Source organism: Zingiber officinale, chromosome 1A (assembly GCF_018446385.1).
Source record: "Zingiber officinale cultivar Zhangliang chromosome 1A, Zo_v1.1, whole genome shotgun sequence".
Lineage (NCBI taxonomy): Eukaryota > Viridiplantae > Streptophyta > Magnoliopsida > Zingiberales > Zingiberaceae > Zingiber > Zingiber officinale.
In genome coordinates, this window is record NC_055987.1 from 95535292 (window position 1) to 95679470 (window position 144179).

The window sequence follows — 144179 nt, forward strand, 5'->3', positions numbered from 1 at the left end:
AAGTCATGTGCCTCGCCATGTAGTCCTAGAAGCCAATTTTGGAAATTAATATTTAATGGAATTAATAACATAGGTGGATTTGAATCAATAGTGTTAAATTCCGCTTGCGATTCAAATCTAAACCATTAAGAACAGATAAGTTAAATTTGGAATCAATGATGTTAAGTTCCGTCTGTGATTCCTAATTTAACTTCCAAAGAACACAATAGGTTATTTAAGGAAATGTTTGACACTTGTACAAAAATTTTTGTACAGTGGAATCGGTACGTTTTCCTAGGACTAACCAACATTAGGTTCATGTGATAAACCAAATTGGATTAAAAGTAATCCAAATTAGACTAATTGAGTTGGACTCAATTTGATTCATGTGTCGAATGAGTCTAATTTAGACTATGATTCATTGAGTCAATTTAAACCAATGAATAGAGATTCATTAAATTAAATTGATTTGAATCAAAGGGTAGATTTGATTAACCATAGGAGATAAAAGGTCAAGTTTGACTTGACTTGAGAGGGAAGATAAAGGGTCAAGTTTGACTTGACCAAATGCCACTTCATTGTGACTTGGCATGGGCCGGCCAATGATGATGTTCCACATCATCAAGGCTTCATCATTGTGTGTCACCTCATGAGGAAGACCAAGAGCCATAACTCTTGGTATTACATGGAGGTATAAAATGCTCTAATAAGTGGTCGGCCACCATAAGTGAAGCAAGGGGTGTGCTTATTCAAGGTCTCTTCTTCATCCTCTCTTCTTTTCTCTCCTTCTCCTCCATTGTCGAGACCTCTCAAGAGTGCTAGCACACTCTAATTGGTTCTCTCCACCTTTTGTCCGTGTGGATACGTGTAAAGGAGTGTACACTTGACACTCTACGAGATCCGGCAACCATTTGGACGAGCGGGATAAGCGAAGGCATCTCTACAAGGGTAATACTTCCTTTTCATGTAAATCTAATGTAGATCTAGCGTAGTCAAATATGTACATGAATATTTTATTTATCTATCTTCGCACGGATCCGTGGCTAGCTTTGAGGTTTCCGCAATGCAAAAAGCGATTTTTTGGCTCGAAAGTGCTAACAAGAAGGATGCTCAGCGAATGGAACTCTGCTTTATCATTCACTACGAAGTCGTCTTGTTCTTTCTTCATCCATAAACACTTCCTTTCCAGCTCCATGTTGGTCCTTGGGGGCTACAAAACCATATTTCATAATTAACAAGATCTCAAAGTCCGTTTTAAAAAAAACCTCCATCCGGAGTTTTCATTGCGCGAAGTCTCCCTCGAACTTCGATAGATGAATTCCTACACCGGCCATTGTTTCATTGCTTTAGTGGTGGCTAGTTCTTTCTAAAGCGTCTTGGCTCTGATACCACTTGTTGAACCAGGTGGGCCGGCAAAAGGGGGTGAATTACTTGTTGAAAAAAATGAATCTTTCTCAACTTTCAACTCTGATTAGTAGCAATAGTATAATTATAACAAGTAAATTAAACAACTACAAAATGAAAGAAGAGTCAAAGAAATTTACTTAGTTACAATCTAGGTGGTTGTTAATCCAAGACAAATGAAAAATACTAAAAGTCTCCTTTGATGAAAGTAGAGAAGCCTTTACACTCGTTGAATGCTCAGACAATTGCTAGGAAATGAATACAAGAGTTGATATCTAATTCCTAGCTCCAGGGGTCTTTTTATAACCCCTAAAAATTCTTCAATAGGGTGGAAGGTGCCTCCAACGTAGCAAATTCTATCCATGCGGAGATAAAGTTTATCTTCGCAATAGTCACTGTTTGAAGGCGCCTTCCATAGAGGCTCGAAGGCGCCTTAAAAGGTTGAAGGCGCCTTCCTCCCGAAAGGTGCGAGGGTGCCTTCAATACCATTAAAGGCGCCTTCAGCAGCTGCTACCAAGCTCCAAACTTCTCCTTTGGCTCTTCCATTGCTCTACTCGCTTGGGTGATTTCTGCCATCCGAAATAGGGCTCACACGAATCCATTTTCCAGCCTTCTCTTCTAGCAGGCTTCCTCCCCGGCTTCTCATCCCTCGAATGTCACACACGTTCTTCTCGTCCATCGGTGTACTCATCTGTAACATCTCGTCCCTCGGACGCACCGAGCTCGTCGGCTCTCTCCCATGTCGTCCTTCTCGCTAAATGCGTCTTCCGCTCGATTTCTTATGTTCCTAAGCTCCTACACACTTAGACATAATGATCAAATACACATGACCTAACTTTAATTTGGTTGACTACATCAACACTACCACGGGGTACTAACACCCTCTTCTCCTTTTCCAACTCCCCTCTCTATGCTTCTCTTGCTCATTGAGATTGGAGAAGAGAAACCACACCTAACATTAGCATGCTGATTTGGTTGGTGCTACCATGTTCCTTGCTTGATTAAATTCAAATGTGATGCATTCATGCATATTGTGTTTACTCAAAATGAAAGATTTTATTATTTTTTAGCAATAATGAGTTAGGTATCTATCATTTCACTTCCTTGATAGACATTAAATTTAACTTTTATTTAGATATATTTACAGTCATAAATTGTTCAATATTCTCTTTATCTCCATTCTATCATTTATAACGATTCTAGTTTAGGTAATGAAAAATACAATTTGATTTTCCTTTTGCTCTATGCCTAAAAAAGCTCTCATTTAGTTCTCGATAAATAATAATGACTATTTTGATTCCATTATGATCTTTATTTTCTAAGGATTGTATTGAGTTTTGTCATTTTGTATATGTATTTTTTTTTTTTTTTGTGCTTCACATGAGTTGAAAATGGGATCATGATTTTTTTCTATTGTTATCTTATTTCATTGTTTTTATTTTCTTAATTTTATTTCTTTTGTAAGAGTTGTTCTCTCAATCATTCATTGAAGTAATGAGATATGTTTTTATCTTTCTTTATTTCTTTTAACAATTTTGAATATATTTTTTTTAGCTAAATGAATTGTAAACTTAGTATCGACTTGAGATGTATTATTATATCTAATAATAATACTCTATTTAATACAGTAAAATATATACTTCTCTGAATTAGGTTATGAAAATATGAATATAAAATTTTAATTAATAATTTTACATCCCACTAAGTGAGAAAATTAAATTTTATAAGAAATATTTTTTAAAAATAATATTTTAATTTGTTAAAAAAAAATTAATCCATAGTTTTTATCCCAAGTATAAATACAAAAGATGAGGAATTTTTTTAAAAAAATAATGTCAAAGGTCTAAATTTTTATCTACTTAGGGTCTCGAATAGGCTTGAGTCAGCCCTGATTCAATAAGTTTAAAATTTCATTTTAAACTTGTAAATTAAATTTTTTTTACTGTACATTTGATCTAACACACGAGGAGTTAAAGACAGAGATCAAATTATTAAAGAATTTACGAACATATAAAGATAAGATAAAAAATTAAAATTGTATTTATTGAGAAAAAAATCTAAAGATATATTTAAAATAATATAAATATATACTTACACAACACATATTAATAAAAGAAGAGACTTAAAGAAGATTTATTAAAAATAATAAAATATGTTAAAATTCATTTAAAGTAGTTATGTGATGTGACACTATACTAGATAGCATATTAATAGAGAAGAAAGAGATAAGGAAGATTTGATTAAGAACGACAATTTATCAAAAGGAATAGTTTATATATTGTATTTATCAAAAGGCGTAGGGTAGTTTAGTTTATACCAAAAGGAACAGGAAAAAAAAATCAATTTCCAATTTACCCCTGCCAGCCTCCTATTTTCAATCACCATTTTCCAAGCCACAAATTGAATTGAAAATTAATATTTGGTTCGGATGCACGTCCTCTCAACGTCTCTCTCCCTCCATCCCTCTGCCTAGTTTTATAAACACGAAAGAAATATGAACCTCCTTCGCTTTCCATTCCTTGTCATGCTGGTTGGCGGGATTGCAAAAGACCAGTTAGGGTTTAGTGATTCGTAAGAGTTTCAAGAGGATTCATAAGGATAACAACATTTAAGGACATCAGCGTCGAAGGACAAACTTCTAGCAAGAGTGAAATTAGTAGAAGAATATAGTTAAAGATTTAACGATGTATGTATATATTTATTACTGTAAAATAGGGTAGTGATGTAAAAAAATTACAGTTTGGTTGCAAAGGGTGATGATAAGAATTGTGTTTATGGTTTCATTGGATGTTTGTGGAATACATATTCAACAACACTTGCAATATGATCTACTCCAATACTTAATCAATTTGCAAGGTGCTCCACTATGATGCTAGGTTTCAGCTAGACCTTGCTTATGCATGTTAGGTTAATATGGCAGGTATTAGGACGTTGGGCCTGATATGCGATCATATCAGGCCCACTTTCTGCTTTGATCAAAAGTTTGGTTTGATACCATATCTACCTTCTCTCTCGCTCAACCCTTCATAGTGATTGGAAGTTTGCATAAATCCAATTATCATTGGCCCATCAATGTGTTAATACCAAAAGCCACTTATCGACCCAAAATTGTTTGCTTACACCCATTTAACGTGTTGTTAGGTTCTATGGTTGTAAGGAATTAAATCATGCTAATCATTTTTTATTTAGGTCTCTCATTCTCTCAGTGGTAGTCCTAGTTTACAAGAATTTTCTGCTTCAATGCGGGTCTGATATTGGATGATATCAGGCTCATGATGGGCCTGATATCATACCATATCAAGCCCACAATGGACCTGACATCATACCATATCAGGCCCAACGTTATGTTTGCTTAAAACTTTGCATTTACATCATAAACAGTTTTTCCTTGCTCAACCCTTCCTAGTGGTTGGAATTATGCAAAATTACAAAAACCTTAGGCCCATATCAGTCGGATTGTGTCATAACCAATGATAAATTATGAAAATCGAATAGGTACATCATATACTTGGTCTTTGATAAATTTGTATGTACAATAGCACTTGATTATATAGTTGCAAATTAACTAAATTAGTTTGTAATCTATTTATCAGGGACAATCATATAACTGAAGATCTCTCTGAGATATGGAATACGCTTGATACAAATTCTAGCATTGGACATGGAGTTCATGTAGGAGGATTATCCAGAACAAATATTCCATCGTCTTCGGAGTATATTGGTGTGCCCAACACAAATAGAAATAGAAGCAGTAATTTCACATTTGATCTAAATGAAGAAGCAAGTATTCAAGAAGATGAGGTTTTGAATCCTTGTACAACACTTTGTGATTACTTTGAGCCTACTTGGAGTGAGGAGGAAGAGTATTATATCCAAATTGGAGAGGAATTACAATATAATACAGATGTACAAGAATTCTTAGTTGATGATATGCAGATTGAACAATATGAAATTTCTCCAGAGAAGTACAGTGACTAGAGGAGGAGTTACCAATAGCTGATGATTCGTATATTCTAAATTCTCGATTACTCCAAAGGTCGATTGAAGAGGAAACAGATGAGAATGAATTTTATGTTGGATAGTTTTTTCCGTCTCGACAAGAGTTCAAAAATGCACTTGTGAAACATGTCATGGTTAAACATATGAGATATAACCCAGTTGTCACTCGAAAAAATAAAGTAAAAGTCATCTGCTTCAATCAACCATGTACATGGAGAGTAGTTGGTCGATCATCCTTTCTCAGACATGTTTTTTCTCGTGTGTCCTCAATGTGGTAACTTAATGTCAAATTGTGTTCCTAAGTTTTATTTTATGGGTCTTGAATGTAGATTGAAAACGAATATGGGCCTAAAAGTAAGGCATTTGGCATTGCTGGTCATGCATATTTAAACTGGGTTGCACAAATGGCTCTCAGATTGGGAACTGGTAGGAATCAAATATTATTATTCTATGCTCGGTTTTTTCTTTGTGTTTAGTGACTTCTTCATATAAACATTAAGATGGAATTAACTCGAACGGATTACTAAGCATGAACCCATTGCTTTTATTCATTGTTGACTTGGAGTTGAAGCTAATTCAAGTGATTTACTTGTGCCTTAACTGGTCGCTGATGTGGCATAGAAGGGCATAACAAGAATCCTCTGTTTGAGAAGTGTGCTTGTTTCAGTGTGAATCCATCAGGAGCTTGACTTCCATACTGGAGGTCAATCAGTTAAATATGCTTGAGTATGAATACGTGAAAATTCATCTTTTTGATATTTATCTTTTGACTTGATTGTTTTTTACCTATATGAACTTGAAGTCTGTTAGTTTTTTTTTGGCGAGTAATGAGCTCCTATTTAATGAATATCTCATTTGTATATCATTTCCATCTAAATCCTTATAACTGATTTATAGATTTGAAGACAATTTGGATAATGTATAGTTCATGGATGATGAGCTTCTATTTGATGAATATCTCATTATTGTATTATTGATTTTTAAATTTGCATAACTGATTTATACATTGGAAGTTGGATAATGCTTGATGTTAGAAACTTTTACTAAGAGATGTTGTTACAAACTGTTCAAGTTTTATGATGATGATTATGGTTACCTTGTTGTTTAGGTTGTTAATGTTAATGTCATAGTCCTTTGGTTATGTTCTAGTTTTACCTTGTATGTGTATCAGTGTAGCATTTTTTTAGTTACTCTTGCATTTTTTTTGTGAATGGAATCACTCTAGTGCATTTTTACCTAGTGGGGTAGGCTCAATCCAGCCGTTAATTGACCCTTTAGGCATATGTCTTTGTTTGATAATAAAACTATCTATATCTAGCTGTTATTGCTTATTGGCCTTTCTCGGCTTTGTATACCTATTAATTTATGAATGGAAGAAATAAGCTAGTATTGACATTGTTTTGTTTGCATTAATCACATCTTAGATTTATGATTGATGTTGAGTGGGGATCTTGAACAATGGTGAAAGTCTGATCTAAAAATATCCCATTAATGAAGAAGGCTAGTATTGACAATCATGACAAAACTGTAGGAAGAAGCCCCAGCTAATTTTGCACTAGCAACCACTATCAGATTGGGGGAGGGATTTTTTGCAATGATTGGGTGTAAAGGGTACATAGATGATTCATCAGGTTAGTGTTTAGTTCGGAATTCCATGTAACATAAATACAAATGATCTAAAACTACAACATCCAACAATAGACACATAGGTATTACAATCTATAAAAGAGGGAAAGGAGGATTTTCGATGAGGGATATCTAAACATCTTTTTCTATGGCACATGTTCTAGCTATTCTATGGTTTGCATCTTTGGCAGGTATATGGACATGGATTAATTGTTTTCATTATCCACTTTGGTTCTTGCTATCTTTTTTTTTTTAATGAAAATTGACTTTAGCACTATCTGTCTTCTAATACTTATAAGATGTCTTAGCACTATTGATGAACTCTAGTATTTTCAACATGCTTTGCTTTGTTCATAATATTTGTTAACATGATTTGCTTTGGTTAACATGATTTGCTTTGTTCACAATACTTATAAGAAAAATTAGTCGCCTAGACGCCTCTGGGTTGAGGAGGACTCTTCCTAGGGTACTGTTGGTCATGACGATAATCGGATGAGCCAGAAAGTATGGGTGGAGTCTCCAAGCGGCAAGCACCAAAGTGTAAGCTAATTTTTCCAGACCAGTGTAGTGGGTTTGGTGTCTTTCAATACATGGCTTAATAAGTACACGGGTTGCTATTTATGGTCGTTCTGCTTAACTAATGCTGAACCGACTGCATACTCAGTGGACGATAAATAAATCTAAAATTACTGCCCGGTGCTCGGCTTAGCTATCACAGGTAAGGAGTTAAGAACGGTAAACTCCGCGTTCGGTCGCACTCCGCGTCCCACTGGATTCGTGTCACTCGACACAACACCTTGAAGAACGGTAGACACCGATCAGATGACTTGGATCTGAATCTGGGCAATACTGTGATCCTTCAGGTTAGTCGTTGGGCCTCTTTCAGGCTACAGGGTGGGGGCATGTCTTGTAGTGTCTTTACCTTGCTCGGATTCGCCTCGATCCCTCACTCGATGACGATGTATTCGAGGAAGTGTTCACTCTTAGCACCAAACAGGCACTTGTTCGGGTTCAGCCTCATCTCGTATATCCTCAAGGTTCGACATGTTTCTTCTGCACACAGATCAGCAGCTTACACTGACTTTATTAATATGTCGTCGACATATTCCACCAAGTTGCGATCGATCTGCTTTTGAAACACTTTGTTCATGAGCCTTTGGTACATGGTGCCGGCATTCTTTAGTCTGAACGGCATGACGTTGTAGCAAAACATTCTGTCGACCATGATAAAGCTAACATTTTCCTGATCTTCTTTGGCAAGCGGCACTTGGTGGTAGCCTTGATATGCGTCTAGCATGTAGATCAGCTCGTAGCCCGCCATAGAGTCCACCATCTAGTCTATCTGGGGTAGCGGATAGAAATCCTTTGGGCATACCTTATTCAGGTCTCGAAAGTCGATGCACACCAGTCATTTGTTGCCTGGCTTCGAGACCAGTATCACATTAACGAGCCAACACGAGAACTGGACTTCCCGGATGTGTCTGACTTCCAGTAATTTCTCTATTTATGTCTGGATGATCGGGTTCTGCTCCGCGCTGAAGTCTTTATTCCGCTGCTTCATGGGCCGAGAATCTGATCGAATATGAAGCTCGTCCTCAGTGATGCTCAGCGAGATCCCAGGGAGCTCGTGGGTCGACCAGGCGAACACGTCATGATTCTGCCTGAGGCAAGCAGTCATCTCGGCCTGTTTCTCGCTCTCCAGATCAACGACAAGGAAGGTGGTTGCATCCGGCTTATCTGGGTGAATATGGAATTCTTCCTTTTCTTCATAAACCCTCGCAGGGGGCTTCTCAATGATGGCATTCACCTCCAGGCGCGGGTTTTTCTGAGCAGTCCTTGCTTCTGATCTGACCATCTCGATGTAACATCGTCGAACGGCCAATTGGTCACCTTGACTTCTCCCACCTTGTCCTCCACCGGGAATTTAATCCTTTGGCAGTAGGTGGACATCACTGCTCGGAACTTGTTTAAGGTCGATCGACCTAATATAACGTTGTATGTTGACGGTGCATCTACCACAATGAAGTTTGTGGTCTTTGTCCTCTTCAGGGGCTCTTCGCCAAGTGAAATGGCTAACTTGGTCTGACCGATCGGTAATACTTCGTTGCCCGTGAAATCGTAGAGCGGGGTCATCATCGGCAGCAGTTTACTCTGGTTGAATTGCAACTGATCGAATGTCTTTTTGTATATGATGTTCACTGAACTCCCTGTATCAACAAAATTTCAATGGATTGTATAATTGGCAATTACCGCTCAGATGATCAGTGCATCGTTGTGAGGGAACTCTTTTCCCTCTAAGTCTTTAGGGCTGAAGCTGATATCGAGTCCTTCAGCTTTCTCCTTGCTGCAGCCAACAACGTGGATCTCGAGTCGCCGAGCATGCGACTTCCTTGCTCGGTTAGAATCTCCGTCGGTCGACCCTCCTGCAATCATACCTATCTCCCCTGAGCGGCGTTACTCTGGTTCTCTCCCCCCCTGTGCCGATGGTTCATTCCGTTCGATGAAGTATCGGGCAGAACTTCGACTATTCCAACATTGATGCTAGTGGTGGCGTGGTTCGGGCATTGTCCTTTCTCCCTCCCTTCGGACAGTTGATCGGCGCCTTTGTCGTCGATCAGGTGATGGTGTTCGATGACAATAGCAGTCCAGGGTGTTGTGCGTCACCGACTGTTGGAAGGAGCAGAACACCAGTGCCCACACTTAGCCTTTTGCATCCTTTTGACGAGCGGCCGCCACATGTTGTACGGCATGTGTCCTGGGCTCACCTGGCGGGGCTCCTCCTGATCGAAGCCCCTTGGGAGGGTAATGGCTACTCGGCTGACGCCGTTCAGATACTCCTGCGGGCTCGACATGTGTCTCTTTCTTCCATGTTGCATGGGTTTCTTCCACGTTGATGTATTCATTGACCTTTTTTTGTAAGTGGCCAAAGTCCTTCAGCGGTCTCCATATGAGCAAACGGAAGAACTCTCCTTCGGTGAGCCCCTGAGTAAAGGCGTTTACTAACTCGTTCAAGGAGACCGCTGTGATAGTCATCGCCATCTGATTGAAGCGCTGGATATAGGCCCTTGATAGCTCTTGGGCCCCTGCTTCAACAAGATGATATTCACACTCGTCTTCTAGTGGCGGCAACTACTAGTGAAGTAGTGTATGAAGGTCGCTCGGAAGTCCTTGAAGTCGTGGATCGAGTCGCTCGGCAACTGTTTGAACCAACGTTGTGCCGATCCAGATAGCATGGTGAGGAAGGCTCGACATTTCACCTCATCAGTGTACTGGTGAAGCGCGACCGCGTTATTAAACTTGGCCAAGTGGTCGTCGGAGTCGGTCGATCCATTATATTTATTGATCGTCAATGGAGTGTAATGTTTCGGCAAAGGGTCGTTTAGAATCACCTCCAAAAACTGTTGATTGACTTGTTCGGGCGTTGACCCTCCAACGCTCAAGTTAGAAACAGAAGAAAAGAAAATGAAAGTACTAGGAACTGAGATCAATCCCCCTCTTTCTTCATACTTATCATACTCTTTTTAACATGTTTTAGTGACCCTTCATATGCCCCTATTTAATAATATTAATTGCAGACAGAAGGTATTTTTATCTTGGCTTCTTCCGCATTTAAGGATAGATGGAGTATTCTCTTTTGTTTTCTCTTTCTCTTATTAAGTATCCATCTTTTCCTCTTTTATTATATCAGTTCATTACATTGTCAATGGCATACTCTGAGCCGGACGAGTGGCCCCCTCGACCTGCTCTCCTGTCGATCGGGCTGACCAGACGCGATTCCTCTAATAGTCCCCTCTCACTTGGGCAACATGATTGTTTTCTCCTTACCGCCGCATTAGAGATGGAAAAAATAATGGGAAGGAATTTATAAAAATGGAAGAGGACATTAAATAGAGTGTTAGACCACCACGTAGCTATTAATCTGAGATGTTTTTTCTGTAGCTATTAATCTGTTTCAGGTGGGCTCTTCTTTATCGTCGCATTAGAGATAGAAAAAAAATGATGTGAAAGAATTTATAAAGATGATAGAAGACATTAAATAGAGTGTTGACCACCACGTTGTAATACTTGTTATCTTAATTAGCGGATATCAATTAGCAAATTTACTTATACTTTTGTCGATTGCGTAGATTAAACAATACTATGATGTAGGTAAATTTATTTGAGATGCTTCTTTTATCATTAATTGGATGGCATATAAAAATCTTATCTTTATTTGGTGATGGAAAAATATTTTCTCTTTCTCAAGATTAATCTGGACTCACTAACTCCATCATATTTTCCAAGATTAAATTTTTTCTCTTTAATTGGATGGGATATAAAAATCTTATCTTTATTCGAGATGCTTCGTATTATCTTACATAATCATTATATGTTGTGTTGTTTTAGTAAAATTATCTCAAGATCAATCTGGACGATCACTAACTCCATCTAACCCTTCGTTTGCTTCGTATTATCGTGTACTCTTAAGTTAGGGAAGAAAAATCAAGAAGTTCGTGTCTTTCTCATCTCTCCACGATGTCTTGGTGTATCTCACATTTATAAAAAGCAAGTATACAGTCCGAGAAAGAGGTTGGCTCATGTTTTATTAATACTTTTATATTTTTATTATACTATCAGCAACCCTATGTTATTTGTTATTTGTGTTTTGTTATTTTCAGTGGATTCGGCTGCGCCACGACAAGGACAGCGGTAAGAAAATTTCAACGACGTGAGATTTCCACTTGTGATGCGGTAATAAATGTGGAAGGATACTTTCTGTTGGTGATTAAATTTTCCGTTCAAACACCCTCTCACGGCTCCATCTCCAGAATTTTCCAGAAATATTATCTATCATTAATAACATGCAAAAATAATAGAAGTCATACAGACAACGAAGCTCTAGTCTTAAAATTTAATCTTCTGGAAGAGTATTAAAATCCAAGATTTTATCTCAACGTCTTCTCTCGTTTTTCTTAGACGGCGCCAATGCATAATATATAAGAGCAAATAGACACATCAAAGAGAGTGGGATTCTTGAAGGACATCGTCTGCTCAATTTACTCGTGGTCGACTTTAGGCATAAGTCATAAAGACTTATGTTTAAGCTATCCAAATTTGAATATAAAAATTAAGTTATCTAAATTTGAATATAAAAATTTAATTAATAATTTTATATTTCAAAAAGGAAGAAAATTAAATTTTATATAAAAAATATTCTTTAAATTAATATTTTATTTTGTTAAAAAAATTAAACCTTCCCAAATTTGTATGAAAAAGGGTGAAATGATTTATTTAAAATAGTATCAAAGATCTAATTTTTATTCTACCTAGCACCATAAATAGACTTGAGACGGCCCTGCTATCCTGTTCTGCACCAGCTTCAGCTTCATGTCTATCATCTGCACCAGTCCCATCGCGTCATTTAGGTCAGCGTCGTCCAGGATCCGCCCGCCGGCCATAATCTCGTGGGCGAAGAGGCTGACTTCGAGCTCCCTGCTCTCGCGATCCTGGCGGCGGAGTTGGTCCTGCAGCTTGGCGACGCGCTGCCGGAGGAAGTCCTCCTGGTCGGTCATCTTGCGCCACCGGTACATCTCCGGCATGCTATTGAAGCGCGTGGCCACGCGAGCTGTCTCCGCCGGCGACGGCCACACCTCCGGCTCCGCCTCCGCCGCATCCTGAGGCCCGTAGACGACCAGGCACGCCTCGACGCCGCAGAGCGTGGCCAGCTCGCTCACCTTCTTCACCAGGCCCTTCTTCCGCTTCTCGAAGGTGGTGCGTCTCGTGGCATCATTGGTGATCCATGCGAGCTTCACCTTCTTCCTCCCCATGGCGGTCTTTTAATCAACTGCTAATCTATATTAATCGCTCTCCATCAATTTATACAAATTAAATTATTGTTGAATTTGGAAAAGAATCACAACGAATCCCGTCAATTAATGGAACGCCAACATGTTTCCTTTCATAGTTTCAAATTGTAATATTTCTTTCAATCTTATATATATGTTAACTATTTCCTTCCTGAATAAGAGATCATAATTTTAAATTTCAAATCTTTCTTTTTAAATCAACACAAAATTGGTTGTGGATTAGGACAACGATATTCATTAATTAAATAAATAAGCCAGTGCAATGATAATAGGAAATAATATAACGATATAAAACACTATTAAGATATGTACATGTATCTTGCATGAATATAATTCGCATAATTAGATCAAACAAAATTATTTTATCAATCAATAGGTCGTGTTCAAACCGACTTGATCGTTTCCAACTGACCCGATCTAAAATGGTCGATTCAAACCATGAAAGCTGATCAGAGTTTTACTTTACCAAGTCAATTGATCGATGATATCATTGTCCATATAATTCAGATAAAACAAAAAAGTTTTGTTGTATCATTATTGATGCGGCCCACAGCGATCTCCGTCAGTTCCTACGTGTCCCGTGGGTCAAGAGTCGTGCTGATCTATCAGTCAAAATTAAGATGGGTCAAACGTGATCCAAGAAAAAGTTAATTCAACTCAGATGTGACTTAGACCTGGTTTAACCAACTTAGGGTGCTCATCATGCAAGTCTGATTAAAGGGCAAATCATCAATCATATCTCAGTCTCAACTCCTGTCTCAACTCCTGACCCTAGTACATCTCAGTCTCAAACTCTCTCTCAATCTCAAATCTTCTCTCATTCTCGGATCCCTCTCAAACTTCTTCTCATTCTCAATCTAAGCTACAGACTTCCTCTATCTTAGACTCCCTCTCAGTCTCAATCTCAAAATCCCTCAGTCTCAGACTTTTTCTTAGTCTTGATTAGTCTCAGCAATAGATTCTGTCCCTGCTATGATCACTAGCAGGGCACTGGAAGAGGAACTTCACAGGATACCTGGAAGATCTTAACAAGAAGAGAAATAAGATTTCTACTTCAGGTATAAATGTTATAGAAGTCAACCTCTCTATTTCTTCGTCGTGGGTATTAGATATCGGATGTGCTTCGCACATTTGTACTAATGTACAAGCACTGAGAAATAGCAGAGCATTGACAAAGGGCGAGATAGACCTACGAGTAGGCAATGGAGCACGGGTTGCTGCTGTTGCTGTAGGGACTTATTTTCTATCTCTGCCCTCTGGGCATATACTAGAGTTAGACGATTGTTGTTATGTGCCTGCATTGACTAAGAACATTATATCAGTTTCTTGTTTGGACAAGAAAGGATTCTCGTTTATAATAAAGAACAAATGTTGTTCTGTCTATTTAAATGATATGTTCTATTGTAGTGCACCTCTGATGAACGGACTCTATATTCTATACCTTGAGAGCTCTATCTATAACGTTAGTACCAAGAGGTTCAAATCGAACGATATGAACCACACCTATCTCTGGCACTGTCGCTTAGGTCATATAAATAACAAGCGCTTATCCCAGCTCCATAAGGATGGATTGCTGGACTCATTTGATTTTGAATCATATGAGATATGCGAGTCATGCCTACGAGGCAAGATGACCAAGACTCCCTTTAGTGGGCACAGCGAGAGAGCGACTGATTTGTTAGGACTCATACATAGTGATGTATGTGGCCCTTTCAATGTCGCTGCTAGAGGCGGTTATAGGTACTTTATCATATTTACTGATGACTTCAGTAGATATGGTTATGTGTACTTGATGACACATAAGTCCGAATCCTTTGAAAAGTTCAAAGAATTCAAGAATGAAGTACAGAACCAGCTTGGCAAGAGTATTAAAATACTTCGATCAGATCGAGGTTGTGAATACTTAAGCCATGAGTTTCGTGACTATTTAGCTGAGTGTGGGATTCTATCCTAACTCACTCCTCCTGGAACACCACAGTGGAATGGTGTATCCGAAAGGAGGAATCGTACCCTATTAGATATGGTACGATCTATGATGAGTCACACAGATCTTCCGACATATCTATGGGGATATGCTCTAGACACGGCAGCTTTCATACTCAACCGAGTTCCATCCAAGGCCGTGATAAAGACACCATATAAGATATGGACTGGGAGAGATGCCAGGTGTCTTTCATGAGGATTTGGGGCTATGAGGCTTACGTACGACGTCAAGTCTCAGACAAATTAGGACCCAAATCTGACAAGTGCTATTTCATTGGATATCCCAAGGAAACTAAGGGATATTACTTCTACATTCCCAGTCAGCACAAGATAGTTGTGGCAAAGACTGGGGTCTTTCAAGAAAGGGACTTTGTTTCTAGAAAGACTAGTGGGAGTGCGTTCGATCTTGAAGAAGTTCAAGATGCGAACAATAGCATTGATGCCTCGATGGAAATTGAACTGGAACCACAAAGTGTTGTGGATGATGTTGTTCCACAAGGAGTTGAGGACCAACAGCCAGTTCAAGTAGACATACCTCTTCGCAGGTCTGATAGGGTACGTCGTCATCCTGAGAGATACTCATTTGTCTTGTCTGACCATGATGACGTTATGCTCATAGAGGATGAGCCTACCACTTATCAGGAAGCTGTGATGAGACCAGATTCTGAGAAATGGCTAGAGGCCATGAGATCCGAAATGGAATCCATGTACACCAACCAAGTATGGACTTTGGTTGATCCACCTGAAGAGGTAAAACCCATTGGGTGTAAGTGGGTCTTTAAGATGAAGACTGACATGGATGGACTTATCTATAAGGGTCGCTTGGTAGCTAAAGGTTTCAAGCAGATTCATGGTATTGAGTATGATGAAACCTTTTCTCCAGTAGCGATGTTTAAGTCCATTCGGATCATGCTTGCTATTGCAGCCTACCATGACTATGAGATATGACAGATGGATATCAAAACCGCGTTTCTGAATGGAAACCTGCTCGAGGATGTGTACATGACACAACCTGAGGGTTTTGTAGATCCACAGCATACTAGCAGAGTATGCAAGCTGCATAGGTCCATTTATGGACTAAAGCAAGCTTCTCGGAGCTAGAATCTTCGATTCAATGATGTAATCAAACAGTTTGGTTTCATCAAGAACGAAGATGAGCCTTGTGTCTACAACAAGGTTGTAGGGGATATAGTTGTCTTCCTCATATTGTATATGGATGACATACTACTCATTGGGAAGGACATCCCTATGCTTCAGTCTGTCAAGACCTGGCTAGGGAGTTACTTCTCAATGAAGGACTTAGGTGAGGCATCCCGCATTCTAGGGATTCAGATCTATAGAAATAGATCTAAGAGATTGCTTGGCCTAAGTCAGAGTACATACATTGACAAGGTACTCCTTCGGTTTGCCATGCAGAACTCCAAGAAGGGATTTCTGCCGATGTCACATGGCGTGAGTCTTTCGAAGACTCAAGGTCCCTCTTCTAGAGAGGAGAGAGACCACATGGATCAGATCCCTTATGCCTCAGCCATAGGATCGATCATGTACGTCATGCTATGTACTCGACTTGATGTCTCGTATGCTTTTAGCATGACGAGCAGATACCAGTCAGATCCAGGTGAAAGTCACTGGATAGCGGTCAAGAATATTCTTAAGTACTTAAGAAGGACTAAAGAATATTTCTTGATATATGGAGGCAATGATGAGCTAGCTGTAAAGGGTTACAGTGATGCTAGCTTCCAAACCGACCAGGATGACTATAGATAGCAGTCGGGGTTCGTATTTTGCATTAATGGTGGTGTTGTCAGCTGGAAGAGTTCGAAGCAGGATAATGTAGCTGATTCTACAACAGAAGCCGAGTATATTGCTGCATCAGAGGCAGCAAAGGAGGCAGTTTGGATCCGCAAGTTCATCACTGAACTTGGGGTGGTTCCTAGCATCGCTGACCCAGTTGAGCTCTATTGTGACAACAATGGAGCTATAGCACAGGCGAAGGAACCTCGCTCACACCAGCGGACCAAGCACATACTACGGCGCTTCCATCTCATTCGAGAGATTATCGATAGAGGAGATGTGAAGATTTGCAGAGTACCTACAGAGGCTAACATCGTAGATCCCTTGACCAAGGCTTTGGCACAGAGGAAGCATGATGGTCACACTAGGTCATTGGGGCTTAGAGCCTACACTGATTGGCACTAGTGCTAGTGGGAGATTGTTAGTTAGAGCCCTAGAGCCAATCATTTGATGATTGTAAGGACTCATTGTATCATATTCTTGTATATTAATAAAGGCATTTGTTTGGTTATTTTACTTATTTGTATTAGTGCCAAATAGACTAAGTATAATAGCGTCCTTTAGTGGAAGGTTCATACCTATATCAATCGATTAGTTAAATCGATAGTGAGATGATATAGGGAACACTACTCTAAATCATTCCTAGTCGAGTATTAACATTCAGGGACAATGTTAATGCAATAAGACTAGCATGTAGGTCAGCTCGATGACTTGATCTCACAAGTCATGGATATAGAGATATCAAGCTGACACATGGGTATACATTGGAGAATGTATACTGAATGACCCGTCATGAGAAAGTATCATGGATCGTTATATGAGTGTCATATACTTTCTCATGTGGCTATTAGTATGACTATTAGTCCTTAGACCTGAAGTCACCATGGATCCCTACATAAGGAGTTATGTACTTTGGTTTCGTCAAACGTCACCCGTAATTGGGTGGACTATAAAGGCGATTACTGGGTATATAACGAATTATGTAGAGGAATGTGAGTGATGTAGATGGGATCTATCCCTCCCATATGACGGGAGCGACATCGGTATTCTTAATAGAGTGAGACCACTAAGTGCATGGCCATGCCCAAATGAGTCAACATTAGATGTTGAGCTCATTTGATCGAGTGAGTCTACTTGGAGTTCAAGATTTAGATTGATTAGAGGATGACACGGTCTATGCCTCATATTGATCAATCTAGATGTCTAGGATAGAAAGACACTTGTCATATATTGTGAGGAGTCACAATTAGTAGTCACAAGGTGATGTTGGATCTGAACATTCTTGTAACTTGGGTAGTAATGATGTGTTGCTAGATACCGCTCATTACTTATGCTCCTAAATGGGTTTAGGGCATTGCCAACGTTACAAGAACCTATAGGATCACACACTTAGGACAATTAGATGGAGATTAGGTTCATATGATGAACCAAGAGGATTAGATTCATTTGATGAATCAAATTGGATTATGAGTAATCCTAATTGGGCTAACTTGAGTTCGACTCAAGTTGATTCATGTGTTCAATGAGTCTAATTTAGATTTTGACTCATTGAATCAATTTAATTAAATGAATTAGATTCATTATATTAAGTTGGCTTGAATCAAATGGTTAGATTAGATCAACCATGAGAGAGATTGAGTCAAGTTTGACTTGACTAGAGAGGAAGAGGAAGAGTCAAGTTTGACTTGGCTCTTAACCACATCATGAGTGAGGTGGCAAGATGTGGACCAATAGTGTTGTTCCACATCATCTTGCTTTGCCACCTCATGGAGGTTACAAGCCTCCATTGCATTTAATGTGGGTTGGCCACATTAAATGAGTGGAGGTTACTCATTTGCCACATCATTGTGAGGTGGCAAGATGTGGACCAATGGTAATGGTCCACATCTTCATGATGTGCCACATCATAGGAGTTACACAACACCTCTTAATGGCTTCACATTAATTGTGATTAATGTGGAATGGGAGTTACACTCCATGGAGTGGCCGGCCACACAAAAGTGGTGAATGAAATTTGATTTTCATTCAAGGCATTACTTCTTCTTCTTCTTCCTCAAGAGAGCTCTCTCCCTCTCCTCCTCTTGCCGTGACCACACAAGGTGCTAGCACACTTTTTGTGTGTTTTCTCCATCTACGTGTTCGTGTGGATACTTCTAGAGGAGTATCTATTTTGATACTCTAGAGATCCGGCAATTCCTTGGACGAGCGGGAACGCGAAAGGGCACGCTTCGAAGGTATAACTCTCATCTAGTGTAGATCTAGAGTCTTTGAAACTCGTACTCGTATTTTCGTTTAGTTTTTCTTTGCACGGATCTACCGCTTTGGGTGATTCGGGGTTTCCACGACGCGAAAAGCGGTTTTCGCGGCCCGAAAAACCCAACAGGAAGCGCGCGGCGTTTCCGAGGGACGAGAAGCCGGAGCAGAAGGTTGCTCGAGAAGGCTGAAATTGGGTTCGAGTGAACCTTATTTCGGTTGACTGAAATCACCCAAGCGAGCGGAACCGGAGTGAACGACCCGGACCGAGGCGAGCTGAACCGGAGCAGAAGGTCCGGACCTAAATGGTCAACAAGGTTGACTTTGAGGTCCCGACGTCTGGATCCATTCAGGGCGCCCGAAACCCTTTCAGTGCCCGGAATGTGACTTTGACCGGATCACGTTTGACCGTGAACCGTTACGAACGGGATAAAACTTTATCCCCCTCCAGGCACCCCAACCAAGGATATAAATACAATATTAGTCCAGAAGTTTTTCAATTAACAAGCAATTGTAATACAAAACTAGTGCTCTCTTCATTGTTAGTTTAACTTCTCATTTTGTGCTTTCACTGCTGTATGTGGCTTCTCTGCCTGAAGGAGATACTTGGTGCATTTACTTCCTTGGATTAACAACCTCCTCGATTGTAACCAAGTAAAAGCTTTGAGCATCTTCTTTTAGCTTATTCTTTTATTTCAATTTATGTAAGTGTTCTTTTAAAAGTCCGAGAAGAGTATTTGTTTTTATATTGTGTAAGGCTATTCAATCCGCCTTCTAGCCGGCCACTAAGGCCCCAACAAGTGGTATTAGAGCCAGGATACTTCAGGAGGACTAACCATCGATCGAAGCAAAGAAGATGGCCGGACCAAGCATATACTCGCCGAAGTTCGAGGGGGAGTTCGCTAGCTGGAAAAAGCGAATGTAGGTGTGTTTTAAAACTGATTTCGATTTACTTCTAATTATGGAATTCGATTTTATAGCACCGGAAGGTAAAGAAAAATACAAGTGGATGAAAAAGGAGCAGACCGACTATGTGGCAAATGGCAAAGTAGAGTTTCATCTGCTGAGCGTCCTTCTGCTACAAGAAGTCAACCTGATAGACAACTACGACTCATCAAATGAGCTTTGGGAGAAGTTCCTTGAGCAACATGAAGGGACATCCGAAGCCAAACTCGTGAGATGAGACTTACTTTGCAACTAGCTCACCAACTAGCGATTTGAAGAAGACGAAACGATTGCACACCTTCATTCAAGGATCAAGGAGCTCATCACTGAACTTTCGAATCTCGGAGAAAAGGTAAGTAACTGAGATTCACTAAGGTACACACTTAATGCATTCCCTAGGAATACAAAATGGGCATCACTAGTAGATGTCTTCTATATCTCTAAGGACTTGGAATTATTACCTTAGAGGAATTGTTTTCAACAGTTGAAGTGCATGAATCGAGATGTGCAGGTGCAAAGGAGCCAATGCACAACATCGCCCTCAAGGCATCATGAGATGAACATGAGTCAGAATCTTCTTTCGATGATGAGGAAATGGTAGTGATGATAAGACGCTTTAATAAATTATTTAAATCAAGAAAAGCTAAGCATCCGCAGGGTAGAAAGAAAAGGATGATCAGATGCTACCACTGCAATGAAGAAGGGCTCGTCAAAGACAACTGGCCCAAGCTAAAGAACAAGGATAAGGATAAAAGAAAGAAGTATGTCTAAACAAATAAGTTAAAAACACTAAAAGCGACGTGGGACGATACGTCGTCCGAATCGGAAGTTGAGGCATTCTCCGGACTTACATTAATGGAAAATCATCAAGACGAGGACTACGATTCAAGCTCGCCCGAAATGAGCATCGAGAGCATCGACGAAGGGGGAGTTACATCAGATGAAAGCAGCAGTTCAGGGGGAGCCACGAATAACGTGATCGATAAGGTAAGTTAGGTACGATCTCTTTCTCTCGATAAATTATTTAAATTTGTTAAACTATTAACTAAAGATTGCTGCAAATTAGAAAAAAAAATTAGAAATTTGAAGATTATTCTAGCAAAATCTTGTCTATTATAAGAATATGACAAAATAAAAGTAGAAAATAAGATTTTGCAAAAAAAAATAAATAACTTAAAAATTCAGATAAAACAAAAAAGTTTTGTTGTATTATTATTGATGCGACCGACAGCGATCTCCTTCAGTTTCTACGTGTCCCGTGGGTCAAGAGTCGTGCTGATCTGTCAGTCAAAATTAAGATGGGTCAAACGTGATCCAAGAAAAAGTTAATTCAACCCAGATGTGACATAGACCTGGTTTAACCAACTTAGGGCGCTCATCCCTGCCATGCAAGTCTGATTAAAGGACAAATCATCAATCATATCTCAGTCTCAACTCCTGACCCTAGTACATCTCAGTCTCAAACTCTCTCTCAATCTCAAATTTTCTCTCATTCTCGAATCCCTCTCAAACTTCTTCTCATTCTCAATCTAAGCTATAGACTTCCTCTATCTTAGACTCCCTCTCAGTCTCAATCTCAAAATCCCTCAGTCTCATACTTTTTCTTAGTCTTGATTAGTCTCAGCAATAGATTCTGTCCCTGCTATGATCACTAGCTTCATCACTGTCTTGGCCCCAGTCGCTGACACTCTCCCTCAAAGGTAGATCCTGACATTTTCTCCGTTTCAGATCCTGGCTTCGTATATTCCTAAGGTCACTCCACATCAATATCACATTTTTCATCTTTAAGACAGGTCTATGCCCTATACAGGCTTACTAACCCTTACTGCGAATATTCTACGACACGTGTATCCGGAGATTGGAGGAACAATTACAAGGTTATTAGATCTGATCTCTTAGATATCCCTACTGACACATGGTGTTGGATGGATGGGGAGACAACCATCGGTTGCCAGATCTAGTCCCCTCATCGGTTCCCGCGATGATGATATTTTAGTTGATGTGGAGATGTTTTCCGGACAACTATACAGACACTCACGAAGATAATAAAAGGGGATTCTGAATTCTCTTCAACTCCACAAGGTTCTACTCTTCTTCTCCTTCACCATTTCTATTTTGCATATCACCTCGAACAACCTTAACTTGAGGATTGGAGTGAACCCAAGATCTGTCCCACGACCAGTCAAATTAACCCCCTCTTTGAATGAATCTCAGGTCTCCTCATCCCCTTCACCAATGATCCTAAGAGCGAGCGCACGACAACAAGTTTGTTAATTGATGGCTTGGCCATCTACATTATTTGACCAGAAGAATTATCATTCTTTGTCTAAAGTTGTCATCTTGAAGCAATATGTAGTGTGATAATTGCCCGGCGAATTCTGAACATATACAAGCAAGTAAATGTGATGAATTTAATATGTTTCACCCAATTTGTTTGGAGGATAAATAACAGTAAGATGTAAAAAATCATAATTGCCTAAGCACCTTGTTTGAGGATGGTAATTATCTGAAAGGTTGTTCATAACTCGTTACTCTAAGAAACAAAAAGGAAACGTCATATACAATAATTATTTTTTTCTGGTACTTACTCTTTGTTATAATAAAAATGATAAAACAACTATGGCTAAAAATTAAGGAGTGAGTTCATTCTCTCTGTCTTGCTGAAATTAAGACTATTCATCAAAAGTTTCAATTGTTGTTCTTCATTACCTTGCCACAATTATACATTCTCCTGACTACTCTACGTCCCCGAATAAAAGATACCTACGGAGCTTTGAGGAGATCGGCGAGGTTGAAAGTGTTACGGTCCTCTTGGCAATTGATATTGTTATCTACAGTGATGAGCTAACTGTCTGTTTCTTCAGCATGGCGGAGAAGATAATGGCTATAGGTTCCCACAAGGTAGTCGTTTTATAACAAGAAATCAATTACTAAACCAAGACAGCCAAATACTTTTCCACAAAAGCAAAGAAATTAACAAATTGTACTTCATAGTTGGGGATTTTATGCATCTTAATTATATAGATCAAATCTGCTCTGATTGTAATTTTATGTAATCAGAGCATATAATCTATTTTTCTTTTATTCAGGAGAAGTCGTTCTGAATCAAGCCAGATGTAGCAATTTACTATAACTTAATTTGTCATCTTATAGAGGTGCTTTCTTGTAAGTATTTAAATGTAGAATGGCATATTATGAGTCTTGTTAAATTACAATCTTTATGTTCAGGTTGTTTTATATCCAATGATGTAGCAAATCTGTAGCAAAGTTGGTTGAGCTCATTCTTTGCTCCTAAGTTGTAGGAGCAATTATCTCACATAAACAACTGTCATCCATCACTCTATCTTCAATTTCCACTGTGAATGCTCAATGGTATCACTTTTATAAGTAAATACAATTCTGCAACACAATGGATATAAAGTGAAAGATGAGAGAAATTCATGGGGAAAGAGGAGATGGAAAAAAGGATTGGGAGGAATTTACGAAGATGAAAGAAGACACTAAATAGAGTATTAACCACAAACTTTGTGCGTTGTAATTCATGTCTTCTTAATTAACTGATATTGATACTATGCAATTAGCAAATTTACTTATACTTTGGCTGGTTGATTAGATTAAACAACACTATGGTGTAGGTAAATTTTTTTGAGATATTTCTTCTGTCATTAATTGGATGTGATATTAAAATATTATCTTCATGTGTTTTGGTGAGGGAAAGATATTTTCTCTTTCTCGACACCAATCTGGACTAACCAACTCCATTTAACCCTTTGTTTGCTCCGTATTATCCTAGATAAACATCATTAGTAAGACATTTCTTTCTATTTTTACAATTTATGAATTTTTATATTATTAATATCACAGTTTAAATGATTATGTATTATGTACTCCTAGGCCAGGGGTTGTCCGAGTTCTTCTACTGAAGTGTAAGCATTGAGGAAGTATAATCAAGAATTGAGTCATGACAATAAAATAGTCGATGGAAGACCAAATCAAAGCAGTAGTAGAGATGCAAGATTTCATGTCTTCTTATAGGGTTTAGGGTATATATATATATATATATATATATATATATATATATATATATATATATATATATATATATATATATATATATATATATATATATTGAAATTCATGTTTTAAATAAAAAGGACAGTCTAGTGCACGAAGCTCCCGCCATGCGGGGTCCCGGGGATTTGGATCGGTGTTGATATTGTAATTATATGAATTTGGATGTAGTTATTTATATTATTTTTATTGGTGTGATTTTATAATTTTGTACATATTTTTGGATATTAATTTAGTGAATTTCTATCGTTAAATTAGTCACAAAATTTTACTATTTTCAGTCGCTAATCAATAATTTTCTTGCAGTGATCTCCCCCATCTCGCAATGATCTCTTAAGCTACCTATTTTTGTTTTTCTATTATATTATTAGCCATGAAAATTCAATTTTTTATCAACCCTAAAACTCCTAATGATAATAAATTTGGTTAAGAACTTTTGAAATATTAAATTATTTGAATGTATGAAATAAAATTATATGATTTATTCTATTAATGATATTTATCAAAATATATTTGTTAAACATAATAATTATTTTTATTCTTATGTTTTTTTCTCAGATTCTATCAAGGTTTCATCGTCGTTATGTTTAACCGGCCGAGAGTCTGATCGAACATGTAGCTCGTGCTGAGCTACGTTAGAAAACATGCAAGACAATTCGTGTGTCGACTAGGCGAACACGTCATAGTTTCGTCTAAGACAAGCAACCAATTCTGTTTTCTTCTCACTTTCTAGATCGGTGACGATAAAGGTCATCGCCTCCGATCGGTTTGGATGGATCTGGACCTCCTGCTTTTCATCGTGGACCAGAGTAGGAGGCTTCTCCGAGATAGCGTGCACCTCCAAGCGAAGTGTCTTCCGAGCGGTTCGTGTTTCCATTCTGACCATCTCGATGTAACAACGTCGAACGGCCAATAGATCGCCTCTGACCTCGCCCACCTTGTCTCCCAACCGGGAACTTGATTTTCTGGCAGAAAGTGGATACCACCGCTCAGAACTCATTCAACGTCGGTCGGCCCAGAATGACGTTGTAGGCTGATGACACATTCACCACAATGAAATTGGTTGTCCATGTCCTCTTCTGCTGCTCTTCCCCGAGCGAGACGGCCAGGCGCAGTTGGCCGATCGGCAATACTTCGTTGCCGGTGAACCCGTAGAGTTGAGTCGTCATGGGCAGTAAATTGCTTTGGTCGATTTGCAACTGATCAAATACTTTCTTAAAGATGATGTTCACCGAGCTTCCTGTGTCAACAAATGTATGGTGAACAACATAATTAGCTATTACCGAACGGATAACCCCCTCTAAATCCTTCAGACCGAAGCTGATCTTAGGCCCCTCGGCCTTCTCTTTGCTGCAGCCGATTGCTGAGTTTCAAACCGCCGCGTGTGTAACTTTCTCGCTCGATTAGAATCACCGCCAGTCGGCCCCCCGGTGATCATTCTTATTTCACCCCAAGTGGCGTTGCTCCTATTTTCATCCTCTCAAGCTGAGTATCATCTCCATTCAGCCTGCTCACGAACAGGACTTAGACAGTTCCGTCGTTGAGATTGATGGCGGCATGGTTCGACCGCTATCTTTTCGTCTTCCCTTCGCCTAGTTGATCGACGCCTATATTTCCAATCGGGCGGTGGTGATTGACGATACTACCTTCTTGGGGTCGGCCTGCTAGCCAGGTAGCAGTCCCGTTTATTATGAGTCACCGATTGATGGAAGAAGCAAAACATCGACGTCCATATTTTACCCCTGGAGGCTTTTGGGCGTCCGACCCCAACGTGCTGCACAGCATGCGTCCTATGCTCATGTTGTGGTTGAGTTCCTCCCGATCAAGGCCCTTTAGGAGGCTGATGGCTACTCGGTTGACACAGTCGCTGGTTCGGTGGGTGCCTCCTTTTTCTTGGTCGCCTAGGCTTCTTCTACATTGATGTATTCATTGTCTCTTTTTTTATAGATCACCAAATTCCTTTGGAGGCTTCTGAATGAGTGACTGGAAGAATTCTCCTTCAGTGAGCCCCTGAGTGAAAGCGTTAACTAATACATCCAAGGAGACCGCTAGGATGTCCATCGCCACCTGATTAAAGCGTTGGATATATGACCTTAAGGCCTCTCGCGGCCCTTGCATCAGTGAGAATAGATTCACGCTTATCTTCCAGTGGTGGGGACTGCTATCAAAGTGATGTACGAAAGCCGCTCGAAAGTCTTTGAAGCTATGAATTGAGCCGCTCAGCAAACCTTTGAACCAGTGTTGTGTTGATTCAGATAATGTGGTCAGGAAGACTAGGCATTTTACCCTGTTCGTGTATTGGTACAGCATGGCTGCGTTGTCAAACTTGGCCAGGTGGTTGTCAGGGGCGGTCATCCTATTATATTCCCCAATCATCAATGAGGTATAGTGCTTCGGCAGAGGGTCATTTAGAATTCCCTCTGAAAACTGTTGGTTGACCTATTGGGGCAAGTCGTCCTCCTTGGGTTTCCTTTTTCTTGTGTTTCGAATGGGTGCCTCATCAGAGGATGATCCCCGATCTCTGTCAGCCCAGCCCCTCTCTTCTGTCGAGGTCCAAAATGGTGCTTGACGTACGGGGCCGGCGCATGAGGTTCTTCCCCATAGGTGTTGATCGACCTCTTTCCATTCGGGTCCTGAATGGAAAGATGTTCCATTCGATCTTCTCGCTCAGCCCGACGACCTTCTGCGGAAGCTGTAGGCTTCCATTCGGTTAGCGTCCGTTGTTGTTGTTGCTCCAATATCTTCGTCACTTGAGCTTGTATTAATCCGTCGAGATCCTGTCGTTTAAGAGTCACTGTTGTAAGTCATCCAACGTCTTCCATCTTCTTGCTCGGATGCAGGCTACGTTCCTATAGACGACACCAAAATGATCCTGTCCCAAGGCATGAAGCTAGAAAGCCGGGGAGGTGGCAGCTCCGCTGACAAGATGAAGACCTCGCTCTCTGTAAAACAAAACCAAAACCAGAGAAGGGGTCACTGGCGTTGGCCCTCCGACGCTCAAGTCATAAACAAGAGAGGAAAAAAGTGAGTACTAAGGATAAAGATTTTTCTTTCTTTTCTTCATACCTAGCGTGCCCTTTTTATAACTTTTCTGGTGACCCTCCATCTTCCCCTGTTTAATAATATTGATTACCGACAGGGGATATTTTTGTCTTGACTTCTTCTCATTTAATAATAGATAGAGTATTCTATTTGGTTTTCTCTTTCCTTTATTAATTATCCGTCTTTTTCTCTTTTATCTTATTACTTCATTAAGTGTATAATGCTAACGTCATTCTTCGAGCCAGACTGGTGGCCCGCTCGGCTTGAGCTCCCAGCCCGCGTAGCTTGTTCTCTTGCCACCGGACTAATTATACTTGTTTACTCAGATGGCCGATCAGACAACAGTCTCTCCGATTGGCCAATTATCCGTTGTTGGTGCAGCGGGGACTGGCAAGAGGGGGTGAATTGCCTGCGATAAATATTATACCCTCCTCAAAGCTTTTTCAACTCTTAAGATAAAGCAATAATAATAAAATTAACAGCAGAAATAACAGGAGACAGAATTTAACCTGGTTACAACCAAGAGGGTTGTTAATCCAGGGCAGTAAGAAAAGCGCAGTAAGAAAACTCCTTCTCTGAAGGCGGAGAAGCCTTTTACACTTTGACAGTACAATAGTTGTTAAGAGAATGAGAGTACAAGAGTTGCTATTTCGTTCGTATTCGTTGTATTATTAATAGCTACCCGAGACCTCCTTTATATAGGGGTTCTAGAGCTTATCACATAACCTGAACCTTCGGAATCAGGTTTGACTCGAGAGGGATCGGTCGACCGATCCCCAGGTTCGGTCGACCGAAACCCAGGTTCGATCGACCGAACCTGCTGTACCTGCCCAGTCTTCCGTCCAGGTGCAGTCTCTAGGATCGAGCTTTGGTTCGGTCGTCCGATCGGCCAACGGACTCCAGCTGAGTTGGCCCGATCAATTTGCTCGACTAAGTCTCTGGATTAACTTCGGTTCGGTCGACCGATCAAGAGGTTCGGTCGACCGATTAGCTTTACCAACGGCCAGCTTCTGACATGGCATTGGCGGTTGGCTGCTGATTGAGAGGGGTTTGGTCGACCGATCAGGAGGTTCGGTCGACCGAACCATTGACAAGTCAATTCCAGTTGACTTGCTCTGGTTCGACTTCTTTGGGTGATTTCATCTATCCGGAATAGAGCTCACCCGAACCCAGTTTCCGGCCTTCTCCTCGAGCAGTCCTCCGTCCCGGCTTTACATCCCTTGAACACCGCACATGTTCTTCACGCCCACCGAGTGTACTCTTCCGCAGCTCTCTCGTCCTTCGGACGCACTGAGCCTGTCGGCTCCCTTCCCGTGTCGTCCTTCTCGCTAACTGCGTCTTCCGCTCGACTTCCTACACTCCTAAGCTCCTGCACACTTAGACACAGGGATCAAACACAAAGTAGGACCTAACCTAAACTTGGTTGATCACATCAAAACTACCACGGGGTTCAACATCCGCTTCCCTAGTGTTGACCGTCTTGACTTTGACCTACACCGTGGCAATTGACTCGTGCCAGGTAGACTCTTCCTTATCACTGCATTAGGTATTAATTAAGGAGGAGAGTAAAAGGAGGTTAAAACTTAAGTATTTTTCAAACTTAAGTACTTTTCAAAAGTATTGATTTTTCAAAAGTATTGTATTACTTTTATAAAAAAAAGTGATTTCAAAATTAATTGTTGTTTTAATAAGTGAAGTCTTTCAAAATCAAGTAATTTTTAAACTTTAAAGTTAAGTTTGTTGGTGTAGGGTGCACAAGACGATTAAACCTATATTTTTATTATGGCAATGGTTCAAAAGCTAAGATGTCTTGTTATCTACCATGTGTGAATGAGTTTGCAGGAAAGTCTTAAGTATTCTTAGATAAGTCCTAGTGGATTCTAGGTAGGTGAAAAATCCTAAGGGGAGGTAACCTTAGATCCTAAGAGGTGGTAACCCTAGGTTATGGAAAGTCCTAACTGTTGGGGCAATTTCCCTAGGTCAAGTTTGACCAGTGTGACTAAGCTTGAGTTGAGTCAAGATTGAGTCAGGATTTGAGTTTTGATGTTTGATAATATAAGGAGATTGCTGGAGCAATCGTTCGGTTATGGAGATGGTCAAAGGGTTAACCAGGTTGATAAGAATACAAGTCAAGTAGGTCAAGGTTGACAGGAGACTTGACTGAGAAGTCTTAACTGGATGTTAGACATTTGGAAAGTCCTAGTGAGGAGCTAGGCAGGAGAAAGTCCAGGTGAGGAGTCAGGCAACGGGAAAGTCCTAGTGAGGAGCTAGGCAAAGGAGAAAGTCCTAGTGAGGAGGTAGGCAGGAGAAAGTCCTGGTAAGGAGCCAGGCAACGGGAAAGTCCTGGTGAGGAGCCAGGCAAAGGAGAAAGTCCTAGTGAGGAGCTAGGCAGGAGAAAGTCCTAGTGAGGAGCCAGGCAAGTGGAAAGTCCTGGTGAGGAGCCAGGCAGTTGGAAAGTCCAAGTGGAATCTTGGCAAAGGAGAAAGTCCTGGTGAGGAGCCAAGCAATTGGAAAGTCCAAGTGTGTTCTTGGCAAAAGGTGTAAGTCCAAGCATGTGGTCTTGGCAACGTAAGTCCTGGTATGACTTGGCAAGGAATACCTGACAACTAGGATGAGGCCGAAGGAAGCTCCTGAAGGCAAGGCGTGAAGGATGGGAGATATCCGAGGGACTCAAGACTGATGGAGGAGGCTAGAAGGCCAGTTCGAGGTTGGTCGGGTGTGGCCAAATGCTAGACATGAAGACCTAACAAGTCACGGTTGACCAGGAGTTGGGCTGGAGATTTTGGACTTGAGTTTGAGTCACGTCTGGTCAATCGATCGGAAGATCGATTGAACCAGGGTCCAATCGATCAGTCGATCGATTGGAGTGTGCTACGATTGAGGGAAGGCCCAATCGATCTGCCGATCGATTGGGATGTGAAATCGCGAGCGCAAAGGCTTTCCCAATCGATCGGGTGATCGATTGGGAGCTGCCAATCGATTGGTCGATCGATTGGGCAGCAAAAGCTCTCGCGCGAACGCGAGAGCACAGAAAGGCTCTTAATCGATCGGGCGATCGATTCAGGCAGTCCCAATTGATTGGTCGATTGATTGGGAAGTGACCGTTGTGCAGGAAACGGGCGATGGACGGCTGGGATGGAGTGGTGCTGACGTGGTGATCGATTGGGGATGAATTGGATCAATTGGGAGCACTGTTTAAAGCCTTGGTGGAGCATTTTCTCCGCAAATCTTTATGATTTCTTTCTTACGAGCTTACAAAGATCTTCAGCAACTTTCTCCGATCTTCACCGCCAGTTCTTAAAGGCTCTTGGGAGTATTCTCTCAAGGTTCAAGAGGCAACAATAAGCAACAAGTAAGCAAGAAGAAGTAGCGTTTTCATTTGTATCTTGTACTCTCTTCTTGTATTTTTGTTTGTGTTGTTGTTGTTGGGGTTGCAAGGTTGCAAACATAGTCCCACATTGAAAACACATAGGAAAGATCATGGGTTTATAAGAGAAAGATATCTCCATTGGCATGAGGCCTTTTGGGAAGAGTCCAAGAGCAAAGTCATGAGGACCTAGGCCCAAAGTGGACAATATCATGCCATTATGGAGATATCTAAATTCTTTTCGATCGTACAATTGGTATCAGAGCCCGGACTGCCAAAAGGTTTAACCGCCAACTGTGCATAAGAGCTATGGTCTAATTAAGTCATGTGAGTACAATATTGACCTTGAACAAAGGAAGTGGGGGCTCCTATGTTCGGATCAAGAGGACCAGACACCAGGCAGGAAGTCCTAGTTGCGACTAGGCAAGGAAGTCCTAGTAGGTCGGGTGGACCGAGGGGCAGGAAGACCTGGTGGGTCGATGATCGGGCATGGGAAGCCTGTGGTCCGTTGTTTGAGGGCGGGATTGTTGGGGTTGCAATGTTGCAAAAATAGTCCCACATTGAAAACACATGGGAAAGATCATGGGTTTGTAAGAGAAAGATATCTCCATTGGTATGAGGCCTTTTGGGAAGAGCCTAAGAGCAAAGTCATAAGGGCCTAGGCCCAAAGTGGACAATATCATGCTATTGTGAAGATATTTAAATTTTTTTTGATCCTACAATTGTGTGAGTTTGTACGAGGCTTCTCCGCCTCCGGCTGCGACTGAGAAGGAGTGTTTCATAGTGGAGATAGCGTGTCGTGTGTGGATCCTTGGATTAGTCACCTTATCTTGAGGTGGATACCAGCGTTGTGTGAGTCTTGTATTTTATTTCCGCTGCATATCATCATCAGGATGAAGCAAACGACGCAAGGAGTGCGACGAAACGCTACTCACCCCTCCCACCCCCCCCCCCCTCTAACGGGCATATCAGTCCCAACACTAACTACGATTAGGCAATGAAGTTCTGGTCCTGGGGACTAGGAGAAGTCTTGGCAGGTCGAGGACATTAGACAAAATCCTAAAGTTGGGGACTCTAGGTGTAAATCCTGTTGGTCGCGGACCAGGTGGAAGTCTGGACAAGTTGTGGAGAGGACGTTCAGCATGAAGTCCAGAAGTCTCGGACACTGACCAAAAGTCCAGACGGTCTGTAGGACCAGTCTGGCAAAAGGTAATTTCTCTTGAAAGTAATAGGAGAGGATATGCTCCCCAAAGAGGGAACAGTATGCGTCGATTCGACCTAAAGTTTCTGGAAAATACGAAAGTCGGAACTGGATAGTCCGGAGACAATCAAAAGTTAAATTTTATATTATCTGCTATTATTCTAACTCTATTTTAGAGGATGATTACCATTTTTGTAGGTTCAGATTTTGCCTTGTTCGGTCGATCGAATTTCTAAATAAGTCGACCGAACCCCAAGAAAAAGGATCATATTTCTACGAGTTGATCGGGTTTAACCAAAGGATCGGTCGATTGAACCTTGGGTTAAGTTGATCGAACTTTGGATTGGGACTAACTCGATCGGACCGGGTTGATCAGATCAGATAAGCCAACGAGAAAAGCGGGATTGATCGATCGATCGAACAGCAGGATTGGTCAATCGAATGAAGGTTCTATCTGAAGCGGCAAAATCTGGACAAGAAGGTAGGCAGGTGCAGAAGGTTTAATCAACCGAACACCTATATTGGTCAACCGATAAGCGTCGAGTCAACCCCTGATCCTGAGATCAGTGGATCTTGATCAGGTTTAGCTCGGCTATAAAAGGGAGTCTCGACCAGCACTTCGACGATCAATCAATCTTCTGACGAACTTTCTTACGTGTTCCTCCAAAGACATTTCTGCGACTCCATGACACGACTCCGACAACCAAAAGTGCAACTCTTCAGAATCTTACATTGTCGGTATATTTTACTTAACGTAAAGTTGTAATTCAATATTCTTATAAAGATTTTCTGAACTGATAGTGGATTGCCAATAAAAGTGATTAACAATCGCGGGCCTTGGAGTAGGAGTCATCATAGGCTCTGAACCAAGTAACCAAAAGTGTTAGCGCTTGCTTTTTGTTTTCTTTCTTTATTTCACTGTGTTTTACTCTATGATTGTTTTAAACGAATGCAATAGCCACGAGTGGTATTCACCCCCACCCCCCTCTAGCATGCATCAACCCTAAAATTGATATCAGAATGAGGCCACTTCGAATCAGTGAAACCACAATTCAAACAAACTTTTCGTGGTATTAGTTTTTAAATTTCTTGGAGTCAATTTGAATCGATACAGTTGTCTCTTTCCAAACAGTTTTCTCACAAACTATGGGAGAAGCTAATCGAACTGCATGAGGGAACATCCGACACTAAGGTAAGTATGCGTGATCTGATTCTGACTAAACTATATAATATAAAAATACAGGAAGGGGAATCGGAAAATCAACTCCACACTCGGATCCAAGACCTGCTCAACAACCTTCACGCAATTGGTTAGAAAGTGGAAAATAGCAACATTATCAGGATGCATCAATGTCTTTCCAAGGAACACTTTAGGGACATCCATGATAGATGCTTACAACGTGTCTAAGGATCTTTCGTAAATTATATTAGATGAATTATTTTCTAAATTTGAACTTCACGAATAGACTAATGCATTACCAATTGACTAAGGTAATGCTTTGTTCGTAGGTACAAACAGAACGAGGGAACCAAAAGCCAAGTGTCGGACCGAACCTGAGTCTGAAAATGAATCAGACTCAAAAGAAGATGAAATCACCACCGAACTAGTCAAATGAGTTCGGAAAGCACTTAAGAAGAAGAAAGTGACTCAATTGAACTCGAAGGCCAAGTATGGAGATACATGCTACGACAGCAACTAGAAGGGACACTACAAGCCTGAATGCTCAAACTAGAAGCAAGGAAGAAGGAAAGCGTTGAAGGCAACGTGATCCGAATCCTCGGAAGACTCTGATGAAGAACACGAGCAAGTAAGCTTTCTTGCTCTACCAGTACAAGCGTATGTTGCTATAATAGAGTCTAAGTTCGAAACCGAAGCCGAGTCAGAAACAAAGTCTGAAAGAAACCACATATCCATATCCATTTCTGAAAGGCCAAATAATATTGTAAGTTCTCTTATTACTGGAACTCAAGTCGATGATTTATAAAATTTAGTTTCATACTTATTAAGGAAGTTGGCCAAATCTAATATCCGGGTCAAGTCACTTCAAAAGGAGATAACAACCCTTAAGGAAGTGACTAACCCAAGCTCCTTGATTGAATCTGTTCATACTGGAACTTCAACTCAAGTCTAATAACTTGAGGAAGAAAATTCTATCCTGAAAAGTCAAGTTAAGGAATCGAAGGATACATTGGAACGGTTCACCTTGGGTTCCAAGAATCTTGATCTAATTCTTGGAAAACAAAGAGTCATATACAATCAATCCGGACTTGGATATAAGGCTAAAAACAAATTTAAATTGTATTTATCTCTAGTAAATAGATCAAATAGAAACTTAGTCCAAGCATGGGTCCCCAAGTCTAACTTGACAAATCAAGTTAGACTTGATCAATATTGGATCCCCAAGGATCAAATGTACTATCTTGATAGACCTTATCGGGGCTATGATCCAGGGGGAGCCAATAGAAAGCCCATTTTCATTAGATAAACCTGATTGATGCTTGATTTACTATTTTTTATGTATACTTAGATTAGGATAGATAAGGACTTAGGTTTGATCTACATTTGACTAGTTAGACCTAGGATTTTCAAGAAGAAAATTAAATAGTCAATTTCTTTAAAAGGCTTTGTCTAGATGTGGTTGATGATCCAATACCCAAGAAGGTCGAATGCCTCGTCACAGCCTGAAAGCCAATTATTGAAATAAATATTTAATTGACTAACTTTCAAATCTTAATCTAACTATAATGTAAATCAATCCATATATATTAATAAAATTAAAGATAAAATTAACCATCTCACAAAACAGATAAGATTCCTTAATTGACAATATATAAAAAGGGTGAGATAGATTCAGTTTTCAATTAAGAATTAGTCTAACCTAATTTAAACCAAATCAAATTAAATCTTAATTGTTTTTCAAATATTAAATTATAATTAATTTTCAAAATTTAAAATTCAATATTTTTAAAATCTAGATTTAAATTCAAACTTAAGTGTTTTAAAATTCCAAATTTAATTTTTTTTAAATCTAAATTTAAATTCAAACATAAGTATTTTGAAAATTCAATATTTTTGAAATATAAATTTAAATTTAAACTTAAATATTTCAAAATTCAAAAGTTAATATATTTGACATCTAAATTTAAATTCAAAATTTAATATTTTTGAAATCTAAATTTAAATTCAAACATTTTAAATTCAAAATTTAACTTAAGTTATTTTTGAAACTCAAACTTAAATATTCTTCAATATCATAAATATTTTTCCAAGTCATAGATAAAATCAACTCTAAAATTAAATTAACTTCATTTCACATAAACTCATAAGTTGAAAATGTTTGATAACATAGAATAGGCGAGATGAAAAATCATGAAAATAAATAATTACTTTTATATTATTAAACTTATGTTTTCATGTTTAGACTCTAAGGTCATAGTTATTAATCAATGTATTAATTAAATTATTTAAGCTAACTATCCCCTATAAATTACTTAAACTTTTAAGAGAGAGAAAGAAATAGGGAGTTAAATTTTTTAAGTTTTCTTGTGAGGTGCTATTTCAAAAGAAAGTTTTTAAGTTAAAATCAAATACTTCTTCAAAAATTTATATGAAAATATTTTTCAAAGCTAAGTATTTAGTAAGTTTTTTCTAAGAAAATCTTTTCAAAACTAAGTATTTAGTTAAGTTTTTTTTTAAAATAAAATCTTTTTAAAGCTAAATATTTAGCTAAATTTTTTAAAAAGAAAATCTTTTCAAAATTAAGAATTTAGCTAAGTTTTTTATTAAGGAAAAAAGATAAGTTCTTTCTCAAAATCTTTAAGTATACTTTAAAAAAAAATTAAGGCTTTACAAGAAGGCTAAGTTTTTTTTTGTAAATTTTTAAAAAGCTAAGTTTCAAAAACTATATTTTTAGCCAAGTTTCTTCTGACCACTTAAGTATTGTTCAAAAGCTTTTTTCACAAGTTTATAGCTATATTAAAATTTTTCACTCCCCTTTTCAAAGTTTTTAAAACAAAAATTCTAGTATCTCAAAAAAGAAGAGTTTTGTTCCAAAGTATTTTTCAAAGACAAAGTTTTTTCAAAGTACTTGAAAAGGTAAAATATTAGATTTTTGGAATTATGCATTTTTTCCTCCCTAAATTATTTTTGATATATGTGAAAGGGGGAGAAAATTTTCAAAAGTTAAGGGGGAGAGAAAGTTAAGGGATTAAGGGAGAGCTAACAAGTTACTTCTTTTTCTTTATAAATGAATCTGTAAACTTTCGCTATATGTTGCATTTTTTTTGCTATATGTTGCCATATGTTTTACTTAACTTTTAAATCAAGTTATCATAAGTAAAAAGAGGAAGATTGTTGGTGTAAGGAGCATCAGACAATCAAACCTATGTTTTGATTATGGCAAAAGTTTCAAAAGTTACGATGTTTTATTATCTAACAAGTGTAAATGAGCTTGTAGAAAAATCCTAAGTGTTTGTAGGTAAAAATCCTAGTGGATTCTAGGCAAATGGAAAGTCCTAGCTGCGATTAGGCAATGAAGTCCTAGTCCGGGAGGCTGGACAAGGTCTTGGTGGGTTGAGGACTTGAACGAAATCCTAGAGTTGGGGACTCAAGGTAAACATCCCGATGGTCGCGGACCAGGTGGAAGTCTAGACAGGTCGTGGAGTGGGCGTTCAGCATGAAGTCCTGAAGTCTCAGACACTGAGCAAAACTCCAAACGGTCCGGAGGACCAATTTGGCAAAAGGTAATTTCTCTTGAGAGGAGTATGTAAGGATGTGTTCCCCAAAGAGGGAACAGTATGCATCGATTTGACCTAAAGTTTCTAGGAAATCTGAAAATCAGAACCGGATAGTCCAGAGACTATCAAAAGTTAAATTTTATATTATCTGCTATTATTCTAACTCTGTTTTACAGGATGACTAACATTTTTGTAGGTTCAGGTTTTACCTTGTTCGGTAGACTAAACCCCTTAGCAAAAGGATCATATTTCCAGCATGCATGAATTTTTAAGTTATTTATTTCTTTTTGCAAAATCTTATTTTCTACTTTTATTTTGTCAAATTCTTATAATAGACAAGATTTTGCTAGAATAATCTTCAAATTTCTAATTTCTTTTTCTAATTTGCAGCAATCTTTAGTTAATAGTTTAACAAATTTAAATAATTTATCGAGAGAAAGAGATCGTACCTAACTTACCTTATCGATCACGTTATTCGTGGCTCCCCCTGAACTGCTGCTTTCTTCTTATGTAACTCCCCCTTCGTCGATGCTCTCGATGCTCATTTCGGGCGACCTTGAATCGTAGTCCTCGTCTTGATGATTTTCCATTAATGTAAGTCCGGAGAAGGCCTCGACTTCCGATTCGGACGACGTATCGTCCCACGTCGCTTTTAGTGTTTTTAACTTATTTGTTTAGACATACTTCTTTCTTTTATCCTTATCCTTGTTCATTAGCTTGTGCCAGTTGTCTTTGACGAGCCCTTCTTCGTTGCAGTGGTAGCATCTGATCATCCTTTTCTTTCTACCCTGCGGATGGTTAGATTTTCTTGATTTAAATAATTTATTAAAGCGTCTTATCATCATTACCATTTCCTCATCATCGAAAGAAGATTCTGACTCATGTTCATCTCATGATGCCTTGAGAGCGATGTTGTGCATTGGCTCCTTTGCACCTGCACATCTCGATTCATGCACTTCAACTGTTGAAAACAATTCCTCTAAGGTAATAATTCCAAGTCCTTAGAGATATAGAAGACATCTACTAGTGATGCCCATTTTGTATTCCTAGGGAATGCATTAAGTGTGTACCTTAGCGAATCTCAGTTACTTACCTTTTCTCCGAGATTCGAAAGTTCAGTGATGAGCTCCTTGATCCTTGAATGAAGGTGTGCAATCGTTTCGTCTTCTTCAAATCGCTAGTTGGTGAGCTAGTTGCAAAGTAAGTCTGATCTCACGAGTTTGGCTTCAGATGTCCCTTCATGTAGCTCAAGGAACTTCTCCCAAAGCTCATTTGATGAGTCGTAGTTGTCTATCAGGTTGACTTCTTGTGGCAGAAGGACGCTCAGCAGATGAAACTCTACTTTGCCATTTGCCACATAGTCGGTCTGCTCCTTTTTCATCCACTTGTATTTTTCTTTACCTTCCGGTGCTATAAAATCGAATTCCATAATTAGAAGTAAATCGAAATCAGTTTTAAAATACACCTACATTCGCTTTTTCCAGCTAGCGAACTCCCCCTCGAACTTCGGCGAGTATATGCTTGGTCCGGCCATCGTCTTTGATTCGATCGATGGTTAGTCCTCCTGAAACATCCTGGCTCTAATACCACTTGTTGGGGCCTTAGTGGCCGGCTAGAAGGCGGATTGAATAGCCTTACACAATATAAAAACAAATACTCTTCTCGGACTTTTAAAAGAACACTTACATAAATTGAAATAAAAGAATAAGCTAAAAGAAGATGCTCAAAGGTTTTACTTGGTTACAACCGAGGAGGTTGTTAATCCAAGGAAGTAAATGCACCAAGTATCTCCTTCAGGCATAGAAGCCTCATACAGCAGTGAAAGCACAAAATGAGAAGTTAAACTAACAATGAAGAGAGCACTAGTGTTGTATTACAATTGCTTGTTGATTGAAAAACTTCTGGACTAATATTGTATTTATATCCTTGGTCGGGGCGCCTGGAGGGGGATAAAGTTTTATCCCCTTCGTAACGGTTCACGGTCAAACGTGATCCTGTCAAAGTCACATTCCGGGCACTGAAAGGGTTTCGGGCGCCCTGAATGGATCCGGACGTCGGGACCTCAAAGTCAACCTTGTTGACCATTTAGGTCCGGACCTTCTGCTCCGGTTCAGCTCGCCTCGGTCCGGGTCGTTCGCTCCGGTTCCGCTCGCTTGGGTGATTTCAGTCAACCGAAATAAGGTTCACTTGAACCCAATTTCAGCCTTCTCGAGCAACCTTCTGCTCCGGCTTCTCGTCCCTCGGAAACGCCGCGCGCTTCCTTCTCGTCCGCCTGCATACTCTTCCGCAGTACCTCGTCCATTAGACGCACCGAACATGTCGGCTCTCTCCCGTGTCATTCTTCTCGTTAGCTGCATCTTTTGCTCGACTTCTTGTGTTCCTAAGCTCCTGCACACTTTGACACAAGGTTAAAACACCACAGGACCTAACCTAACTTGGTTGATCACATCAAAATAACCTTGGGGTTCCAACATAACCTTTTCCTGATCTTCTTTGGTAAGCGACACTTGGTGGTAGCCTTAATTTACGTTTAGCATACAGATTAGCTTATAGCCCGTCGTAGAGTCCACCATTTGGTCTATCCGGGGTAACGGATAGAAATCCTTCGGGCACGCCTTATTCAGGTCTCGAAAGTCAATTCACACCCATCATTTGTTACCTGGCTTGGAGACCAGTTCCACATTAGAGCCAACTCAGGAACTGGACTTCCCGGATGTGTTCGGCATCTAGTAATTTCTCTATTTATGCCCGGATGATCAGATTCTGCTCCGCGCTGAAATCCCTTTTCCGCTGCTTCACGGGCTGAGAATCTGATCAGATATGAAGCTCGTGCTGAGCAATGCTCGACGAGATCTCAAGGAGCTGGTGGGTCGACCAGGTGAACACGTCATGATTCCGGCCGATGCATGCAGTCATCTTGGCCTTTTTCTCGCTCTCCAGATCGGCGACAAAGATGGTGGTCGCATCTAATTGGTCCGGGTGAATCTAGAATTCTTCGTTTTCTTCATAAACCCTCGCAGGGGGCTTCTCAATGATGGTGTTCACCTCCAGGCGCGGGTTTTTCTGAGCGGTCCTTGCTTCTGATCTGACCATCTCAATGTAGCATCGTCGAATGGCCAATTGGTCACCTTTGACTCCTCCCACCTTGTCATCCACCGGGAACTTAATCTTTTGGCAGTAGGTGAACACCACTGCTTGGAACTCATTAAAGGCTGGTCGGCCTAATATAACGTTGTATCCTGACGGTGCGTCTACCACAACGAAATTTGTGGTCCTTGTCCTCTTCAGGGGCTCTTCGCCAAGTGAAATGGATAGCTTGGTCTGGACGATCGGCAACACTTCGTTACCCGTGAAATCGTAGAGCGGAGTCATCATCGGCAGCAGTTCGCTCTAGTCGATTTGCAACTGATCGAATGCCTTTTTATAAATGATATTCACTGACGGTGCGTCTACCACAACGAAGTTTGTGGTCCTTGTCCTCTTTAGGAGCTCTTCGCCAAGTGAAATGGATAGCTTGGTCTGGACGATCGGCAACACTTCGTTACCCGTGAAATCGTAGAGCGGAGTCATCATCGGCAGCAGTTCGCTCTGGTTGATTTGCAACTGATCGAATGCCTTTTTATAAATGATATTCACTGAACTCCCTATATCAACAAAAGTTCGATGGATTGTATAATTGGCAATTATTGCTTGGATGATCAGTGCATCGTCGTAAGAGATCTCTTTTCCCTCTAAGTTTTTAGGGTTGAAGTTGATTTCGGATCATTCAGCTTTCTCTTTGCTGTTGCCAATAGCATGAATCTTGATTCGTCTCCACGATGTCTTTCTCATCTCTCCACGATGTCTTAGTGTTTCTCACATTCGTGTTGGTCTTGGGATGAGTTGGCGGGAGTATTGAAGACAAGCGTATTCATTTTTTACCACAATTGATGTATCTCACATTTATAAAGAGCAAGTGTACAGTCCGAGAAAGAGGTTGGCTAACTCATGTTTTGTTATTTTCAGTGGATTCGGCTGCGCCACGACAAGGACAGCGGTAAGAAAATTTCAACGACGTGAGATTTCCACTTGTGATGCGGTAATAAATGTGGAAGGATACTTTCTGTTGGTGATTAAATTTTCCGTTCAAACACCCTCTCACGGCTCCATCTCCAGAATTTTCCAGAAATATTATCTATCATTAATAACATGCAAAAATAATAGAAGTCATACAGACAACGAAGCTCTAGTCTTAAAATTTAATCTTCTGGAAGAGTATTAAAATCCAAGATTTTATCTCAACGTCTTCTCTCGTTTTTCTTAGACGGCGCCAATGCATAATATATAAGAGCAAATAGACACATCAAAGAGAGTGGGATTCTTGAAGGACATCGTCTGCTCAATTTACTCGTGGTCGACTTTAGGCATAAGTCATAAAGACTTATGTTTAAGCTATCCAAATTTGAATATAAAAATTAAGTTATCTAAATTTGAATATAAAAATTTAATTAATAATTTTATATTTCAAAAAGGAAGAAAATTAAATTTTATATAAAAAATATTCTTTAAATTAATATTTTATTTTGTTAAAAAAATTAAACCTTCCCAAATTTGTATGAAAAAGGGTGAAATGATTTATTTAAAATAGTATCAAAGATCTAATTTTTATTCTACCTAGCACCATAAATAGACTTGAGACGGCCCTGCTATCCTGTTCTGCACCAGCTTCAGCTTCATGTCTATCATCTGCACCAGTCCCATCGCGTCATTTAGGTCAGCGTCGTCCAGGATCCGCCCGCCGGCCATAATCTCGTGGGCGAAGAGGCTGACTTCGAGCTCCCTGCTCTCGCGATCCTGGCGGCGGAGTTGGTCCTGCAGCTTGGCGACGCGCTGCCGGAGGAAGTCCTCCTGGTCGGTCATCTTGCGCCACCGGTACATCTCCGGCATGCTATTGAAGCGCGTGGCCACGCGAGCTGTCTCCGCCGGCGACGGCCACACCTCCGGCTCCGCCTCCGCCGCATCCTGAGGCCCGTAGACGACCAGGCACGCCTCGACGCCGCAGAGCGTGGCCAGCTCGCTCACCTTCTTCACCAGGCCCTTCTTCCGCTTCTCGAAGGTGGTGCGTCTCGTGGCATCATTGGTGATCCATGCGAGCTTCACCTTCTTCCTCCCCATGGCGGTCTTTTAATCAACTGCTAATCTATATTAATCGCTCTCCATCAATTTATACAAATTAAATTATTGTTGAATTTGGAAAAGAATCACAACGAATCCCGTCAATTAATGGAACGCCAACATGTTTCCTTTCATAGTTTCAAATTGTAATATTTCTTTCAATCTTATATATATGTTAACTATTTCCTTCCTGAATAAGAGATCATAATTTTAAATTTCAAATCTTTCTTTTTAAATCAACACAAAATTGGTTGTGGATTAGGACAACGATATTCATTAATTAAATAAATAAGCCAGTGCAATGATAATAGGAAATAATATAACGATATAAAACACTATTAAGATATGTACATGTATCTTGCATGAATATAATTCGCATAATTAGATCAAACAAAATTATTTTATCAATCAATAGGTCGTGTTCAAACCGACTTGATCGTTTCCAACTGACCCGATCTAAAATGGTCGATTCAAACCATGAAAGCTGATCAGAGTTTTACTTTACCAAGTCAATTGATCGATGATATCATTGTCCATATAATTCAGATAAAACAAAAAAGTTTTGTTGTATCATTATTGATGCGCCCACACGATCTCCGTCGGTTCCTACGTGTCCCGTGGGTCAAGAGTCGTGCTGATCTATCAGTCAAAATTAAGATGGGTCAAACGTGATCCAAGAAAAGTTAATTCAACTCAGATGTGACTTAGACCTGGTTTAACCAACTTAGGGTGCTCATCATGCAAGTCTGATTAAAGGGCAAATCATCGATCATATCTCGGTCTCAACTCCTGTCTCAACTCCCGACCCTAGTACATCTCGGTCTCAAACTCTCTCTCAATCTCAAATTTTCTCTCATTCTCGGATGCCTCTCAAACTTCTTATTATTCTCAATCTAAGCTATAGACTTCCTCTATCTTAGACTCCCTCTCAGTCTCAATCTCAAAATCCCTCGGTCTCGGACTTTTTCTTAGTCTTGATTAGTCTCAGCAATAGATTCTCTCTCGGTCCCTGCTATGATCACTAGCTTCATCTCTGTCTTGGCCCCAGTCGCTGACACTCTCCCTCAAAGGTAGATCCTGACATTTTCTCCGTGTCAGATCCTGGCTTCGTATATTCCTAAGGTCACTCCACATCAATATCACATTTTTCATCTTTAAGACAGGTCTATGCCCGATACAGGCTTACTAACCCTTACTGCGAATATTCTACGACACATGTATCCTGAGAATGGAGGAACAATTACAAGGTTATTAGATCTGATCTCTTAGATATCCCTACTGACACATGGTGTTGGATGGATGGAGAGACAACCATCGGTTGCCAGATCTAGTCCCCTCATTGGTTCCCGCGATGATGATATTTTAGTTGATGTGGAGATGTTTTCCGGACAACTATACATACACTCACGAAGATAATAAAAGGGGATTCTGAATTCTCTTCAACTCCACGAGGTTCTACTCTTCTTCTCCATCACCATTTCTATTTTGCATATCACCTCGAACAACCTTAACTTGAGGATTGGAGTGTGGCCAAGATCCGTCCCACGGCCAATCAAATTAACCCTCTCTTTGAATGAATCTCAGGTCTCCTCATCCCCTTCACCAATGATCCAAAGAGTGAGCGCACGACAACAAGTTTGTTAATTGATGGCTTGGCCATCTACATTATTTGACCAGAAGAATTATCATCCTTTGTCTAAAGTTGTCATCTTGAAGCAATATGTAATGTGATAATTGCCCGGCGAATTCTGAACATATACAAGTAAGTAAACATGATGAATTTAATATGTTTCACCCAATTTGTTTGGAGGATAAATAACAGTAAGATGTAAAAAATCATAATTGCCTATGCACCTTGTTTGAGGATGATAATTATTTGAAAGGTTGTTCATAACTCATTACTCTAAGAAACAAAAAGGAAACGTCATATACAATAATTATTTTTTTCTGGTACTTACTCTTTGTTATAATAAAAATGATAAAACAACTATGGCTAAAAAATAAGGAGTGAGTTCATTCTCTCTGTCTTGCTGAAATTAAGACTATTCATTAAAAGTTTTAGTTGTTGTTCTTCATTACCTTGCCACAATTATACATTCTCTTGACTACTCTAGGTCCCCGAATAAAAGATACCTGCGGAGCTTTGAGGAGATCGGCGAGGTTGAAAGTGTTACGGTCCTCTTGGCAACTGATATTTTATCTACAGCGATGAGCTAACTGACTGTTTCTTCAGCATGGCAGAGAAGATAATGGCTATAGGTTCCCACAAGGTAGTCGTCTTATAACAAGAAATCAGTTACTAAACTAAGACAGCCAAATACTTATCCACAAAAGCAAAGAAATTAACAAATTGCACTTCATAGTTGGGGATTTTATGCATCTTAATTATATAGATCAAATCTGCTCTGATTGTAATTTTATGTAATCAGAGCATATAATCTATTTTTCTTTTATTCAAGAGAAGTCGCTCTGAATCAAGCCAGATGTAGCAATTTACTATGACTTAATTTGTCATCTTATAGAGGTGCTTTCTTGTAAGTATTTAAATGTAGAATGACATATTATGAGTCTTGTTAAATTATAATCTTTATGTTCAGGTTGTTTTATATCCAATGATGTAGCAAATCTGTAGCAAAGTTGGTTGAGCTCATTCTTTGCTCCTAAGTTGTAGGAGCAATTATCTCACATAAACAATTGTCATCCATCACTCTATCTTCAATTTCCATTGTGAATGCTCAATGGTATCACTTTTATAAGTAAATACAATTCTGCAACATAATGGATATAAAGTGAAAGATGAGAGAAATTCATGGGGAAAGAGGAGATGGAAAAAAGGATTGGGAGGAATTTACGAAGATGAAAGAACACATTAAACAGAGTGTTAACCACAAACTTTGTGCGTTGTAATTCATGTCTTCTTAATTAACCGATATTGATACTATGCAATTAGTAAATTTACTTATACTTTGGCTGGTCGATTATATTAAACAACACTATGGTGTAGGTAAATTTTTTTGAGATATTTCTTCTGTCATTAATTGGATGTGATATTAAAATATTATCTTCATGTGTTTGGTGAGGGAAAGATATTTTCTCTTTCTCAACACCAATCTGGACTAACCAACTCCATTTAACCCTTTGTTTGCTCCGTATTATCCTAGATAAACATCATTAGTGAGACATTTCTTTCTATTTTTACAATTTATGAATTTTTATATTATTAATATCACAGTTTAATTGATTATGTATTATGTACTCCTAGGTCAGGGGTTGTCCGAGTTCTTCTACTGAAGTGTAAGCATTGAGGAAGTATAATCAAGAATTGAGTCATGACAATAAAATAGTCGATGGAAGACCAAATCAAAGTAGTAGTAGAGATGCAAGATTTCATGTCTTCTTATAGGGTTTAGGGTATATATATATATATATATATATATATATATATTGAAATTCATGTTTTAGATAAAAAGGACAGTCTAGTGCATGAAGCTCCCGTCATGCGGGGTCCCGAGGATTTGGATCGGTGTTGATATTGTAATTATATGAATTTGGATGTAGTTATTTATATATTTTGATTGGTTGATTTTATAATTTTGTACATATTTTTGGATATTAATTTAGTGAATTTCTATCGTTAAATTAGTGACAAAATTTTACTATTTTCAGTCGCTAATCAATAATTTTCTAGCGATGATCTCCCCCATCTCGCAATGATCTCTCAAGGTACCTATTTTTGTTTTTCTATTATATTATTAGCCATGAAAATTCAAGTTTTTATCAACCCTAAAACTCCTAATAGTTAGAGTGTATACTAAAAGCCTAGCTTTTGGTATAAACATTTACCTAGAAATAAGAATCACATTGGTCAAATGTCTATATTTATGATAAATGTAGTTGTTCAATTAATTTATATTGCAGATAACATAGTGTGTGGTGTCACACACAGAGGATCATGTTATCAGTATCTTATAAATTATAAACAGTAGCTCACGACCATAATGGAAAGGAACAAACCATTGGAAGGTCGTAGTGTAATTAGGTATCAGTTTATCTTGACTGTATAATTACACTAGTACACTCAGAGTGTACTCAGAGTGTATTGAGTAGGACCATTTGAGGTCGTTTCTTTTATACTGACTTTATAAAGAAACAAAGACCTCGGTTATTATGGAAGTGTGTGCTCTTAATCCTAATATAATAACAAGCACATATATTTGATATTTATTTCTTTAATTTATCAATGAGTGAGATTTAGTTCGATAAATCAATAAGCCCGATAAGTTGGGAAATGGTATCACTTATAGTGTGTGTTGTTGATTATAAAAGGAAACTGTGTCCTAGAGATACTAGGTTGATAATGTCCTCAAGAGGAGCTCATAAGGATTGTCATGTTAAACCCTGCAGGTGGACTTAGTTCGACATGATAATAAGGTTGAGTGGTACTACTCTTGGACTAAGATATTAATTAAATGAGTTGTCAGTAACTCACTTAATTAGTGGACATTCGATATCTTAAACACAGGGAGACTAACACACTCATAATAAGAAGGAGCCCAAAAATATAATTTGGGATTGGTGCGGTAGTTCAATAATAGTTCTCTAGTGGAATGAATTATTATTGATAAAATTAAGTTGTGTGTTCGGGGCGAACACGGGATGCTTAATTTTATCGGGAGACCAAAACCAATTCCTCCTCTCGGTCCCTATCGTAGCCTCTTATTTATAAAGTACTATACCCACCTATACCCACCTTCATACCCATGAGAAAGGGTCCGGCCAAGCTAGCTTGTGGTTCAAGCTAGGGTCGGCCAAGCCTTGGTTCATGGGTGGCCGGCCCTAGCTTGAACCCAAGCTTAGGTGGCCGGCCCCCATTAAATTAAAAAGAATTTTAATTTTAATTTTTATTATGTGGAAGATATAATTTATTACAGAGAATTAAAATTAAAATATCTCTCTTTAAAAAGATCTACAAAAGGATTAAAAGAAAGAGATTAGATCTCTTTCCTTATTTGTAGATTGGAAAGATATTTTATTTTTTCTCTCTGAAAAATTATTCACATGTTGAAAATTAAAATTATAGAAATTTATTTTTATCAACCATGAAGGAATTTTAAAAGGAAATTTTATTTTTTAAAATTTCCAAAGACAAAAAAGGAAGTTTTAATTGTTGATTAAAATTATCCTATTTGCTCTACATGAGGTGGCCGGCCACATACAATTAATTAGGAAAATTTATTTAATTTTTTCTTAATTAATTGTTGTTAAGGAAAGTTAAGGAAATTTTATTATAAATAAATTTCCTTATTTGCCAAAGCCAAGGAATATAAAAGAAGGGGTAGAGGTGCCTTCATGGTGTACAACCTCTATTATTTTTCCTCCCTCTTTTCCTTGGTGTGGTGGCCGGCCCTTCCCTTTCTCTCTTCTCCTCTTGTTGGCCGAAACCTATCTTCTTGGTGGAGCTTTTGTTTGTGGCCGGATCAAGGAAGGAGAAGAAGGAGAGAAAGCAAGTCTCATCAATAGCATCCCTTGGAGCATTGGTGGTGGCCGAAATTATTCATCCTTGAAGAAAATTATTGTGGCCGGCCATCCTCTTTCTTTCTTCTTCTTTTGTGGTGGCCGAAACTTATCTCTTGTTTGGAGTTCTTGTGGTGGCCGGATACTACTTGGAGAAGAAGAAGAAGAAGGAGAGAAAGCTTGTATCCCTTGGAGCTTGGTTGGTGTTTTGTTCTTCGTCCTTGGTGAAGCTTCTTTGTGATTGGCCGAACCTAGCTAGGAGAAGAAGAAGGTGCTTGGTGGTTTCTCATCTCGGAAGATCGTTGCCCACACAACGTCCGAAGTTAGAAGAGGAATACGGTAGAAGATCAAGAGGTTTTTCTACAAGGTATAACTAGTAATTTTTCTTTCCGCATTATACTAGTTATTTATGGAAATAATACCAAATACAAGAGGCTTACGATTCTAGAATTTCGAATATGTTTTTCGATGTTGTGTTCTTTTGTTTTTTTTTCTTGTGATTTGATTGTTCTTTTCGGTTAACCTAAAGTTATTTTAGGAAATTAAATATTAGCTTTCTATAAAAGGTTTTGTCTAGTCGGTGGTGGTTGCTCCCATATCCAAGAAGGCCGTGTGCCTCGCCACGTCAGTATTGGGAACCGATTATGGAAATTAATATTTAATGGAATTAATAACTTAAGGTGATTTGGGTCGAACGTGTTAAGTTCCGCAGGAGATTCAAGTCAAAACCTAAAAGAACAAATAGATTAAGTTTTGGATCAAACGTGTTAAGTTCCGCAGGCGATCCAAAATTTAATTTAAAAGAACACATGGTAGCTAGGAAAAGGTTCAGACCTTTGTACAAAATTTTTGTACAGTGGAACCTCTAGGTTTTCCTAGTAGCAACCAACAATTGGTATCAGAGCTAGGGTTTTGCCTCTGTGTATTTGGTATTAGTTTAATTATGTACATGTCATACATAATTTAGGCAGGATAATAGTAGGATGTGCTAACTTTGTGGATGCAGGATCCATCTATTATGGCTTTTAGTTATTATGTGTGTGATTGGACCCTTGAACATGTCAAGGGCATTTATATGTGTGTGCATGATTGTATTATAAAATACAGCAGGAGCTGTATTTAGTTTTATTAGGATTTTATTTTTGATCTAGATACATGTACATTCCTTTTATGGAATATAGGATCAAAAATGTAAAATTCTATTTATGTCGCAGATCAAATCTTGCAAAGCGTGGAACCTTCTAAGGACCAGAGGCGCAGTGGAACTAGGAGCAAGATGGATGCGACAGCTAGACCCGGTGGCGGTGGACAAATATGGCAGCAGCTTGGGATGACAACACACGGAGGACAACTAGAGATAAAAGCCATAATAGTTGAAAATTAGATTTTCTCTTTATTGCTTTTATATTGTGCTGTGTGTGCATGTTGGTTTACATATTTAGTAGGCTAGCATAGTTAAAATTCCTCATTTATAAATAACTAAGTGGGAGAGGGATTTTTAAGTAAATCCCATGGTCTCCATTACTGGTTTGTAAGTGATGCAAACAAGCTTGCGCGTTGGCTCTGAGTGCCTTCCTCCATAACGGATGAGCTTGTTTGTGGATCACTAGAACAGACTTCCAATTGTGGATGACTATAGGAAGTTAATTAAAAGCGTGTGATCTTCCCCAACGGAAGGGGCATAATCTTATTAATGGACTTAGTGTCAAGTAATGGTATACACTTAGACACATTTAATAGTATCATCCCCAACGGAGTCACTACTATCACTTGTGTGACCAAAGGGAAACCAACTATTGATTTGTCATAAAACTAGATTGGCAATATAATAAAATTAATAAACCCCTCTTACAAATGTTTGAATTTGTATACGTTCACACTAACGTGGCATACAAGATTCATGGTGTTTGAGGTAATTTTATTTGTCAAAAAGTTATATTGACAAGATAGTCAATGGGTAAAACCCTCCTCTTACAAATGATGAATTTGTATACGTCCACACTAACGTGACATGCAAAATTCACGGTGTTTGAGGTGTTGGTGAATTTAAATAATATTGTTTGAGGAATCAATGTTATTTTAAATTCAAAGAGTTTTGACCAAATATTTGATCAAAGATAGATCAACTATTAATTTTATTCGTCATAAACTAAAGTTGACGAGATAATAAAATTAATGAATAAAATCTCCTCTTCGATTTTGTATACACAAAATTCATGGAGATTTTAAGGAGTTGATCTTGACCAAATATTTTTGTGATTCTTAGGATGTTTGTCAATCCCTAGTAGTCATACTATAGAAAAAGACTTAGTAGTCCCAATTGTAATGATTGGAAATAGGACTTGGACATTAAGGTAGACTGTCTTCTTAGAACTAAGAACAATTTAGGTGTATTTAATTCATTAGTTGAAACATGTCTAGTGGTGTTATCTACCAGAACCTGGAGTGTAGATACAAGATGCCATTAATCATGTCTGCAATTCATTGCAGGGTTCCAGGAAACCCGACAACTAAATGAAAGGTAAATCACCATCCACATGGGCACTACTGTAAAAGTGGTAGCTGTTGCAGTGGGAGATGTTTATCTTTGATAAGAATAAAATTTGGATTTTAAGTAATTGTCTTTACGTACCAAGTTTAGAAAGAACCTGATTTCAGTTTCTAAACTATTATAGATATTGTGTCTATTTTGATAATAAAGTTGTTATCAAGAAAAATAGGAAAGTTATCTATTCTGGTATGATGGTTGACAATTTATAATCCAATAACTCCCACGATGCAACAAATGGAAATTAGTAACACATCTTCTAATTTTAAGAGAAAGCAACCTTCGGAAATGAACCAATTATATTTTTGGCATCTAAAAGCTAGGTTATACTTGAGTAGGATTCATTGGTAGCTAATGAACTTTTGGGTTCATTGGTAGTGGAAATATTTCCAACCTGCGAGTCTTACTTGGAAGGAAAATAACCAAGAAGCTTTTAAGTCCAAGGGGTATGGAGTCAAAGATATGTTGAAATCGGTTCATTCTGATTTGTGTGATCCTATGACTATCCAGACAAGAGGTAGTATTGAATATTTTGTCTATTTTATAGACAACTATTCAAGATACAAATAAATTTACTTAATGTACCGCAAGACTAAGTACTTTGATTAGTTCAAAGAGTACAAGGTTGATGTGGAGAAATGTTAAAGTAAAAAGTCACTATGGAAGATCGTAGTGGCAAGTATCTCTTGAGAGATTTTAGGAGTCACTTATCAGTAGTTGGATTTCAATCCCAACTAACTGCATCTGGTACACCCCAACAGAATGGTGTAGTACAAAGAAGGTAAAGGACTCTTATGGAATAATTAGATAGATGATGAGTTATTTAGAAAATTACCAAATTTGTTTTAAGGATAAAACTCTGAAAATGAAAGTGAACATAGTACCTTCCAAGTTAGAACTCTCTACTCATGTAGAATTGCTGAATAGGCGTAAGCCTATTTTGAAGTATATTCGGATTCGGGAAATCCAGCACATATGTTAAAGAGAGATAATAATAAGTTGGATAGGAGTTCACTTGTTTATAAGTTATCCTAGATAAACAAAAGTAGGTTTATAGTCTTAAAAATCAGAAGGTCATTGTTAGCATCAATGACTGATTTTAAAAGGACTATATAATGAACCACGTGCTCATAAGTAAATTTGTTCTTAAGGAAATAATAAAAGACATGTCTAATCTAGTACCAACTGTACAAGATGAGATACCACAAGAAAACTGCAACACGTATCACAAATGATACACAATTGCAGAAAATACCTTGTCGTAGTGGGAGGGTTGTTAAGCAACCTTAAAAGATTCATGTTTTGGAAGAGCTTTTGAACTCGATCCCTGAAGGACATGAACCTGATCTCCGGACATATGACGAAGCACTCCAAGATAAATATGCAGCATCTTGGCAAAGAGTAATGAATAATAGAATTAGAATATATGTATTCTAATAAAATCTGGAAGCTTGTAGAACCACCAAGTGGTGTAAAAGCCTTTGGGTGTAAAGATCTATAATAGGAAAAAAGAGGGATAGACAGGGAGGTAGAAACCTTCAAAGCAAGACTTGATGAAAAAGGAAACTTTTTTCACTGGTAGCCATGCTTAAGTCTATCCGGATTCTTTTATCTATTTGGCAAGTGGATGTCAAGACAGCATTCCTTAATGGAAGTCTTGAAAAAAGCATCCATATAAAGCAACCAGAAGGGTTCATTGCAAAGGGCTAAGAGCATCTTGTGTAAAGCTCAATCAGTCTATGGACTGAGGCAAAGCTTCAAGGTCTTGGAACATCCGGTTTATCAAAAGTAATTCAGACCTATGGATTTATTTAGTAACCGGGTAAGTCTTGTGTATACAAAAGGTGTGATGGAAGCGTGGTGGTATTTCTTGTACTATACGTAGATAACATTTTTGGTAGTTGGAAACAATATCAAAATGTTGTCAGAAGTAAAGGTATGGTTGTCCAAACAATTCGATATAAAGGACTTGGGAGAATGAATATATTCTTAAGATCAAAGTAATAAGGGATCGCAAGAAAAGAATATTTTACTTATCCCAAGCTTCATACATCGGAAAAATCCTTGCTCGTTTTAAAGCATGCAAAACTCCAAGAAAGGTTTCTTACCTTTTCAGGATGGAGTAACTTTATCTAAAGATATGTCTCTGTAGACATCAAAGGAGATAAAGGAAATAAAGGCAGTTCTTTATGCTTCGGCTGTCGGAAGCCTAATGAATGCTATGCACGAGATAAGAAATCTGTTTTGCCAAGGGCATAGTTGGCAGATATCAAAATAACTCTGGACAAGGACAGTGGACTGCAGTAAAGCATATATTGAAGTACCTTAGAGGCACTAGAGATTATATGCTAGCTTACAAGGCAGTTAATTTGGTCCTTGTGAGTTGCATGAATTTTGACTTCCAATCGGATAGGGACAATAATAAGTCAACCTCGGGGTTTTGTGTTTACTTTAGGAGGTAAAGTCATAACTATGGAAGAGTGATAAGCATAGGTGTTTTTCTGGACTCCACCATAGAAGCTTAGTATATGGCAAGCTTCTGAGGTAGCTATAAAAGCTGAATGACTCAATAATCTCAAGATAGACTTAGATATGATTTCTGGTTTGTCCAAAGATTATTACAATTTATTGTAATAATATTGGTGCAGTAGCAAACTCGAAGAAACCATAAGTCTATAAAGGCAAGTAAACACAATAGAGCGCAAGTACCACCCAATACGAGAAATCGTATAAACGAGGAGAAGTTGTTGCTGCCTAGATTGCATCAGGTGATGACCTATAGATCTTTCCACCGAGGTCCTTAAGGCGAGAGCTTTTGATGCTCATGTTGAAGGATTAGGAATCAGATGTATGGCAGCAGATATAGCAGCTTAGTCTTTTAGTATAAGTGGGAGATTGTTAGAGTGTATACTAAAAGCCTAGCTTTTGGTATAAACATTTATCTAGAAATAAGAATCACATTGGTCAAATGTCTACATTTATGATAAATGTAGTTGTTCAATTAATTTATATTGTAGATAACATGGTGTGTGGTGTCACACACAGAGGATCATGTTATCGGTATCTTATAAATTATAAACAGTAGCTCACGACCATAATGGAAAGGAACAAACCATTGGAAGGTCGTAGTGTAATTAGGTATCAGTTTATCTTGACTGTATAATTACACTAGTACACTCAGAGTGTATTGAGTAGGACCATTTGAGGTCGTTTCTTTTATACTGACTTTATAAAGAAACAAAGACCTCGGTTATTATGGAAGTGTGTGCTCTTAATCCTAATATAATAACAAGCACATATATTTGATATTTATTTCTTTAATTTATCAATGGGTGAGATTTAGTTCGATAAATCAATAAGCCCGATAAGTTGGGAAATGATATCACTTATAGTGTGTGTTGTTGATTATAAAAGGAAACTGTGTCCTAGAGATACTAGGTTGATAATGTCCTCAAGAGGAGCTCATAAGGATTGTCATGTTAAACCCTGCAGGTGGACTTAGTCCGACATGATAATAAGGTTGAGTGGTACTACTCTTGGACTAAGATATTAATTAAATGAGTTGTCAGTAACTCACTTAATTAGTGGGCATTCGATATCTTAAACACAGGGAGACTAACACACTCATGATAAGAAGGAGCCCAAAATGTAATTTGGGATTGGTGCGGTAGTTCAATAATAGTTCTCTAGTGGAATGAATTATTATTGATAAAATTAAGTTGTGTGTTCGGGGCGAACACGGGATGCTTAATTTTATCGGGAGACCAAAACCAATTCCTCCTCTCGGTCCCTATCGTAGCCTCTTATTTATAGAGTACTATACCCACCTATACCCACCTTCATACCCATGAGAAAGGGGCCGGCCAAGCTAGCTTGTGGTTCAAGCTAGGGCCGGCCAAGCCTTGGTTCATGGGTGGCCGGCCCTAGCTTGAACCCAAGCTTAGGTGGCCGGCCCCCATTAAATTAAAAAGAATTTTAATTTTAATTTTTATTATGTGGAAGATATAATTTATTACAGAGAATTAAAATTAAAATATCTCTCTTTAAAAAGATCTACAAAAGGATTAAAAGAAAGAGATTAGATCTCTTTCCTTATTTGTAGATTGGAAAGATATTTTATTTTTTCTCTCTGAAAAATTATTCACATGTTGAAAATTAAAATTATAGAAATTTCTTTTTATCAACCATGAAGGGATTTTAAAAGGAAATTTTATTTTTTAAAATTTCCAAAGACAAAAAGGAAGTTTTAATTGTTGATTAAAATTATCCTATTTGCTCTACATGAGGTGGCCGACCACATACAATTAATTAGGAAAATTTATTTAATTTTTTCTTAATTAATTGTTGTCAAGGAAAGTTAAGGAAATTTTATTATAAATAAATTTCCTTATTTGCCAAAGCCAAGGAATATAAAAGAAGGGGTAGGGGTGCCTTCATGGTGTACAACCTCTATTATTTTTCCTCCCTCTTTTCCTTGGTGTGGTGGCCGGCCCTTCCCTTTCTCTCTTCTCCTCTTGTTGGCCGAAACCTATCTTCTTGGTGGAGCTTTTGTTTGTGGCCGGATCAAGGAAGGAGAAGAAGGAGAGAAAGCAAGTCTCATCTCTAGCATCCCTTGGAGCATTGGTGGTGGCCGAAATTATTCATCCTTGAAGAAAATTATTGTGGCCGACCATCCTCTTTCTTTCTTCTTCTTTTGTGGTGGCCGAAACTTATCTCTTGCTTGGGGTTCTTGTGGTGGCCGGAACTACTTGGAGAAGAAGAAGAAGAAGGAGAGAAAGCTTGTATCCCTTGGAGCTTGGTTGGTGTTTTGTTCTTCGTCCTTGGTGAAGCTTCTTTGTGATTGGCCGAACCTAGCTAGGAGAAGAAGAAGGTGCTTGGTGGTTTCTCATCTCGGAAGATCGTTGCCCACACAACGTCCGAGGTTAGAAGAGGAATACGGTAGAAGATCAAGAGGTTTTTCTACAAGGTATAACTAGTAATTTTTCTTTCCGCATTATACTAGTTATTTATGGAAATAATACCAAATACAAGAGGCTTACGATTCTAGAATTTCGAATATGTTTTTCGATGTTGTGTTCTTTTGTTTTTTTTTTCTTGTGATTTGATTGTTCTTTTCGGTTAACCTAAAGTTATTTTAGGAAATTAAATATTAGCTTTCTATAAAAGGTTTTGTCTAGTCGGTGGTGGTTGCTCCCATATCCAAGAAGGCCGTGTGCCTCGCCACGTCAGTACTGGGAACCGATTATGGAAATTAATATTTAATGGAATTAATAACTTAAGGTGATTTGGGTCGAACGTGTTAAGTTCCGCAGGAGATCCAAGTCAAAACCTAAAAGAACAAATAGATTAAGTTTTGGATCAAACGTGTTAAGTTCCGCAGGCGATCCAAAATTTAATTTAAAAGAACACATGGTAGCTAGGAAAAGGTTTAGACCTTTGTACAAATTTTTTGTACAGTGGAACCTCTAGGTTTTTCGAGTAGAAACCAACACTAATGATAATAAATTTGGTTAAGAACTTTTGAAATATTTAATTATTTGAATGTATGAAATAAAATTATATGATTTATTCTATTAATGATATTTATCAAAATATATTTGTTAAACATAATAATTATTTTTATTCTTATGTTTTTTTTCTCAGATTCTATCAAGGTTTCATCGTCGTTATGTTTAACCAGCCGAGAGTCTGATCGAACATGTAGCTCGTGCTGAGCTACGTTCGGAAAAATGCAAGACAATTCGTGTGTCGACCAGGCGAACACGTTATAGTTTCGTCTAAGGCAAGCAACCAATTCTGTTTTCTTCTCACTTTCTAGATCGGCGACGATAAAGGTCATCGCCTTCGATCGGTTTGGATGGATCTGGACTTCCTCCTTTTCATCGTGGACCAGAGTAGGAGGCTTCTCCGAGATAGCGTTCACCTCCAAGCGAAGTGTCTTCCGAGCGGTTCGTGTTTCCATTCTGACCATCTCGACGTAACAACGTCAAACGGCCAATAGATCGCCTCTGACCTCGCCCACCTTGTCTCCCAACTGGGAACTTGATTTTCTGGCAGAAAGTGGATACCACCGCTCGGAACTCATTCAACGTCGGTCGGCCCAGAATAACGTTGTAGGCTGATGACACATTCACCACAATGAAATTGGTCGTCCATGTCCTCTTCTGCTGCTCTTCCCCGAGCGAGACGACCAGGCGCAGTTGGCCGATCGGCAATACTTCGTTGTCGGTGAACCCGTAGAGTTGAGTCGTCATGGGCAGTAAATTGCTCTGGTCGATTTGCAGCTGATCAAATACTTTTCTAAAGATGATGTTCACCGAGATTCCTATGTCAACAAAGGTATGGTGAATAACATAATTAGCTATTACCGAACGGATAACCCCCTCTAAATCCTTCAGACCGAAGCTGATCTTAGGTCCCTCGGCCTTCTCTTTGCTGCAGCTGATTACTGAGTTTCAAACCGCCGCGCGTGTAACTTTCTCGCTCGATTAGAATCACCGCCAGTCGGCCCCCCGGCGATCATTCCTATTTCACCCCAGGCGGCGTTGCTCCTATTTTCTTCCTCTCAAGCTGAGTGTCATCTCCATTCAGCCTGCTCCCGAACAGGACTTAGACTGTTCCGTCGTTGAGATTGATGGCGGCATGGTTCGACCGCTATATTTTCGTCTTCCCTTCGTCTAGTTGATCGACGCCTATATTTCCAATCGGGCGGTGGTGATTGATGATACTACCTTCTTGGGGTCGGCCTGCTAGCCAGGTAGTAGTCCTGTGTATTATGAGTCACCGATTGATGGAAGAAGCAAAACATCGGCATCCATATTTTACCCCTGGAGGCTTTTGGGCGTCCGACCCCAACGTGCTGCACAGCATGTGTCCTATGCTCATGTTGTGGTTGAGTTCCTCCCGATCAAGGCCCTTTAGGAGGCTGATGGCTACTCGGTTGACACAGTCGCTGGTTCAGTGGGTGCCTCCTTTTTCTTGGCCGCCTAGGCTTCTTCTACATTGATGTGCTGACTAATCTTTTCTGCTCTACTGGGCTATGTAACTCGAGATTCGTGAAGTTCAAAAGTAGAAAACAAATGTTCTAGAGTACATACCTCGAAATCCTTAGAGATGTAGTACACATCTACTAAGGAGGCCCACTTGGGAGTTCTCGGGAAGTCGTTGAGTGCGTACCGGATTAAGTCCCGGTTCGTTACTTCTTCTCCAAGATTGGTTAGTTGCGTGATCAGCTCTTTGATCCTTGCTTGGAGTTGCGTTACCTTTTCTCCTTGGTTCATCCAGAGGTTCGTCAACTGGGTCCGGAGGATGTCGCGCCTTGCTAGCTTCGCCTCGGAAGTACCTTCATGAAGCTCCAGGAATTTTTCCCAGAGATCTTTCGCGGAGTCGTAGCTTCCGATCCGATTTACCTCCTGAGGTGGCAGAACGCTGAGCAGGTTGAACTCAGCCTTTCCGTTGGCGACAAAATCGGCTTCCTCTTTCTTGCTCCACGTGTTTTCTTCTTTATCTTTCGGAGCTGCAAAACCATATTTCATTGTAATAAGAATATCAAAATCCATTTTAAAGAATACCTCCATTTTTTGCTTCCATGTAGCGAAATCTCCGTCGAACTTTAGGGGATGAATGTTCGCGTCGGCCATTGTTCTAATCTTTGTTCTTCAGATGGCGGTTAGTCCCTCTGAGGTTGTTGGGCTCTGATACCACTTGTTGGTGCAGCGGGGACCGGCAAGAGGGGGGTGAATTGCCTGCGATAAATATTATACCCTCCTCAAACCTTTTCAACTCTTAAAATAAAGCAGCAATAATAAAATTAACAGCAGAAATAACAGGAGACAGAATTTAACCTGGTTACAACCAAAAGTGTTGTTAATCCAGGGCAGTACGAAAACTCCTTCTCTGAAGGCGAAGAAGTCTTTTACACTTTGATAGTACAGTAGTTGCTAAGAGAATGAGAGTACAAGAGTTGCTATTTCATTCGTATTCGTTGTATTATTAATAACTACCCGAGACCTCCTTTATATAGGGGTTCTAGAGCTTATCACATAACCTGAACCTTCGGGATCAGGTTTGACTCGAGAGGGATCGGTCGACCGATCCCCAGGTTCGGTCGACCGAACCTGCTGTACCTGCCCAGTCTTCCGTCCAGGTGCAGTCTCTGAGGATCGAGCTTTGGTTCGATCGACCGATCCTTATATTCAGTTGACTGATCGGCCAACGGACTCCAGCTAAGTTGGCCCGATCAATTTGCTCGACTAAGTCTCTGGATTAACTTCGGTTCGATCAACCGATCAAGAGGTTCGGCAAGAGGGGGGGGTGAATTGCCTGCGATAAATATTATACCCTCCTCAAAGCTTTTCAACTCTTAAAATAAAGCAACAATAATAAAATTAACAGCAGAAATAACAGGAGACAGAAGTTAACCAGGTTACAACCAAGAGTGTTGTTAATCCAGGGCAGTAAGAAAAGCGTAGTAAGAAAACTCCTTCTCTGAAGGCGGAGAAGCCTTTTACACTTTGACAGTACAGTAGTTGCTAAGAGAATGAGAGTACAAGAGTTGCTATTTCGTTCGTATTCGTTGTATTATTAATAACTACCCGAGACCACCTTTATATAGGGGTTCTAGAGCTTATCACATAATCTAAATCTTCGGGATCAGGTTTGACTCGAGAGGGATCGGACGACCGAACCTGCTGTACCTGCCCAGTCTTCCATCCAAGTGCAGTCTCTGAGGATCGAGCTTTGGTTCGGTGGACCGATCCTTATGTTCGGTCGACCGATCGGTCAACGGACTCCAGCTGAGTTGGCCCGATCAATTTGCTCTACTAAGTCTCTGGATTAACTTCGGTTCAGTCGACCGATCAGCTTTACCAACGGTCAGCTTCTGACGTGGCATTGGCGGTTGGCTGCTGATTGAGAGGGGTTCGATCGACCGATCAGGAGGTTCGGTCGACCGAACCATTGACAAGTAACTTCTAGTTGACTTGCTCTGGTTCTACTTCTTTGGGTGATTTCGGCCATCCGGAATAGGGCTCACCCGAACCCAGTTCCCGACCTTCTTCTCGAGCAGTCTTCCGTCCCGGCTTTACGTCCCTCGAACACCGCGCATGTTCTTCGCTCCCACCGGGTGTACTCTTCCGCAGCTCTCTCATCCTTCAGACGCACCGAGCCCGTCGGCTCCCTTCCCGTGCCGTCCTTCTCTCTAGCTGCATCTTCCGCTCGACTTTCTACGCTCTTAAGCTCCTGCACACTTAGACACAAGGATCAAACACAAAGCAGGACCTAACATAAACTTGGTTGATCACATCAAAACTACCACGGGGTTCAACATTCGCTTCCCTAGTGTTGACCGTCTTGACTTTGACCTACACCGTGGCAATTGACTCGTACCAGGTAGGCTCTTCCTTATCACCGCATTAGGTATTAATTAAGGAGGAGAGTAAAAGGAGGTTAAAACTTAAGTATTTTTCAAACTTAAGCACTTTTCAAAAGTACTGATTTTTCAAAAGTATTGTATTACTTTTATAAAAATAAGTGATTTCAAAACTAATTGTTGTTTTAATAAGTGAAGTCTTTCAAAATCAAGTAATTTTTAAACTTTAAAGTTAAGTTTGTTAGTGTAGGGAGCACAAGATGATTAAACCTATATTTTTATTATGGAAAAGGGTTCAAAATTTAAGATGTCTTGTTATCTAGCATGTGTGAATGAGTTTGCAGGAAAGCCCTAAGTATTCTTAGATAAGTCCTAGTGGATTCTAGGTAGGTAAAAAATCCTAAGGGGAGGTAACCCTAGATCCTAGGAGGTGATAACCCTAGGTTATGGAAAGTCCTAACTGTTAGGGAAATTTCCCTAGGTCAAGTTTGACCAGTGTGACTAAGCTTGAGTTGAGTCAAGCTTGAGTCAGGATTTGAGTTTTGATGTTTGATAATATAAGGAGATTGCTGGAGCAATTGTCCGGTTATGGAGATGGTCAAAGGGTTGACCAGGTTGATGAGAATACAAGTCAAGTAGGTCAAGGTTGACAGGAGACTTGACTGGGAAGTCCTAACTGGATGTTAGGCATTTCGAAAGTCCTAGTGAGGAGCTAGGCAGGAGAAAGTCCTGGTGAGGAGCCAGGCAACGGGAAAGTCCTAGTGAGGAGCTAGGCAAAGGAGAAAGTCCTAGTGAGGAGCTAGGCAAGAGAAAGTCCTGGTAAGGAGCCAGGCAAAGGAGAAAGTCCTAGTGAGGAGATAGGTAGTAGAAAGTCCTGATGAGGAGCCAGGCAAGTGGAAAGTCCTGGTGAGGAGCTAGGCAGTTGGAAAATCCAAGTGTAATCTTAGCAAAGGAGAAAGTCCTAGTGAGGAGCCAGGCAATTGGAAAGTCCAAGTGTGTTCTTGGCAAAAGGTGTAAGTCCAAGCATGTGGTTTTGGCAAGGTAAGTCTTGGTATGACTTGGCAAGGAAGACCCGACAACTAGGATAAGGCCAAAGAAAGCTCCTGAAGGCAAGGCGTGAAGGATGGGAGATATCTGAGGGACTCAAGACTGATGGAGGAGGCTAGAAGGCTAGTTCGAGGTTGGTCGGATGTGGCCAAATGCTAGGCATGGAGACCCAACAAGTCATGGTTGACTAGGAGTTGGGCTGGAGATTTTGGACTTGAGTTTGAGTCAAGTCTGGTCAATCGATCGGGCGATCGATTGAACCAGGGTCCAATCGATCAGTTGATCGATTGGAGTGTGCTGCGATTATGGGAAGGCCCAATCGATCGGCCGATTGGTAGGGATGTGAAATCGCGAGCACAGAGGCTTTCCCAATCGATCAGGTGATCGATTGTGAGCTGTCAATTGATTGGTCGATCGATTGGGCAGCGAAAGCTCTCGCGCGGACGCGAGAGCACAGAAAGGCTCTGAATCATTCGGGCGATCGATTCAGACAGTCCCAATCGATTGGTCGATCGATTGGGAAGTGACTGTTGCGCAGGAAACGAGTGATGGACGGCTGGGATGGAGCGGTTCTGACGTGGCGATCGATTGGGGATGGATTGGATCAATTGGGAGCACTGTTTAAAGCCTTAGTGGAGCATTTTCTCCTCAAATCTTTGCGATTTCTTTCTTGCGAGCTTACAACGATCTTCAGGGACTTTCTCCGATCTTCACCGCCAGTTCTTAAAGGCTCTTGGGAGTGTTCTCTCAAGGTTCAAGAGGCAACAATAAGCAACAAGTAAGCAAGAAGAAGTAGTGTTTTCATTTGTATCTTGTACTCTCTTCTTGTATTTTTGTTTGTGTTGTTGTTGTTGGGGTTGCAAGGTTGCAAACATAGTCCCACATTGAAAACACATAGGAAAGATCATGGGTTTATAAGAGAAAGATATCTCCATTGGCATGAGGCCTTTTGGGAAGAGTCCAAGAGCAAAGTCATGAGGACCTAGGCCCAAAGTGGACAATATCATGCCATTATGGAGATATCTAAATTCTTTTCGATCGTACAATTGGTATCAGAGCCCGGACTGCCAAAAGGTTTAACCGCCAACTGTGCATAAGAGCTATGGTCTAATTAAGCCATGTGAGTACAATATTGACCTTGAACAAAGGAAGTGGGGGCTCCTATGTTCGGATCAAGAGGACCAGACACCAGGCAGGAAGTCCTAGTTGGGACTAGGCAAGGAAGTCCTAGTAGGTCGGGTGGACCGAGGGGCAGGAAGACCTGGTGGGTCGATGATCGGGCATGGGAAGCCTGTGGTCCTTTGTTTGAGGGCGGGATTGTTGGGGTTGCAAGGTTGCAAACATAGTCCCACATTGAAAACACATGGGAAAGATCATGGGTTTGTAAGAGAAAGATATCTCCATTGGCATAAGGCCTTTTGGGAAGAGCCTAAGAGCAAAGTCATAAGGGCATAGGCCCAAAGTGGACAATATCATGCTATTGTGAAGATATTTAAATTTTTTTTGATCCTACAATTGTGTGAGTTTGTACGAGGCTTCTCCGCCTCCGGCTGCGACTGAGAAGGAGTGTTTCATAGTGGAGATAGCGTGTCGTGTGTGGATCCTTGGATTAGTCACCTTATCTTGAGGTGGATACTAGCGTTGTGTGAGTCTTGTATTTTATTTCCGCTGCATATCATCATCAGGATGAAGCAAACGACGCAAGGAGTGCGACGAAACGCTACTCACCCCTCCCACCCCCCCCCCTCTAACGGGCATATCAGTCCCAACACTAACTACGATTAGGCAATGAAGTTCTGGTCCTGGGGACTAGGAGAAGTCTTGGCAGGTCGAGGACATTAGACAAAATCCTAAAGTTGGGGACTCTAGGTGTAAATCCTGTTGGTCGCGGACCAAGTGGAAGTCTGGACAAGTTGTGGAGAGGACGTTCAGCATGAAGTCCAGAAGTCTCGGACACTGACCAAAAGTCCAGACGGTCTGTAGGACCAGTCTGGCAAAAGGTAATTTCTCTTGAAAGTAATAGGAGAGGATATGCTCCCTAAAGAGGGAACAGTATGCGTCGATTCGACCTAAAGTTTCTGGAAAATACGAAAGTCGGAACTGGATAGTCCGGAGACAATCAAAAGTTAAATTTTATATTATCTGCTATTATTCTAACTCTATTTTAGAGGATGATTACCATTTTTGTAGGTTCAGATTTTGCCTTGTTCGGTCGATCGAATTTCTAAATAAGTCGACCGAACCCCAAGAAAAAGGATCATATTTCTACGAGTTGATCGGGTTTAACCAAAGGATCGGTCGATTGAACCTTGGGTTAAGTTGATCGAACTTTGGATTGGGACTAACTCGATCGGACCGGGTTGATCAGATCAGATAAGCCAACGAGAAAAGCGGGATTGATCGATCGATCGAACAGCAGGATTGGTCAATCGAATGAAGGTTCTATCTGAAGCGGCAAAATCTGGACAAGAAGGTAGGCAGGTGCAGAAGGTTTAATCAACCGAACACCTATATTGGTCAACCGATAAGCGTCGAGTCAACCCCTGATCCTGAGATCAGTGGATCTTGATCAGGTTTAGCTCGGCTATAAAAGGGAGTCTCGACCAGCACTTCGACGATCAATCAATCTTCTGACGAACTTTCTTACGTGTTCCTCCAAAGACATTTCTGCGACTCCATGACACGACTCCGACAACCAAAAGTGCAACTCTTCAGAATCTTACATTGTCGGTATATTTTACTTAACGTAAAGTTGTAATTCAATATTCTTATAAAGATTTTCTGAACTGATAGTGGATTGCCAATAAAAGTGATTAACAATCGCGGGCCTTGGAGTAGGAGTCATCACAGGCTCTGAACCAAGTAACCAAAAGTGTTAGCGCTTGCTTTTTGTTTTCTTTCTTTATTTCACTGTGTTTTACTCTATGATTGTTTTAAACGAATGCAATAGCCACGAGTGGTATTCACCCCCCACCCCCCTCTAGCATGCATCAAACCTAAAATTGATATCAGAATGAGGCCACTTCGAATCAGTGAAACCACAATTCAAACAAACTTTTCGTGGTATTAGTTTTTAAATTTCTTGGAGTCAATTTGAATCGATACAGTTGTCTCTTTCCAAACAGTTTTCTCACAAACTATGGGAGAAGCTAATCGAACTGCATGAGGGAACATCCGACACTAAGGTAAGTAAGCGTGATCTGATTCTGACTAAACTATATAATATAAAAATACAGGAAGGGGAATCGGAAAATCAACTCCATACTCGGATCCAAGACCTGCTCAACAACCTTCACGCAATTGGTTAGAAAGTGGAAAATAGCAACATTATCAGGATGCATCAATGTCTTTCCAAGGAACACTTTAGGGACATCCATGATAGATGCTTACAACGTATCTAAGGATCTTTCGTAAATTATATTAGATGAATTATTTTCTAAATTTGAACTTCACGAATAGACTAATGCATTACCAATTGACTAAGGTAATGCTTTGTTCGTAGGTACAAACAGAACGAGGGAACCAAAAGCCAAGCGTCGAACCGAACCTGAGTCTGAAAATGAATCAGACTCAAAAGAAGATGAAATCACCACCGAAGTAGTCAAACGAGTTCGGAAAGCACTTAAGAAGAAGAAAGTGACTCAATTGAACTCGAAGGCCAAGTATGGAGATACATGCTACGACAGCAACTAGAAGGGACACTACAAGCCTGAATGCTCAAACTAGAAGCAAGGAAGAAGGAAAGCGTTGAAGGCAACGTGATCCGAATCCTCGGAAGACCCTGATGAAGAACACGAGCAAGTAAGCTTTCTTGCTCTACCAGTACAAGCGTATGTTGCTATAATAGAGTCTAAGTTCGAAACCGAAGCCGAGTCAGAAACAAAGTCTGAAAGAAACCACATATCCATATCCATTTCTGAAAGGCCAAATAATATTGTAAGTTCTCTTATTACTGGAACTCAAGTCGATGATTTATAAAATTTAGTTTCATACTTATTAAGGAAGTTGGCCAAATCTAATATCCGGGTCAAGTCACTTCAAAAGGAGATAACAACCCTTAAGGAAGTGACTAACCCAAGCTCCTTGATTGAATCTGTTCATACTGGAACTTCAACTCAAGTCTAATAACTTGAGGAAGAAAATTCTATCCTGAAAAGTCAAGTTAAGGAATCGAAGGATACATTGGAACGGTTCACCTTGGGTTCCAAGAATCTTGATCTAATTCTTGAAAAACAAAGAGTCATATACAATCAATCCGGACTTGGATATAAGGCTAAAAACAAATTTAAATTGTATTTATCTCTAGTAAATAGATCAAATAGAAACTTAGTCCAAGCATGGGTCCCCAAGTCTAACTTGACAAATCAAGTTAGACTTGATCAATATTGGATCCCCAAGGATCAAATGTACTATCTTGATAGACCTTATCGGGGCTATGATCCAGGGGGAGCCAATAGAAAGCCCATTTTCATTAGATAAACCTGATTGATGCTTGATTTACTATTTTTTATGTATACTTAGATTAGGATAGATAAGGACTTAGGCTTGATCTACATTTGACTAGTTAGACCTAGGATTTTCAAGAAGAAAATTAAATAGTCAATTTCTTTAAAAGACTTTGTCTAGAAGTGGTTGAAAGTCAATTATTGAAATAAATATTTAATTGACTAACTATCAAATCTTAAGCTAACTCTAATGTAAATCAATCCATAGATATTAATAAAATTAAAGATAAAATTAACCATCTCACAAAACAGATAAGATTCCTTAATTGACAATCTATAAAAAGGGTGAGATAGATTCAGTTTTCAATTAAGAATTAGTCTAACCTAATTTAAACCAAATCAAATTAAATCTTAATTGTTTTTCAAATATTAAATCATAATTAATTTTCAAATTTTAAAATTCAATATTTTTAAAATCTAGATTTAAATTCAAACTTAAGTGTTTTAAAATTCCAAATTTAATTTTTTTTAAATCTAAATTTAAATTCAAACATAAGTATTTTGAAAATTCAATATTTTTGAAATCTAAATTTAAATTTAAATTTAAATTTAAACTTAAATATTTCAAAATTCAAAAGTTAATATATTTGACATCTAAATTTAAATTCAAAATTTAATATTTTTGAAATCTAAATTTAAATTCAAACATTTTAAATTCAAAATTTAACTTAAATTATTTTTGAAACTCAAACTTAAATATTCTTCAGTATCATGAATATTTTTCCAAGTCATAGATAAAATCAACTCTAAAATTAACTTAACTTCATTTCGCATAAACTCATAAGTTGAACATGTTTGATAACATAGAATAGGCGAGATGAAAAATCATGAAAATAAATAATTACTTTTATATTATTAAACTTATGTTTTCATGTTTAGACTCTAGGGTCGTAGTTATTAATCAATGTATTAATTAAATTATTTAAGCTAACTATCCCCTATAAATTACTTAAACTTTTAAGAGAGAGAAAGAAATAGGGAGTTAAATTTTTTAAGTTTTCTTGTGAGGTGCTATTTCAAAAGAAAGTTTATAAGTTAAAACCAAATACTTCTTCAAAAATTTATATGAAAATTCTTTTCAAAGCTTAGTATTTAGTAAGTTTTTTCTAAGAAAATCTTTTCAAAACTAAGTATTTAGTTAAGTTTTTTTTAAAATAAAATCTTTTTAAAGCTAAATATTTAGCTAAATTTTTTAAAAATAAAATCTTTTCAAAATTAAGAATTTAGCTAAGTTTTTTATTAAGGAAAAAAGATAAGTTCTTTCTCAAAATCTTTAAGTATACTTTAAAAAAAAATTAAGGCTTTACAAGAAGGCTAAGTTTTTTTTTGTAAATGTTTAAAAAGCTAAGTTTCAAAAACTATATTTTTAGCCAAGTTCCTTCTGACCACTTAAGTATTGTTCAAAAGCTTTTTTCACAAGTTTATAGCTATATTAAAATTTTTCACTCTCCTTTTCAAAGTTTTTAAAACAAAAATTCTAGTATTTCAAAAAAGAAGAGTTTTGTTCCAAAGTATTTTTCAAAGACAAAGTTTTTTTCAAAGTACTTGAAAAGGTAAAATATTAGATTTTTGGAATTATGCATTTTTTTCCTCCCTAAATTATTTTTGATATATGTGAAAGGGGGAGAAAATTTTTAAAAGTTAAGGGGGAGAGAAAGTTAAGGGATTAAGGGAGAGCTAACAGGTTACTTATTTTTCTTTATAAATGAATCTCTAAACATTCGCTATATGTTGCATTTTTTTTGTTATATGTTACTATATGTTTTACTTAACTTTTAAATCAAGTTATCATAAGTAAAAAGAGGAAGATTGTTGGTGTAGGGAGCATCAGACAATCAAACCTATGTTTTGAATATGGCAAAAGTTTCAAAAGTTAAGATGTTTTATTATCTAACAAGTGTAAATGAGCTTGTAGAAAAATCCTAAGTGTTTGTAGGTAAAAATCCTAGTGGATTCTAGGCAAATGGAAAACCCTAGGGGTGGTAATCCTAGGTTATGGAAAGTCCTAGCTGCGATTAGGCAATGAAGTCTTAGTCCGGGAGGCTGGGCAAGGTCTTGGTGGGTCGAGGACTTGAACGAAATCCTAGAGTTGGGGACTCAAGGTAAAAATCCTGATGGTCGCGGATCAGGTGGAAGTCTAGACAGGTCGTGGAGTGGATATTCAGCATGAAGTCCTGAAGTCTAAGACACTGAGCAAAAGTCCAAACGATCCGGAGGACCAGTTTGGCAAACGGTAATTTCTCTTGAGAGGAGTACGTAAGGATGTGTTCCCCAAAGAGGGAACAATATGCATCGATTTGACCTAAAATTTCTGGGAAATCCGAAAATGGGAACCGGATAGTCCAGAGACTATCAAAAGTTAAATTTTATATTATCTGCTATTATTCTAACTCTGTTTTACAGGATGACTAACATTTTTGCAGGTTCACGTTTTACCTTGTTCGGTAGACTAAACCCCCTAGCAAAAGGTTAGTTTTCCAGCATGCATGAATTTTTAAGTTATTTATTTCTTTTTGCAAAATCTTATTTTCTACTTTTATTTTGTCAAATTCTTCTAATAGACAAGATTTTGCTAGAATAATCTTCAAATTTCTAATTTCTTTTTCTAATTTACAGCAATCTTTAGTTAATAGTTTAACAAATTTAAATAATTTATCGAGAGAAAGAGATCGTACCTAACTTACCTTATCGATATCGTTATTCGTGGCTCCTCCTGAACTGCTGCTTTCTTCTGATGTAGCTCCCCCTTCATCGATGCTCTCGATGCTCATTTCGGACGAGCTTGAATCGTAGTCCTCGTGTTGATGATTTTCCATTAATGTAAGTCCGGAGAAGGCCTCGACTTCCGATTCGGACGACGTATCGTCCCACGTCGCTTTTAGTGTTTTTAACTTATTTTGTTTAGACATACTTCTTTCTTTTATCCTTATCCTTGTTCTTTAGCTTGGGGCAGTTGTCTTTGACGTGCCCTTCTTCGTTGCAGTGGTAGCATCTGATCGTCCTTTTCTTTCTACCCTGCGGATGGTTAGATTTTCTTGATTTAAATAATTTTTTAAAGCGTCTTACCATCATTACCATTTCCTCATCATCGAGAGAAGATTCCGACTCATGTTCGTCTCATGATGCCTTGAGGGTGATGTTGTGCATTGGCTCCTTTGCACCTGCACATCTCGATTCATGCACTTCAACTGTTGAAAACAATTCCTCTAAGGTAATAATTCCAGGTCCTTAGAGATATAGAAGGCATCTACTAGTGATGCCCATTTTGTATTCCTAGGGAATGCATTAAGTGTGTACCTTAGCGAATCTCAGTTACTTACCTTTTCTCCGAGATTCGAAAGTTTAGTAATGAGCTCCTTGATCCTTGAATGAAGGTGTGCAATCATTTCGTCTTCTTCAAATCGCTAGTTGGTGAGCTAGTAGCAAAGTAAGTCTCATCTCACGAGTTTGGCTTCGGATGTCCCTTCATGTAGCTCAAGGAACTTCTCCCAAAGCTCCTTCGATGAGTCTTAGTTGCCGATCAAGTTGACTTCTTGTGGCAGAAGGACGCTCACCAGATGGAACTCTACTTTGCCATTTTCCACATAGTCGGTCTACTCCTTTTTCATCCACTTGTATTTTTCTTTACCTTCCGGTGCTATAAAACCGAATTCCATAATTAGAAGTAAAACGAAATCAGTTTTAAAACACACCTACATTAGCTTTTTCTAGCTAGCGAACTCCCCCTAGAATCTGAGGCATACATACATACAATATACATCAGCCACAAACGGCTGGAATATATCTACACAACCACGCAGTTATATAATCAGCCCACTCGGCTGGAACAGAAATAAACACAACCACGCAGTTATATAAAATATATTAATCAGCCCACACAGCTGAACTAAAATCAACACAGCGAAAATCACAAACAACGATCACAAAACATAAATCCACTAACTGCGAGCCGGCTCGGCTTAACACAATAATATCAAACCAAATACAAGAGAACACCAATACATAAACAAGTACAAAACCCAAAATACAAATAACGTAAGAAATACCAAATTCGTAAGGTCGTCCTCGGATGTGACGTGGAACTAGCGGACAGGATATCCAAGCGACTCCATAAATCCTTTACCTGCTACCTGGTGAAATTACCAATATACGGGGTGGTGAGTATAAAGACTCAGCGGGTAATAGACTGATAGTGCATGAGTATAGTAAAGAACTAGAGATGCAAAGGTATACAGTCTCGTATGGAAATAGCAAATACTACAGTGATATCATAATAAGTGTTCATACCTGAAACCATATCCTAGGCTAGTAGTAAAAGGTAAAGTGTAGCAAAGTCCTGCTACAGTACTGCTCATAACTACATGGTATCATGTGAGGTATATACAGGTCAACAGTAAGTAAGCCAGTGTCTAAAAAAAATATCACAGGTATAAATCTCAACCTATGTAAGCATAACAGCATAAATAAACAACAACAGCATAAGCTAGTAACATCCGCATAAGTAAGCAATAGTAACAACAGGTATAATAATAACAGCGTATACACGGATGGTCACTCCCACCCACCCCTCTGCACCATGACCCTTGTATGGTCGAGAGGTCGGGTCAGTGACAGACTATACACCACTCCAGCTACTACTACTCTCGAGTGGCCGAGGGGACAGTTGTATAGTAACTAACTACCTAGGTTTGTGTCGAGGGTCCCTGTTGCTCGCAACTCCAGCTATCACTACCCATGAGTGAGCGAGTGGGAGCACGTCAGGACAAGGAGCACGCTCCAACTACCACTACCCATGAGTGGCCAAGTGTGCGACCCTGGCCAACGATCGTCTCAACCACAAGGGAGCCATGGTCGCTGGCTACATGAAGTCAGCATGATCAGTAATGTGTATATAAACAGAAAACAGGTATGCTACATGAAGCCAGCATACTCAGCAAGGTGTGTAAATAAACAGAAATCAAAGCAGGTAAACATGGTATCAGGTGTCCATATATCCAATACCTACTATCTAATGTCTGGTATCTGGTATCCAATACCTAGTACTATAGTATCTGCCAAATATCATAAATAGCAACGAGAGACTGTATAGATATCAAAGATTGAGTGGAAGTATCAAACGCAGGAAAAATAAGAGTGGAGTCAAGATAGATACAGCAACTATCTGAACATGAAGCTCATGCACTAGGATCAAAATACTAAAGAGATAAAGCAAGAAATACCCGCCTTTAATCTGTCGATCATGATAAAATAAATCAATCCCACGTCGAGACGCTCGCCTCGAATAAAGTCCTGCGATCACAATATGTATAATGTAACCAATTAAGTAGAAACTAAATAACTAAACAGAATCCCTAATCTAATTAGGGAAACGCTAATCGAACATAATCCTTGAGCTTCTCCACTTCTTAATTATCATGAATCCATTATTTCATTTAAAATTCTAATCCTATCATCAATCATCAATAAACAACCAATCCATAATATACTAATAATGATCATGCATCCACCTGATTAATCTCATCCTCAATTTAATGATTCAACTAATCACAATTTCATTTCATCTAACAAATCCAATGCTAGTAAATCAACACATCCCAACTGAATTCCAACTTCTAATCATTAATTCATTAACTCAACTATCAAGCTAAGTATCATAAATCCAACGCAACTATCCATCATAGAAACTAGAGTTTCTAAGTTATTCAGAATCAATGGAATTCGATTAATCTATTTTTAACAACCCACCAACCATTCCACTTACTGAATGTTAATCAACATATTTCAACCATTCGATTCCAACAACATCATCAAACCAATACTACTATCTATCATAGAAAATAGATCTTCCAAGTTATTCAGAATCAATCGAATTAAATTACTCCCTTTCAACAATCCACCCATAAACCTACTAATTAACCATTAGTTAAGCATATAACAGATTCCAAAATAAAAACTCACCCGAGTACAATGTATCAGTTGAGGATCCACAGATCTCCCTCGGACATAATCTGTATGCTGTGATAGCGAGCCAACCAAATGAAAGGTGATGAACCTAAAGCTAGAGCATGGCCAAAGGTAAGCTCGACTGTGGCTAGATTAGGAAAGACACTCGGCATCAGCTCAGGGAGGAAGCTAGGGCACAAACTCAGCCGGTTGAAGGAAGAAGGGCCAGCGGTGAAATTTGGAAACAGGGCTCGACCAATTCTCCAACCAATGCTATCACAGGTCTGAGAAGAACCTCAGCGACGACAGCAGCAGATCCACATTGGCGATGGAGAAATGTAGAGCTATGCTGGCGATAAGCTCCGAAGTGGTAGCGAGATCCAATCTTCGAAAATCAATCTATGCTGGTGAGGAAAAGGCACCGACATCCAGTGAAGAGTAGAAGACAGTATACCTCCCTAGTCCAGAATTCGACGAAGAAGAGGTGCTGGATCAGACGGAGGGGTGGCAACTAGGGCACGGAGATGGCTCGATGATGGCCAATCGGTGTAGTGCGGCGCGACAATGGTCTCTAGATCAAGAGAGGGGCGGTGCTAGGGCACGACCGGGTAGTTGATAGGAGGAAAGGAGGCTCGGCTGCTGCCGGGATGAGCATCGCCAAGACAATCAAGTGCGGAGACGCGCATCAGAGCTGAGAACAGTCGGCGAAATCGGGAGAAAAGGGAGCTTGGTCGACGGTGGCTCAAACGTCGCCGACGACAGTGAAAGTGGGGCGACGCAAGGAAGAGGAAAGGAGAAGAAGAAGTTCGGCGTAGGGGAGATTAGGGCTCGGGGAAGATGGAGGTGCGGCGGGGGATTGGGTGTCCGCGGCGAGGAAGAATCGGGAGAGTGAAGAGGGAATCAAGGAAAGAAATTAAATACCTAGGGTTAGTTCAATTAAACCCAAAGTTCATTCCTTAATCAACTCCCACTAAAGGGTATTCCAAACAGGCGCTTTTCCCAATCCTATAATTGATCCCCTTAAAATACGCTAATCGGCTCCGAAAAATTCTCAGAAAATTCCTATAAATTCCTGAAAAATCAAATAAGATTATCTATCAAATAACCTTATTATTTAATTACTATTTGGACGCTGTATTTTACATTCTCCCCCACTAATAAAAATTTGGTCCCCAAATTTACTGCTCAACTCAGGGATCCACATCTCAGTGTAACAATCCAGCAACATACTCATATAGTTCCATCCGAGTATCAAGAACAAATCTCCCTTCGTAAGAGATGACTCTGTGGGTTATGAGCTCACTCTGCTTCCACTACGCCCACACTTCTACCTAGCCAACTGCGGGATAAATCAACTACCTCGGAAATCCACTATCATCAGATCACCGAACATCTGTATAGGGCACTCAAACTATCCATCTGTCCAAAGGTGGAAAGCTATATCACAATAAAGCTCAATACTCGCAGCCTACTGTAAACACTACTGGAACCATGATATGATTCACAAATCTCCATCTGGTACAATATTCCGAGATATACCCTAAAGCCCGGTGATCTCTCTACGGTATACCCCAGCTAATCGATCTAACAAATCCATCCTACAAATCGATAGCTAGGGAGCAAATTCACCAACCCAACAATGATTACCTCAAAGCATCATATCCTCACCCTGCCCTGAGTAATCACACAACAAAATCCATCATAACATGCTCTCGGAACGGATCTAACTCAGGTATACACATAATCTCTCATGGAAACAATGAATCCCGTATAAATGATGTCACCACATTTCCAACGTGAAAATAATGGCTGCTAATTCTAAATCATGAGTCGGATAATTTATCTCATGATCTTTCAACTATCGAGAAAAATTTAGTACTACTCGACCATGCTACTTCAGAACTGCACCTAACCCCTCGTACAATACTTCTGTGTAGAGTATCAATCCGTCTACACAAGAAGGTGAAACTAAAACGGTGCAGTTATCAGCTTTTCGTTCAATTCATGAAACTGGTCTCAAAAACATATATCTAGGAAAATTCCATACTATTCCTAGATAGTCAAGTCAACGACATAATAACGCTAGAGAAACCCTAATCTAATCTCCGGTAACATCTAGCCAAACCAAGGTAGTTGCGAGTTTCCTGTACAGACTTCAACTACTACCCACCGGTAACAGCTTATATTTTCTGTGGATCCACAGTATACCCCTACCGGTAACTATGTATTCCAGAAATCTCACAGAAGACAATCAAAATACGCACTACTGAACTTCGCATATAGATGTTCCCATCCAAACATCTCTAGAACTACGCGAAGATAGTGTACATAACCCACCTCGAATCGGGAATAGATTACAACATCGTCAATGAAAACAATGAAAAATTATCTAAACACCCTAGAAATACCAAATACATCGAGTCCATAAAAACATCTAGGGCATGGTATGCCTAAATAGTAACACCAAGGACTCATAATATCCATACCACAGACATTCTCAACCATAAGATTCCCAACAAATCTGTGATCTGATCACCAACTATAAATCACCAAATCCATAAACATCATACAAGTACTACTCCTCATATCTCTATCAGCATCAAATACTAAACAATAGATCATCAAATCAAATATCTACTAAGTGATGACTTGATCTCCCAAAAAGCATTCTCTGCTTCTTCCTTCACGTGGTACCGAGTCACGTAAAGGTTAAGCAGCTAACTTCAACTCTCTCACGTCAGTACAAATCATATATCCAAATGTACTCTCCAACTCATACATTCTAGTAATGGATGTATCTCATAAGTGTTAAGCATGTAGCTTTACACTTATCCGCATCAGTGGAGGTATCCTATCCGAATGTACCTTCTAGGTCAATCAACTAGGTGCAGACAGTCCATGGTCAAAGTCTCTATAGAATAGGATACATTAATCCTCTATAGGCTAACTAAGCCGATAATGGTATACGGCTAATTCAGTCCTTTCTACACCAGTACAAGTCAAAACTCAAATGTAACTTTTAGGTTATCTAACCAGCACACATAACCCAAGGACCAGAATCTCTATAAAATAGAGTGAGTCGGTCTCCAACTAACTGAACTACTGACCGAACTAAGAACATAAGAATGGATCAATCCTCTACTGACCAAGTCAACAACGGTAAATCGAACCTCTATAGGCTAACGCAACTAGAATAAGTCGATCCTCTACTAATCAAACCAACAGGAGTAAACTGGTCCTCTACAACCCGAACCAACTAAGATAAATCAATCCTCCACTACCCAAGTCAATAAGGGTAAATCGGATCTCTATGAACCAAAGCAATACGAGGAAATTGGTTCTCCACGAACCGAAACAATATGATATTTAGCAGATACTAACCACTACTAAACTAGTGATAACAGAAATTAATAACACTAGTGGTATGGTAAAAGAAGTCCTATGAGACTGTATTCCTTGATCTCTAGTAGGCTCAACCGGGATCAGTGATTGACCTAACACATTTGATGTATGCTACCAACAACTGGACAGGTACTAACAAAAGCATACTAATACATAACATAACTAACATAACAACTATGCATGCACTAACAGAAATGTAAGATACCGATATGCAAACATACCTCTTATAGCTTGGAGAATCCTGTCGCTGCCTGGTCCCAAAACCCGAAAAGTCACATCGAGAAACCAAATCACGAAAATAGGCCTCATAAACCTTGGCTCTGATACCAATAAATTGTCACGCCCCCAGAGGAGTCCTTACCGAAAAATTTCGGCAACATCTCCCCTGTATGGGTAACAATCTGAGGCATACATACATACAATATACATCAGCCACAAACGACTGGAATATATCTACACAACCACGCAGTTATATAATCAGCCCACTCGGCTGGAACAGAAATAAACACAACAACGCAGTTATATAAAATATATTAATCAACCCACACAGCTGAACTAAAATCAACACAGCGAAAATCACAAACAACGATCACAAAACACAAATCCACTAACTGCGAGCCAGCTCGGCTTAACACAATAATATCAAACCAAATACAAGAGAACACCAATACATAAACAAGTACAAAACCCAAAATACAAATAACGTAAGAAATACCAAATTCGTAAGGTCGTCCTCGGATGTGACGTGGAACTGGCGGACAGGATCTCCAAGCGACTCCATAAATCCTTTACCTGCTACCTGGTGAAATTACCAATATACGGGGTGGTGAGTATAAAGACTCAGCGGGTAATAGACTGATAGTGCATGAGTATAGTAAAGAACTAGAGATGCAAAGGTATACAGTCTCGTATGGAAATAGCAGATACTACAGTGATATCATAATAAGTGTCCATACCTGAAACCATATCCTAGGCTAGTAGTAAAAGGTAAAGTGTAGCAAAGTCCCCTGATCTTGCTCATAACTATACGTGGTATCGTGTGAGGTATATCTGGTCAATGATAAGTAAGCTTGTTAAAAAATATCACGGTATAAATCTCAACCTATGTAAGCATAATGATAAATAAACAACAGAAGATAATCAACGGCGTAGATAGCGACAACGGATAAGTAAACAACGATGTCGAAGGTATAATAATAACAGTATGACGGATGGTCACTCCACCCCCTCAAGTCCACGACCCGGTATGGACGAGAGGTCGGACAACGATGACAGACACCACTCCTACCACTACTCTCGGTGGCCGGGGACAACAGTTCGTAGTAGTGAATAGCTACGTCATGACGGGGTCCCTGCCGCGACTCAATGAAACACTACCCATGGGTGTGCGGTGGGGGGCACGACAGACGGCACGCCCAAGCTACCACTACCCACGGGTGGCGGCGTGCCAACGACGCAGTCTCAACCACAAGGGAGCCAAAGTCGCTGGCAATGCATGCAATGACATGATAATGCATCATATATATATATATATATATATATATAAAGCAATTTCTAAAGCCAGCATGCTCAGCAAGGTGTGTAAATAAACAGAAATCAAAGCAGGTAAACATGGTATCAGGTGTCCATATATCCAATACCTACTATCTAATGTCTGGTATCTGGTATCCAATACCTAGTACTATAGTATCTGCCAAATATCATAAATAGCAACGAGAGACTGTATAGATACAGAAATGAGTAGCTCAAAGATTGAATGGAAGTATCAAACACAGGAAAAATAAGAGTGGAGTCAAGATAGATACAGCAACTATCTAAACATGAAGCTCATGCACTAGGATCAAAATACTAAAGAGATAAAGCAAGAAATACCCGCCTTTAATCTGTCGATCATGATAAAATAAATCAATCCCACGTCGAGACGCTCGCCTCGAATAAAGTCCTACGATCACAATATGTATAATGTAACCAATTAAGTAGAAACTAAATAACTAAACAGAATCCCTAATCTAATTAGGGAAACGCTAATCGAACATAATCCTTGAGCTTCTCCACTTCTTAATTATCATGAATCCATTATTTCATTTAAAATTCTAATCCTATCATCAATCATCAATAAATCCATAATATACTAATAATGATCATGCATCCACCTGATTAATCTCATCCTCAATTTAATGATTCAACTAATCACAATTTCATTTCATCTAACAAATCCAATGCTAGTAAATCAACACATCCCAACTGAATTCCAACTTCTAATCATTAATTCATTAACTCAACTATCAAGCTAAGTATCATAAATCCAACGCAACTATCCATCATAGAAACTAGAGTTTCTAAGTTATTCGGAATCAATGGAATTCGATTAATCTATTTTTTAACAACCCACCAACCATTCCACTTACTGAATGTTAATCAACATATTTCAACCATTCGATTCCAACAACATCATCAAACCAATACTACTATCTATCATAGAAAATAGATCTTCCAAGTTATTCAGAATCAATCGAATTAAATTACTCCCATTCAACAATCCACCCATACACCTACTAATTAACCATTAGTTAAGCATACAACAGATTCCAAAATAAAAACTCACCCGAGTACAATGTATCAGTTGATGATCCACAGATCTCCCTCGAACATAATCTGTGTGCTGTGATAGCGAGCCAACCAAATGAAAGGTGATGAACCTAAAGCTAGAGCATGGCCAAAGGTAAGCTCGACTGTGGCTAGATTAGGAAAGACACTCGGCATCAGCTCAGGGAGGAAGCTAGGGCACAAACTCAGCCGGTTGAAGGAAGAAGGGACAGCGGTGAAATTTGGAAACAGGGCTCGACCAATTCTCCAACCAATGCTATCACAGGTCTGAGAAGAACCTCAGCGACGACAGCAGCAGATCCACATTGGCGATGGAGAAATGTAGAGCTATGCTGGCGATAAGCTCCGAAGTGGTAGCGAGATCCAATCTTCGAAAATCAATCTATGCTGGTGAGGAAAAGGCACCGACATCCAGTGAAGAGTAGAAGACAGTATACCTCCCTAGTCCAGAATTCGACGAAGAAGAGGTGCTGGATCAGACGGAGGGGTGGCAACTAGGGCACGGAGATGGCTCGACGATGGCCAATCGGTGTAGTGCGGCGCGACAATGGTCTCTAGATCAAGAGAGGGGCGGTGCTAGGGCACGACCGGGTAGTTGATAGGAGGAAAGGAGGCTCGGCTGCTGCCGGGATGAGCATCGCCAAGACAATCAAGTGCGGAGACGCGCATCAGAGCTGAGAACAGTCGGCGAAATCAGGAGAAAAGGGAGCTTGGTCGACGGTGGCTCAAACGTCGCCGACGACAGTGAAAGTGGGGCGACGCAAGGAAGAGGAAAGGAGAAGAAGAAGTTCGGCGTAGGGGAGATTAGGGCTCGGGGAAGATGGAGGTGCGGCGGGGGATTGGGTGTCCGCGGCGAGGAAGAATCGGGAGAGTGAAGAGGGGAATCAAGGAAAGAAATTAAATACCTAGGTTAGTTCAATTAAACCCAAAGTTCATTCCTTAATCAACACCCACTAAAGGGTATTCCAAACAGGCGCTTTTCCCAATCCTATAATTGATCCCCTTAAAATACGCTAACCGGCTCCGAAAAATTCTCAGAAAATTCCTATAAATTCCTGAAAAATCAAATAAGATTATCTATCAAATAACCTTATTATTTAATTACTATTTGGACACTGTATTTTACAGCTTCGATCGACGGTTAGTCCTCCTGAAGCATCCTGGCTCTAATACCACTTGTTGGGTCCTTAGTGGTCGGCTAGAAGGGGGATTGAATATCCCTGCACAATATAAAAACAAATACTCTTCTCGGACTTTTAAAAGAACACTTACATAAATTGAAATTAAAGAATAAGCTAAAAGAAGATGCTCAAAGCTTTTACTTGGTTACAACCGAAGAGGTTGTTAATCCAAGGAAGTAAATGCACCAAGTATCTCCTTTAGGCAGAGAAGCCTTATACAGCAGTGAAAGCACATAATGAGAAGTTAAACTAATAATGAAGAGCGCATAAGTGTTGTATTACAATTGCTCGGAACTCATTTAAGGTTGGTCGGCCTAATATAACGTTGTATCCTGACGGTGTGTCTACTACAACGAAGTTTGTGGTCCTTGTCCTCTTCAGGGGCTCTTCGCCAAGTGAAATGGATAGCTTGGTCTAGACGATCGGCAACACTTTGTTACCCGTGAAATCATAGAGCGGAGTCATCATCGGCAGCAGTTCGCTCTGGTCGATTTACAACTGATCGAATGCCTTTTTATAAATGATATTCACTGAACTCCCTGTATCAACAAAAGTTCAATGGATTGTATAATTGACAATTATTGCTTGGATGATCAGTGCATCGTCGTAATGGATCTCTTTTCCCTCTAAGTTTTTAGGGTTGAAGTTGATTTTGGATCTTTCAACTTTCTCTTTGCTGTAGCCAATAGCATGAATCTTGATTCGTCTCCACGATGTCTTTCTCATCTCACCACGATGTCTTGGTGTATCTCACATTCGTGTTGGTCTTGGGACGAGTTGGCGGGAGTATTGGAGACAAGCGTATTCATTTTTTACCACAATTGATGTATCTCAGATTTATACAAAGCAAGTGTACAGTCCGAGAAAGAGGTTAGCTAACTCATGTTTTGTATTTTCAGTGGATTCGGCTGTGCCACGACAAGGACAGCGGTAAGAAAATTTCAACGACGTGAGATTTCCACTTGTGATGCGGTAATAAATGTGGAAGGATACTTTCTGTTGGTGATTAAATTTTCCGTTCAAACACCCTCTCATGGCTCCATCTCCAGAATTTTCCAGAAATATTATCTATCATTAATAACATGCAAAAATAATAGAAGTCATACAGACAACGAAGCTCTAGTCTTAAAATTTAATCTTCTGGAAGAGTATTAAAATCCAAGATTTTATCTCAACGTCTTCTCTCGTTTTTCTTAGACGGCGCCAATGCATAATATATAAGAGCAAATAGACACATCAAAGAGAGTGGGATTCTTGAAGGACATCGTCTGCTCAATTTACTCGTGGTCGACTTTAGGCATAAGTCATAAAGACTTATGTTTAAGCTATCCAAATTTGAATATAAAAATTAAGTTATCTAAATTTGAATATAAAAATTTAATTAATAATTTTATATTTCAAAAAGGAAGAAAATTAAATTCTATATAAAAAATATTCTTTAAATTAATATTTTATTTTGTTAAAAAAATTAAACCTTCCCAAATTTGTATGAAAAAGGGTGAAATGATTTATTTAAAATAGTATCAAAGATCTAATTTTTATTCTACCTAGCACCATAAATAGACTTGAGACGGCCCTGCTATCCTGTTCTGCACCAGCTTCAGCTTCATGTCTATCATCTGCACCAGTCCCATCGCGTCATTTAGGTCAGCGTCGTCCAGGATCCGCCCGCCGGCCATAATCTCGTGGGCGAAGAGGCTGACTTCGAGCTCCCTGCTCTCGCGATCCTGGCGGCGGAGTTGGTCCTGCAGCTTGGCGACGCGCTGCCGGAGGAAGTCCTCCTGGTCGGTCATCTTGCGCCACCGGTACATCTCCGGCATGCTATTGAAGCGCGTGGCCACGCGAGCTGTCTCCGCCGGCGACGGCCACACCTCCGGCTCCGCCTCCGCCGCATCCTGAGGCCCGTAGACGACCAGGCACGCCTCGACGCCGCAGAGCGTGGCCAGCTCGCTCACCTTCTTCACCAGGCCCTTCTTCCGCTTCTCGAAGGTGGTGCGTCTCGTGGCATCATTGGTGATCCATGCGAGCTTCACCTTCTTCCTCCCCATGGCGGTCTTTTAATCAACTGCTAATCTATATTAATCGCTCTCCATCAATTTATACAAATTAAATTATTGTTGAATTTGGAAAAGAATCACAACGAATCCCGTCAATTAATGGAACGCCAACATGTTTCCTTTCATAGTTTCAAATTGTAATATTTCTTTCAATCTTATATATATGTTAACTATTTCCTTCCTGAATAAGAGATCATAATTTTAAATTTCAAATCTTTCTTTTTAAATCAACACAAAATTGGTTGTGGATTAGGACAACGATATTCATTAATTAAATAAATAAGCCAGTGCAATGATAATAGGAAATAATATAACGATATAAAACACTATTAAGATATGTACATGTATCTTGCATGAATATAATTCGCATAATTAGATCAAACAAAATTATTTTATCAATCAATAGGTCGTGTTCAAACCGACTTGATCGTTTCCAACTGACCCGATCTAAAATGGTCGATTCAAACCATGAAAGCTGATCAGAGTTTTACTTTACCAAGTCAATTGATCGATGATATCATTGTCCATATAATTCAGATAAAACAAAAAAGTTTTGTTGTATCATTATTGATGCGGCCCACAGCGATCTCCGTCAGTTCCTACGTGTCCCGTGGTCAAGAGTCGTGCTGATCTATCAGTCAAAATTAAGATGGGTCAAACGTGATCCAAGAAAAAGTTAATTCAACTCAGATGTGACTTAGACCTGGTTTAACCAACTTAGGGTGCTCATCATGCAAGTCTGATTAAAGGGCAAATCATCAATCATATCTCAGTCTCAACTCCTGTCTCAACTCCTGACCCTAGTACATCTCAGTCTCAAACTCTCTCTCAATCTCAAATTTTCTCTCATTCTCGGATGCCTCTCAAACTTCTTATTATTCTCAATCTAAGCTATAGACTTCCTCTATCTTAGACTCCCTCTCAGTCTCAATCTCAAAATCCCTCAGTCTCAGACTTTTTCTTAGTCTTGATTAGTCTCAGCAATAGATTCTCTCTCGGTCCCTGCTATGATCACTAGCTTCATCTCTGTCTTGGCCCCAGTCGCTGACACTCTCCCTCAAAGGTAGATCCTGACATTTTCTCCGTGTCAGATCCTGGCTTCGTATATTCCTAAGGTCACTCCACATCAATATCATATTTTTCATCTTTAAGACAGGTCTATGCCCGATACAGGCTTACTAACCCTTACTGCGAATATTCTACGACACATGTATCCTGAGAATGGAGGAACAATTACAAGGTTATTAGATCTGATCTCTTAGATATCCCTACTGACACATGGTGTTGGATGGATGGAGAGACAACCATCGGTTGCCAGATCTAGTCCCCTCATTGGTTCCCGCGATGATGATATTTTAGTTGATGTGGAGATGTTTTCCGGACAACTATACATACACTCACGAAGATAATAAAAGGGGATTCTGAATTCTCTTCAACTCCACGAGGTTCTACTCTTCTTCTCCATCACCATTTCTATTTTGCATATCACCTCGAACAACCTTAACTTGAGGATTGGAGTGTGGCCAAGATCCGTCCCACGGCCAATCAAATTAACCCTCTCTTTGAATGAATCTCAGGTCTCCTCATCCCCTTCACCAATGATCCAAAGAGTGAGCGCACGACAACAAGTTTGTTAATTGATGGCTTGGCCATCTACATTATTTGACCAGAAGAATTATCATCCTTTGTCTAAAGTTGTCATCTTGAAGCAATATGTAATGTGATAATTGCCCGGCGAATTCTGAACATATACAAGTAAGTAAACATGATGAATTTAATATGTTTCACCCAATTTGTTTGGAGGATAAATAACAGTAAGATGTAAAAAATCATAATTGCCTATGCACCTTGTTTGAGGATGATAATTATTTGAAAGGTTGTTCATAACTCATTACTCTAAGAAACAAAAAGGAAACGTCATATACAATAATTATTTTTTTCTGGTACTTACTCTTTGTTATAATAAAAATGATAAAACAACTATGGCTAAAAAATAAGGAGTGAGTTCATTCTCTCTGTCTTGCTGAAATTAAGACTATTCATTAAAAGTTTTAGTTGTTGTTCTTCATTACCTTGCCACAATTATACATTCTCTTGACTACTCTAGGTCCCCGAATAAAAGATACCTGCGGAGCTTTGAGGAGATCGGCGAGGTTGAAAGTGTTACGGTCCTCTTGGCAACTGATATTGTTATCTACAGCGATGAGCTAACTGACTGTTTCTTCAGCATGGCAGAGAAGATAATGGCTATAGGTTCCCACAAGGTAGTCGTCTTATAACAAGAAATCAGTTACTAAACTAAGACAGCCAAATACTTATCCACAAAAGCAAAGAAATTAACAAATTGCACTTCATAGTTGGGGATTTTATGCATCTTAATTATATAGATCAAATCTGCTCTGATTGTAATTTTATGTAATCAGAGCATATAATCTATTTTTCTTTTATTCAGGTGAAGTCGCTCTGAATCAAGCCAGATGTAGCAATTTACTTTGACTTAATTTGTCATCTTATATGTTGGTGCGGGAAGCATCCGACGATCGAACCTGAGTTTTAATAATGGCAAAGGATTTAAAGTTAAGAGTTGTTGTTATCTAACATGTTGAATGAGTGTTTCAGGAAAGTCCTAACTGCGGTTAGGCAGGTGAAAACCCTAGGGGGTGGTAACCCTAGGTCCTAGGGGGCGGTAACCCTAGGTGGAGAAATGTCCTAGCTGCGGTTAGGTAAAGGGAAAAACCCTAGGGGGTGGTAACCCTAGGTCATAGGGGGTGGTAACCCTATGCTGAAAGTCTTGGTAGGTCGATGACTTCAGGCAAAAATTCCTAGGGGGTGGTAACCCTAGGTGGAAAGTCCTGGTGTCGTGAACCAGGTGAAAGACTGGACTAGCCGGGAAGCGGATGACCAGCAGAAAGTCCGGAAGTATCGAGTGTTGGGCAAAAGTCCAGTCGATCTAGAGGATCGTACTGGCAACAGGTAAATCTCCTGAGTGGAGTAGGTGAGGACGCGTTCCCCGTAGAGGGAACAGTAGGCGTCGGGTCGACCTAGGGTTTCCGGTAGGAAATTCGAAGTCAGACCCGGACAGTCCGGAGACTGTCTTAAACATTCTTTATTATCCATACTGTTATTTTGTGCTAACTTTGTGTTGCAGGATGTTGTTTGGGACTAACATGTCTTGCAGGTACAAAATAACGAAGATTTGCCTCGGATGAACAGTGTCCGAGGCGCCTCCATGGGACTTAGAGGCGCCTCGGGTTCAAAATCCTGAGCTGGCGCGAAGAGTAGGCTTAAGGCGCCTTGGATGGGTTGAAGGCGCCTTTGACAGCTTGAAGGCGCCTTAAACCCTTTAAGGCGCCTTCAGGTCGCGGCAGTCAAAGGATTATCCCAGCAAGCAGATCAGGATAAAATTCTCGTTTAAGGTGCCTTGGAGCTTGTTTAAGGCGCCTTGAACACTGTTTATAAAGGGGGTTCGACCAGCAGCTCAGTACAACAAGTTTCAAGTCTTCCTTCTGCATTTAGCTGCTAACGAACTCATCCCGAAGTGCTGCAACTCGACACCGACAACCCGAAGCTTCAATTTAGTATTTTCCATTGTCGGTATAAGATTACTTACTGCATTACTTGTAAATCATCTTTTGTATACTTTCGAACTTATAGTTGTTGCCCATCGGAAGCGATCAAGGATCGCGGGCCTTCGAGTAGGAGTCGCCTTAGGCTCCGAACGAAGTAAAATTGACCTGTGTCTTTGTGTTGTTTGTTTTTATTCCGCTGCGTCTTTACTCGAGTGTTTTACGAATCTAACGAAATAGCCGCGAGCGCTATTCACCCCCCCCCCCCCTCTAGCGTGGTCTCGATCCAACAATTGGTATCAGAGCGGGGTCGCTTTGAACTAGTGCAACCACCATTCAAGCATTTTTCGTGGCTTTGTCGTTTGTATAGGGTAAACCACCAAAATACGCCTTTCGTATTTTCCCTCCAAAATTATTTTTAAAAAATTCATTTTCATCCTTTCACGGTTTATTAGTATTGATAAAATATTGAATTTGGCAAAATTTGAAATAATATTTTTTAAATATTTTTTTAATAATATTTTATTATTATTTTATTATTTTTCTCGAATCTCATAAATTTCTATTTCTATCCTTCTACCACACTACTAATCCAGGATTAAGTCCTGGGACAAGTTTTTTGCTCACTTTTTCGTGCAAGATTCAATGGCTCTCCAAGAAGGCTATAGCACCACTCGTCCACCGCTTTTCTCCGGCGAAGACTTCGGCTACTGGAAAGGCCGAATGGAGTCGTACCTACAAATTGAGTTCAATGTCTGGATGATCACCAAGACCGGGCTCGAAATACCAACTGACGGCGCCGGCATGCCACTACCGTACGAGAACTGGGACGCGAACCTTATCAAAAAGGTAGAAGCAAACGCAAAAGCAACGTATACACTACAATGCGGCTTAACGAATAAGGAGCTGAATCGCGCCGGCCCATTCTCAAGCGCCAGGGAGCTGTGGAAGAATCTGATTCAGTTACACGAAGGTACCCAAGTAAGTAAGCATAATTTAATAGACAATTTATTTGAATTAGATGAACAGTATGACACTACTTCGGTCGAGGAAGGTATTACGTTGGTTGTAGGTACAAGCAAGACAGAGGAAGCTAGAAAGAAACAGATGATGAAGGCAACATGGTCTGAATCTTCAGACAAATCAGAGACTGACGAAGAAGAAGTGACAAGCTTCCTCGCATTACCAGTACTAGCATCTATGGCGGAAACTGAGTCCGAATACGAGACAGATACCGAAAGCGAATCTGGAACCGAGTCCGAGCGAAGCCACGGATCCGTATCCATTTCCGAAGGTTCTAAACCCACTGTAAGTTCTTTAATTTCTAGTATTTGCTTAGATAATTCAGAAAATTTAGTCCCTTACTTACTAAAAAAGTTGGCTAAATCTAACGTCCGAGTCAAGTCACTCCAAAAGGAGGTAACAACCCTTAAGAAAGTGACTAACTCGAGTCCTTTAACTGAGCCAGTTCAAATTGGAAATTCAACCCAAGTCCAACAACTTGAGGAAGAAAATTCCAATTTGAAAACTCAAGTTAAAGAACTCAAGAACATGTTGGAACAGTTTACTTTGGGTTCCAAGAATCTGGATCTGATTCTTGGAAAACAGCGAGCCATTTACAACAAATCCGGACTTGGATTTAAAACTAAAAGAAAATACAAATCGTATTTATCATTAGTAAATAGAAATAATAAAAAGGTAGTCCAAGCATGGGTACCTAAGTCCAACTTGGTCAATCAAGTTGGACTTGGTCAATATTGGGTCCCCAAGGATCAAGTCTATTACCTTGATAGACCTTATCGAGGCTATGATCCAAGGGGAGCAAAAAGAAAAACGATATTAATAAAAATTCAAAATTAAATTATAAATTCAAAATTCAAAAATCAAAATCAAATTAAAAATTTGAAATTAAATCATAAATTCAAAATATAGATGGAGGATCCAGAATAGCTGAACTTAATCTACCCGAAATGGGTAAAACAAGAGTAGATTACCCGGCAGGGTAATTAAGGTTAGATTAAAACGGGCTAAGTTTAACTTGACCCACAGTACTGGTGAAATTTTTGGATGATAGTACGTTAGGGAAGCTTGGGCATCGCATGTCTAGGAAGTTATGGCTTCGACCTGGTGCATTTGGTCAAGTGGAGCTGACCGAAGCTACCCTTAAATAGATCCTAACTAGTTAGACCAAGGATTAGTATTAAGTTCAATGGGTAGGACTATTTGGGAAACCTCGAAGGCATGGTTACTTTAATGAGCTCCTTGTGACTCACCATAGCCCAGAAGTTTATCCAAAGAATGCATACTTGTTGAACCCAAAGCTAAACCTGAATCTAACGCAAAGTTAAACCAGACCCTTAAATTTCACAATAATTCATCTCACAACAATTATAGGGTTCCCTGATTGACAATCTAGATTGTGTGAGATGACTAAGAAATCAAATTATGAAAATTGACTTGAACTTAAATCAAGTTAATTAACAATTAAATTATCTTTAATTAACTTGAATTATTTTCAAAACTAAAATGATTTTTAAAACTCGATTTCAAAATTATTTTAAAACTCAATTTCAAAATTATTTTAAACTCAATTTCAAAATTATTTAAAAATCTTTTCAAAATTAATTTCAAATATTTTCAAAATCAATTTCAAAATTATTTAAAATTTTTTCAAAATTATTTCAAAATCTGTTCAAAATTAATTTCAAAATTATTTCAAAATCTTTTCAAAAATTAATTTCAAACTAAATTTCAAAATCTTTTCAAAACTTAATTTCAAAATCATTTTAAAATCTTTACAAAACTAAATTTCAAAATCATTTTCAAATCTTTTCAAAATTAATTTCAAATCTTTTCAAAATTTAATTTCAAAATCATTTCAAAACTTAATTTCAAAATCATTTTAAAAATCTTTGCAAAACTAAAATCTTTTAAAACTTCATTTCAAAATTATTTGAAATTCAAAACTTATGTTTTATATCAACTGTAAAAACAACTCCATCTCACGTTCACTCAAATGCTAAACATGCTTGTTAATCTAGATTGAGTGAGATGGAAAATTAGGAAAATAATTTTTTTTAACCTCTCATGCTTGAACTCCTGAACTCAAAAATTTATTAAGGCATTAATTAAGAGGGAGTGATTTTAAGTCGGTTTTAAAATTATTTTTTCTTTAAAAATTTTGACTTGACCTCAAAATTAAAAACTATTTTTGGCATATCTTCGAAAATTCAAGTTATTTTTTAGCTTTAAAATTAAAATTATTGATGACCTGACTCTAAAATTATAACTCCTCTAGAAGCTAAATGTTTTTAAAGCTATGTACTTAATTAAGTTTTCTCTAACTAAATTTAGTTAAATTATTTTCTCAACGCAATCATGTTTAAGTTGAAAACATAGCTAAGTATTTTCAAAGTTAGCTAAATATTTTTTCAAAAACATTTAGCTAAGTACTTTTTAAAGTGTTTAAAAAAAAAATTAGCTAAGTACAATTGTTTTCAAATGCTAAGTTCTGCTGAAAATGCTAAGTATTTTCCAAAGCATTCTCAAAATTTCATCAAAACAGTTTGTTTTGAAAAACTAAATCTTTTTAAGGTTAAATACTTAACAAAACTATTATCCTCATAAGTTTAGCTAAGTCCTTGATAAAAGTATTTTAAAAAGTAAAAATCTTAGCTGATCAATTTTTTTAGCTAAACTCCCTCTTTAAAAAACTAAGAATTTAAAGTGTTGTGATATCACAAAAATTTACTTAGTTACTTGTTAAAGATAAAAATAACCTTATCTCAGCTAAAAGTATCTCTCAAACTAAAGGAAATGCAAATATTCAGGTTAAGCATGTTTGATCTTTAGGGCTCTGATACCTCTTAAAGTCAATCTATTGAACTGGACTCATGCTTGGACTTAAGGACCAACTAAATAAATAACCTAAATTAAAATATTAGCTATTCTCTCTCTTCAACCTAAAAATTAACAAGTTCTTTTTTCAAAAATAAGTACTATTTTATTCAAAATTAAGCTAAGTAGCTTTTCAAAATTCAATGTTTCCAAAAGGCTTAGCTAAGTGATTCTTAGAGCAACTTTCAATTTTTTTTCAAACTTAGCCAATCTTGAAACATAACTTTATAAATTCTTAATAAGATATTTTCTAAGTTACCGTTCAGATAATTTTGCAAAATTTTAAGTCAGTGCTTTCAAAATTTTAGGTGAAAATTTATTTTTCAACGTATCACTTATCCTGTTTTTTTCATAATCTAATTTACTTTTCAAAAAGAAAAATTGAAAATTATTTTCAACTAGCTTATTTTTTTGATAAATGGCAAAGGGGGAGAGTAGGAAATTCAAAAGTAAAGTAAAAATTCAAAAAGGAAACCCTGTATTAAGGGGGAGCTTCACAAAAGTTTAAGTGTTAGCTTAAGTTAGGCATTCATTTGAATTTATATACTTAAGCTTGCTCACTTAAAACTTTTTAATATACTTATGCATTGGTTTTACTTAACTTTGAATTTGGATTGCCATAATCAAAAAGGGGGAGATTGTTGGTGCGAGAAGCATCCGACGATCGAACCTGAGTTTTGATAATGGCAAAGGATTCAAAGTTAAGGGTTGTTGTTATCTAACATGTTGAATGAGTGTTTCAGGAAAGTCCTAACTGCGGTTAGGCAGGTGAAAACCCTAGGGGGTGGTAACCCTAGGTCCTAAGGGGTCGTAACCCTAGGTAGAGAAAAGTCCTAGCTGCGGTTAGGCAAAGGGAAAAACCCTAGGGGGTGGTAACCCTAGGTCATAGGGGGTGGTAACCCTATGCGGAAAGTCTTGGCAGGTCGATGACTTCAGGCAAAAAGTCCTAGGGGTGGTAACCCTAGGTGGAAAGTCCTGGTGTCGCGAACCAGGTGAAAGACTGGACTAGCCGGGAAGCAGATGTCCAGCAGAAAGTCCGGGAGTATCGAGTGCTGAGCAAAAGTCCAGTCGATCTGGAGGATCGTACTGGCAACAGGTAAATCTCCTGAGTGGAGTAGGTGAGGACGCGTTCCCCGTAGAGGGAACAGTAGGCGTCGGGTCGACCTAGGGTTTCCGGTAGGAAATTCGAAGTCAGACCCGGACAGTCCGGAGACTGTCTTAAGCATTCTATATTATCCATACTGTTATTTTGTGCTAACTTTGTGTTGCAGGATGTTGTTTGGGACTAACATGTCTTGCAGGTACAAAATAACGAAGATTTGCCTCGGATGAACAGTGTCCGACGCGCCTCCATGGGACTTGGAGGCGCCTCGGGTTCAAAATCCTGAGTTGGCGCGAAGAGTAGGCTTAAGGCGCCTTGGATGGGTTGAAGGCGCCTTAGACAGCTTGAAGGCGCCTTGAAAGGGTTTAAGGCGCCTTCAGGTCGCGGCAGTCAAAGGATTATCCCAGCAAGCAGATCGGGATAAAATTCTCGTTTAAGGTGCTTTGGAGCTTGTTTAAGGCGCCTTGAACACTGTTTATAAAGGGGGTTCGACCAGCAGCTCAGCACAACAAGTTGCAAGTCTTCCTTCTGCATTTAGCTACTAACAAACTCATCCCGAAGTGCTGCAACTCGACACCGACAACCCGAAGCTTCAATTCAGTATTTTCCATTGTCGGTATAAGATTACTTACTGCTTTACTTGTAACTCATCTTTTGTATACTTTTGAACTTATAGTTGTTGCCCACCGGAAGCGATCAAGGATCGCGGGCCTTCGAGTGGGAGTCGCCTTAGGCTCCGAACGAAGTAAAATTGACCTGTGTCTTTGTGTTGTTTGCTTTTATTCCGCTGCGTCTTTACTCGAGTGTTTTACGAATCGAACGAAATAGCCGCGAGCGCTATTCACCCCCCCCCCCTCCTCCTCCTCCTCTAGCGCGGTCTCGATCCAACATTATAGAGGTGCTTTCTTGTAAGTATTTAAATGTAAGTGTAAGCATTAAGGAAGTATAATCAAGAATTGAGTCATGACAATAAAATAGTCGATGGAAGACCAAATCAACGCAGTAGTAGAGATGCAAGATTTCATGTCTTCTATATATATTTTGAAATTTATGGTTTAGATAAAAAGGACAGTCTAGTGCACGAAGCTCCCGCCATGCGGGGTCCTGGGGATTTGGATCGGTGTTGATATTGTAATTATATGAATTTGGATGTAGTTATTTATATTATTTTGATTGGTGTGATTTTATAATTTTGTACATATTTTTGGATATTAATTTAGTGAATTTCTATCGTTAAATTAGTGACAAAATTTTACTATTTTTAGTCGCTAATCAATAATTTTCTTGCGATGATCTCCCCCATCTCGCAATGATCTCTCAAGGTACCTATTTTTGTTTTTCTATTATATTATTAGCCATGAAAATTTAATTTTTTATCATCCCTAAAACTCCTAATGATAATAAATTTGGTTAAGAACTTTTGAAATATTTAATTATTTGAATGTATGAAATAAAATTATATGATTTATTCTATTAATGATATTTATCAAAATATATTTGTTAAACATAATAATTATTTTTATTCTTATGTTTTTTTCTCAGATTCTATCAAATTTCATCGTCGTTATGTTTAACTGGCCGAGAGTCTGATCGAACATGTAGCTCGTGCTAAGCTACGTTCGGAAAAATGCAAGACAATTCGTGTGTCGACCAGGCGAACACGTCATAGTTTCGTCTAAGGCAAGCAACAAATTCTGTTTTCTTCTCACTTTCTAGATCGGCGACGATAAAGGTCATCGCCTCCGATCGGTTTGGATGGATTTGGACCTCCTCCTTTTCATCGTGGACCAGAGTAGGAGGCTTCTCCGAGATAGCGTTCACCTCCAAGGGAAGTGTCTTCCGAGCGGTTCGTGTTTCCATTCTGACCATCTCGACGTAACAACGTCGAACGGCCAATAGATCGCCTCTGACCTCGCCCACCTTGTCTCCCAACCGGGAATTTGATTTTCTGGCAGAAAGTGGATACCACCGCTCGGAACTCATTCAATGTTGGTCGGCCCAGAATGACATTGTAGGATGATGCCACATTCACCACAATGAAATTGGTCATCCATGTCCGCTTCTGCTGCTCTTCCCCGAGCGAGACGGCCAGGCACAGTTGGTCGATCGGCAATACTTCGTTGTCGGAGAACACGTAGAGTTGAGTCGTCATGGGCAGTAAATTGCTCTGGTCGATTTGCAGCTGATCAAATACTTTCTTAAAGATGATGTTCACCGAGCGGTGAACTTCCTGTGTCAACAAAGGTATGGTGAATAACATAATTAGCTATTACCGAACAGATAACCCCCTCTAAATCCTTCAGACCGAAGCTGATCTTAGGTCCCTCGGCCTTCTCTTTGCTGTAGCCGATTGCTGAGTTTCAAACCGCCGCGCGTGTAACTTTCTCGCTCGATTAGAATCATCGCCAGTCGGCCCCCCGACGATCATTCCAATTTCACCCCAAGCGGCGTTGCTCATATTTTCTTCCTCTCAAGCTGCGTGTCATCTCCATTCAGCCTGCTCTCGAACAGGACTTAGACTGTTCCGTCGTTGAGATTGATGGCGGCATGGTTCGACCGCTATCTTTTCATCTTCCCTTCGCCTAGTTGATTGACACCTATATTTCCAATCGGGCGGTGGTGATTGACGATACTACCTTCTTGGGGTCGGCCTGCTAGCCAGGTAGCAGTCTCGTGTATTATGAGTCACCGATTGATGGAAGAAGCAAAGCATCGGCGTCATATTTTACCCCTGGAGGCTTTTGGGCGTCCGACCCCAACGTGCTGCACAGCATGCGTCCTATGCTCATGTTGTGGTTGAGTTTCTCTCGATCAAGGCCCTTTAGGAGGCTGATGGCTACTCGGTTGACACATTCGCTGGTTCGGTGGGTGCCTCCTTTTTCTTGGTCGCCTAGGCTTCTTCTACATTGATGTATTCATTGTCTCTTTTTTGTAGATCGCCAAATTCCTTTGGAGGCTTCTGAATGAGTGACCGGAAGAATTCTCCTTCAGTGAGCCCCTGCGTGAAAGCGTTAACTAATACATCCGAGGAGACCGCTAGGATGTCCATCGCCACCTGATTAAATCGTTGGATATATGACCTTAAGGCCTCTCGCGGCCCTTGCCTCAGTGAGAATAGATTCACGCTTATCTTCCAGTGGCGGGGACTGCTATCAAAGTGATGTACGAAGGCCGCTCGAAAGTCTTTGAAGCTACGAATCGAGCCGCTCTGCAAATGTCTGAACCAGTGTTGTGCTGATTCAGATAATATGGTCAAGAAGACTAGGCATTTTACCCTGTTCGTATATTGGTACAACATGGTTGCGTTGTCAAACTTGGCCAGGTGGTTGTCAGGCTCGGTCATCCTATTATATTCCCCGATCATTAATGAGGTATAGTGCTTCGGCAGAGGGTCATTTAGAATTCCCTCTGAAAACTGTTTGTTGACCTATTGGGGCGAGTCGTCCTCCTTGGGTTTCCTTTTTCTTGTGTTTCGAACGGGTGCCTCATCAGAGGATGATCCCCGATCTCTGTCAGCCCAGCCCCTCTCTTCTGTCGAGGTCCAAAATGGCGCTTGACGTACGGGGCCGGCGCATGAGGTTCTTCCCCATAGGTGTTGATTGACCTCTTTCCATTCGGGTCCTGAATGAAAAGATGTTCCATTCGATCTTCTCGCTCAGCCCGGCGACCTTCTGCGGAAGCTGTAGGCTCCTGTACTTGCCATTCGGCTAGCGCCCGTTGTTGTTGTTGCTCCAATATCTTCGTCACTTGAGCTTGTATTAATCCGTCGAGATCCTGTCGTTTATGAGTCACTGTTGTAAGTCATCCAGCGTCTTCCATCTTCTTGCTCGGATGCAGGCTACATTCCCATAGACGACACCAAAATGATCCTGTCCCAAGGCACGAAGCTAGAAAGCTGGGGAGGTGGCAGCTCCGCTGACAAGATGAAGACCTCGCTCTATGTAAAACAAAACCAAAACCAGGGAAGGGGTCACTGGCGTTGGCCCTCCGACGCTCAAGTCATAAACAAGAGAGGAAAAAAGTGAGTACTACGGATAAAGATTTTTCTTTCCTTTCTTCATACCTAGCGTGCCCTTTTTATACCTTTTCTGGTGACCCTCCATCTTCCCCTATTTAATAATATTGATTACCGACAGGGGATATTTTTGTCTTGACTTCTTCTCATTTAATGATAGATAGAGTATTCTATTTGATTTTCTCTTTCCTTTATTAATTATCCATCTTTTTCTATTTTATTTTATTACTTCATTAAGTGTATAATGCTAACGTCATTCTTCGAGCCAGACTGGTGGCCCGCTCGGCTTGAGCTCCCAGCCCGCGTAGCTTGTTCTCCTGCCACCGGACTAATTATACTTGTTTACTCAGATGGTCGATCAGGCAACGGTCTCTCCGATTGGCCAATGATCCGTTGTTGGTGCAGCGGGGACCCGCAAGAGAGAGTGAATTGCTTGCGATAAATATTATACCCTCCTCAAAGCTTTTCAACTCTTAAAATAAAACAACAATAATAAAATTAACAGCAGAAATAACAAGAATAGAATTTAACCTGGTTACAACCAAGAGGGTTGTTAATCCAGGGCAGTAAGAAAATCGCAGTAAGAAAACTCCTTCTCTGAAGGTGGATAAGCTTTTTACACTTTGACAGTACAGTAGTTGCTAAGAGAATGAGAGTACAAGAGTTGCTATTTTGTTCATATTCGTTGTATTATTAATAGCTACCCGAGACCTCCTTTATATAGGTGTTCTAGAGCTTATCACATAACCTGAACCTTCGGGATCAGGTTTGACTCGAGAGGGATCGGTCGACCGATCCCCAGGTTCGGTCGACCGAACCTACTGCACCTGCCCAGTCTTCCATCCAGGTGTAGTCTCTGAGGATCAAGCATTGGTTCGGTTGACTGATCCTTATGTTCGATCGACCGATCGGCCAACGGACTCCAGCTGAGTTGGCCCGATCAATTTGCTCGATTAAGTCTCTGGATTAACTTCGGTTCAATCGACCGATCAAGAGGTTCGGTCGACCGATCAGCTTTACCAATGATCAGCTTCTGACGTGGCGTTGGCGATTGGCTGTTGATTGAGAGGGGTTCGGTCGAACGATCAGGAGGTTCAGTCGACCGAACCATTGACAAGTCAACTTCCAGTTGACTTGCTCTGGTTTGGCTTCTTTGGGTGATTTCGACCATCCGGAATAGGGCTCACCCGAACCCAATTTCAAGCCTTCTCCTCGAGCAGTCCTTCGTCCCGACTTTACGTCCCTCGAACACCGTGCATGTTCTTCACGCCCACCGGGTGTACTCTTCCGCAGCTCTCTCGTCCTTCGGATGCACCGAGCCCGTCGGCTCCCTTCCCGTGTCGTCCTTCTCGCTAGCTGCGTCTTCCGCTCGACTTCCTGCTCTCCTAAGCTCTTGCACACTTAGACACAGGGATCAAACACAAAGCAGGACCTAACCTAAACTTGGTTGATCACATCAAAACTACCACGGGGTTCAACAATCTCCCCCTTTTTGATGTGCATCAACCCAAGTTCAGGTTAGGGTTAAAATAAACAGATAGTAATTTAAAGAAATTACTAAACTAACAATTCAGGCATAAATTTGTAACTTTAAAATAAATTGCAACATGAAAATTTATACTAAAAAAAAATTTAACTAACTCCCCCTAACTGACCCCTAACTGAACTTATCTTTATTCTCCCCCTTTGATCACAGCAAAAAATTCAAAGTTAAACAATTTCTGAGTAAAGATTAAAAAAACTGAGTTAGGTTTTATTTCAAAAATTTCTAAGTTTTGAAAAATTTTCCAAGTTAAAATGAATTTTCAGAATTTTCCAAAAAGAATTTCTAAGTAAAAATTTCAAGAAACATTTTTTCTAGAGAATTAAAAAATTTAAAGAATTTCTAAGGAAATGTTTAAAAACTTTTCAAAGCATTATTTAATTCTAATTTTAATGATTTTATCAGAAAGTTAATTAAACATTTTTATTTCGATATTTCGGCTTCCAGGTCGTGGCGAGACACTAGGCCTTCTTGGTTATTGGAGCAACAACCACTTCCTTAGACAAAGCTTCCATAAAGAACCTCAATGTTTAATTTTCTCACTGTAAGCTTTTAACTAAAGGAGAAATTTAAACCAGTAAAGATTTTGGAACCCAATAAAGGTTCCTACCTACAGGGTTGGTTAAAAACTTAGGGGGTACATAGTTTCTTGGTATTTTCCTAAGTTGACCCTGATACTTTCTTATGTACCAATTTAATTTTCCATTTAACTTTAATTTTGAATGTGGAAAAACATTTTTAAAACATGCATCAGTTTTCAATTTTTTAATTTCTAATTTTAAAACTTCATTTTTTTATTTCAAATATTCATTTTCCTTTTCTACTTTATCTAATTATTTAGAAAGAGCTTTAATAAAACGAAAGGACTGTTTAGGGTTTAGGGCACGTACCTTACTTACCTCGTCTTGCGATGCTCCCCCTTCATCACAGTTTTTTTCTTCTTCTGCTGTTCCTCCCCCTTCATCTATGCTCGTTTCTGAGCTAGACATTTTTTCTAGCTGATGGTTCGCCATCAGTGCTAGTCCCGAGAATTCTTTGACATCGGATTCGAAGTACGATGAATCATCCCACGTGGCCTTTAGGTTGTATTTGGGTCGAGCTGGCTTCTTACTCTTTTCTTTACTTTTGCTTTTCAGTTTTGGGCAGTCATCTTTAATATGTCCTTCTTCGTTGCAATTGTAGCAACGAACCACTCTTTTCTTTTGCTGGAACTTCTTCGACCGTGATCTAAATTTATTAGATTTAAAAAATTTATTAAAGCGTTTTACCAATAGTGCCGCTTCCAATCCGTCGATCGAGGCTTCGGAGTCAGAACCGTTTGTTCTTGCCTTCAAAGTGATGCTCTGACTAATCTTTTCTACTCCATTGGGCTCTACAACTTGAGATTCGTGAAGTTCAAAAGTAGAAAACAAATGTTCTAAAGTACTTACCTCGAAATCCTTAGAGATGTAGTACACATCTACTAAGGAGGTCCACTCGGGAGTTCTCAGGAAGGCGTTGAGTGCGTATCGGATCGAGTTCTGGTTCGTTACTTCTTCTCCAAGATTGGTTAGTTGCGTGATCAGCTCTTTGATCCTTGCTTGGAGTTGCGCTACCTTTTCTCCTTGGTTCATCGGAGGTTCGTCAACTGGGTCCGGAGGATGTCGTGCCTTGTTAGCTTCTCCTCGGAAGTACCTTCATGAAGCTCCAGGAATTTTTCCCAGAGATCTTTGGCGGAGTCGTAGCTTCCGATCCCATTTACCTCCTGAGGTGGCAGAACGCTGCGCAGGTGGAACTCAGCCTTTCCGTTGGCGACAAAATCGGCTTGCTCCTTCTTGCTCCACGTGTTTTCTTCTTTATCTTTCAGAGCTGCAAAACCATATTTCATTATAATAAGAATATTAAAATCCATTTTAAAGAATACCTCCATTGTTCGCTTCCATGTAGCGAAATCTCCGTCGAACTTTAGGGGATGAATGTTCGCTCCGACCATTGTTCTGATCTTTGTTCTTCAGATGGCGGTTAGTCCCTCTGAGGTTGTTGGGCTTTGATACCACTTGTTGATGCAGCGGGGACCGGCAAGAGGGGGGTGAATTGCCTACGATAAATATTATAGCCTCCTCAAAGCTTTTCAACTCTTAAAATAAAACAACAATAATAAAAATAATAGCAGAAATAACAGGAGACAGAATTTAACCTGGTTACAATCAAGAGGGTTGTTAATCTAGGGCAGTAAGAAAAGCGCAGTAAGAAAACTCCTTCTCTGAAGGCGAAGAAGCCTTTTACACTTTGACAGTACAGTAGTTGCTAAGAGAATGAGAGTACAAGAGTTGCTATTTTGTTCATATTCGTTGTATTATTAATAGCTACCCAAGACCTCCTTTATATAGGGGTTCTAGATCTTATAACATAACCTGAACCTTCGGGATCAGGTTTGACTCGAGAGGGATCGGTCGACCGATCCCCAGGTTCGGTCGACCGAACCTGCTGTACCTGCCCAGTCTTCCGTCCAGGTGCAGTCTCTGAGGATCGAGCTTTGGTTCGGTCGACCGATCGGCCAACGGACTCCAACTGAGTTGGCCCGATCAATTTGCTCGACTAAGTCTCTGGATTAACTTCGGTTCGGTCAACCGATCAAGAGGTTCGACAAGAGCGGGGGTGAATTGCCTGCGATAAATATTATATCCTCCTCAAAGCTTTTCAACTCTTAAAATAAAGCAACAATAATAAAATTAACAACAAAAATAACAAGAGACAGAATTTAACCTGGTTACAACCAAGAGGGTTGTTAATCCAGGGCAGTAAGAAAAGCGCAGTAAGAAAACTCCTTCTCTGAAGGCGGATAAACCTTTTACACTTTGACAGTACAGTAGTTGCTAAGAGAATGAGAGTACAAGAGTTGCTATTTTATTCGTATTCGTTGTATTATTAATAGCTACCCGAGACCTCCTTTATATAGGTGTTCTAGAGCTTATCACATAACCTGAACCTTCGGGATCAGGTTTGACTCGAGAGGGATCGGTCGACCGATCCCCAGGTTCGGTCGACCGAACCTGCTGCACCTGCCCAGTCTTCCATCCAGGTTCAGTCTCTGAGGATCGAGCATTGGTTCGGTTGACCGATCCTTATGTTCGGTCGACCGATCGGCCAACGGACTCCAACTGAGTTGGCCCGATCAATTTGCTCGACTAAGTCTCTGGATTAACTTCGGTTCAGTCGACCGATGAAGAGGTTCGGTCGATCGATCAACTTTACCAACGGTCAGCTTCTGACGTGGCATTGGCGATTGGCTACTGATTGAGAGGGGTTTGGTCGACCGATCAGGAGGTTCGGTCGACCGAACCATTGACAAGTCAACTTCTAGTTGACTTGCTCTGGTACGGCTTCTTTGAATGATTTCGGCCATCCGGAATAGGGCTCACCCGAACCCAGTTCCCGGCCTTCTCCTCGAGCAGTCTTTCGTCCGTCCCGGCTTTACGTCCCTCAAACACCGCGCATGTTCTTCACGCCCACCGGGTGTACTCTTCCGCAGCTCTCTCGTCCTTCGGACGCACCGAGCCCGTCGGCTCCCTTTCCTTGTCATCCTTCTCGCTAGCTGCGTCTTCCGCTCGACTTCCTGCGCTCCTAAGCTCCTGCACACTTAGACACATGGCTCAAACACAAGCAGGATCTAAGCTAAATTTGGTTGATCACATCAAAACTACCACGGGGTTCAACATCCGCTTCCCTAGTGTTGACTGTCTTGACTTTGACTGACACTGTGACAATTGACTCGTGCCAGGTAGGCTCTTCCTTATCACCGCATTAGGTATTAATAAAGGAGGAGAGTAAAAGGAGGTTATAACTTAAGTATTTTTCAAACTTAAGTACTTTTCAAAAGTATTGATTTTTCAAAAGTATTGTATTACTTTTATAAAAAAAAAGTGATTTCAAAACTAATTGTTTTTTTAATAAGTGAAGTCTTTCAAAATCAAGTAATTTTTAAACTTTAAAGTTAAGTTTGTTGGTGTAGGGAGCACAAGACGATTAAACCTATAATTTATTATGGCAAAGGGTTCAAAAGTTAAGATGTCTTGTTATCTAGCATGTGTGAATGAGTTTGTAGGAAAGTCCTAAGTATTCTTAGATAAGTTCTAGTGGATTCTAGGTAGGTGAAAAATCCTACGGGGAGGTAACCCTAGATTCTAGGAGGTGGTAACCCTAGGTTATGGAAAGTCCTAACTGTTGGGCAATTTCCCTAGGTCAAGTTTGACCAGTGTGACTAAGCTTGAGTTGAGTCAAACTTGAGTTGAGTCAAGCTTGAGTCAAGATTTGAATTTTGATGTTTGATAACATAAGGAGATTGCTGGAGCAATCGTCCGGTTATGGAGATGGTCAAAGGGTTGACCAGGTTGATGAGAATACAAGTCAAGTAGGTCAAGGTTGACAGGAGACTTGACTGGGAAGTCCTAATTGGATGTTAGGCATTTGGAAAGTCCTAGTGAGGAGCTAGGCAGGAGAAAGTCCTGGTGAGGAGCCAGGCAACGGGAAAGTCCTAGTGAGGAGCTAGGCAAAGGAGAAAGTCCTAGTGAGGAACTATGCAGGAGAAAGTCCTAGTAAGGAGCCAGGCAACGGGAAAGTCCTGGTGATGAGCCAGACAAAGGAGAAAGTCCTAGTGAGGAGCTAGGCAGGAGAAAGTCCTGGTGAGGAGCCAGGCAAGTGGAAAGTCCTGGTGAGGAGCCAGGCAGTTAGAAAGTCCAAGTATAATCTTGGTAAAGGAGAAAGTCCTGGTGAGGAGCCAGGTAATTGGAAAGTCCAAGTGTGTTCTTGGCAAAAGGTGTAAGTCCAAGCATGTGGTCTTGGCAAGGTAAGTCCTGGTATGACTTGGCAAGGAAGACCTGACAACTAGGATGAGGCCGAAGGAAGCTCCTGAAGGCAAGGCATGAAGGATGGGAGATATCCGAGGGACTCAAGAAAGATGGAGGAGGCTAGAAGGCTAGTTCGAGGTTGGTCGGGTGTGGCCAAATGCTAGGCATGAAGACCCAACAAGTCACGGTTGACCAGGAGTTGGGCTAGAGATTTTGGACTTGAGTTTGAGTCAAGTCTGGTCAATCGATTGAGAGATCGATTGAACCAAGGTCCAATCGATCAGTCGATCGATTGGAGTGTGCTGCGATTGTGGGAAGACCCAATCGATCGGTCGATCGATTGGGATGTGAAATCGCGAGCACAGAGGCTGTCCCAATCGATCGGGTGGTCGATTGGGAGCTACCAATCGATTGGTCGATCGATTGGGCAGCAAAAGCTCTCGCGCGGACGCGAGAGCACATAAAGGCTCTGAATCGATCGGGCGATCGATTTGGGCAGTCCCAATCGATTGGTCGATCGATTGGGAAGTGTCAGTTGCACAGGAAACGAGCGATGGACGGCTGGGATTGTAACGACCCACCTTCTGGGTACTAGGCTGTAAGGCGAATCGCTACAGTTAATGCTAAACTATACTGTGCGGAAAGCTGGGCTAATTAAAATTTTGCTAACTATTATTTTTGAAAAACTAATCTGAATGTTCTAGGTGTACCTAAGAGTTGTACACATGCTAGGGGAGGGAAACTGGACATCCCAACTGAGCTAGGGACTATAAACTAAACTTCCCAACTACCTACCGAACCTGACGATCGATCCACAGATCGATCGGAGCTGCGGTCGTTCTGTTCCCAACTGGATCGGTCGGCAGACCGATCCAGGTGTGGCTGGATCGGTTGGCAGACCGATCCAGGTATGTCTGGATCGGTCGGCAGACTGATCCAGGCACCCGAAACTCTCTGGAACACTACTGTATCGTGCTGGATCGGTCGGCTGACCGATCCAGGAGGATACAGTAGCCTACTGTATCTGTCTGGATCGGTCGGCTGACCGATCCAGTGACACTGCCCAGGCCCTGATCGGTCTGGAGACGGATCAGAGTTCTGATTTCAGCCCTGAACTCTGATTTCAGCACTTGTTCGTGATAAAATCTCACATATGAGTTATACACTACATGAGGAACATACTGATGACATAAAAACTAGTATTCTAACATAATTACTAACAACTTAAACCAATCTTCCATGAGTTAAACATTCTAGCATTTCAAAAGTGCATAAACCACGAAAACTAAACTAATGAACTGTAAAATGGTATAGTAGGTGCAAATCCCTAGAGGATCTTTTATTCCAGTTCCTGCCACACACATCTTGATCTGCATTGACCTCCAGCCTCCGCTACTGGTCCACTTTTCCTTTACCTTTATCTGCAGTATAAGAAAAGTAGTATCTATAAGCTAAAAAGCTTAGTAAGAAACCATCTACCTCACAAAAACATGCAACGATGCAAATATGATTTAAAATCATGCTGTTTAAAACATATGCTGAATATACCGAGTAAACTAAGCATGGCATGGCATATAAGCACACAATCATGGCATATATCATACAATACACAGCAATCAAAACTAGTCATGGCATACTATCAACTAAAGCATGTGAACATGAACTGAACATAGAGCTATCATACCCAAATCATAGAAAAACTGGGCTGAACATATAATGAGCTAAGCTGAAACTAACTGATACTGAATTCAACTCAGCTAACATAACTAATTTTGAGTTTTGAAAACTAATTCATAATAAGTGAAAATACATAATCATACTGTTTGGGCCTGTACTTGCTATGCGCGCATCCCTAACTAGACCCGGGTTTGCAAGTCCCGAATTTAGTAGGGTTAACTAGGTTATCTAAACCTAGGGACGACTGTGGGAGTCCAACCCAATGGATATCTGATCCAGTACAGTGCCACTGAAAATAAAATACTGAAATAGCTAATACTTGCTTATTCTATTGTTTCTAGGTTATCTGAACCTAGAGCTAGGTTATCTAAACCTAGAGGCGACTGTGGGAGCCCACCCATTGGATATCCGATCCATATAAGCTGTAATAAACTGAGAATACTGAATAGATACTTCTAATGTATCTAACTGAGCTGTTAAAGATACATATGGTGCATTTTTACTAAACTAGATATTTTATCGAACACTTAGTGTGCCCTAACTCTCCTCTCTATTAGGGAGACCGCCTCTAGGCACGCGACAACATCAACCTCCTATCTGAAGAGGGAAGACATGTCCGGCCCATCTAGAGGTGCTCAACTAAATCCCTAATCTGCGAAGAAAGTTAAATACACCCTGGGTATCGATAAAAAATCTGCATACATCCTAACTAAAGCATAAAAACTCAATCGGAAGCTATTATACTGCAGGTGAGGGGTTTCTTACATCCTATTCGTAATTTCTTACGATTCAAATCGCTGGTTTTCCGATGGAAACGATCCTCTCGACGATCCACTAGCGTCTTCACGTTCCTCTCGCGGAGAAGAACCTTTTTCGTGTTGGAGTCGTCGCCGGAAGAAGTTCCCTTGGCCCTTGGGGGCTTGGTGTTCCGTGAGAAGGAGGAGAGGGAGAGGCGGCGGTGAGGGTTTGAGAGAAGAAGGTGGCGTGAGGTTTTGTGAGGAGAGTTGCCGAACCAACACAAAATAAACCAACCCAACTTATGTTTTCCTATTTATACTCAATAATTAATTCGGCCAAACCAATTATAAATATAATTGATTCCCTTTCCTTTCAGCACGGCCCTGCTGGGTTCAACCGGTTACTAACATTATCCCTAAACCATAGATCTCGGGTTCGATTCCCGCCTAAGCTATTTTGCGGTTCTATTTATTTTTGCTGCTTCCGCTACTCGGAAAATTCCGAAAAAATATCTAAAAATTCCAGAAAAATCATAGAATAATTCTAAAATAGTTTTGAGAATTTTCGGGCGTTACAATCCCCCATACCTTATAAAAAGTTCGTCCTCGAACTTAGAACAATTCTGGGTACTTCTGTCTCATGCTGGCTTCTGTCTCCCAAGTTGCCTCTTCTGCTGTGTGACTGTGCCAAATGACTTTGACTAATGGTACTTCCTTGTTCCGCAATTTCTTAACTGCTCGGTCTATTATCTGAATAGGCCGACTATCATAACTGAGGTCTTCGCGGATCTGTACCGACTGGGGCTCAATCTCATTGGGGTATGCTTCTTCAACATAGAGACATGAAATACGTTGTGGACGGTGACATTTCTGGGTAGCTCTAGCTCATATGCTACCTTGCCCACTCTTCCGCCAATAAGGTATGGTCCCACATATACGGGACTAAGCTTGCCCTTCTTCCCAAAACTCCTTCATGGGAGCTACTCGAGGAACACCGTATCCCCGATCGAGAACTCTAAGGGTCTGCGCTGTATCAGCATAGTTTTTCTGCGGCTCGAGCTATCTCTATCCTCTGGCTGTATAGCTGCTGTGGTATCTGCGACTAGATCTGTCTGAAGCTCTAGTTCCTTCTGTTCACCACTCTCATACCAGCAGATTGGAGATCTACACCTCCGCCCATAGAGAGCCTCGTAAGGTGCCATGCCGATAGTGGCCTGATAGCTGTTGTTGTATGCAAATTCTGCTAGACTCAGATATTTGCACCAACTTCCTTTGAAATCTAAGGCACATGCTCGGAGCATATCTTCGAGTACCTGATTTACTCGCTCTGTCTGACCATCTGTCTGAGGATGGAATGCTGTGCTGAACTTTAACTTCGTGCCCAATGCTGACTGTACACACTCCCAAAAGTGTGATGTAAACCTGCTGTCTCTGTCTGAAATAATGGTACGTGGGACTCCATGAAGTCTGACGATCTCCTGGAGATACAACTGAGCTAGCTTCTCCATGGAGTAGGATATCTTGATAGCTAAAAAGTGGGCTGATTTAGTCAACCTGTCGACTATTACCCAGATGGCATCAAAACCATTCGTGGTTCTGGGTAGTCCCACTATGAAGTCCATAGAGATATCCTCCCACTTCCATTCTAGAATCTGTATAGGCTGCAGAACTCCTCCTGGTCGTTGATGTTCTGCCTTGACCCTCTGACAGGTGAGGCAGATGCTAACATATCTGGCGATGTCTCGCTTCATCCCGGGCCACCAAAAATGTTTCTTCAGGTCTTGATACATTTTGGTGGAACCTGGATGCATCGCATAGGGAGTCCTGTGAGCCTCATCTAAAATCTATCTCCGTAGCTCCTCCTGATCTGGAACACAGAGTCTGTCACCAAAATACAACACCCCGCTATCGGACACTCTGAATTCTCTACTCTCTGTTTCTGCTAGCCCTTGCTTGATTTTCTGAATTTCAGGGTCCTGCTCCTGCGCTGACTGAATATCACCAAGCAAGGTAGACTCTAAGGTCATAGTAGAGAGCTGTCCCACGATGAACTCGAGACCGAAATCTACGATCTCCTTCTGTAGGGGCGGTGACATGGCTGTAAGAGATAATAAGGTAGCACTAGATTTTCTGCTAAGTGCATCTGCTACCTTATTGGCTTTCCCTGGATGGTAGAGGATGTCTACATCATAGTCCTTGACCAGCTCAAGCCACCTGCGCTGTCGCATGTTCAGATCCTTCTGAGTGAAGAAATACTTCAGACTCTGATGATCTGTATACACTCTGCACTGAGCTCCATATAGGTAATGTCTCCAAATTTTGAGAGCGAACACTACTGCTGCCAGCTCAAGGTCATGAGTAGGGTAATTCTTCTCATAATCCTTGAGTTGTCTGGAGGCATAGGCGATCACCTTGCCGTTTTGCATCAGCACTGCTCCTAGTCCCAACTTAGAGGCATCACTATAGATGTCAAAGCTGCTGGTGTTGTCTGGTAGAGCCAAAATGGGAGCACTGGTCAATCTCCTTTTTAGCTCGCTGAAGTTGTTCTCACAGTCCTCTGTCCACTGAAATTTCCTGTTCTTTCTGGTAAGAGCTGTCAGTGGGGAGGCTATCCTGGAGAAGTCCTCTTCTGTAATATCCTGCTAATCCCAGAAAGCTCCTGATTTCGCTGGCGTTCTTAGGTCTCTTCCAGTTACTTACTGCTTCTATCTTGCTGGGATCTACCATAATACCGTCCTTTGAGATGATGTGACCCAGGAAGGACACCTGATCTAACCAAAATTTACATTTCGTGAACTTGGCGTATAGCTGGTTCTGCTGAAGGGTCTGCAATACTAGTTTCAGGTGCTCTGAATGTTCTTCCTGAGTTCCTGAATAGATAAGAATGTCATCGATAAACACAATGATAAACTTATCTAAATACTCCCTGAATACTCTGTTCATGAGATCCATGAATGTAGCTGGAGCATTGGTCACGCCAAAGGGCATGACCACGAACTCGTAGTGTCCGTATCTAGTTCTGAAGGCTGTCTTCGGTATATCACCCTCCTTGACCCTGACTTGGTGATATCCTGATCTGAGGTCAATCTTAGAGAATACTGCTGCTCCCTTTAACTGGTCGAACAGGTCATCTATTCTGGGAAGAGGATACCTGTTCTTGATCGTGACCTGATTCAGTGCTCTGTAGTCTATGCATAGCCGCATGCTTCCATCCTTCTTCTTCACGAACAGTACGGGCGCTCCCCATGGTGAGTGACTAGGGCGTATGAAACCCTTGTCAAGCAACTCCTGTAGTTGCTCATGAAGTTCCTTCAGTTCTGCTGGAGCCATGCGGTAAGGCGCCTTGGAAATAGGATTGGTGCCGGGGAAAAGCTCTATCTCAAATTCAATCTCCCTGACTGGTGCTAGGCCTGGTAACTCTTCAGGGAAGACTGCTGGGTAGTCACATACAACTCGGACCTCTGCTAGCTGTTGGCCCTTGTCCTGGCTGGTATTGACTACATGTGCTAGGTACCCCGTACATCCCGAATCCATCAACTTGCCTTCATTCGAGAGAAATTTTACGGCTTTTCTCTTTGGTTCTCCGTGGTATTCAAAGTATTTGCCGGGTTGGAATCGACTTTACATTCTGACACTCTATGGAAGCACCGTATCTGATCGAAAGTCCATTCCAAGGATGAGCGTCATAGTCATCATTTCTAGCGGATCGGATCGCAAAGAGTTCCCTGTGCTATAATGACCGCACCGCCTCGAGCCGTGGATGCCATGACCTCTCCTGAAGGTAGTGCCGTCAAACCGACCACCGAGTACCTCTGGGATATTTCTAGAACATCCGGCTATATATGAATGGGTTGCCCCAATATCAAATAGAACAGTACTGAAAAATGCTAATCTAATCTGTGACAACTGTCGAGGCATTGGCTACGTCCTCTCCGGTGAGTGAGTAGATCCTCGATTCGCCATAGCCGGAGGGGCTTCTAATCCTGATGAGTGGACCTTCTAGAGCGGCCTGCATCTGATATAACTGAGCTGGCTGGCCTGCATACTGAATCTGCTGTGGCTGAGGAAGACCGGTCTTGTTCGGGCACTGCTTAGCCATGTGCCCTTCTTGTCCACATTCAAAACATCCTCGTGTGCCCTTGCGACAAACCCCTGGGTGGAATTTCCCACAAGTAGCACACTTTGGATAGCTGGGTCGCTTGCCAGATGGTCCTCCTTTTGAGTCACTCCCTGATTTGCGCTTGTTGTTGGAGTTCCCTTTCCAGTTGGAGCTGTGGCCTTGCTGTTTTTGAGTGTGAGAGTTTCCTTGGCCTTTGGACTCTGAGGAGGCTTGCTTTTGCTGCTTTATGCTGTTCTGGTAATGCTCCGTGGTCAAGGCACTGCTCACTAGCTCCTCTGTGGTTTGTGGCATATGTATGCCACCAGCCACGTTCACTGCTATCTCTGGCCTCAGCATCTTGAGCATCAACCGGATTCGTTCCTTCTCTGTGCTGACTAGCTCTGGGCACAGACGAGCCAACCTGTTGAATTTCTTCACGGCTTCCTCAACTGAAAGGTTGCCCTGACGAAACTCAGTGAACTCGTCGTAGTGGCGGTTCGTAACCCGTATGTGGAAGAACTCCTCGAAGAACTCCTTCTCGAAGTCAGCCCATGACATCTGGTTCACTGGGCGCTTTGTTCTGATTCTCTCCCACCACATGCGTGCGTCTCCTGTCAGGCAGAAGGAGGCACACTTCACCTTCTCGTGTTCTGGCCAGTCCAGAAGCTCCATCGTGCTCTCCAGTGTTTTGAACCAGGCTTGTGCATCCCATGGTTCACTAGTGCCTGAGAAGCTCTCTGGCTTGACCCGCTGCCACTGGATCAGATAGGCTTCCTTTCTTGGCTCAGCTGCTGGGGCTGCTGGTGCTGGTGCTGGTGCTGGTGCTGTAGGCTGAGCTGGTGGAACCTCTAAGACTACTGGAGTCGTCAGATTTGGTTCCGGGGTAACTGTGGGGGTATTCTGCTGGTTAGCCTTTAAGGTGGCTATTTCCTGTTGCTGTTCAGCTAGCTGCTGCTGTAACTGAGCCACTAATGCTGTAAGGTCAGGAGGAGGCACTGAACTGCCTGCCTCTTGCTGGGGCTCAGTAGCTAGTGCCCTTCTAGCTGGGCGTCCTCGTGCCATTTCTAACAACATAGAGAACATAACATAACTAAGGTAATTGCAGTTATATAACTACTGATATCATGTTAAAAGACTAGCACAGACTAACAGGCAATAGACATATAAACATGAACTGTAACTAGAAAGCAAGAAACAATAAAGAGAGTAGAGGTATCCTTACTTGGAAGCTGCAAGTACAATGCTGATGTGTGTGTAGGAAGTATGGAACACTGCTCTGATACCACTCTGTAACGACCCACCTTCTGGGTACTAGGCTGTAAGGCGAATCGCTACAGTTAATGCTAAACTATACTGTGCGGAAAGCAGGGCTAATTAAAATTTTGCTAACTATTATCTTTGAAAAACTAATCTGAATGTTCTAGGTGTACCTAAGAGTTGTACACATGCTAGGGGAGGGAAACTGGACATCCCAACTGAGCTAGGGACTATAAACTAAACTTCCCAACTACCTACCGAACCTGCCGATCGATCCACAGATCGATCGGAGCTGCGGTCGCTCTGATACCACTCTGTCAAGGCACCCACCTCTGGAACACTGTATAGTGCTGGATCGGTCGGCTGACCGATCCAGGAGGATACAGTAGCCTACTGTATCTGTCTGGATCGGTCGGCTGACCGATCCAGTGACACTGCCCAGGCCCTGATCGGTCTGGAGACCGATCAGAGTTCTGATTTCAGCCCTGAACTCTGATTTCAGCACTTGTTCGTGCTAAAATCTCACATATGAGTTATACACTACATGAGGAACATACTGATGACATAAAAACTAGTATTCTAACATAATTACTAACAACTTAAACCAATCTTCCATGAGTTAAACATTCTAGCATTTCAAAAGTGCATAAAACACGAAAACTAAAACTAACGAACTGTAAAATGCTATAGTAGGCGCAAATCCCTAGAGGATCTTTTATTCCAGTTCCTGCCACACACATCTTGATCTGCATTGACCTCCAACCTCCGCTACTGGTCCACTTTTCCTTTACCTTTATCTGCAGTATAAGAAAAGTAGTATCTATAAGCTAAAAAGCTTAGTAAGAAACCATCTACCTCACAAAAACATGCAACGATGCAAATATGATTTAAAATCATGCTGTTTAAAACATATGCTGAATATACCGAGTAAACTAAGCATGGCATGACATATAAGCACACAATCATGGCATATATCATACAATACACAGCAATCAAAACTAGTCATGACATACTATCAACTAAAGCATGTGAACATGAACTGAACATAGAGCTATCATACCCAAATCATAGAAAAAACTGGGCTGAACATATAATGAGCTAAGCTGAAACTAACTGATACTGAATTCGACTCAGCTAACATAACTAATTTTGAGTTTTGAAAACTAATTCATAATAAGTGAAAATACATAATCATACTGTTTGGGCCCGACAACTGTACTTGCTATGCGCGCATCCCTAACTAGACCCGGGTTTGCAAGTCCCGAATTTAGTAGGGTTAACTAGGTTATCTAAATCTAGGGACGACTGTGGAAGTCCAACCCAATGGATATCTGATCCAGTACAGTGCCACTGAAAATAAAATACTGAAATAGCTAATACTTGCTTATTCTATTGTTTCTAGGTTATCTGAACCTAGAGCTAGGTTATCTAAACCTAGAGGCGACTGTGGGAGCCCACCCATTGGATATCCGATCCATACAAGCTGTAATAAATTGAGAATACTGAATAGATACTTCTAATGTATCTAACTGAGCTGTTAAAGATACATATGGTGCATCTTTACTAAACTAGATATTTTATCGAACACTTAGTGTGCCCTAACTCTCCTCTCTATTAGGGAGACCGCCTCTAGGCACCCGACAACATCAACCTCCTATCTGAAGAGGGAAGACATGCCCGGCCCATCTAGAGGTGCTCAACTAAATCCCTAATCTGCGAAGAAAGTTAAATACACCCTAGGTATCGATAAAAAATCTGCATACATCCTAACTAAAGCATAAAAACTCAATCGGAAGCTATTATACTGCAGGTGAGGGGTTTCTTACATCCTATTCGTAATTTCTTACGATTCAAATCGCTGGTTTTCCGATGGAAACGATCCTCTCGACGATCCACTAGCGTCTTCACGTTCCTCTCGCGGAGAAGAACCTTTTTCGTGTTGGAGTCGTCGCCGGAAGAAGTTCCCTTGGCCCTTGGGGGCTTGGTGTGCCGTGAGAAGGAGGAGAGGGAGGGGCGGCGGTGAGGGTTTGAGAGAAGAAGGTGGCGTGAGGTTTTGTGAGGAGAGTTGCCGAACCAACACAAAATAAACCAACCCAACTTATGTTTTCCTATTTATACTCAATAATTAATTCGGCCAAACCAATTATAAATATAATTGATTCCCTTTCCTTTCAGCACGGCCCTGCTGGGTTCAACCGGTTACTAATATTATCCCTAAACCATAGATCTCGGGTTCGATTCCCGCCTAAGCTATTTTGCGGTTCTATTTATTTTTGCTGCTTCCGCTACTCGGAAAATTCCGGAAAAATATCTAAAAATTTCAGAAAAATCATAGAATAATTCTAAAATAGTTTTGAGAATTTTCGGGCATTACAGGGATGGAGCGATGCTGACGTGGCGATCGATTGAAGATGGATTGGATCAATTGGGAGCACTGTTTAAAGCCTTGGTGGAGCATGTTCTCCGCAAATCTTTGCGATTTCTTTCTTACGAGCTTACAACGATCTTCAGCGACTTTCTCCGATCTTCACTGCCAATTCTTAAAGGCTCTTGGGAGTGTTCTCTCAAGGTTCAAGAGGCAACAATAAGCAACAAGTAAGCAAGAAGAAGTAGTGTTTTCATTTGTATCTTGTACTCTCTTCTTGTATTTTTGTTTGTGTTGTTGTTGTTGGGGTTGAAAGGTTGCAAACATAGTCCCACATTGAAAACACATGGGAAAGATCATTGGTTTATAAGAGAAAGATATCTCCATTGGCATGAGGCCTTTTGGGATGAGTCCAAGAGCAAAGTCATGAGGGCCTAGGCCCAAAGTGGACAATATCAAGCCATTGTGGAGATATCTAAATTCTTTTCGATCGTACAAATGGTATCAGAGCCCGGAGTGCCAGAAGGTTTAACCGCCAACTGTGCATAAGAGCTATGGTCTAATTGAGCCATGTGGGTACAATATTGACCTCGAACAAAGGAAGTGGGGGCTCCTATGTTCGGATCAAGAGGACCAGACACCAGGCAGGAAGTCCTAGTTGCGACTAGGCAAGGAAGTCCTAGTAGGTCGGGTGGACCGAGGGGCAGGAAGATCTGGTGGGTCGATGATCGGGCGTGGGATGCCTATGGTCCTTTGTTTGAGGGGGGGGGAGGGGATTGTTGGGGTTGCAAGGTTGCAAACATAGTCCCACATTGAAAACACATGGGAAAGATCATGGGTTTGTAAGAGAAAGATATCTTCAATGGCATGAGGCCTTTTGGGAAGAGCCCAAGAGCAAAGTCATGAGGGTCTAGGCCCAAAGTGGACAATATCATGCTATTGTGGACAATATCCAGCTAGCGAACTCCCCTTCGAACTTCGGCGAGTATATGCTTGGTCCGGCCATCGTCTTTGCTTCGATCGACGGTTAGTCCTCCTGAAGCATCCTGGCTCTAATACCACTTGTTGGGGCCTTAGTGGCCGGCTAGAAGGAGGATTGAATAGCCCTGCACAATATAAAAACAAATACTCTTCTCAAACTTTTAAAAGAACACTTACATAAATTGAAATAAAAGAATAAGCTAAAAGAAGATGCTCAAAGCTTTTACTTGGTTACAACCGAGGAGGTTGTTAATCCAAGGAAGTAAATGCACCAAGTATCTCCTTCAGACAGAGAAGCCTCATACAGCAGTGAAAGCACAAAATGAGAAGTTAAACTAACAATGAAGAGCGCACTAGTGTTGTATTACAATTGCTTGTTGATTGAAAAACTTCTGGACTAATATTGTATTTATATCCTTGGTCGGGGCGCCTGGAGGGGGATAAAGTTTTATCCCCTTCGTAACGGTTCACGGTCAAACGTGATCCGGTCAAAGTCACATTTCGGGCGCTGAAAGGGTTTCGAGCGCCCTGAATGGATCCGGACGTCGGGACCTCAAAGTCTACCTTGTTGACTATTTATGTCCGGGCCTTCTGCTCCGGTTCAGCTCGCCTCAGTTCGGGTCGTTCGCTCCGGTTCCGCTCACTTGGGTGATTTCAGTCAACCGAAATAAGGCTCACCTGAACCCAATTTCAGCCTTCTCGAGCAACCTTCTACTCCGGCTTCTTGTCCCTCGGAAACGCCGCGCACTTCCTTCTCGTCCGCCTGCGTACTCTTCCGCAGTACCTCGTCCCTTAGACGCACCGAACCTGTCGGCTCTCTCCCGTGCCATCCTTCTCGTTAGCTGCGTCTTTTGCTCGATTTCTTGTGTTCCTAAGCTCCTGCACACTTTGACACAAGGTTAAAACACCACAGGACCTAACCTAACTTAGTTGATCACATCAAAATAACCTTGGGGTTCCAACATAACCTTTTCCTGATCTTCTTTGGTAAGCGGCACTTGGTGGTAGCCTTAATTTGCGTTTAGCATACAGATTAGCTCGTAGCCCGTCGTAGAGTCCACCATCTGGTCTATCCGAGGTAACGGATAGAAATCCTTCGGGCACGCCGTATTCAGGTCTCGAAAGTCAATGCACACCCATAATTTGTTACCTGGCTTGGAGACCAGTTCCACATTAGAGCCAACTCAGGAACTGGACTTCCCGGATGTGTTCGGCTTCTAGTAATTTTTCTATTTATTCGTGGATGATCAGATTCTGCTCCGCGCTGAAGTCCCTTTTCCGCTGCTTCACGGGCTGAGAATCTGATCGGATATGAAGCTCGTGCTGAGCGATGCTCGGCGAGATCTCAAGGAGCTAGTGGGTCGACCAGGCGAACACGTCATGATTCCGGTCGATGCAGGCAGTCATCTTGGCCTTTTTCTCGCTCTCCAGATCGGCGACAAAGATGGTGGTCGCATCTGATTGGTCCGGGTGAATCTAGAATTCTTCATTTTCTTCATAAACCCTCGCAGGGGGCTTCTCAATGATGGTGTTCACCTCCAGGCGCGGGTTTTTCTGAGCGGTCCTTGCTTCTGATCTGACCATCTCAATGTAGCATCGTTGAATGGCCAATAGGTCACCTTTGACTCCTCCCACCTTGTCATCCACCGGAAACTTAATCTTTTGGCAGTAGGTGAACACCACTGCTCGGAACTCATTTAAGGCTAGTCGGCCTAATATAACGTTGTATCCTGACGGTGTGTTTACCACAACGAAGTTTGTGGTCCTTGTCCTCTTCAGGGGCCCTTCGCCAAGTGAAATAGATAGCTTGGTCTGGACGATCGACAGCACTTCGTTACCCGTGAAATCGTAGAGTGGAGTCATCATCGGCAGCAGTTCGCTCTGGTCAATTTGCAACTGATCGAATGCCTTTTATAAATGATATTCACTGAACTCCCTATATCAACAAAAGTTCAATGGATTGTATAATTGACAATTATTGCTTGGATGATCAGTGCATCGTCGTAAGGGATCTCTTTTCCCTCTAAGTTTTTAGGGTTGAAGTTGATTTCGGATCTTTTAGCTTTCTCTTTGTTGTAGCCAATAGCATGAATCTTGATTCGTCTCCACGATGTCTTTCTCATCTCTCCACGATGTCTTGGTGTATCTCACATTCGTGTTGGTCTTGGGACGAATTGGCAGGAGTATTACAGACAAGCGTATTCATTTTTTACCACAGTTGATGTATCTCACATTTATAAAAAGCAAGTGTACAATCCGAGAAAGAGGTTGGCTAACTCATGTTTTGTATTTTCAGTGGATTCGGCTGCGCCACGACAAGGACAACAGTCAGAAATTTCAACAATGTGAGATTTCAAATTTTATTTTGTTAAAAAAATAAAACCATAATCTAACTCATGTTTTTTATTTTGTATTTTAATATTTTATTTTGTTAAAAAAATTAAACCATCTCAAATTTGTATGAAAAAGGGTGAAGTGATTTATTTAAAATAGTATCAAAGATCTAATTTTTATTCTACCTAGGATCATAAATAGACTTGAGACGGCCCTGCTATCCTGTTCTGCACCTGCTTCAGCTTCAAGTCTATCATCTGCATCAGTCCCATCGCGTCATTTAGGTCAGCGTCGTCCAGGATCCGCCCGCCGGCCATAATCTCGTGGGCGAAGAGGCTGACTTCGAGCTCCCTGCTCTCGCGATCCTGGCGGCGGAGTTGGTCCTGCAGCTTGGCGACGCGCTGCCGGAGGAAGTCCTCCTGGTCGGTCATCTTGCGCCACCGGTACATCTCCGGCATGCTATTGAAGCGCGTGGCCACGCGAGCTGTCTCCGCCGGCGACGGCCACACCTCCGGCTCCGCCTCCACCGCATCCTGAGGCCCGTAAACGACCAGGCACGCCTCGACGCCGCAGAGCGTGGCCAGCTCGCTCACCTTCTTCACCAGGCCCTTCTTCCGCTTCTCGAAGGTGGTGCGTCTCGTGGCATCATTGGTGATCCATGCGAGCTTCACCTTCTTCCTCCCCATGGCGGTCTTTTAATCAACTGCTAATCTATATTAATCGCTCTCCATCAATTTATACAAATTAAATTATTGTTGAATTTGGAAAAGAATCACAACGAATCCCGTCAATTAATGGAACGCTAACATGTTTCCTTTCATAGTTTCAAATTGTAATATTTCTTTCAATCTTATATATATGTTAACTATTTCCTTCCTGAATAAGAGATCATAATTTTAAATTTCAAATCTTTCTTTTTAAATCAACACAAAATTGGTTGTGGATTAGGACAACGATATTCATTAATTAAATAAATAAGCCAGTGCAATGATAATAGGAAATAATATAACGATATAAAACACTATTAAGATATGTACGTGTATCTTGCATGAATATAATTCGCATAATTAGATCAAACAAAATTATTTTATCAATCAATAGGTCGTGTTCAAACCGACTTGATCGTTTCCAACTGTCCCGATCTAAAATGGTCGATTCAAACCATGAAAGCTGATCAGAGTATTATTTTACCAAGTCAATCGATCGATGATATCATTGTCCATATAATTCAGATAAAACAAAAAAGTTTTGTTGTATTATTATTGATGCGGCCAACAGCGATCTCCTTCAGTTCCTACGTGTCCCGTGGGTCAAGAGTCGTACTAATCTGTCAGTCAAAATTAAGATGGGTCAAACGTGATCCAAGAAAAAGTTAATTCAACTCAGATGTGACTTAGACCTGGTTTAACCAACTTAGGGCGCTCATCCCTGCCATGCAAGTCTGATTAAAGGACAAATCATCAATCATATCTCAGTCTCAACTCGTGTCTCAACTCTTGACCCTAGTACATCTCAGTCTCAAACTCTCTCTCAATCTCAAATTTTCTCTCATTCTCGGATGCCTCTCAAACTTCTTATTCTCAATCTAAGCTATAGACTTCCTCTATCTTAGACTCCCTCTTAGTCTCAATCTCAAAATCCCTCAGTCTCAGACTTTTTCTTAGTCTTGATTAGTCTCAGTAATAGATTCTCTCTCGGTCCTTGCTATGATCACTGTTGGTGCAACCTTAGGTCAATGTTGACCTGGTTGACCCGACTCGAGTTGACCTGACTCGAGTTGTATTTTGATGTTTGACGAGAATAGAAAAGTTGTATCTTGATGTTTGAGAATAATACAAACTTGGGAGATTGTGGGTGCAACCTTCGGTCAAGGTTGACCTGGTTGACCCGACTTGAGTTGACTTGATTCGGTAAAGTCCAAGTATGGAGACTTGGCACAGAAAAGTCTAAGCAGGGAGCTTGGCACGGGAAAAGTCCAAGTATGGAGACTTGGCACGGAAAAGTCCAAGCAGGGAGCTTGGCACGGGAAAAGTTCAAGTATGGAGACTTGGCACGGAAAAGTCCAAGCAGGAAGCTTGGCACGGGAAAAGTCCAAGTATGGAGACTTGGCACAGGAAAAGTCCAAGTATGGAGACTTGGCACGGAAAAGTCCAAGCAGGGAGCTTGGCACGGGAGAAGTCCAAGTATGGAAGCTTGGCATGGGAAGTCGGAGAGGGCTCGGGAGCTCGTTCTCTGGACCAGACAGAGTTGGAGAGGGCTCGGTAGCTTGTTCTCCGGACTAGGTCAGAGAGGGCTCGGTAGCTCGTTCTCTGGACCAGATGAAGTCGGAGATGGCTCGGTAGCTCGTTCTCTGGACCGGATGAAGTCGGAGAGGGCTCGGTAGCTCGTTCTCCGGACTAGGTCAGAGAGGGCTCGGTAGCTCGTTCTCTGGACCGGATGAAGTCGGAGAGGGCTCGTGGCTCGTTCTCGGGACTAGGTCGAGAGGGCTCGGAGCCTGCTCTCCGGACCGACGGCAAGTTGGAGAGGGCTCTGGCCTCGTTCTCCTGACTAGGTCGGAGAGGCTCGGTGGCTCGTTCTCTGGACCGGATGAGAAAGTCGGAGAGGGCTCGGTGGCTCGTTCTCCGGACTAGATGAGAGAGGGCTCGGTGGCTCGTTCTTCAGACCGGAAGGCTTTAGGTTTAAGGGTGGGAATTGGATCGGTCCGCACCGATCCGATGATCTATGGGTTTCGATCGGTGCGGTGAGCGATCGGGAACCAAACAATGGCTCACCGTAAGGTATCGATCGGTCACCGGATCGATCGGAAACGATCGAGGCGAGAAAAGGTAGGGGTTCGTCGGACCGATCCATTTATTGATCGGTCCACGACCGATCAGGCTTCAGCCAACTTTCACGTTGGTTGATCGGTGGGGACCGATCGGCGATCGGTCCATCATCAGAGTTCCGCATCGATTGGAGCCCGATCGGTCAGCCCAGCCGCGACACAACGGCTAGATTTCTGTGTTGCTCTTTGTCTTCTTCACAGGTGCAGCAGGTGCAGGATAAATATCGAGGTCGACGGCCTCTACAGGAACAGTTCTTCTTGTTCCTCACTACTGCGATTTGAGCTTTGCTGAGCTCCTCTTTGCTGAAGCTTCGTGTGAGCTTCCCTCGACTGGTTGATCAGCTGCTGTTGGCATCATCCGTGAAGTTGCTGCTTCATCAACGGACTCCAGTCGATGAGAAGAAGGCAAGCAGACTTGGTAGAGTGTATTTACATTCATATTATCCATTGTTTCTTGCTTTATTTCTTGTACTCCTTTATTGCTGTTGCAAAAGAGATTGTGGTGAGGTTTCTCCACCCAGAAGGAGTTCATATTAGCCGGTTATCCGGGGTCTCATCCACCGACGGATTGATAGACTTCGTCCACCTTACGGACACGCCGAGGAGTAGGAGTATCATCTCCGAACCTCGTTACATCATCGTGTTTGAGGTTTGATCTTCTCCACTTTCGTTTCTACATTGTATTTCCGCTGCGCTAACCTAAATTGTAGGAAGAAACGATAATTTGAGGTTGGCTATTCACACCCCCCCTCTCTAGCCGTATCCGAAGGTCCTAACAGATCACAAGCTTCATCACTGTCTTGGCCCCAGTCGCTGACACTCTCCCTCAAAGGTAGATCCTGACATTTTCTCCGTTTCAGATCCTGGCTTCGTATATTCCTAAGGTCACTCCACATCAATATCACATTTTTCATCTTTAAGATAGGTCTATGCCCTATACAGGCTTACTAACCCTTACTGCGAATATTCTACAACACATGTATCTTGAGAATGGAGGAACAATTACAAGGTTATTAGATCTGACCTCTTAGATATCCCTACTGACACATGGTGTTGGATGGATGGAGAGACAACCATCGGTTGCCAAATCTAGTCCCCTCATCGGTTCCTGCGATGATGATATTTTATTTGATGTGGAGATGTTTTCCGGACAACTATACAGACACTCACGAAGATAATAAAAGGGGATTCTGAATTCTCTTCAACTCCACGAGGTTCTACTCTTCTTCTCCATCACCATTTCTATTTTGCATATCACCTCGAACAACCTTAACTTGAGGATTGGAGTGTGGCCAAGATCCGTCCCACAGCTAGTCAAATTAACCCTCTCTTTGAATGAATCTTAGGTCTCCTCATCCCCTTCACCAATGATCCAAAGAGCGAGCGCACGACAACAAGTTTGTTAATTGATGGCTTGGCCATCTACATTATTTGACCAGAAGAATTATCATTCTTTCTCTAAAGTTGTCATCTTGAAGCAATATGTAGTGTGATAATTGCTCGACGAATTCTGAACATATACAAGCAAGTAAACGTGATGAATTTAATATGTTTCACCCAATTTGTTTGGAGGATAAATAACAGTAAGATGTAAAAAATCATAATTGCCTAAGCACCTTGTTTAAGGATGATAATTATCTGAAAGGTTGTTCATAACTCATTACTCTAAGAAACAAAAAGGAAACGTCATATACAATAATTATTTTTTTCTGGTACTTACTCTTTGTTATAATAAAAATGATAAAACAACTATGGCTAAAAATTAAGGAGTGAGTTCATTCTCTTTGTCTTGCTGAAATTAAGACTATTCATCAAAAATTTCAGTTGTTGTTCTTCATTACCTTGCCACAATTATACATTCTCCTGACTACTCTAGGTCCCCGAATAAAAGATACCTGCGGAGCTTTGAGGAGATCGGCGAGGTTGAAAGTGCTACGGTCCTCTTGGAAACTGATATTGTTATCTACAGTGATGAGCTAACTGACTGTTTCTTCTGCATGGCGGAGAAGATAATGGCAATAGGTTTCCACAAGGTAGTTGTCTTATAACAAGAAATCAGTTACTAAACTAAGACAGCCAAATACTTATCCACAAAAGCAAAGAAATTAACAAATTGCACTTCATAGTTGGGGATTTTATGCATCTTAATTATATAGATCAAATCTGCTCTAATTGTAATTTTATGTAATCAGAACATATAATCTATTTTTCTTTTATTCAGGAGAAGTCGCTCTGAATCAAGCCAGATGTAGCAATTTACTATGACTTAATTTGTCATCTTATAGAGGTGCTTTCTTGTAAGTATTTAAATGTAGAATGACATATTATGAGTCTTGTTAAATTATAATCTTTATGTTCAGGTTGTTTTATATCCAATGATGTAGCAAATCTGTAGCAAAGTTGGTTGAGCTCATTCTTTGCTCCTAAGTTGTAGGAGCAATTATCTCACATAAACAACTGTCATCCATCACTCTATCTTCAATTTCCACTGTGAATGCTCAATGGTATCACTTTTATAAGTAAATACAATTCTGCAACACAATGGATATAAAGTGAAAGATGAGAGAAATTCATGGGGAAAGAGGAGATGGAAAAAAGGATTGGGAGGAATTTACGAAGATGAAAGAACACATTAAACAGAGTGTTAACCACAAACTTTGTGCGTTGTAATTCATGTCTTCTTAATTAACCGATATTGATACTATGCAATTAGTAAATTTACTTATACTTTGGCTGGTTGATTAGATTAAACAACACTATGGTGTAGGTAAAGTTTTTTGAGATATTTCTTCTGTCATTAATTGAATGTGATATTAAAATATTATCTTCATGTGTTTGGTGAGGGAAAGATATTTTCTCTTTCTCGACACCAATCTGGACTAACCAACTCCATTTAACCCTTTGTTTGCTCCGTATTATCCTAGATAAACATCATTAGTAAGACATTTCTTTCTATTTTTACAATTTATGAATTTTTATATTATTAATATCACAGTTTAATTGATTATGTATTATGTACTCCTAGGTCAGGGGTTGTCCGAGTTCTTCTACTGAAGTGTAAGTATTGAGGAAGTATAATCAAGAATTGAGTCATGACAATAAAATAGTCGATGGAAGATCAAATCAAAGCAGTAGTAGAGATGCAAGATTTCATGTCTTCTTATAGGGTTTAGGGTATATATATATATATATATATATATATATATATATATATATATATATTGATCCTGTCCGAAAGCTGAATCAACGGACGCTGGGCACGTGGCGCTCTCCAAGCGGCTGACGTAGATCTACTGACTGTCTGCCCGGACCTCTGGTGAACCTGCACAGAAGTCGAGCCGGAAAGGGGTTCCCGGCGACGACCCTCCGACGCTCAAGTCAGGCAATGCTCAACAAGAAAGTGGCTCCAAAAATCGTAGAACGCGTACCTCCGGCGAAGGGTGAGGACCCTTTATATAGAGTTGTGAAGAGGCTCGGGCATACATACCGAGGTGCATATGTGTCCTCTGTCCATACCTCGGTATGGGCTTGTCAGAAGAGCTTACCTGACACCATACTGCTACAGTCCGAGTACATCTATGATGGGACAGCGGGATCCTCTGTTGTAAGATCTTGCATATGGCCTGGTCGTTGAACGTACCCACTGTCAGGAGATGTTCCCCCGATGTTTCCTTTGTCCTTTTGTCTCTTCTGTTCCCGCGCCGAGCAGCCAGCCTCTCGGCAGGCATAGGTCCGACCGGGCGTAGGTATCGGTCCGACCGGGTGCAACGATGCTTTATGCTTCGGCCGAGCGGGCTATCCGCTCGGCCAGGTGACCCTTTTCACTATGAGCGTCGGAAACCCGCCCATGGTTGGGTTGTCTTCTGTCCGGCCCGGGAAGCTCCTGGTCGAATGTCAGGTCGGCTCGGCATCCTTCCGTTCTGCTCGGCATCCTTCCGTTCGGCCCTGCATCCTTCGTTTGGCGCGACCTTGGGGTTGACCTCCACGTGTCTTTGACCCTCCGCCCATGAGGGTCCCCCGTCCTTACCACCGGATCACATGCCTCCCCTTCAAGACTAGTCGAAGGAGGCGCATAGTCCGATTGACTGGACGCCCGTAGTGCCGAGCGGCGCATCCAAGAAACCATCCTCCGCTTCTCCTCGTTAATCGCCTCTCATCCCACCTCTCTTGCGTTTTGCAAGGGATTTCTCACGAAGTATTTTGTATAGCTAGTCCGCTCGGCTGAATATATCTCATTTCGCAAATGGGATTTTCGTCAGATGTTTACGGGGTACTCTTGGTAACCTGCCCGCTTGCACACTTGGTCCGCTGGACACGCTTAGTTGAATACATGCATGGCTTTAACTAGAATTACCGCTAAACAGCATTACTTCCAGCCGGAGGGTTTATAGTCGCCGATACGACTCTCGATATTTAACGTCGAAGCTCGACGGTCTTCCGGCCGGAGGGTTTCTAGTCGCCGGCGCGACTCGAATTTTAACGTCGGAGCTCGACTGTCTTCCGGCCGGAGGGTTTATAGTCGCCAGCGCGACTCTCGATTTTTAACGTCGTAGCTCGACGGTCTTCCGCTCGGATGATTTATAGTCGTCAGCTCGACTCTCGATTTTTAACATTGGAGCTCGACGGTCTTCTGCTCGGATGATTTATAGTCGCCGGCTCGACTCTCGATTTTTAACATCGGAGCTCGACGATCTTCCGCTCGGATGATTTATAGTCGCCGGCTCGACTCTCGATTTTTAACGTCAGAGCTCGACGGTCTTCCGCTCGGAGAGTTTATAGACGCCTGCCCTCGATTTTAACGCCGAGCTCGACGGTCTTCCGCCGGAGTTTATAGACGCCTGCTCGTCTTTACGGCGACGGTCTTCCGCCGGAGAGTTTATAGACGCCCTGCCTCTATTTTTAACGCCGAGCTCGACGGTCTCCGCTCAGAGTTTATAGACGCCACTGCCTCGATTTTTAACGCCGGAGCTCGACGGTCTTCCGCCGGATGATTTATAATCGCGCTCGACTCGATTTTAATGTCGGAGCTCGACGGTCTTCCGCCGGAAGATTTATAGTCGCCTCGCCTCTCGATTTTAATGTCGGAGCTCGACGTCTTCCGCCGGAGGGTTTATAGACGCCCGCTCTCTCGATTTTTAACGTCGGAGCTCGACGGTCTTCCGTCAGATGATTTATAGTCGCCGGCGACTCTCGATTTTTAACGCCGGAGCTCGACGGTCTTCCGCCGGATGATTTATAGTCGCTGGCTCGACTCTCGATTTTAACGCCGGAGCTCGACGGTCTTCCACCGGATGATTTATAGTCGCCACGACTCGATTTTAATATCGGAGCTCGACAGCCTCCGCCTGGATGATTTATAGTCGCTCGACTCTCGATTTTAACGCCGAGCTCGACGGTCTTCCGCCTCGAAGATTTATAGACGCCCTGCCTCTCGATTTTTAACGCCGGAGCTCGACGGCCTTCCGCTCGGAGGGTTTATAGACGCCGGCTCGTCTCTCGATTTTTAACGTCGGAGCTCGACGGTCTTCCGCTCGGAGGGTTTATAGACGCCGGCTCGTCTCTCGATTTTTAACGTCGGAGCTCGACGGTCTTCCGCTCGGAGGGTTTATAGACGCCGGCTCGTCTCGATTTTAACGTCGGAGCTCGACGGTCTTCCGCTCGGAGGGTTTATAGATGCCGGCTCGTCTCTCGATTTTTAACGTCGGAGCTCGACGGTCTTCCGCTCGGAGGGTTTATAGACGCCGGCTCGTCTCTCGATTTTTAACGTCGGAGCTCGACGGCCTTTAAGGCTAATTTTAACACTGATGACATACGCCCTACCGAGCGGCGAGGGGTCTTCGTCTTCGATGACTTGGCTCGGATAATTTTTACGCCCAGCCGATCGGCCCAGGGTCTTCGACATTGAGTCGGTGCCTCGGATCTTATACATCATGGAGATAGGCCGCTCGGTAGATAATGCCAATTGTGTTTTAACATTTTGCTTCCTGCATTTCAAATATACAGCCAAACGGAAAATATGCAGCACACATTATATTGGTGCACCTTTCACCCTGCCCCGGAAAGGCTGGAGATAATTTGCGCTTCATGGTTGATCCAAGTCCCAATCCATCTTCATCCGCTCGGCGGTGCTCCCCCTTGAATGCCGGTTGGATCATTGTCTCGGGGGAGGCGTCCGCTCAGGGATCATTGCCTCCGCTCGGCCACCTGATGTTGGCGTTGTTTGTTGCTTCAGCCGCTCGGCTTGCGCATTCTCTCTCTATTGCTCCACGAGCTTAGCTGCTCTTGCCTTGATTAGAGCGTCAAGCTCCTTCGTGGAGAGCATCACCGTGGGCGGTCGTCCAGCCTCGTCCATTGCTTCCGATCGGATGCAGGAGCATTCCCACAGACGGCGCCAAATTGATCCTGTCCGAAAGCTGAATCAACGGACGCTGGGCACGTGGCGCTCTCCAAGCGGCTGACGTAGAACTATTGACTGTCCGCCCGGACCTCCGGTGAACCTGCACAGAAGTCGAGCCGGGAAGGGTTCCCGGCGACGACCCTCCGACGCTCAAGTCAGGCAATGCTCAACAAGAAAGTGGCTCCAAAAATCGTAGAACGCGTACCTCCGACGAAGGGTGAGGACCCTTTATATAGAGCTGTGAAGAGGCTCGGGCACACATACCGAGGTGCATACGTGTCCTCTGTCCATACCTCGGTATGGACTTGTCAGAAGAGCTTACCTGACACTATACTGCTACAGTCCGAGCACATCTATGATGGGACAGCGGGATCCTCTGTTGTAAGATCTTGCGTATGGCCTGGTCGTTGAACGTACCCGCTGTTAGGAGATGTTCCCCCGATGTTTCCTTTGTCCTTTTGTCTCTTCTGTTCCCGCGCCGAGCGGCCAGCCGCTCGGCAGGCATAGGTCCGACCGGGTGCTCGGCTGAGAGTGTTCCACAGCAACGATGCTTTATGCTTCGGCCGAGCGGGCTATCCGCTCGGCCAGGTGACCCTTTTCACTATGAGCGTCGAAAACCCGCCCATGGTCGGGTTGTCTTCTGTCCGGCCCGGGAAGCTCCTGGCCGAATGTCAGGTCGGCTCGGCATCCTTCCGTTCGGCCCGACATCCTTCCGTTCGGCCCTGCATCCTTCGTTCGGCGCGAACTTGGGGTTGACCTCCACGTATCTTTGACCCTCCGCCCATGAGGGTCCCCCCGTCCTTACCACCGGATCATATATATATATATATATATATTGAACTTCATGTTTTAAATAAAAAGGACAGTCTAGTGCACGAAGCTCCCGCCATGCGGGGTCCCGGGGATTTGGATCGGTGTTGATATTGTAATTATATGAATTTGGATGTAGTTATTTATATTATTTTGATTGGTGTGATTTTATAATTTTGTACATATTTTTAGATATTAATTTAGTGAATTTCTATCGTTAAATTAGTGACAAAATTTTATATTTTCAGTCGCTAATCAATAATTTTCTTGCGATGATCTCCCCCATCTCGCAATGATCTCTCAAGGTACCTATTTTTGTTTTTCTATTATATTATTAGCCATGAAAATTCAATTTTTTATCAACCCTACAACTCCTAATGATAATAAATTTGGTTAAGAACTTTTGAAATATTTAATTATTTGAATGTATGAAATAAAATTATATGATTTATTCTATTAATGATATTTATCAAAATATATTTGTTAAACATAATAATTATTTTTATTCTTATGTTTTTTTTCTCAGATTCTATCAAGGTTTCATCGTCGTTATGTTTAACCAGCCAAGAGTCTGATAGAACATGTAGCTCATGCTGAGCTATGTTCGGAAAAATGCAAGACAATTCGAGTGTCGACCAGGCGAACACGTCATAGTTTCGTCTAAGATAAGCAACCAATTCTGTTTTCTTCTCACTTTCTAGATCGGCGACGATAAAGGTCATCGCCTTCGATCGGTTTGGATGGATCTGGACCTCCTCCTTTTCATCGTGGACCAGAGTAGGAGGCTTCTCCGAGATAGCGTTCACCTCCAAGCGAAGTGTTTTCCGAGCGGTTCATGTTTCCATTCAGACCATCTCGACATAACAACGTCGAACGGCCAATAGATCGCCTCTGACCTTGCCCACCTTGTCTCCCAACCAGGAACGTGATTTTCTGGCAGAAAGTGGATACCACCGCTCGGAACTCATTCAACGTCGGTCGGCCCAGAATGACGTTGTAGGCTGATAACACATTCACCACAATGAAATTGGTCGTCCATGTCCTCTTCTGCTGCTCTTCCCCGAGCGAGACGGCTAGGCGCAGTTGGCCGATCGGCAATACTTCATTGCTGGTGAACCCGTAGAGTTGAGTCTTCATGGGCAGTAAATTGCTCTGGTCGATTTGCAGCTGATCAAATACTTTCTTAAAGATGATGTTCACCGAGCTTCTTGTGTCAACAAAGGTATGGTGAATAACATAATTAGCTATTACCGAACGGATAACCCCCTCTAAATCCTTCAGACCGAAGCTGATCTTAGGTCCCTCGGCCTTCTCTTTGCTGCAGTCGATTGCTGTGTTTCAAACCGCCGCGCGTGTAACTTTCTCGCTCGATTAGAATCACCGCCAGTCGGCCCCCCGGTGATCATTCCTATTTCACCCCAAGCGGCGTTGCTCCTATTTTCTTCCTATCAAGATGAGTGTCATCTCCATTCAGCTTGCTCCCAAACAGGACTTAGACTGTTCCGTCGCTGAGATTGATGGCGGCATGGTTCGACCGCTATCTTTTCGTCTTCCCTTCGCCTAGTTGATCGACGCCTATATTTCCAATCGGGCGGTGGTGATTGACGATACTACCTTCTTGGGGTCGGCCAGCTAGCCAGGTAGCAGTCCCGTGTATTATGAGTCACCGATTGATGGAAGAAGTAAAACATCGGCGTCCATATTTTACCCCTGGAGGCCTTTGGGCGTCCAACCCCAACGTGCTGCACAGCATGCGTCCTATGCTCATGTTGTGGTTGAGTTCCTCCCGATCAAGGCCCCTTTAGGAGGCTGATGGCTACTCGGTTGACACAGTCGCTGGTTCGGTGGGTGCCTCCTTTTTCTTGGACGCCTAGGCTTCTTCTACATTGATGTATTCATTGTCTCTTTTTTGTAGATCGCAAAATTCCTTTGGAGGCTTCTGAATGAGTGACCGGAAGAATTCTCCTTCAGTGAGCCCCTGAGTGAAAGCGTTAACTAATACATCTGAGGAGACCGCTAGGATGTCCATCGCCACCTGATTAAAGCGTTGGATATATGACCTTAAGGCCTCTCGCGACCATTGCCTCAGTGAGAATAGATTCACGCTCATCTTCCAGTGGCGGGGACTGCTATCAAAGTGATGTACGAAGGCCGCACGAAAGTCTTTGAAGCTATGAATCGAGCCGCTCGGCAAACGTTTGAACCAGTGTTGTGCTGATTCAGATAATGTGGTCAAGAAGACTAGGCATTTTACCCTGTTCGTGTATTTGTACAGCATGGCTGCGTTGTCAAACTTGGCCAGATGGTTGTCAGGGTCGGTCGTCCTATTATATTCCCCAATCATCAATGAGGTATAGTGTTTCGGCAGAGGGTCATTTAGAATTCCCTCTGAAAACTGTTGGTTGACCTATTGGGGCGAGTCATCCTCCTTGGGTTTCCTTTTTCTTGTGTTTCGAACGGGTGCCTCATCAGAGGATGATCCCCGATCACTGTCAGCCCAGCCCCTCTCTTCTGTCGAGGTCCAAATTGGCGCTTGACGTACGAGGCCGGCGCATGAGGTTCTTCCCCATAGGTGTTGATCGACCTCTTTCCATTCGGGTCCTGAATGGAAAGATGTTCCATTTGATCTTCTCGCTCAGCCCGGCGACCTTCTGCGGAAGCTGTAGGCTCCTGTACTTGCCATTCGGCTAGCGTCCGTTGTTGTTGTTGCTCCAATATCTTCGTCACTTGAGCTTGTAGTAATCCGTCGAGATCTTGTCGTTTAAGAGTCACTGTTGTAAGTCATCCAGCGTCTTCCATCTTCTTGCTCGGATGCAGGTTACGTTCCCATAGATGACACCAAAATGATCCTGTCCCAAGGCACGAAGCTAGAAAGCTGGGTAGGTGGCAGCTCCGCTGACAAGATGAAGACCTCGCTCTCTGTAAAACAAAACCAAAACCAGCGAAGGGGTCACTGTTAGTTAGAGCCCTAGAGCCAATCATTTGATGATTGTATGGACTCATTGTATCATATTCTTGTATATTAATAAAGGCATTTGTTTGGTTATTATACTTACTTGTATTGGTGCCAAATAAACTAAGTATAATAATGTCCTTGAGTAGATGGTTCTCACCTATATCAATCGGTTAGTTGAACCGATAGTGAGATGATATAGGGAACACTACTCTAAATCATTCCTAGTCGAGAATTAACATTCAGGGACAATGTTAATGCAATAAGACTAGCATGTAGGTCAACTCGATGACTTGATCTCACAAGTCATGGATATAGAGATATCAAGTTGACACATGGGTATACATTAGAGAATGTATACTGAATGACCCGCCATGAGAAAGTATCATGGATCGTTATATGAGTGTCATATACTTTCTCATGTGGCTATTAGTATGACTATTAGTCCTTAGACCTGAAGTCACCATGGATCCCTACATAAGGAGTTATGTACTTTGGTTTCGTCAAACGTCACCCGTAACTGGGTGGACTATAAAGGCGATTACTGGGTATGTAACGAATTATGCAGAGGGATGTGAGTGATGTAGATGGGATCTATCCCTCCTATATGATGGGAGTGACATCGATATTCTTGATAGAGTAAGACCACGAAATGTATGGCCATACCCAAATGAGTCAATATGGGATATTGAGCTCATTTGATTGAGTGAGTCTACTTGGAGTTCAAGATTTAGATTGGTCAGAGGATGACACGGTCTATGCCTCACATTGATCAATCTAGATGTCTAGGATAGAAGGACACTTGTCATATATTGTGAGGAGTCACAATTAATAGTCACAAGGTGATGTTGGATCTCAACATTTCTTGTAACTTGGGTAGCAATGATGTATTGCTAGATGTCGCTCATTGCTTATGTTTCTAAAGGAGTTTAGAAACATTGCCAACGTTACAAAAACCTATTGGGTCACACACAAAGAACAAGTGGATGGAGATTAGGTTCATATGATGAACCAATTGGATTCGGATTGATTTAAATTAGATTTATTGAGTTAGACTCAATTAGATTCAATTGTTGAATGAGTCTAATTTAAATTTGATTCATTGAGTCAATTTATATTAATGAATTGAGATTTATTAAATTGAAATTGACTTGAATTAAAGGTTGGATTTAACTCAACAAGGAAGAAATTGGTCAATTTTGACTTGACCAAATGGAAGTTGAAACATCAAGTTTGACTTGATGCATTGCCACATCATGTAGGTTGACTCATCCTACATGGCATGACACATCCTTGCCACATCATCACCACCTCATAATGGTGTGCTACCTCATGGAGGTTACACACCCATACCACTTAATGTGGCCGGCCACATTAAATGAGGGGGTTACATTGTGTGGCCGGCCACACAAATGTGAGGAGGGGTTTTGATTTTGTGGTAATAATGTGTGCATTCATTCCATCTTCTTCCTTGGTCTTTTCCTCTTGGTTTTGCTGCTGTTGCCGTGAGCTTCCAAGGGAGGAGAAGGTGGTTGAGTGAATTCCAAGAGCAAAGGAAGAGTGAAGGTCACAAAGGAGGGATACTACATCTTGAGTGTATGACATTCCTTTTGCATCCTCTTTTTCTTCCTTTCCAATCACATTCGAGAGCTCTAGAAAGTGCTAGCACACTTGGGGCTCTTTTCTCCATCCTTTGAGTGTGAGAGGCACTCCTTGTTCGTGTGGATATCATTAGAGGAGTGTCTACGTTGACACTCTCGAGATCCGGTGTACCGTTGGACGAGCGGGATTTGCGAGGGCACGCTTCAAAGGTAAAAGCTCTCAACACATAGATCTAGGAGTAGATCTAAAGTTTTGAAACTCGTACTTGTATTTCATTCGGTTTTTTCCTTGCACGGATCTACAGCTTTGGGTGATTCGGGGTTTCCACGACGCAAAAAGCGGTTTTCGCGGCCCGAAAAACCCAACAGTCACTGGCGTTGGCCCTCCGACGCTCAAGTCATAAACAAGAGAGGAAAAAAGTGAGTACTAAGGATAAAGATTTTTCTTTCCTTTCTTCATACATAGCGTGCCCTTTTATACCTTTTCTGGTGACCCTCCATCTTCCCTTGTTTAATAATATTGATTACCGACAGGGGATATTTTTGTCTTGACTTCTTCTTATTTAATGATAGATAGAGTATTCTATTAGGTTTTCTCTTTCCATTATTAATTATCCGTCTTTTTCTCTTTTATCTTATTACTTCATTAAGTGTATAATGCTAATGTCATTCTTCGAGCCAGACTGGTGGCCCGCTCGGCTTGAGCTCCCAGCCCGCGTAGCTTGTTCTCCTGCCACCGGACTAATTATACATGTTTACTTAGATGGTCGATCAGACAACGGTCTCTCCGATTGGCCAATGATCTGTTGTTGGTGCAGCGGGGACCGGCAAGACTGGGTGAATTGCCTGCGATAAATATTATACCCTCCTCAAAGCTTTTTCAACTCTTAAGATAAAGCAATAATAATAAAATTAACAGCAGAAATAACAGGAGACAGAATTTAATCTGGTTACAACCAAGAGGGTTGTTAATCCATAGCAGTAAGAAAACTTCTTCTCTGAAGGCGGAGAAGCCTTTTACACTTTGACAGTACAGTAGTTGTTAAGAGAATGAGAGTACAAGAGTTGCTATTTCGTTCGTATTCGTTGTATTATTAATAGCTACCCGAGACCTCCTTTATATAGGGGTTCTAGAGCTTATTAAATTTACCTGAACCTTCGGGATCAGGTTTGACTCGAGAGGGATCGGTCGACTGATCCCCAGGTTCGGTCGACCGAACCTGCTGTACCTGCCCAGTCTTCCGTCCAGGTGCAGTCTCTGAGGATCGAGCTTTGGTTCGGTCGACCGATCCTTATGATCGGTCGACCGATCGGCCAACGAACTCCAGCTGAGTTGGCCCGATCAATTTGCTCGACTAAGTCTCTGGATTAACTTCGGTTTGGTCGACTGATCAAGAGGTTCGGTAGACCGATTAGCTTTACCAACGGTCAGCTTCTAACGTGGCATTGGCGGTTGGCTGCTGATTGAGAGGGGTTCAGTCGACCGATCAGGAGGTTCGGTCGACCGAACCATTGTCAAGTCAACTTCCAGTTGACTTGCTCTGGTTCAGCTTCTTTGGGTGATTTCGGCCATCCGGAATAGGGCTCACCCGAACCCAGTTTTCGGCCTTCTCCTCGAGCAGTCCTCCGTCCCGGCTTTACGTCCCTCGAACACCGCGCATGTTCTTCACGCCCACCGGGTGTACTCTTCCGCAGCTCTCTCATCCTTCGGAAGCACCGAGCCCGTCGACTCTCTTCCCGTGCCGTCCTTCTCGCTAGCTGCATCTTCCGCTCGACTTCCTGCGCTCCTAAGCACTTGCACACTTTGACACAGGGATCAAACACAAAGCAGGACCTAACCTAAACTTGGTTGATCACATCAAAACTACCACGGGATTCAACAATCTCCCCCTTTTTGATGTGCATCAACCCAAGTTCATGTTAGGGTTAAAACAAACAGATAGTAATTTAAAGAAATTACTAAACTAACAATTCAGGCATAAATTTGCAACTTTAAAATAAATTGCAACATAAAAATTTATACTAAAAAAAATTTTAACTAACTCCCCCTAACTGACCCCTAACTGAACTTATCTTTATTCTCCCCCTTTGATCACAGCAAAAAATTTAAAGTTAAACAATTTCTGAGTAAAGATTAAAAAAACTGAGTTAGGTTTAATTTCAAAATTTTCTAAGTTTTGAAAAATTTTCCAAGTTAAAATGAATTTTCCAAAAAAAATTTCTAAGTAAAAATTTCAAGAAACATTTTTTCAAGAGAATTAAAAATTTTAATGAATTTCTAAGGAAATGTTTAAAAACTTTTCAAAGCATTATTTAATTCTAATTTTAATGCTTTTATCAGAAAGTTAATTAAACATTTTTATTTCGATATTTCAGCTTTCAGGTCATGACGAGACACTAGGCCTTCTTGGTTATTGGAGCAACAATCACTTCCTTAGACAAAGCTTCCATAAAGAACCTCAATGTTTTATTTTCTCACTGTAAGCTTTTAACTAAAAGAGAAATTTAAACCAGTAAAGATTTTGGAACCCAATAAAGGTTCCTACCTACAGGGTTGGTTAAAAACTTAGGGGGTACATAGTTTCTTGGTATTTTCCTAAGTTGACCCTGATGCTTTCTTATGTACCAATTTAATTTTCCATATAACTTTAATTTTGAATGTGGAAAAATATTTTTAAAACATGCATCAGTTTTCAATTTTTTAAATTCTAATTTTAAAACTTCATTTTCTAATTTCAAATATTCATTTTCCTTTTCTACTTTATCTAATTCTTTATAAAGATCTTTAATAAAACGAAAGGACTATTTAGGGTTTAGGGCACGTACCTTACTTACCTCATCTTGCGATGCTCCCCCTTCATCACAGCTTTCTTCTTCTTCTACTGTTCCTCCCCCTTCATCTATGCTCATTTCTGAGCTAGACGTTTCTTCTAGCTGATGGTTCGCCATCAGTGCTAGTCCCAAGAATTCTTCGACTTCGGATTCTAAGGACGATGAATCATCCCACGTGGCCTTTAGGTTGTATTTGGGTCGAGCTGGCTTCTTACTCTTTTCTTTACTTTTGCTTTTCAGTTTTGGGCAGTCATCTTTGATATGTCCTTCTTCGTTGCAATTGTATCAATGAACCACTCTTTTCTTTTGCTGGAACTTCTTCGACCGCGATCTAAATTTATTAGATTTAAAAAATTTATTAAAGCGTCTTACCAATTGTGCCGCTTCCGATCCGTCGATCGAGGCTTCGGAGTTAGAACCGTTTGTTCTTGCCTTCAAATCGATGTTCTGACTAATCTTTTCTACTCCATTGGGCTCTGCAACTCGAGATTCGTGAAGTTCAAAAATAGAAAACAAATGTTCTAGATTACTTACCTCAAAATCCTTAGAGATGTAGTACGCATCTACTAAGGAGGCCCACTCAGGAGTTCTCGGGAAGGCGTTGAGTGCGTACCGGATCGAGTCCCGGTTCGTTACTTCTTCTCCAAGATTGGTTAGTTGCGTGATCAGCTCTTTGATCCTTGCTTGGAGTTGCGCTACCTTTTCTCCTTGGTTCATCCGGAGGTTCGTCGACTGGGTCCGGAGGATGTCGCGCCTTGCTAGCTTCGCCTCGGAAGTACCTTCATGAAGCTCCAGGAATTTTTCCCAGAGATCTTTCGCGGAGTCGTAGCTTCCGATCCGATTTACCTCCTGAGGTGGCAGAACGCTGAGCAAGTGGAACTCAGCCTTTCCGTTGGCGACAAAATCGGCTTGCTCCTTCTTGCTCCACGTGTTTTCTTCTTTAACTTTCGGCGCTACAAAATCATATTTCATTGTAATAATAATAGCAAAATCCATTTTAAAGAATACCTCCATTTTTCGCTTCCATGTAGCGAAATCTCCGTCGAACTTTAGGGGATGAATGTTCGCGTCGGCCATTGTTCTGATCTTTATTCTTCAGATGGCGTTTAGTCCCTCTGAGGCTGTTAGGCTCTGATACCACTTGTTGGTGCAGAGGGGATCGGCAAGAGGGGGGGGGTGAATTGCCTGCGATAAATATTATACCCTCCTCAAAGCTTTTCAACTCTTAAAATAAAGTAACAATAATAAAATTAACAGCAGAAATAACAGGAGACAGAGTTTAACCTGGTTACAACCAAGAGGGTTGTTAATCCAGGGCAGTAAGAAAAGCGCAGTAAGAAAACTCTTTCTCTGAAGGCGGAGAAGCCTTTTACACTTTGACAGTATAGTGGTTGCTAAGAGAATGATAGTACAAGAGTTGCTATTTCGTTCGTATTCGTTGTATTATTAATAGCTACCCGAGACCTCCTTTATATAGGGGTTCTAGAGCTTATCACATAACCTGAACCTTCGGGATCAGGTTTGACTCGAGAGGGATCGGTCGACCGATCCCCAGGTTCGGTCGACCGAACCTGCTGTACCTGCCCAGTCTTCCGTCCAGGTGCAGTCTCTGAGGATCGAGATTTGGTTCGATCGACCGATCCTTATATTCGGTCGACCGATCGACCAACAGACTCCAGCTGAGTTGGCCCGATTAATTTGCTCGACTAAGTCTCTGGATTAACTTCAGTTTGGTCAACCGATCAAGAGGTTCGGCAAGAGGGGGTGAATTGCCTGCGATAAATATTATACCCTCCTCAAAGCTTTTCAACTCTTAAAATAAAGCAACAATAATAAAATTAACAGCAGAAATAACAGGAGACAGAATTTAACCTGGTTACAACCAAGAGGGTTGTTAATCCAGGGCAATAAGAAAAGCGCAGTAAGAAAACTCCTTCTCTGAAGGAGGAGAAGCCTTTTACACTTTGACTGTACAGAAGTTGCTAAGATAATGAGAGTACAAGAGTTGCTATTTCGTACGTATTCGTTGTATTATTAATAGCTACCCGAGACCTCCTTTATATAGGGGTTCTAGAGCTTATCACATAACCTGAACCTTCGGGATCAGGTTTGACTCGAGAGGGATCGGTCGACCGATCCCTAGGTTCGGTCGACCGAACCTGCTATATCTGCCGAGTCTTCCGTCCAGGTGCAGTCTCTGAGGATCGAGCTTTGGTTCGGTTGATCGATCCTTATGTTCGGTCGACCGATCGGCCAACGGACTCCAACTGAGTTGGCCCGATCAATTTGCTCGACTATGTCTCTGGATTAACTTCGGTTCGGTCGACCGATCAGCTTTACCAACGGTCAGCTTTTGACGTGGCATTGGCGGTTGGCTGCTGATTGAGAGGGGTTCGGTCGACCGATCAGGAGGTTCGGTCGACCGAATCATTGACAAGTCAACTTCCAGTTGACTTGCTCTGGTTCGGCTTCTTTGGGTGATTTCGGCCATCCGGAATAGGGCTCAGCCGAACCCAATACCCGGCCTTCTCCTCGAGCAGTCTTCCGTCCCGGCTTTACGTCCCTCGAACACCGCGCATGTTCTTCACGCCCACCGGGTGTACTCTTCCGCAGCTCTCTCGTCCTTCGGACGCACCCAGCCCGTCGGCTCCCTTCCCGTGTCGTCCTTCTCGCTAGCTGCGTCTTCCGCTCGACTTCCTGCGCTCCTAAGCTCTTGCACACTTAGACACAGAGATCAAACACAAAGCAGGATCTAACCTAAACTTGGTTGATCACATCAAAACTACCACGGGGTTCAACATCCGCTTCCCTAATGTTGACCGTCTTGACTTTGATCTACACCGTGGCAATTGACTCGTGCCAGGTAGGCTCTTCCTTATCACCGCATTAGGTATTAATTAAGGAGGAGAGTAAAAGGAGGTTAAAACTTAAGTATTTTTCAAACTTAAGTACTTTTCAAAAGTATTGATTTTTCAAAAGTATTGTACTACTTTTATAAAAAAAAGTTAATTCAAAACTAATTGTTGTTTTAATAAGTGAAGTCTTTCAAAATCAAGTAATTTTTAAACTTTAAAGTTAAGTTTGTTGGTGTAGGGAGCACAAGACGATTAAACCTATATTTTTATTATGGCAAAGGGTTCAAAAGTTAAGATGTCTTATTATCTAGCATGTGTGAATGAGTTTGCAGGAAAGTCCAAAGTATTCTTAGATAAGTCCTAGTGGATTCGAGGTAGGTGAAAAATCCTAAGGGGAGGTAACCCTAGATCCTAGGAGGTGGTAAACCTAGGTTATGGAAAGTCCTAACTGTTGGGGCAATTTCCCTAGGTCAAGTTTGACCAGTGTGACTAAGCTTGAGTTGAGTCAAGCTTGAGTCAGGATTTGAGTTTTGATGTTTGATAATATAAGGAGATTGCTGAAGCAATCGTCCGGTTATGGAGATGGTCAAAGGGTTGACCAGGTTGATGAGAATACAAGTCAAGTAGGTCAAGGGTGACAGGAGACTTGACTGAGAAGTCTTAACTGGATGTTAGGCATTTAGAAAGTCCTAGTGAGGAGCTAGGCAGGAGAAAGTCTTGGTGAGGAGCCAGGCAACGGGAAAGTCCTAGTGAGGAGCTAGGCAAAGGAGAAAGTCCTAGTGAGGAGCTAGGTAGGAGAAAGTCCTGGTAAGGAGCCATGCAACGGGAATGTCCTGGTGAGGAGCCAGGCAAAGGAGAAAGTCCTAGTGAGGAGCTAGGCAGGAGAAAGTCCTGGTAAGGAGCCAGGAAACGAGAAAGTCCTGGAGAGGAGCCAGGCAAAGGAGAAAGTCCTAGTGAGGAGCTAGGCAGGAGAAAGTCCTGGTGAGGAGCCAGGCAAGTGGAAAGTCCTGGTGAGGAGCCAGGCAGTTAGAAAGTCCAAGTGTAATCTTGGCAAAGGAGAAAGTCCTGGTGAGGAGCCAGGCAATTGGAAAGTCCAAGTGTGTTCTTGGAAAAAGGTGTAAGTCCAAGCATGTGGTCTTGGCAAGGTAAGTCCTGGTATGACTTGGCAAGGAAGACCCGACAACTAGGATGAGGTCGAAGGAAGCTCCTGAAGGCAAGGCGTGAAGGATGGGAGATATCCGAGGGACTCAAGACTGATGGAAGAGGCTAGAAGGCTAGTTCGAGGTTGGTCGGGTGTGGCCAAATTCTAGGCATGAAGACCCAACAAGTCACGGTTGACCAGGAGTTGGGCTGGAGATTTTGGACTTGAGTTTGAGTCAAGTCTGGTCAATCGATCGGGCGATCGACTGAACCAGGGTCCAATCGATCAGTCGATCGATTGGAGTGTGCTGCGATTGTGGGAAGGCCCAATCGATCTGCCGATCGATTGGGATGTGAAATCGCGAGCACAGAGGCTTTCCCAATCGATCGGGTGATCAATTGGGAGCTGCCAATCGATTGGTCGATCGATTGGGCAACAAAAGCTTTCACGCGGACGCGAGAGCACAGAAAGGCTCTGAATCGATCGGGCGATCGATTCAGGCAGTCCCAATCGATTGGTCGATCGATTGTAAAGTGATCGTTGCGCAGGAAACGAGTGATGGACGGTTGGGATGGAGCGGTGCTGACGTGGCGATCGATTTGGGATGGATTGGATTAATTAGGAGCACTATTTAAAGCCTTGGTGGAGCATTTTCTCCGCAAATCTTTGCGATTTCTTTCTTACGAGCTTACTACGATCTTTAGCGACTTTCTCCTATCTTCACCGCCAGTTCTTAAAGGCTCTTGGGAGTGTTCTCTCAAGGTTCAAGAGGCAACAATAAGCAACAAGTAAGCAAGAAGAAGTAGTGTTTTCATTTGTATCTTGTACTCTCTTCTTGTATTTTTGTTTGTGTTGTTGTTGTTGCAAGGTTGCAAACATAGTCCCACATTGAAAACACATGGGAAAGATCATGGGTTTATAAGAGAAAGATATCTCCATTGGCATGACTCATGAGGGCCTAGGCCCAAAGTGGACAATATCATGCCATTATGGAGATATCTAAATTCTTTTCGATCGTACAATTGGTATCAGAGCCCGGACTGCCAGAAGGTTTAACCGCCAACTTGCATAAGAACTATGGTTTAATTGAGCCATGTGGGAACAATATTGACCTCGAACAAAGGAAGTGGGGGCTCCTATGTTCGGATCAAGAGGACCAGACACCAGGCAGGAAGTCCTAATTGCGACTAGGCAAGGAAGTCCTAGTAGGTTGGGTGGACCGAGGGGCAGGAAGACCTGGTGGGTCGATGATCGGACGTGGGAAGCCTGTGGTCTTTTGTTTGGGGGGGGGGGGGGGATTGTTGGGGTTACAAGGTTGCAAACACAGTCCCACATTGAAAACACATAGGAAAGATCATGGGTTTGTAAGAGAAAGATATCTCCATTGGCATGAGGCCTTTTGGGAAGAGCCCAAGAGCAAAGTCATGAGGGCCTAAGCCCAAAGTGAACAATATTATGCTATTGTGAAGATATCTAAATTCTTTTTGATCCTACAATTGTGTGAATTTGTACGAGGCTTCTCCGCCTCTGGCTGCGACCGAGAAGGAGTGTTTCATAGTGGAGATAGCATGTCGTGTGTGGATCCTTGGATTAGTCACCTTATCTTGAGGTGGATACCAAGTAAATCTACTTGTTAGCGTTGTGTGAGTCTTATATTTTATTTCCGCTGCATATCATCATCAAGATGAAGCAAACGACGCAAGGAGCGCGACGAAACGCTATTCACCCCTCCCCCCCTCTAACGGACATATCAGTCCCAACACTAACTACGATTAGGCAATGAAGTTCTGGTCCGGGGAACTAGGAGAAGTCTTGGCAGGTCGAGGACATTAGACAAAATCCTAAAGTCGGAGACTCTAGGTGTAAATCCTGTTGGTCGCGGACCAGGTGGAAGTCTGGACATGTCGTGGAGAGGACGTTCAGCATGAAGTCCTGAAGTCTCAGACACTGAGCAAAAGTCTAGACGGTCTGTAGGACCAGTCTGGCAAAAGGTAATTTCTCTTGAAAGTGGTAGGAGAGGATATGCTCCCCAAAGAGGGAACAGTATGTGTCAATTCGACCTAATGTTTCTGGAAAATACGAAAGTCGAAACTGGATAGTCCGAAGACAAACAAAAGTTAAATTTTATATTATCTGCTATTATTCTAACTCTATTTTATAGGATGACTACCATTTTTGTAGGTTCAGATTTTGCCTTGTTTGGTCGATCGAATTTCTAAATCAGTCGACCGAACCCCAAGAAAAAGGATCATATTTCTACGAGTTGATCGGGTTTAACCAAAGGATCGGTCGATCGAACCTTGGGTTCAGTTGATCGAACTTTGGATAGGCACTAACTCGATCGGACCGGGTGGATCAGATCAGATAAGCCAACGAGAAAAGCGGGACTGATCGATCGATCGAACAACAGGATTGGTCAATCGAATGAAGGTTCTATCTGAAGCGGCAAAATCTGGACAAGAAGGTAGGCAGGTGCAGAAGGTTTGATCAACCGAACACCTATATTGGTCAACCGATAAGTGTCGAGTCAACCCCTGATCCTGAGATCAGTGGATCTTGATCAGGTCTAGCTCGGCTATAAAAGGGAGTCTCGACCAACACTTCGACGATCAATCAATCTTCTGACGAACTTTCTTACGCGTTCCTCCAAAGACATTTCTGCGACTCCATGACACGACTCCGACAACCAAAAGTGCAACTCTTCAGATTCTTACGTTGTCAGTATATTTTACTTAACGTAAAGTTGTAATTCAATATTCTTATAAAGATTTTCTGAACTGATAGTGGATTGCCAACAAAAGTGATCAACAATCGCGGGCCTTGGAGTAGGAGTCATCACAGGCTCCGAACCAAGTAACCAAAAGTGTTAGCGCTTGTTTTTTGTTTTCTTTCTTTATTTCACTGCGTTTTACTCTATGATTGTTTTTAAATTTCTTGGAGTCAATTTGAATCGATACAATTGTCTCTTTCTAAACAGTTTTCTCACAAACTATGGGAGAAGCTAATCGAACTGCATGAGGGAACCTCCGACACTAAGGTAAGTAAGCGTGATCTGATTCTGACTAAACTATATAATATAAAAATACAGGAAGGGGAATCGGTAAATCAACTCCACACTCGGATCCAAGACCTGCTCAACAACCTTCACGCAATCGGTTAGAAAGTGGAAAATAGCAACATTATCAGGATGCATCAATGTCTTTCCAAGGAACACTTTATGGACATCCATGGTACATGCTTACAACGTGTCTAAGGATCTTTCATAAATTATATTAGATGAATTATTTTCTAAATTTGAACTTCACGAACAGACTAATGCATTACCAATTGAGAAAGGTAATGCTTTGTTCGCAGGTACAAACAGAACGAGGGAACCAAAAGCCAAGCGTCGGACCGAACCTGAGTCTAAAAATGAATCAGACTCAAAAGAAGATGAAATCACCACCGAACTAGTCAAACGAGTTCGGAAAGCACTTAAGAAGAAGAAAGTGACTCAATTGAACTTGAAGGCCAAGTATGGAGTTACATGCTACGGCAGCAACTAGAAGGGACACTACAAGCCTGAATGCTCAAACTAGAAGCAAGGAAGAAGGAAAGCGTTGAAGGCAACGTGATCCGAATCCTCGGAAGACTTTGATGAAGAACACGAGCAAGCAAGCTTTCTTGCTCTACCAGTACAAGTGTATGTTGCTAGAATAGAGTCTAAGTTCGAAACCGAAGCCGAGTCAGAAACAAATTCTGAAAGAAACCACATATCCATATCCATTTCTGAAGGGCCAAATAATATTGTAAGTTCTCTTATTACTGGAACTCAAGTCGATGATTTACAAAATTTAGTTTCATACTTATTAAGGAAGTTGGCCAAATCTAATATCCGGGTCAAGTCACTTCAAAAGGAGATAACAACCCTTAAGGAAGTGACTAACCCAAGCTCCTTGATTGAATCTGTTCAGACTGGAACTTCAACTCAAATCTAACAACTTGAGGAAGAAAATTCTAGCCTGAAAAGTCAAGTCAAGGAATCGAAGGATACATTGGAACGGTTCACCTTGGGTTCCAAGAATCTTGATCTAATTCTTGGAAAACAAAGAGTCATATACAATCAATCCGGACTTGGATATAAGGCTAAAAACAAATTTAAATTGTATTTATCTCTTGTAAATAGATCAAATAGAAACTTAATCCAAGCATGGGTCCCCAAGTCTAACTTGACAAATCAAGTTAGACTTGATCAATATTGGATCCCCAAGGATCAAATGTACTATCTTGATAGACCTTATCGGGGCTATGATCTAGGGGGAGCCAATAGAAAGCCCATTTTCATTAGATAAACCTGATTGATGCTTGATTTACTATTTTTTATGTATACTTAGATTAGGATAGATAAGGACTTAGGCTTAATCTACATTTGACTAGTTAGACCTAGGATTTTCAAGAAGAAAATTAAATAGTCAATTTCTTTAAAAGGCTTTGTCTAGAAGTGGTTGATGATCCAATAACCAAGAAGGTCGAGTGTCTCGTCACAGCCTGAAAGTCAATTATTGAAATAAATATTTAATTGACTAACTATCAAATCTTAAGCTAACTCTAATGTAAATCAATCCATAGATATTAATAAAATTAAAGATAAAATTAACCATCTCACAAAACAGATAAGATTCCTTAATTGACAATCTATAAAAAGGGTGAGATAGATTCAGTTTTCAATTAAGAATTAGTCTAACCTAATTTAAACCAAATCAAATTAAATCTTAATTGTTTTTCAAATATTAAATCATAATTAATTTTCAAAATTTAAAATTCAATATTTTTAAAATCTAGATTTAAATTCAAACTTAAGTGTTTTAAAATTCCAAATTTAATTTTTTTTAAAATCTAAATTTAAATTCAAACATAAGTATTTTGAAAATTCAATATTTTTGAAATCTAAATTTAAATTTAAACTTAAATATTTCAAAATTCAAAAGTTAATATATTTGACATCTAAATTTAAATTCAAAATTTAATATTTTTGAAATCTAAATTTAAATTCAAACATTTTAAATTCAAAATTTAACTTAAATTATTTTTGAAACTCAAACTTAAATATTCTTCAATATCATAAATATTTTTCCAAGTCATAGATAAAATCAACTCTAAAATTAACTTAACTTCATTTCACATAAACTCATAAGTTGAACATGTTTGATAACATAGAATAGGCGAGATGAAAAATCATGAAAATAAATAATTACTTTTATATTATTAAACTTATGTTTTCATGTTTAGACTCTAGGGTCGTAGTTATTAATCAATGTATTAATTAAATTATTTAAGCTAACTATCCCCTATAAATTACTTAAACTTTTAAGAGAGAGAAAGAAATAGGGAGTTAAATTTTTTAAGTTTTCTTGTGAGGTGCTATTTCAAAAGAAAGTTTATAAGTTAAAATCAAATACTTCTTCAAAAATTTATATGAAAATTCTTTTCAAAGCTAAGTATTTAGTAAGTTTTTTCTAAGAAAATCTTTTCAAAACTAAGTATTTAGTTAAGTTTTTTTTTTAAAATAAAATCTTTTTAAAGCTAAATATTTAGCTAAATTTTTTAAAAAGAAAATCTTTTCAAAATTAAGAATTTAGCTAAGTTTTTTATTAAGGAAAAAAGATAAGTTCTTTCTCAAAATCTTTAAGTATACTTTTAAAAAAAAATTAAGGCTTTACAAGAAGGCTAAGTTTTTTTTAGTAAATTTTTAAAAAGCTAAGTTTCAAAAACTATATTTTTAGCCAAGTTCCTTCTGACCACTTAAGTATTGTTCAAAAGCTTTTTTCACAAGTTTATAGCTATATTAAAATTTTTCACTCTCCTTTTCAAAGTTTTTAAAACAAAAATTCTAGTATCTCAAAAAAGAAGAGTTTTGTTCCAAAGTATTTTTCAAAGACAAAGTTTTTTTCAAAGTACTTGAAAAGGTAAAATATTAGATTTTTGGAATTATGCATTTTTTCCTCCCTAAATTATTTTTGATATATGTGAAAGGGGGAGAAAATTTTTAAAAGTTAAGGGTGAGAGAAAGTTAAGGGATTAAGGGAGAGCTAACAAGTTACTTCTTTTTCTTTATAAATGAATCTGTAAACTTTCACTATATGTTGCATTTTTTTTGCTATATGTTGCTATATGTTTTACTTAACTTTTAAATCAAGTTATCATAAGTAAAAAGAGGAAGATTGTTGGTGTAGGGAGCATCAGACAATCAAACCTATGTTTTGATTATGGCAAAAGTTTCAAAAGTTAAGATGTTTTATTATCTAACAAGTGTAAATGAGCTTGTAGAAAAATCCTAAGTGTTTGTAGGTAAAAATCCTAGTGGATTCTAGGCAAATGGAAAACCCTAGGGGTGGTAATCCTAGGTTATGGAAAGTCTTAGCTGCGATTAGGCAATAAAGTCCTAGTCCGGGAGGTTGGGCAAGGTCTTGGTGGGTCGAGGACTTGAACAAAATCCTAGAGTTGGGGACTCAAGGTAAAAATTCCGATGGTCACGGACCAGGTGGAAGTCTAGACAGGTCGTGGAGTGGGCGTTCAGCATGAAGTCCTGAAGTCTCAGACACTGAACAAAAGTCCAAACGGTCCAGAGGACCAATTTGGCAAAAGGTAATTTTTCTTTGAGAGGAGTACGTAAGGATGTGTTCCCCAAAGAGGGAATAGTATGCATCGATTTGACCTAAAGTTTCTGGGAAATCCGAAAATCAGAACCGGATAGTCCGGAGACTATCAAAAGTTAAATTTTATATTATCTGCTATTATTCTAACTCTGTTTTACAGGATGACTAACATTTTTGTAGGTTCAGGTTTTACCTTGTTCGGTAGACTAAACCCCCTAGCAAAAGGATCAGATTACCAGCATGCATGAATTTTTAAGTTAGTTATTTCTTTTTGCAAAATCTTATTTTCTACTTTTATTTTGTCAAAGTCTTCTAATAGACAATATTTTGCTAGAATAATCCTCAAATTTCTAATTTCTTTTTCTAATTTGCAGCAATCTTTAGTTAATAGTTTAACAAATTTAAATAATTTATCGAGAGAAAGAGATCGTACCTAACTTACCTTACTGATCTCGTTATTCGTGGCTCCCTCTGAACTGCTGCTTTCTTCTGATGTAGCTCCCCCTTCATTGATGCTCTCGATGCTCATTTCGGACGAGCTTGAATCGTAGTCCTCGTGTTGATGATTTTCCATTAATGTAAGTCCGGAGAAGGCCTCGACTTCCGATTCGGACGACGTATCGTCCCACGTCGCTTTTAGTGTTTTTAACTTATTTATTTAGACATACTTCTTTCTTTTATCCTTATCCTTGTTCTTTAGCTTGGGGCAGTTGTCTTTGACGTGCCCTTCTTCGTTGAAGTGGTAGCATCTGATCGTCCTTTTCTTTCTATCCTGCGGATAGTTAGATTTTCTTGATTTAAATAATTTTTTAAAGCGTCTTACCATCATTACCATTTCCTCATCATCGAGAGAAGATTCTGACTCATGTTCGTCTCATGATGCCTTAAGGGCAATGTTGTGCATTGGTTCCTTTGCACCTGCACATCTCGATTCATGCACTTCAACTGTTGAAAACAATTCCTCTAAGGTAATAATTCCAAGTCCTTAGAGATATAGAAGGCATCTACTAGTGATGCCCATTTTGTATTCCTAGGGAATGCATTAAGTGTGTGTACCTTAGCGAATCTCGGTTACTTACCTTTTCTCCGAGATTCGAAAGTTCGGTGATGAGCTCCTTGATCCTTGAATGAAGGTGTGCAATTGTTTCGTCTTCTTCAAATCGCTAGTTGGTGAGCTAGTTGCAAAGTAAGTCTCATCTCACGAGTTTGGCTTCGGATGTCCCTTCATGTAGCTCAAGGAACTTCTCCCAAAGCTCCTTTGATGAGTCGTAGTTGCCGATCAGGTTGACTTCTTGTGGCAAAAGGACGCTTAGCAGATGGAACTCTACTTTGCCATTTGCCACATAGTCGGTCTGCTCCTTTTTCACCCACTTGTATTTTTCTTTACCTTCCGGTGCTATAAAACCGAATTCCATAATTAGAAGTAAATCGAAATCAGTTTTAAAACAAACCTACATTCGCTTTTTCCAGCTAGCGAACTCCCCCTCGAATTTCGGCGAGTATATGCTTGGTCCGGCCATCGTCTTTGCTTCGATCAACGGTTAGTCCTCCTGAAGCATCATGGCTCTAATACCACTTGTTGGGTCCTTAGTGGCCGGCTAGAAGGGGGATTGAATAGCCCTGCACAATATAAAAACAAATACTCTTCTCAAACTTTTAAAAGAACACTTACATAAATTGAAATAAAAGAATAAGCTAAAAGAAGATACTCAAAGCTTTTACTTGGTTACAACCGAGGAGGTTGTTAATCCAAGGAAGTAAATGCACCAAGTATCTCCTTCAGGCAGAGAAGCCTCATACAGCAGTGAAAGCACAAAATGAGAAGTTAAACTAAAAATGAAGAGCGCACTAGTGTTGTTTTACAATTGCTTGTTGATTGAAAAACTTCTGGACTAATATTGTATTTATATCCTTGGTCAGGGCGCCTGGAGGGGGATAAAGTTTTATCCCCTTCGTAACGGTTCACGGTCAAACGTGATCCGGTCAAAGTCACATTCCGGGCGCTGAAAGGGTTTCGGGCGCCCTGAATGGATCCGGACGTCGGGACCTCAAAGTCAACCTTGTTGACCATTTAGGTCCGGGCCTTCTGCTCCGGTTCAGTTCGCCTCGGTCCGGGTCGTTCGCTCCAGTTCCGCTCGCTTGGATGATTTTAGTCAACCGAAATAAGGCTCACCCGAACCCAATTTCAGCCTTCTCGAGCAATCTTCTGCTCCGGCTTCTCGTCCCTTAGAAACGCCGAGTGCTTCCTTCTCGCCCGCTTGCGTACTCTTCCGCAGTATCTCGTCCCTTAGACGCACTGAACCTGTCGGCTCTCTCCCGTGCCGTCCTTCTCGTTAGCTGCGTCTTTTGCTCGACTTCTTGTGTTCCTAAGCTCATGCACACTTTGACACAAGGTTAAAACACCACAGGACCTAACCTAACTTGGTTGATCACATCAAAATAACCTTGGGGTTCCAACATAACCTTTTCCTGATCTTCTTTGGTAAGCGACACTTGGTGGAAGCCTTAATTTGCGTTTAGCATACAGATTAGCTCGTAGCTCGTCGTAGAGTCCACCATCTGGTCTATCCGGGGTAACGGATAGAAATCCTTCGGGCACGCCTTATTCAGGTCTCGAAAGTCAATGCACACCCATCATTTGTTACCTGGCTTGGAGACCAGTTCCATATTAGAGCCAACTCAGGAACTGGGCTTCCCGGATGTGTTCGGCTTCTAGTAATTTCTCTATTTATTCCTGGATGATCAGATTCTGCTCCGCGCTGAAGTCCCTTTTCCGCTGCTTCACGGGCTGAGAATCTGATCGGATATGAAGCTCGTGCTGAGTGATGCTCGGCGAGATCTCAAGTAGCTGGTGGGTCGATCAGGCGAACACGTCATGATTCCGGCCGATGCAGGCAGTCATCTTGGCCTTTTTCTCGCTCTCCAGATCGGCGACAAAGATGGTGGTCGCATCTGATTGGTCCGGGTGAATCTAGAATTCTTCATTTTCTTCATAAACCCTCGCAGGGGGCTTCTCAATGATGGTGTTCACCTCCAGGCGCGGGTTTTTCTGAGCGGTCCTTGCTTCTGATCTGACCATCTCAATGTAGCATCGTCGAATGGCCAATTGGTCATCTTTGACTCCTCCCACTTTGTCATCCACCGGGAACTTAATCTTTTGGCAGTAGGTGAACACCACTGCTCGGAACTCATTTAAGGCTAGTCGGCCTAATATAACGTTGTATCCTGACGGTGCGTCTACCACAACGAAGTTTGTGGTCCTTGTCCTCTTCAGGGGCCCTTCGCCAAGTGAAATGGATAGCTTGGTCTGGACGATCGGTAACACTTCGTTACCCGTGAAATCGTAGAGCGGAGTCATCATCAGCAGCAGTTCGCTCTGGTCAATTTGCAACTGATCAATTTGCAACTAATCGAATGCCTTCTTCACCAGGCCCTTCTTCCGCTTCTCGAAGGTGGTGCGTCTCGTGGCATCATTGGTGATCCATGCGAGCTTCACCTTCTTCCTCCCCATGGCGGTCTTTTAATCAACTGCTAATCTATATTAATCGCTCTCCATCAATTTATACAAATTAAATTATTGTTGAATTTGGAAAATAATCACAACGAATCCCGTCAATTAATGGAACGCCAACATGTTTCCTTTCATAGTTTCAAATTGTAATATTTCTTTCAATCTTATATATATGTTAACTATTTCCTTCCTGAATAAGAGATCATAATTTTAAATTTCAAATCTTTCTTTTTAAATCAACGCAAAATTGGTTGTGGATTAGGACAACGATATTAATTAATTAATTAAATAAGCCAGTGCAATGATAATAGGAAATAATATAACGATATAAAACACTATTAAGATATGTACGTGTATTTTGCATGAATATAGTTCGCATAATTAGATCAAACAAAATTATTTTATCAATCAATAGGTCGTGTTCAAACCGACTTGATCGCTTCGAACTGACCCGATCTAAAATGGTCGATTCAAATCATGAAAGCTGATCAGAGTATTACTTTACCAAGTCAATCGATCAATGATATCATTGTCCATATAATTCAGATAAAACAAAAAAGTTTTGTTGTATTATTATTGATGCGGCCCACAGCGATCTCCTTCAGTTCCTACAAGTCCCGTGGGTCAAGAGTCGTGCTGATCTATC

The 144179-nt window shown here is 40.9% G+C and overlaps 4 protein-coding genes and 1 long non-coding RNA gene across 6 annotated transcripts; all 5 read right to left on the reverse strand.

The window, feature by feature from the left end:
* Window positions 1-12314: 12314 nt before the first annotated feature.
* On the reverse strand, window positions 12315-12815 carry LOC122000420 (agamous-like MADS-box protein AGL80). Its single transcript, XM_042554828.1, has one exon. The coding sequence runs from the start codon at window positions 12813-12815 to the stop codon at window positions 12315-12317; it is 501 nt and encodes a 166-aa protein (XP_042410762.1).
* A 28085-nt stretch (window positions 12816-40900) lies between these two features.
* On the reverse strand, window positions 40901-41401 carry LOC122000452 (agamous-like MADS-box protein AGL80). Its single transcript, XM_042554856.1, has one exon. It carries the CDS (start codon window positions 41399-41401, stop codon window positions 40901-40903), a length of 501 nt encoding a protein of 166 aa, XP_042410790.1.
* A 26925-nt stretch (window positions 41402-68326) lies between these two features.
* LOC122027113 lies at window positions 68327-77265 on the reverse strand. 2 transcript variants are annotated; one of them, XR_006124295.1, is made up of 3 exons: window positions 76336-77265; window positions 74446-74529; window positions 68327-68515 (listed from the first exon to the last, which is right to left on the reverse strand). It is a non-coding gene; the product is annotated as an uncharacterized LOC122027113 (long non-coding RNA). The 2 variants fall into 2 exon arrangements; XR_006124293.1 differs by lacking the exon at window positions 68327-68515 and having other exon boundaries at window positions 74316-74529.
* A 1800-nt stretch (window positions 77266-79065) lies between these two features.
* LOC122000477 (agamous-like MADS-box protein AGL80) lies at window positions 79066-79566 on the reverse strand. Its single transcript, XM_042554871.1, has one exon. It carries the CDS (start codon window positions 79564-79566, stop codon window positions 79066-79068), a length of 501 nt encoding a protein of 166 aa, XP_042410805.1.
* A 31550-nt stretch (window positions 79567-111116) lies between these two features.
* LOC122000495 (agamous-like MADS-box protein AGL80) lies at window positions 111117-112660 on the reverse strand. Its single transcript, XM_042554884.1, has 2 exons — window positions 112208-112660; window positions 111117-111548 (listed from the first exon to the last, which is right to left on the reverse strand). The coding sequence occupies exons 1-2, from the start codon at window positions 112658-112660 to the stop codon at window positions 111117-111119; spliced, it is 885 nt and encodes a 294-aa protein (XP_042410818.1).
* Window positions 112661-144179: the final 31519 nt, after the last annotated feature.

Coding starts and splice junctions, on each gene's coding strand:
- LOC122000495 (XM_042554884.1), bottom strand. CDS start 112,660: ATGGGGAGGAAGAAGGTGAAGCTCGCATGGATCACCAATGATGCCACG. Junction 111,549..112,207: donor TAGACTTGAAGCTGAAGCAG/GTGCAGAACAGG, acceptor CATTTATAAAAG/GCATTCGATCAGTTGCAAAT.
- LOC122000477 (XM_042554871.1), bottom strand. CDS start 79,566: ATGGGGAGGAAGAAGGTGAAGCTCGCATGGATCACCAATGATGCCACG.
- LOC122000452 (XM_042554856.1), bottom strand. CDS start 41,401: ATGGGGAGGAAGAAGGTGAAGCTCGCATGGATCACCAATGATGCCACG.
- LOC122000420 (XM_042554828.1), bottom strand. CDS start 12,815: ATGGGGAGGAAGAAGGTGAAGCTCGCATGGATCACCAATGATGCCACG.